The sequence below is a fragment of the Ranitomeya imitator genome, chromosome 6 (genome assembly GCF_032444005.1).
Source record: "Ranitomeya imitator isolate aRanImi1 chromosome 6, aRanImi1.pri, whole genome shotgun sequence".
NCBI classification, from domain to species: Eukaryota; Metazoa; Chordata; class Amphibia; order Anura; family Dendrobatidae; genus Ranitomeya; species Ranitomeya imitator.
In genome coordinates this window covers 240,653,171-240,797,349 of record NC_091287.1, presented here as the reverse complement: position 1 = coordinate 240,797,349, position 144,179 = coordinate 240,653,171, and the positions used below count along the sequence as shown (strand labels likewise).

The window sequence follows — 144,179 nt, the reverse complement described above, 5'->3', positions numbered from 1 at the left end:
TAAATTGCACAAGTTTTGGGGTCCAATTTCTCCTGTTACCCTTGTGAAAATAAAAACTTGGGGGCTACAATATCTTTTTTGTGGAAAAAAAATATTTTTTTATTTTCACGACTCTGCATTCTAAACTTCTGTGAAGCACTTGGGCATTCAAAGTTCTCACCACACATCTAGATAAGTTCCTTGGGGGTCTAGTTTCCAAAATGGGGTCACTTGTGGGGGGTTACTACTGTTTAGGTAGATCAGGGGCTCTGCAATCGCAACATAACGCCCACAGACCATTCTATCAAAGTCTGCATTCCAAAACAGCGCTCCTTCCCTTCTGAGCTCTGCCGTGCGCCCAAACAGTGGTTTACCCCCACATATGGCACATCAGTGTACTCGGGATAAATTGGACAACAAGGGGCACAAGGGGGCATACTTTGCGTCTGGAGGAGAGAAGGTTTTTCCACCAACATAGAAGAGGATTCTTTACTGTTAGGGCAGTGAGAATCTTGAATTGCTTGCCTGAGGAGGTGGTAATGGCGAACTCAGTCGAGGGGTTCAAGAGAGGCCTGGATGTCTTCCTGGAGCAGAACAATATTCTATCATACAATTATTAGGTTCTGTAGAAGGACGTAGATCTGGGGATTTATTATGATGGAATATAGGCTGAACTGGATGGACAAATGTCTTTTTTCGGCCTTACTAACTATGTTACTATGTTACGATGTTATTGCGGTCCAATTTCTCCTGTTACCCTTGTGAAAATAAAAATTTGGGGACTACAATATCTTTTTTTGTGGAAAAAAAAATATTTTTTATTTTCACGACTCTGCATTCTAAACTTCTGTGAAGCACTTGGGCATTCAAAGTTCTCACCACACATCTAGATAAGTTCCTTGGGGGGTCTAGTTTCCAAAATTGGGTCACTTGTGGGGGGTTACTACTGTTTAGGTACATCAGGGGCTCTGCAAAGGCAACATAACGCCCACAGACCATTCTATCAAAGTCTGCATTCCAAAACAGCGCTCCTTACCTTCCAAGCTCTGCCGTGCGCCCAAACAGTGGTTTACCCCCACATATGGCACATCAGTGTACTCAGGATAAATTGGACAAAAACTATTGTGGTCCCATTTCTCCTGTTACCCTTGTGAAAATAAAAACTTGGGGGCTACAATATATTTTTTGTGGAAAAAAAAATATTTTTTATTTTCACGACTCTGCATTCTAAACTTCTGTGAAGCACTTGGGCATTCAAAGTTCTCACCACACATCTAGATAAGTTCCTTAAGGGGTCTAGTTTCCAAAATGGGGTCACTTGTGGGGGGTTTCCACTGTTTAGGCACATCTGGGGTTCTCCAAACGCGACATGGCGTCCAATCTCAATTCCAGACAATTCTACATTGAAAAAGTAAAACGGCACTCCTTCTCTTCCAAGCTCTTCGGTGCGCCCAAACAGTGGTTTACCCCCACATATTGGGTATCGACGTACTCAGAAGAAATTGCACTACAACATTTGTGGTCTAATTTCTCCTGTTACCCTTGTGAAAATAAAAATTTGGGGGCAAAAAGATCATTTTTGTAGAAAAAATGCAATTTTTTATTTTCACGGCTCAACGTTATAAACTTCTGTGAAGCACATGGGGGTTCAAAGTGCTCACCACACATCTAGATAGGTTCCTTAAGGGGTCTAGTTTCCAAAATGGTGTCACTTGTGGGGGGTTTCCACTGTTTAGGCACATCAGGGGCTCTCCAAACTCGACATGGCGTCCAATCTCAATTCCTGCCAATTCTACATTGAAAAAGTAAAACGGCGCTCCTTCACTTCCAAGCTCTGCGGTGCGCCCAAACAGTGGTTTACCCTCACATATGAGGTATCGACGTATTCAGGAGAAATCACACAACAACTGTTGTGGTCTAATTTCTCCTGTTGCCCTTGTGAAAATAAGAATTTGTGGGTGAAAAGATCATTTTTGTGTAAACAAATGCGATTTTTTATTTTCACAGCTCTACGTTATAAACTTCTGTGAAGCTCTTGGGGGTTCAAAGTGCTCACCACACATCTAGATAAGTTCCTTAAGTGGTCTAGTTTACAAAATGGTGTCACTTGTGGGAGTTTCCACTGTTTAGGCACATCAGGGGCTCTCTAAACGTGACATGGCGTTCGATCTCAATTCCAGCCAATTCTGCATTGAAAAAGTCAAACGGCGCTCCTTCACTTCCAAGCTCTGCGGTGCGCCCAAACAGTGGTTTACCCCCACATATGGGGTATTGGCGTATTCAGGAGAAATTGCATAACAAAATTTATGGTTACGTTTCTGTTTTTACACTTGTGAAAATAAAAAAAATGGTTCTGAATTAAAATGTTTGCAAAAAAAAGTTAAATGTTCATTTTTTCCTTCCACATCGTTTCAGTTCCTGTGAAGCACGTAAAGGGTTAATAAACTTCTTGAATGTGGTTTTGAGAACCTTGAGGGGTGTAGTTTTTAGAATGGTGTCACACTTCGTTATTTTCTATCATATAGACCCCTCAAAATGACTTCAAATGTGATGTGGTCCCTAAAAAAAAAAGGTGTTGTAAAAATGATACATTTTTAACCCTTATAACTCCCTAACAAAAAAAAATTTTGTGTCCAAAATTGTGCTGATGTAAAGTAGACATGTGGGAAATGTTATTTATTAACTATTTTTTGTGACATATCTCTCTGATTTAAGAGCATAAAAATACAAAGTTTGAAAATTGCAAAATTTTAAAAATTTTCGCCATATTTCCGTTTTTTTCATAAATAATCGCAAGTAATATCGAAGAAATGTTACCACTATCATGAAGTGCAATATGTCACGAAAAAACAATCTCAGAATCCAGAGTTATAACCTCATAAAGTGACAGTGGTCAGAATTGCAAAAATTGGCTCGGTCATTAAGTACCAAATTGGCTCTGTCACTAAGGGGTTAAAAGAATCCCAAGCCCTTTTCTCAACAGCTTTCATTTTTATATTGAATACGTCGTCCTTCATGAGTTTCCAAATATCCGGACCCACAAAAATGCCTTTCTTAAGTTTTACTTTGCCCAGTCCCTGAAATTTGGGACACAGGTGCTTAAAGGGACTCTGTCACCTGAATTTAGAGGGAACAATTTTCAGCCATAGGGGGGGGGGTTTTCGGGTGTTTGATTCACTCTTTCCTTACCCGCTGGCTGCATGCTGGCTGCAATATTGGATTGAAGTTCATTCTCAGTCCTCCGTAGTACATGCCTGCACAGGTCAGGTATGATTTTCATCCTTTGAGCTTCCTTTCTTTGTCAGAGAGCAGTCCATTCTGGTTTTAGGGGGCGTGTCAAAAGTTCGTAAAAATTTTAGGCCGTCCGTGAAATTAGTCCATGTGTCCATATTTTTTTTTTTTTTTTAGTAGGTTGGCAACCCTGACCACCACACTTTTATGAATTCTGTCTAAACGAAAATCTGTCTTTGCTCCCAATGGCAACCAATCACAGTGAAACTTTCTGTTCTTTTACTGCTGAGGTAAACTAAAATATATGCTATGACTGTATGCTATGGACACCACCACACTCTTTGGAAACTGGATTAAGAAAATGTCCTCTGTCCACAGCAGCCAAGATGCACCCCAAATTTGGGGGTGGAAAATAGCAGAAAAAAAAAGATTTTTAGAAGATGAGGGTCCGTCTTATTGTTTGAATTTAAGGTATCTTACCTGAGAGCCGGTGGTACAGTGGGGTCACAGAAGGCAGGCTCCCTTCCTTAGGAAGTCGGCGGTGGCAGAAGTGGGGCAATGCTGCAGTCTCGGGGTGCGATGCTGCGCATCCAGTGTCGGCGGTGAAGCAGAGCTGTAGCAGGGTCCCATCCTCATGATGCCGGTGGTGGCAGAGGTGTGGCGATGCTGCGGCGTTGGGCAGGGAAGAGTGCACCTGAGCAGGATCCCTTCTTCAGGAAGCCGGCGGCAGAAATGTGGTGGTGCTGTTGCCCGGTGTCCACGGTGAGCAGAGTGCATCACCGATTTCCCTGCGGCCATCTTCCTGAAGCCGTGGGCTGTCAATGGCTTCAGGAAAATGACCGCCGAGGCTGCTCGTGCACAGATTGAGATCTCAGCAGCCATTTTCCTGAAGCTGAGTGCTGCCGAGATTTCAATCTGCACATGCGCAGCCTCCAGCGGCCTTTTTCCTGAAGCCTCACCGTTGCTGCAACGCCCCGGTAAGCCTGTGTTCACACTATAAGACGCACCCCCCATTTTCCTCCCAAATTTTTTTGGGGAAAAGTGCGTCTTATAGTCCGAAAAATACAGTATATTTTTTAAATTTCCTCTTCTACCCTCTGCTGGACTGAGTATGAGAACTGCCATCTTTATTGGGGAGGGGGTGCATAGGCAGAGGAGTACTGATTTACTCACTGAAGTTAAATGATAGAGGTGAAGGACTTGTAATGACATCCTGCCCATGTGACAATTGTGGGTGAAGCCATGCTACAGATTACAAATGAATTGCTTACCCAGGCAGGAAGCTGCAGAAGAGGCAATGGTGGCAGGGGCACATGGTGTCGCAGGCTGTGTGTAGGGGTACATATAAGGGTGCAAGCTATATGTGGGGATACACATAAGAGTGCAGGGTACATGTGTGGGTAAAAGCTATATGTGTGGTGTAGTGCACCGGTAGCACCGTATTACAGCGAGGAGGCAGTGACCCATCAAGTTCAAACACAGTCTCTTTAACCCCTTCACCCCGAAGCCTGTTTTCAACTTCCTGACCAGGCCATTTTTTTCAATTCTGACCACTGTCACTTTATGAGGTCATAACTCTGAAACGCTTCAACGGATCCTGGTGATTCTGAGAATGTTTTCTCGTAACATATTTTACTTTATGTTAGTGGTAAAAATTCTCCGATTTGATTTGCGTTTATTTTTGAAAAAAATGGAAATTTGGCAAAAATTTTGAAAAATTTTGCAATTTTTAAACTTTTAGTTTTTATGCCCTTAAATTAGAGGGTCATATCATACAAAATAGTTAATAGATAACATTACCCACATGTCTGCTTTACATTAGCACAATTTTGGAAACATAATTTTTTTGTTAGGAAGTTATAAGGGTTAAAAATTGACCAGCGATTTCTCATTTTTACAACAAAATTTGCAAAACCATTTTTGTTAGGGACCACCTCACACTTGAAGTGACTTTGAGGGGTCTATATGACAGAAAATGCCCAAAAGTGACACCATTCTAAAAAATGCACCCCTCAAGGTACTCAAAACCACATTCAAAAAGTTTATATACCCTTCAGGTGCTTCACAGGAATTTTTGGAATGTTTAAAAAAATTGAACATTTAACTTTTTTCACAAAATTTTAACTTCAGATCCAATTTGTTTTATTTTACCAAGGGTAACAGGAGAAATTGGACCACAAAAGTCGTTGTACAATTTGTCCTGAGTACGCCGATACCCCATATGTGGGGGTAAACCACTGTTTGGGCGCATGGCAGAGCTCGGAAGGGAAGGAGCACCATTTGACTTTTCGATGTAAAATTTGCTGGAATTGAGATCGGACACCATGTCGCGTTTGGAGAGCCTCTGATGTGTGCCTAAATAGTGGAAACCCCCCACAAGTGACACCATTTTGGAAAGTAACATAGTAACAGTTATTAAGGTTGAAGGAAAACTTTAAGTCCATCTAGTTCAACCCATAGCCTAACCTAACATGCCCTAACATGTTGATCCAGAGGAAGGCAAAAAAAAAAATGTGGCAAATAGTAAGCTCCACTTTGGGGAAAAAAAATTCCTTCCCGACTCCACATACGGCAATCAGACTAGTTCCCTGGATCAACGCCCTATCATGGAATCTAGTATATATACCCTGCAACATTATACTTTTCAAGAAAGCTATCCAATCCCCTCTTAAATTTAAGTAATGAATCACTCATTACAACATTATACGGCAGAGAGTTCCATAGTCTCACTGCTCTTACAGTAAAGAAACCGCGTCTGTTATGATGCCTAAACCCTCTTTTCTCCAGACGTAGAGGATGCCCCCTTGTCCTTGTCTCAGGTCTATGATTAAAAAGATCATCAGAAAGGTCTTTGTACTGTCCCCTCATATATTTATACATTAAAATAAGATCACCCCTTAGTCTTCGTTTTTCCAAACTAAATAGCCCCAAGTGTAATAACCTATCTTGGTATTGCAGACCCCCAGTCCTCTAATAACCTTGGTCGCGCTTCTCTGCATCCACTCTAGTTCAGCTATGTCTTTCTTATACATCGGAGACCAGAACTGTGCACAGTATTCTAAGTGTGGTCGAACTAGTGACTTGTATAGAGGTAAAATTATGTTCTCCTCATGAGCATCTATGCCTCTTTTAATGCATCCTATTATTTTATTTGCCTTTGTAGCAGCTGCCTGACACTGGCCACTGAACATGAGTTTGTCATCCATCCATATACCCAGGTCTTTTTCATTGACGGTTTTGCCCAGAGTTTTAGAATTAAGCGCATAGTTAAACATCTTATTACTTCTCCCCAAGTGCATGACCTTACATTTATCCTCATTAAAGCTCATTTGCCATTTATCAGCCCAAGCTTCTAGTTTACATAAATCATCCTGTAATATAAAATTGTCCTCCTCTGTATTGATTACCCTGCAGAGTTTAGTGTCATCTGCAGATATTGAAATTCTGCTCTTAATGCCCCCTACAAGGTCATTAATATGATAAAAAGTAGACCCCCTGAGGAACTTACCTAGATGTGTGGTGAGCACTTTGAACCTGCAAGTGCTTCACAGAAGTTTATAATGTAGAGCCGTAAAAAAAATCATATTTTTTTTCACAAAAAAAATCTCTTCGCCCCAAATTTTTTATTTTCCCAAGGGTAACAGGACAAATTGGACCCCAAAAGTTGTTGTGCAATTTGTCCTGAGTAAGCTGATACCTCGTGTGTGGGGGTAAACCAATGTTTGGGCGCATGGCAGAGCTCGGAAGGGAAGGAGCGCCATTTGACTTTTCTATGCAAAATTGGCAGGAATTGAGATCGGACACCATGTCGCGTTTGGAGAGCTCCTGATGTGCCTAAACAGTGGAAACCCCCCACAAGTGACACCATTTTGGAAAGTAGACCCCCTAGAGAACTAATCTAGATGTGTGGTGAGCACTTTTAACCCCCAATTGTTTCACTAAAGTTTAGAATGTAGAGCCGTAAAAATTAAAAAATCATTTTTTATTTCCAGAAAATGATATTTTAGCCCCAAAATTTTTATTTTTCCATGGGTAATAGGAGAAATTGGACCCCAAAAGTTGTTGTCCAATGTGTCCTGAGTACGCTGATACCCCATATGTGGGGGGGGGAACCACTGTTCGGGCACACGCAGAGCTCGGAAGGGAAGGAGTGCCTTTTTGGAATGCAGACTTAGATGGATTGGTCTGCAGGCGTCACGTTGCATTTCCAGAGCCCCTGATGTACCTAAACACTAGAAACCCCCTACAAGTGACCCCATATTGGAAACTAGTCCCCACAAGGAACTTATCTAGATGTGTTGTGAGAACTTTGAACCCCCAAGTGTTTCGCTAAAGTTTATAACACAGAGCCGTGAAAATAAAAAAAAATTTCCACAAATTATTTTTTAGCCCCCGGTTTTGTATTTTCCCAAGGGTAACAGGATAAATTGGACCCCAAAATTTGTTGTCCAATTTGTCCTGAGTACGCTGATACTCAATATGTTGGGGTAAACGCCTGTTTGGGCGCAAGGGAGAACTCGGAAAGGAAGGAGCACTGTTTTAGTTTTTCAACGCAGAATTGGCTCTAACTGAAACCCTAACCCAAACACACCCCTAACCCTAATCCCAACCATAACCCTAACCACACCCCTAACCCTAATCCAAACCGTAAATGTAATCCAAACCCTAACTTTAGCCCCAACCCTAACTTTAGCCCCAACCCTAACTTTAGCCCAAACCCTAACTTTAGCCCCAACCCTAACTTTAGCCCCAACCCTAACTTTAGCCCCAGCCCTAACTTTAGCCCCAGCCCTAACTTTAGCCCCAGCCCTAACTTTAGCCCCAGCCCTAACTTTAGCCCCAACCCTAACTTTAGCCCCAACCCTAACTTTAGCCCCAACACTAACCCTAACTTTAGCCCCAACCCTAACCCTTACTTTAGCCCCAACCCTAACTTTAACCCCAACCCTAACTTTAGCCCCAACCCTAACTTTAGCCCCAACCCTAACTTTAACCCCAACCCTAACTTCAGCCTTAACCCTAACCCTAACGGGAAAATGGAAATAAATACATTTTTTAAAATGTTATTATTTTTCCCTAACTAAGGGGGTGATGAAGGACGGTTTGATTTACTTTTATAGCATTTTTTTGGCGGATTTTTATGATTGGCAGCCGTCACACACTAAAAGACGCTTTTTATTGCAAAAAATAAGTTTTTGCATCAACACATTTTGAGAGCTATAATTTATCTATATTTTGGCCCACAGAGTGTTGTGAGGTCTTGCTTTTTGCGAGACGAGTTGACGTTTTTATTGGTACCATTTTTGGGCACATGATATTTTTGATCGCTTTTTATTCCGATTTTTGGGAGGCAGAATGAACAAAAATCAGCAATTCCTGAATTTCTTTTAGGGGGGTGTTTATACCGTTCCATGTGTGGTAAAATTGATAAAGCAGCTTTATTCTTCAGCTCAGTACAATTACAGCGATACCTCATTTACATCTTTTTTTATGTATTGGCACTTTTACACGATAAAAACTATTTTATATAAAAAATAATTGTTTTTGCATCACTTTATTCTGAGAGCTATAACTTTTTTATCTGCTGATGATGCTGTATGGTGTCCTTTTTTTTTTGCGGGACAAGATGACGTTTTCAGCGGTACCATGTTTATTTATATCAGTCTTTTTGATCGTGTGCTATTTCACTTTTTGTTCGCTGGTATGATGATAAAGCGTTTTTTGCCTCGTTTTTTATTATTTTTTTTGCGGTGTTCACTGAAGGGGTTAACTAGTGGGATAGTTTTATAGAGCGGGTCGTTACGGACGCGGCGATACCAAATATGTGTACTTTTACTGTTTAAATTAAAACAAAAACAAATAAATGGATTTATTGGGACATTTTTTTTAATTTGGGAATTTATTTATTTATTTTTTTTTACTTTCTAACATTGTCCCAGGGTGGGACATCACTATATCCAAACAATAATCAATAAGCGTATCAAACAACTGGGGTCGAGAAAACACTCGTGTCACCTCCTTACTAGTATTACCCAAATATATTGGTTTATAAGGACAACTCGAAAGGATATATAAAACAAGAGAAAGGAGTAAACAAGTCCCACAAAGCATAATAAGATAAAATGGTACTTTATTTTTACCAAAAATCATATCAACAAACACATAAATTCAGTAAACTGCTGTTATAGCAAATACAGAAGGAGATTAAGGAGGAAACATACAGGTAAACTGAGTAACCTACAGGGAAACTAATACACCCAAAGGAGATTACATGGGAATAGTAAGTAATTGTGAATGCCAATATATAGGAGTTTGACACTCCATCAGTGCTCCCAATCAAGCAGTCAAACAGTCATTCCCATGAGCTTACCTATAATGTAACCGGGTGGTTCCCCAAGGCACTCAGCAACCCCTTCATGGGACATCACTATATTAGATCAGATCGCTGATCTGACACTTTGCATAGCACTGAGCAGGTGCCGGCAAGCCACCTCACTTCAGGACCCGGAAGGAGCCCCGCGGCCATTTTGGATCCGGGGTCTCCTTCCAGAACACCGGAACAACGCGATCACATAGAGGGGCATGGCGCAGGGATGGGGGCTCCCTGCGCCATGCCCCTCTATGTCGCTGTCACTACTGACAGCGGCATCACAGGAGTTAAATGCCCACGATCGGTGCTAGCGCCGATCATGGGCATTGCTGCGGGGTGTCAGCTGTCATATACAGCTGACAGCCGCACGCGATCACCGCCATACTAGTATCGTGCCGCCGTACTAGTACTGCGGTTTGCGGGAACTCGGTTCCCGCAGAGCAGTACTAGTATGGCGCATGTCGGGAAGGGGTTAATGTTTTACTTCACGTCATTAAAGTCCAATTGACACGTGCATATCAAGTCAGTGTCTGCTTCACACAAGTGAATATAATATTAGTGTCCATTTCATAGCACTACATACTGCACAGCCTTAGATTGCAGTCCCTAAACACGCTGGACCTCCGTTTGTCCAGTTACCGTGGGTGACCACAGCGCAGTGTCAATGTCTCTACTCACAGCTTTACTCATTTTATTTGCCATCACTACACATGCCAGTGCTCCTTTGGGCACAAGACAGGCTACCTCTGGTTCACCTCCGGGAACAAGACCTGTCCACATTGGAGACCAGTTGCTGCAGTTGACCACACCGCTGTGTCTTTTTACTCACACAGCCATACACAGTCCTTGATATCCTCCGGATCACAGTCGGGAACCATATCAGCCTGTTTGCAGTCATTAAACACACCAGTCCTCCTCTGAGCAGTTACCGTGGATGACGGCACTGCTGTGTACGCTGCGGGTGCCAGGCTATTCACCTTCCCTGGCTGCTGGCTCCGCTGGCCTGTGTTGCCTCACACAGGGATAGCTCTGCAAAGCCGACTGCTCTGCACAAAAGCACACACTAGACTGACACTGGACCTGACACACCCATACCCTTACCTGGAGGGCTTTTAACAAAGGAACGTGGCCTTCAACCACATGAAAAACATGAGTTTTACTGTAAGGTTAAGATATAAATTTTATCAATTACAAAAATTTATGCTTAGTAGAGAATTAGTATGTGCACAGAAAAAGACAAACGGATAACAAATGCTGGTGGATTACATATAAACAGGTGTGAAATCATATGCCACTGGGCATAAGAGGAGTCTTCAGCAGTGGTGACATAAATAGGGAAAATAATCCAAAATACACATCATATAGTTTCACTAGCAAATTGAAGAATTACCACCCTACCCATTACTTACGTCAGCAAAGTTTGTTACCAGATGTCTAAAAAGTCAAGTTTCCTAACACTGTTTGTAAGTCAGTTTTATATTGAGAGAATTAGCATTCAATTTGCTCATAAATATATGGAGCTACTGCACTGTCCCCCCTCCGCCAAAAAATAAGCACATCGCCTATGCACCTAAGCCAGCACAGCACGTGGTCCACTGCCAGCGCCCCACCCCGTCGCCAAAGAATATAGTTTGTAGGTCGCTGATTATTAGTGGCCTTGCTTGGAACTCCTTTTCCTCTTTTTCAATTTGAAATCCATCAAGCACGATGGATATATTGTTACATACTGTGATACTTTAAGAATATTTGTAATGATTTATCATTTGTGGTGCATCCGTTATTGTATTATTCACGTTACCTGACTTGTATATTGTATTTTTGTGTCATTTTTATTTATATACTATTTATATAAATGTGCGTGCTTCTCTTGCACGTATCCCTGGGCATCTTTGTGCTGTCTTGCACATGTCCAGGAGCCTCAGCCAATTGCTATTATGGCCTGATAGCTGGGTGGTGTCTGGATGACGCTTGTTGCGCATGCACCACCCTCCTTTATCCCATTGGTGGAGGTGAATCGCGTGACCGTTACCGTGGATACATAAACGTCCTAGTAGGTACCACTGTTACCAACTTCCCTTGAGAAAGCTGATTACTTAAATAGTGAAACATGCGTTGGAAACTTTACTGACTCTGGTAACAAACTTTGCTGACTTAAGTAATGGCTAGGGTTGGTTTTGTAGATATTTTTCCCTATTTTGACTATTTTATGCCTATTTGCCTATTATTATGCCAGATTCTCTGGTTTCTTCCCAGACTCCAAAGACATATTGATAGGGAATTTAGATTGTCCGCACCATTCGGAACAGCAATTATAATGTCTGTAAAACGCAACAGGCTATGATGGTTCTATATAAGCAATCCATAATAATGTCGGGCCAGGGGCGGACACAGACTGCAGAGGGTCCCTGTGCAAGAAATCTTCTCGCCCCACCACCCCCCTCCATAGCACAACAAAGTTATGTAAACATATAGGCAGGGGTGGGATTCAATTTTTTAACAGCATGTTCTGTGTTTGTGTGTAGGAAGAAAACCACACCCATTTTTTAAGCCACACCCATTTACACACACCTTTTTCCTCAAACATATACAAGTAGGGGCGCAGTTAAACCATACCTCCCAACTTTTGAAGAGGGGAAAGGGGTACATTTTTAGCCATGCCTCTGACCACACCCATTTCACAACTAGTCACACCCATATCCACATCCCAACCACAGTGTTGTGAATTCAGCTTTTGGGCTCCCTCCGGTGGTTGTAGAGGGTAATGCAGTTGTGCCTGGACTGCAGGAGTGGACAGGTGTATCTACTAATTGCAAAACTGACTGGGGTATATAGCTTTGCAGGATCCTTTAGTCAGTGCCAGTTGTCCATTGTTTTTGAAGGATTAACTTCCCTGCTGGTCTCTCCAGTTTGCTGTGCTTTTCTACAAAGATAAGTCCTGGCTTTGTTTTTGCTGTCCACCTGCTGTGGACCTTATAGTTCTGTGCATTTTCATGTTTTTGTCTTGTCCAGCTTAGTCTGTGGAGGATTTTTTTTTGCAGCCTAGCTATTTCTCTGGAGATGCAGATATACCCCCCATGTCTTTAGTCAGATGTGGTGATTCGTATTTTCTGTGGTGGATATTTTCTAGTGTTTTTATACTGACCGCATAGTACTCTGTTCTATTCTTTCTTTTTAGCTAGTATGGCCTCCTATGCTAAAATCTGATTTCATATCTGCGTATGTTATTTCCCTCTCCTCTCACAGTCAATATTTGTGGGGGGGCTATCTATCCTTTGGGGATTTTCTCTGAGGCAAGATAGGTTTCCTGTTTCTGTCTTTAGGGGTAGTTAGATCTTAGGCTGTGCCGAGGGGTCTATGTAGTGTTAGGTACCCCCCACGGCTACTTCTAGTTGCGCTGCTAGGTTCAGGGTTTGCGGTCAGTACAGGGACCACCTTCTCCAGAGTCCTTCTCATGCTGCTCCTAAGCCACCAGATCATAACAGTACAACTGGCCAACAATGAGTTAATTGCATCTCAGAAGAAGGGAGGCAAGCTTTTGAGCCATTTTTTTTTCCTTAGCCTGTTTGGTATTTTCCTCCCTCTTTACCTCTGGGTGGCTACGGAATCTAGTATTAACATGAATGTTCAGGAGTTAGTTTCTCGGGTGGATCAGCTTGCTGCTAGGGTACAGGGTATTTCAGATTTCATTGTTCAGACTCCTGCCTTAGAACCTAAGATTCCCTCTCCTGATTTATTCTTTGGTGACAGATCCAAATTTTTGAGTTTCAAAAATAACTGTAAACTGTTTTTTTGCATTAAGACCCCGGTCTTCTGGTGATCCTATTCAGCAGGTTAAAATCATCATATCTCTGCTGCGTGGTGACCCACAGGATTGGGCATTTTCCCTGGAATCTGGCAATCCTGCTTTGCTTAATGTTGATTCGTTCTTTCAGGCATTGGGGTTGTTGTATGATGAGCCTAATTCTGTGGATCAGGCTGAGAAAATCTTGTTAGCCCTGTGTCAAGGTCAAGAAGCGGCAGAATCGTGTTGCCAGAAATTTAGAAAATGGTCTGTACTGACTAAATGGAATGAGGATGCCTTGGCGGCAATTTTCAGAAAGGGTCTTTCTGAATCCGTTAAAGATGTTGTGGGGTTCCGCACGCCTGCTGGTCTGAGTGATTCTATGTCTCTGGCCATTCAGATTGATCGGCGCTTGCGCGAGCGCAGAGTTGTGCACACTGTGGCGTTGTCCTCTGAGCGGAGCCCTGAGCCTATGCAGTGTGATAGGATTTTGTCTAGAGCTGAACGTCAAACATTCAGGCGTCAGATTAGGTTGTGTTTTTACTGCGGCGATTCTGCTCATGTTATTTCTGATTGCCCTAAGTGTACAAAGAGAATCGCTAGTTCTGTTGCCATCAGAACTATACAACCTAAATTTCTGTTATCTGTGACCTTGATCTGCTCATTATCATCATTTTCTGTCATGGCATTTGTGGATTCCGGCGCCGCTCTGAACTTAATGGACTTAGAATTTGCCAGACGTTGTGGTTTTCCCTTGCAGCCTTTGCAGAACCCTATTCCTTTGAGGGGCATTGATGCTACACCGTTGGCTAAAAATGAACCTCAGTTTTGGACACAGCTGACCATGCGCATGGCGCCAGCCCATCAGGAAGATTGTCGTTTTCTGGTGTTGCATAATTTGCATGATGATATTGTGCTGGGTTTTCCATGGTTGTTAGATTGGAAATCCATGTCTGTGACTAGTTGGGGTTGTCAGGGGGTTCATGATCAGGTTCCTTTGATGTCAATTTCCTCTTCCCCCTCTTCTGAAGTTCCTGAGTTTTTGTCTGACTTCCAGGATGTATTCGATGAGCCCAAATCCAGTTCCCTTCCACCGCATAGGGACTGTGATTGTGCTATTGACTTGATTCCAGGTTGTAAGATCTCTAAGGGCCGACTTTTCAACCTGTCTGTGCCTGAACATACCGCCATGCGGAGCTATATTAAGGAGTCTTTGGAGAAAGGGCATATTCGGCCATCTTCTTCACCGTTGGGAGCGGGGTTCTTTTTGTTGCCAAGAAGGATGGCTCCTTGAGACCCTGTATTGATTATCGCCTCTTGAATAAGATCACGGTTAAATTTCAATACCCCTTGCGTTTGCTTACTGATTTGTTTGCTAGGATTAAGGGGGCTAGCTGGTTTACTAAGATTGACCTTCGAGGGGCATATAATCTTATTCGTATCAAGCAGGGTGACGAATGGAAAACTGCATTTAATACGCCCGAAGGCCATTTTGAATACCTTGTGATGCCATTCGGACTCTCTAATGCCCCATCTGTGTTCCAATCCTTCATGCATGATATCTTTCGGAGTTATCTTGATAAATTCATGGTTGTATATTTGGATGATATTTTGATTTTTTCCAATGATTGGGAGTCTCATGTGAAACAGGTCAGGATGGTATTTCATATCCTCCGTAATAATGCTTTATTTGTGAAGGGGTCAAAGTGCCTCTTTGGAGTGCAGAAGGTTTCTTTTTTGGGTTTCATTTTTTCTCCCTCATCTATAGAAATGGATCCGGTTAAGGTTCAGGCCATTCATGATTGGATTCAGCCCACATCTGTGAAGAGCCTTCAGAAATTCTTGGGCTTTGCTAATTTTTATCGTCGTTTCATTGCCAACTTCTCCAGTGTGGTTAAACCTCTAACCGATTTGACCAAGAAAGGCGCTGATGTGACGAATTGGTCCTCTGCGGCTGTTTCTGCCTTTCAGGAGCTTAAACGCCGATTTACTTCTGCCCCTGTGTTGCGTCAGCCAGATGTTTCTCTTCCATTTCAGGTTGAGGTTGACGCGTCTGAGATTGGGGCAGGGGCCGTTTTGTCTCAGAGGAATTCTGATGGTTCCTTGATGAAACCGTGTGTCTTCTTTTCTCGGAAGTTTTCGCCTGCGGAACGCAATTATGATGTCGGCAATCGGGAGTTGTTGGCTATGAAGTGGGCATTTGAGGAGTGGCGACATTGGCTTGAGGGGGCCAAGCACCGTATTGTGGTCCTGACTGATCATAAGAATCTGATTTACCTCGAGTCTGCCAAACGGCTGAATCCTAGACAGGCTCGATGGTCCCTGTTTTTCTCCCGTTTTGATTTTGTGGTCTCGTACATTCCTGGTACTAAGAATGTTAAGGCGGATGCCCTCTCTAGGAGTTTTTTTCCTGATTCCCCTGGGGTTCTTGAGCCGGTCGGCATTTTGAAGGAAGGGGTGATTCTTTCTGCCATCTCCCCTGATTTGCGACGGGTTCTTCAGGAATTTCAGGCTGATAAGCCTGACCGCTGTCCTGTGGGGAAACTGTTTGTTCCTGATAGATGGACTACTAAAGTGATTTCTGAGGTTCATTGTTCTGTGTTGGCTGGCCATCCTGGGATTTTTGGTACCAGAGATTTGGTTAGTAGGTCCTTTTGGTGGCCTTCTTTGTCGCGGGATGTGCGTTCTTTTGTGCAGTCCTGTGGGATTTGTGCGCGGGCTAAGCCTTGCTGTTCCCGCGCTAGTGGGTTGCTTTTGCCATTACCGGTCCCCGAGAGGCCCTGGACACATATTTTTATGGATTTTATTTCCGATCTTCCTGTTTCCCAAAGAATGTCGGTTATCTGGGTTGTCTGTGACCGATTTTCTAAGATGGTTCATTTGGTGCCTTTGCCTAAATTGCCTTCTTCTTCTGATTTGGTTCCGTTGTTTTTTCAGCATGTGGTACGTTTGCATGGTATTCTGGAGAATATTGTGTCCGACAGAGGTTCTCAGTTTGTTTCTAGGTTTTTGCGGGCCTTTTGTGCCAAGCTGGGCATTGATTTGTCTTTTTCTTCTGCATTTCATCCTCAGACAAATGGCCAGACTGAGCGAACTAATCAGACCTTGGAGACCTATTTGAGATGCTTTGTGTCTGCTGATCAGGATGATTGGGTGGCTTTTTTGCCATTGGCCGAGTTTGCCCTTAATAATCGGGCTAGTTCGGCTACTTTGGTTTCGCCTTTTTTTGTAATTTTGGTTTTCATCCTCATTTTTCTTCTGGGCAGGTTGAGCCTTCTGACCTTCCTGGTGTGGATTCTGTGGTCGACAGGTTGCAGCAGATTTGGGCTTATGTGGTGGACAATTTGGTGCTGTCTCAGGAGGAGGCTCAGCGTTTTGCTAATCGTCGTCGGTGTGTTGGTTCCCGGCTTCGGGTTGGTGATCTGGTTTGGTTATCTTCCCGTCATGTTCCTATGAAGGTTTCTTCCCCTAAGTTTAACCCTCGATTTATTGGTCCTTATATGATTTCTGAGATTATTAATCCGGTGTCCTTTCGCCTGGCGCTTCCGGCCTCTTTTGCTATTCATAATGTCTTCCATAGATCTTTGTTGCGGAAATATGTGGAGCCCGTCGTTCCCTCTGTTGATCCTCCAGCCCCTTTATTGGTTGATGGGGAGTTGGAATTTGTTGTTGAGAAGATTTTGGATTCTCGTTTTTTGAGGCGGAAGCTTCAGTACCTTGTCAAGTGGAAGGGTTATGGCCAGGAGGATAATTCTTGGGTTTCTGCCTCTGATGTCCATGCCGTTGTTTTGGTTCGTGCCTTTCATCGGGCTCATCCTGATCGGCCTGGGGGCTCTGGTGAGGGTTCGGTGACCCCTCCTCAAGGGGGGTGGGGTACTGTTGTGATTTCAGCTTTTGGGCTCCCTCCGGTGGTTGTAGAGGGTACTGCAGTTGTGCCTGGACTGCAGGAGTGGACAGGTGTATCTACTAATTGCAAAACTGACTGGGGTATATAGCTTTGCAGGATCCTTTAGTCAGTGCCAGTTGTCCATTGTTTTTGAAGGATTTACTTCCCTGCTGGTCTCTGCAGTTTGCTGTGCTTTTCTACAAAGATAAGTCCTGGCTTTGTTTTTGCTGTCCACCTGCTGTGGACCTTATAGTTCTGTGCATTTTCATGTTTTTGTCTTGTCCAGCTTAGTCTGTGAAGGATTTTTTTTTGCAGCCCAGCTATTTCTCTGGAGATGCAGATATACCCCCCATGTTTTTAGTCAGATGTGGTGATTCGTATTTTCTGTGGTGGATATTTTCTAGTGTTTTTATACTGACCGCATAGTACACTGTTCTATTCTTTCTTTTTAGCTAGTATGGCCTCCTATGCTAAAATCTGATTTTATATCTGCGTATGTTATTTCCCTCTCCTCTCACAGTCAATATTTGTGGGGGGCTATCTATCCTTTGGGGATTTTCTCTGAGGCATGATAGGTTTCCTGTTTCTTTCTTTAGGGGTAGTTAGATCTTAGGCTGTGCCGAGGGGTCTATGTAGTGTTAGGTACCCCCCACGGCTACTTCTAGTTGCGCTGCTAGGTTCAGGGTTTGCGGTCAGTACAGGGACCACCTTCTCCAGAGTCCGTCTCCTGCTGCTCCTAAGCCACCAGATCATAACACACAGCCATTTAGCACTGCTGATCACACTGTTTCATAAACAATAATTATAAACAAAAAATATGGCCACACAGTGCTCCATACTGTATAATGGCCACACATGTTGCTCCATACTGTATAATGGCCACACATGATGCTCAATACTGTATAATGGCCACACACATGATGCTCCATACTGTATAATGGCCACACACATGATGCTCCATACTGTATAATAGCCACACTCACATGATGCTCCATACTGTATAATGGCCACACATGATGCTACATACTGTATAATGGCCACACAGGATGCTACATACTGTATGATGGCCCCACAGTGCTCCATATTGCATAATGGCCACACGTGATACTGTGTAATGACCACACATAGTTACTCCTACACACGCGGCTCCATTCCGTACACCTTGCATACACGGCTCCGCTCCGTACACCTCATACACACACACGGCTCTGCTCCGTACACCTCATACACACACACACGGCTCTGCTCCGTACACCTCATACACACACACGGCTCAGCTCCGTACACCTCATACACACACACACACGGCTCAGCTCTGTACACCTCATACACACACACGGCTCAGCTCCATACACCTCATACACACACGGCTCCACTCCGTACACCTCATACACACACACGGCTCAGCTCAGTACACCTCATACACACGGCTCCACTCCGTACACCTCATACACACACGGCTCCGCTCCGTACACCTCATACACACACACGGCTCCGCTTTGTACACCCGAACACACACACGGCTCTGCTACATCCACACTGTAAGCAACTCCTGACCCCACACATAAGCTTACCGTCTAGGACCATGACAGCAAAGCAGAGTCCAGCAATACATGGAGGCCGCTGATCATGTGACTCCTGACTCCTCCCCTCCTGTGACCTCATCACAGGTCCTGAGCAAGCTTGTGACTCACTGTGACTGAGAGGCCCTCCCCCTCTCTCCTCCTCTCTTCCTGGTCCAGCATCTGCTACCCATCACCTCACCGCAGACCGCAGCAGTGACAGCTGGCTGGACAGCAGCATAATATATGCTAGCAGGTGAGGAGGGGGGCCCGTTTAACTGTCATATCACATGCATGCAGCAGAGCGGGCCCCCCTGCTTCTACTGTTAGCAGTAATACTACCCCCGGCTGTCATTCACATTCATTGCTTTGTATGCCCGTTGGGGGCCCCCTCCCGCTCTGGGCACCTGTGCGGTTGCACAGGTTGAACAGGCGTTATGTCCGCCCATGGTCGGGGCTATATATGGGGATACATATGGGGATTTAGGCTGTATGTGGAGGGTACATATGGGGGTGCACAATATACTGTATGTGTGGGGGACTTGGAAGTTAAAGCTGTATGTGGGGGTGCAGGCTGTAGGTGGAGGTTATATGGGGGTACAGGCTGTACATCGGGCTAAGACCTGTATGTGATAGAACGCAACAAAGGAGGAGAAGGTAAGCACTCCTTCGTGGAGCTGAAGATACAAGAAAATTTTACTGTAGAAAGTGAGGGGGAGTGGTATTTATTGAGCCATAGTAAGGAGTAAGTACAGTATGGAGATGGGACATTGAGGGGTGTGGCATTGAAGATGGGGACAGTTTGGAGGAACAGTGTGTAGGGCGAACAGTGTGTCGGACATAGTTGTTAAAGAAGGATGGTTTGACAGTTATCGTTCATAAGGAAGGGAAGTGTGGCGATCATAGTTCATGGGGAATGGATGAATTTACATTAAAATATATAAGGGGACAGTGTGGAGGCAATTTTATAGAAGCGAAGGTCATGTATCATAAGATGGACAGTGCGGATGTCACTTTTTTGGGCAGTGCGCACAGTGAGGAGCAAATATTAATGTCTAGCTTTTGAGGATCCTTTGGTCTACTTCACTTTTCCAGTAGGTCCTATTTAAGTGATTTCTTGATTTAGAAAATGTGTTTCAGTAATTAGGCCTGTGTGTGGATAGGAATTTGAACTTGGCTTCCCAAAGCTGTCATAAGCCAGAGCTAATTTATGTTTTAAGGAGGGGGCAATCATTTTTTTCACACAGGGCCCTGGAGGTTTGGATTTCTTTTTCCCTTAATTTTAAAGACTTTCATTTAAAAACTGCATGTTGGGGTTACTTGTGTTATCTTTGTCTAACATTTAAATTTCTTTGGTGATCTGAAACATTTTAGTGTGACAAACATGCAAAAGAATAGGAAATTAGGAAGAGAGCAAACACTTTTCGCACAACTATATTTAGAGCACACAACATGGGCAGCTATTTGTATTCAGGTATCATTATAATAACTGTCAGGAAATAGGAAGAAGTTCTGATTACTTCAATTACACATACAGCGCTCTCAGCTGCTGTTTCCTCTGCCTGCCAGCACAAGGCTGGAATTCTGAGCCACTTTTCCTCCCTCCCCTTTTTTATATAGTTGTAATGTGAGAACAGCGTGCCAGCTTCACTGAGGAATTTTTATGGCTTTGTTCTGTTAAAGCCAGTTCTCTCCCTAAAGCCCTCATCCCCCCTCCCGCCTGATACCAGCATAACTGGTACAGCAAACTTCAAACCGCATGAGACTCTTTTGTCCTTGAAAAGTTATGTACAAGGGCACCGATCAGGGATAGCGATATAAAAGTTACATATTGCGGATGTCCTCCGGGAAATCTATAATTCACTGAAATCGCTAGTATCTAAGCCAACAAAATGCAAGGAATGGATTTCTCCGTAAGCGGGTCATATATCTATGTCATGTTTATACTTAAACGGAACCTGTCACCCCATTTTTTCAGTAGGAGATAAAAATACCGTTAAATAGGGCCTGAGCTGTGCTTTACAATAGGGTATTTTTTGTCCCCTGATTCCCTACCTATGCTGCCGAAATACCTTACAAAAGTGGCCTTTTTCGCCTGTCAATCAGGCTGGTCAGGTCGGATGGGCGTGGTCACAGCGCTGTTTCTCCCCCACATCTTGCTTATGTTCCCGTTGGTGGCGTAGTGCTTCTCGCATGCGCAAGTGCCGAATGCACTGCGTAGCTGTAGAAAAAGAGCGCGCTCGCCGCTATTCAGCGGTTTCTCGGTGGCCGCGGCCATCTTCCTGAGGCCGCGCGTGCGCAGATGGAGTCTCCTGCTTCCCGGGGCTTCAGGAAAATGGCCGCGGGATGCCGCGCGTGCGCAGATGGACATCGCGGCGGCCATTTTCCTGAAGCCGAGATTCGAACAAAAAATACCCTATTGTAAAGCACAGCTCAGGCCCTATTTAACGGTATTTTTATCTCCTACTGAAAAAATGGGGTGACAGGTTCCCTTTAAAATAATTCCCATGACGTGGTGAGCATCATGATCATTGTGTCGTTCATCTCCGAGGTTCATACAGCGAGTTATGTATAGAAATGACTTGTCATAACTATAAGAAAGGGGAGTATTCAGCCTCTGAGTGAGATCACCACAGGGGGAGTGCCTTGGTTTTGTGCACAGAGATAACTGAGTGAGGCATCAGTCTTCCCTAGTCTTATGTCCCGGTTCTAGCTGCGAGACAGATCTGTAATGCATCTAGATGTGTGTCCATCCCCCACAGCACATGGTCAGCCATGAGATTAAATGACATAACGAACTGTAAGTGTTTTTCAACTTTAATCCCATTTTATTTGTAATAGTACTGTACATACGATACTTGTCTACTTTCAGAATATCTTTTTATACTTCTGTAAACACTGCCTACCTTTTTGGAGTAAAATATATAAAATTACTAGTTTTGTTTCTCCTTGCTCTATAACGAACTGTCACGTCCTCTGAAGTGAATTACGCTACTAATCTGGGTTGGCTCTGGACCCGTTATTAATTAAGAAATCGGAGCTGGTGGCAGCGGATTTGTCCTGTGCGTTTTGTAGCGACGAACAGCATTGATAATTGTTGTTCCCGCCTGAGTGGGAGTAGTTATATCGCCCTCGCTGCAGTGTGCCCATTAGCCAGTACAAAGTAAGACAGCCTTTCTGGCTGTAGCCTAGAATAAGGCTATGTGCACATGTTCAGGATTTCTTGCAGAAATTTCCTGAGAAAATCCTGAGATTTTCTACAAGAAATCTGCAAGAAATCTGCATGCATTATTTGCGCGTTTTTACCGCGTTTTTGGTGTGTTTTTTTGCAGATTTTTCCATACATTTCCCAATGCATTATATAGTGGGAAATCCGCAAAAAAATCCGCAAAATGAATGAACATGCTGCGTTTTTTACTGCGATGCGTTCTTTTTTTCGCGGAAAAAAACACATCATGTGCACAAAAATTGCGGAATTCATTAAAAATGATGGGATGTATAATGTATGCTGTTTTTTTGCGGTTTTATAGCGTTTTTATCGGGAAAAAACACGAAAAATCAGCAACGTGCGCACACAGCCTTATATATATGTGGACCTCCCTCAAGTTGATAATATACTGTATGCACTCTGCACTTTAGCACCTACTTAATATATCATGCATAAACTGGGACTGATATATAGATTCGTTGCTTGTTTATTTTGTAATAACTATCTTGCTGCTATTACTATAAAATCTCCTGTCAGGCTGTGGTGCCACAATTCTTGGCTCACCATCTGTTTGTTTTGGTTCACCTTCTTTTTAATGGTTTTATGCAAAATTTTGTGGATTTGAATTAATAAAATACATTATATTTTTATAAGTTCTTGTGCGTCCTTTTTCTTATATGTTCATATTTTGCTTCTTTGGTGCTGGTGTATGTCCAAAATAGCCCTAAAATCATCCCTAATGACAAAATTTTTTTTGAAATTCTTTATCTTTTTTTGATTATGGGTATTTTATTAAGGGGTTAATTTGTGCTTTAAATCATGGAGCTTAAATGACCACTGATGGGTTTTATGAAGCCGATCCGCAGTCGTTTATTAGCCTAAAGTGATAGCGATAGATGCCACTGGCCACAAGTCTCCTGACTTGAGCATCACTTGAGTTGTGAGATTTGCGGTCAGTCCGTGTATTGCGGTCCGTGTTTGAACCGATTTGCACGGCCCTCTAATGCAGCCCTTACAGTTCCATTAAAGTGGATGGGATTTATAAAAATCTCATGCCTACTGTGCTTTTTGCACTGTGTAAATCAATCAGTGGTTTGTGTTTGCAACATGTTATTTTCTCTTGTGGGCATGTGAGAGAGGGCCAGGGCCGTAGTCATGGCCGAGGATACCGGGTCGTCTGTGCCCTGGCCTCTCATCACATGAAAATAATGTCCATTACTTTGCATACCTGTGGCTCCACTTTCTGCGCCATCAGGGTCTCCTCTACTCTGCTGTAGGCTCCCTTTAGACGGTGTCGCATCGATTGAGACACAGTCCTTTTCAGCTTTCAAATAAACAACGTTACTATTTTCTTTATGCAGTACATCCATATTCTTCACAGCATTTACAACAGGTTTCACATTGCACATTTCTTCCTCTTTCCCTGCACTTTCCTTTCTGTCACACACTGCACGGTTCCACAGCGTCCTCCCAACTCAGCTGTGCTACGGATAGACATTCCTTAGTCTGTTTTGCCCCAGGCAACAGAATATCAGCCTCCGAAGTCAGTGACCACTTGGTGAGCAAGCTGCCCATCCGTACTGTACTTTGCAGTGATTCAACGTACTCCTGGTCCAAGCTTACTGTATCTGAGAGTTCCCTCAACCGTTTCAATACGGTTCTGAGGGCATCTGCTCTCACTGTAAGCTGCCACATAATGGAGATACCGAGTTCCCATCCTGTCACTTTTTCTGTCTTTAGTCTCCTTTCTTGCTGCTGTTCTGGCCTACGGCTGAACAGGCTTGATGCTGTTGATGGCTGGGCTTCTCCCTTAGTGAACGCTGCATGACCACTGCTATAAGTCTGGGCACTTGTTCAGCATTGGTTGTTTACCCTGCATAGTAACGCCTGCTCTGGCCTTATGCTAATTGGTTAATTGCTGATTGTGGCCATTTGGTTTCTGATGCTAGCAGTCTTTTCATTTCATATATATTTAGTCTTGCTGGGATAGCACGCGCGCGGGGTCGCGTGTGCAACAGATATTAAGTGCAACAGGATCAAGTGCTTGGCAGTTAGACAATGGCATTTGGACAGGGCAGGAGACAGGTAAGGTGCTTAAGTTTCTCAAACAATCATGCTTCTTGGTCATTCATAATACATTATGCATTGATCATATCAATCTGCTTCTTATTTGTTTTTACTTCTGCTTTCTCACAACTCGCCCACCTTTTAACACATTCTGGTCACTCTCTCTATATCCACCCCTCCCTTCTCCCCTCACCCATGTATAACTCTGAGGCTCTACTGACATTTCTTACCCACTCCAAACCAGCCACTACCTCCATGCAGCACTCAAAACATTCATACAAATCATCCCACCACCTGCTCTTTCCGTTTTTTCTCCTTCTACTAGTTGAAGGAGACATCTCCCCCAACCCTGGGCCTCCCTCCACCAGCATACATTACTCTTCTCCAGCTGCATATAGAAACCCTGCTAATCTTATTAACATTCAGTGCATGCCTTCTCCTATCGCTTTCCACTGTGCTCTCTGGAATGCACGGTCTGTCTGTAACAAACTAACTTACATTCACGATCTTTTTCTCTCTAATTCCCTTAACCTTCTGGCTATTACAGAACCCTGGATCCAGCACTCAGACACCACCGCCGCTGCCGCTCTCTTGTTTGGTGGGCTGAAATTTTCACATACCACTAGACCTGAGAACAGACAGGGTGAAGGTGTTGGTTTGCTCCTTTCATCACAATGTGCTTTCCAGGTCATCCCCCGTGTTCCCTCACTTACATTTCCTTCCTTTGAAATCCACGCCATCAGACTCTTTAAGCCCTTCTCCTTGCGGGTGGCTCTTCCCGCCTGATTCTAGACCACTTTGCCACCTGGCTTACTCACTTTCTATCCTGTCACATCCCCACCCTCATCATGGGAGACTTTAACATCCTCATCAATGATCCCCTCTCCCAATCTGCCTCTGATCTTCTTTCTCTAACTTCTTCATTCAGCCTCTCACAGTTCACTAATTCTTCTACGCGTGAGGACGGGAATACTCTAGACCTGGTTTTTTCCTGTCCTGGATTGCTGCACGACTTTACTAACTCCCCTCTCCCACTCTCGGACCACAACCTTCTTTCCTTCTCTGTCAAGAATTGTCTCCTCACCCAGGACACCCACACTTATCAGAATAATAATTAATACCCAGCAGCTTATGGACAACCTCCACACATCTTTAGCCCCATCTCCTCCCTCTCCTGTCCAGACTTAGCATTGTCACACTTCCATATTACACTGAAAAATGCCCTAGATAAAGCAGCACCTTCTACACGCAGAAAGACCCGACATAGACAATGGCAGCCCTGGCACACTATGCAAACCCGCTTTCTTCAGCATTGCTCAAGGTGTGCAGAAAGGCAGTGGTGAAAATCTCTCTTAGCAGAAGACTTCATCCACTATAAGTTCATGCTCAAAACCTATAACTCTGCCCTTTCTCTGGCCAAACAATCCTACTTCACCACCCTCATCACCTCACTATCCAACAACCCAAAACGACTTTTTGAAACCTTAAACTCCCTCCTGAAACCTAAAGTACAGGCCTCCCATCACCAATCTCAGTGGTGAGGATCTGGCCAATTATTTCCTAGAAAAAATCAACCACATCCATCAGGATATCTCAGCCCAATCTCCTTAGTGCCTGGATTCCCTTCCCTGCCGCACCTCAAGCTCACTAAACATCTTTGAGCCTGTTTCAGAAGAAGTTTCCAAGCTCCTCACTTCTGCTCGGCCTACAACCTGCAACAGTGACCCCATTCCTTCACCTCTCCTGCAGTCCCTCTCACCAGTGGTCACCACTCACTTGACTAAAATATTTAACCTCTCTCTTTCTTCGGGTATCTTTCCCTCCTCATTTAAACATGCCATCATAAACCCTTTACTTAAAAAGCTATCCCTGGACCAAAACTGCACTGCTAACTACAGACCTGTCTCTAACCTTTCCTTCATCTCTAAACTCCTGGAACACTTGGTCCATTCCCGTCTAATCCGCTATTTCTCGGATAACTCTCTTCTCGACCCCTTACAATCTGGTTTCCGCTCTTTACACTCCACTGAAACTGCCCTAACTAAAGTCTCTAATGATCTAATAACAGCTAAATCCCAAGGTCATTGCTCTCTGCTGATTCTCCTGGATCTATCTGCCGCATTTGACACTGTGGATCACCAGCTCCTTCTCACTATGCTCTGCTCCATAGGCATCAAGGACACAGCCCTCTCCTGGTTCTCCTCCTACCTCTCTGACCGCTCATTCACTTTATCTTTTGCCAACTCCTATTCATCTCCTCGTCCCCTTACTATCGGGGTTCCTCAGGGCTCAGTCCTAGGCCCCCTCCTTTTCTCTCTATACACTGCCCCTATTGGACAAACAATCAGCAGATTTGGGTTCCAGTATCCTCTCTATGCTGACGACACCCAATTATACACTTCTTCCCCTGACATCACCCCTACCCTAATTCAAAAAACCAAGGATTGTCTGTCTGCTGTCTCTAACATCATGTCCTCCCTCTATCTGAAACTAAATCACTCCAAAACTGAACTACTTGTGTTTCTCCCTTCTGCTAACCTCACTCTACCCAACATCGAAATTACCCTGGAGGGTTCAACCATAACTCCCAAGCAGCATGCCCACTGTCTTGGGGTCATATTCGACACCAAACTTTCCTTTACTCCCTATATCCGATCACTCTCTCGCTCCTGTCACCTGCATCTTAAAAACATCTCCAGAATCCAACCTTTTCTCACCTTTGAAACTGCTAAGACTCTTACTGTCGCTCTTATTCATTCTCGTCTGGACTAATACAACTCTCTTCTGATCGGTCTCCCTCTTACCAAACTTTCTCCTCTCCAATCCATCTTCAAAGCGGCAGCCAGGGTCATATTTCTGTCCAGCCGCTTCACCGATGTCCCCATCTTGTGCCAGTCATTATACTGGCTACCCATTCGCTACAGGGTCCAGTATAAACTCATCTCTCTCACCCACAAAGCTCTCCACAGTACTGCACCGCCTTTTATCTCCTCTCTCATCTCTGTCTATCGCCCTACACGTTCCCACTGTTCTACAAATTACTTAAGACTAACATCCCCCGTATTCTGAACCTCGCATCTCCGTCTCCAAGACTTCTCTCGTGCTGCGCCAGCTCTCTGGAATGCACTTCCCCAGACGATCAGACTGATACCTAGCCCCGACCTATTCAAGCGCGCTTTAAAAACCCATCTCTTCAAACAAGCCTACCACATCAACTACTCGGTAAACTAACTTTGACCTGTTTTCTCCTTCCAAATATTATTCTGAATCTGCGCCCTACTATTCATCTGTCTCCACTCCCTCCATGCACATGATAACTGCACTTGATACTTGACTATTGCACTTAAACACACGGGCTGATGACCGGATCATGCAGCTTTATATGAAAATTCCTATTTGTTATAACTGCCAGACCTGAAATAACAAGCACTTTTCACCTATTGTGTCCCCCATTTCCTTGTAGATTGTAAGCTTGCGAGCAGGGACCTCACCCCTAATGTCACTGTTTAAATTGTCTTAACTTGTACTGAATTTATTGTCTGTACATGTCCCCGCTTAATTGTAAAGTGCTGCGGAATATGTTGGCGCTATATAAATAAAAAAATATTATTATTATTATTACTATATTACTTCTACTATAATGCCCTCATCTAGTGGCCAGAAACGAGTACTATGCTTTTCCTGTTAACAATTACACACTATAGCCAATATATACATTACATTATGCACATAGCAGCATTATTAAATACTAGATGGTGGCCCGATTCTAACGCATCGGGTATTCTAGAATATACATGTCCTCGTAGTATATTGCCCAGTCACAGTATATTGCCCAGCCACATACTATATTGCCCAGCCACGTACTATATTGTCCAGCCATATGCTATATTGCCCAGCCACGTAGTATATTGCCCAGCCACGTAGTATATTGCCCAGCCACACAGAATATTGCTCAGCCACGTACTATATTGCCCAGCCACGTAGAATATTGCCCAGCCACGTAGAATATTGCCCAGCCACGTAGTATATTGCCCAGCCACGTAGTATATTGCCCAGCCACGTAGTATATTGCCCAGGCACGTAGTATATTGCCCAGACACGTAGTATATTGCCCAGTCACGTAGTATATTGCAGAGCCACGTAGTATATTGCATAGCCACGTAGTATATTGCCCAGTATATTGCATATGCAGCATCAATAGTAAAAAGTTGGGGACACACAGGGTTAATAGCGGCGGTAACGGAGTGTGTTACCCGCAGCATAATGCGGTCCTTCACCGCCGGCATTAACCCTGTGTTAGCGGTGACCGGAGGGGAGTATGCGGGCGACAGGCATTGACTGCGGGGAGTAAGGAGCTGCCATTTTCTTCCGGAATGTGCCTGTCGCTGATTGGTCGCGGCAGCCATGACAGGCAGCTGCCGAGACCAATCAGCGAATGAATAATCGTGACAGACAGAAGGACAGACAGACAGACGGAAGTGACCCTTAGACAATTATATAGTAGATTCACAGTAGGGAAAAGCAGCATGCACATACTTCACCACGTTAATTACAACCGTATCAACATAAGAGAAGGGGACCCCATGTACTACACGGTCCTGGTACACCCCTTACAGGCACACTGAGTTTTATGTGTGGATTTTAGCCATAGAATTGCATTAGATGCAGTAAATACGCAGGTAAAAAACGTACATGCGTTTTTAGTGTGTTCCTGCAGCGGGAATGCACTAAAAACTAATGTAATTCACATGTAATCAGCACGAGTGTATCAAAAAAGTTTTTGTCAAAGCCAAATACCTGGAAGTATAAAAAATAAAGCAGCTTTATTTAAAACATGGCACCTCAACAAGAGACAAAACCGCGATACAAACACAATGGAAAATATATAAGTAACCTAATTTACCTATTAGGTGCAGAAATGTTGTAGAAAATGGGAACGTTGCCTTAGGGCTCATGCAGACGTTTGTGGATCTCGGTCTGATCACGGACAGCAATACATGGATTGGCCGCAGGTCTCCAGACCATAGCATGACAGCCTCATAGAAATATGTGAAGCTCCCATGCTCTGGTCGGGAGACCAATGGCCAGTTCGTACAGTGTGGTCTGTGATAGGACCAGAAACCATGGATCTCTGCATGAGCCCTTAATGTACCATCATATTAACATAGTAACATAGTAACATAGTTAGTAAGGCCGAAAAAAGACATTTGTCCATCCAGTTCAGCCTATATTCCATCATAATAAATCCCCAGATCTACGTCCTTCTACAGAACCTAATAATTGTATGATATAATATTGTTCTGCTCCAGGAAGACATCCAGGCCTCTCTTGAACCCCTCGACTGAGTTCGCCATCACCACCTCCTCAGGCAAGCAATTCCAGATTCTCACTGCCCTAACAGTAAAGAATCCTCTTCTATGTTGGTGGAAAAACCTTCTCTCCTCCAGACGCAAAGAATGCCCCCTTGTGCCCGTCACCTTCCTTGGTATAAACAGATCCTCAGCGAGATATTTGTCCCCTTATATACTTATACATGGTTATTAGATCGCCCCTCAGTCGTCTTTTTTCTAGACTAAATCCTAATTTCGCTAATCTATCTGGGTATTGTAGTTCTCCCATCCCCTTTATTAATTTTGTTGCCCTCCTTTGTACTCTCTCTAGTTCCATTATATCCTTCCTGAGCACCGGTGCCCAAAACTGGACACAGTACTCCATGTGCGGTCTAACTAGGGATTTGTACAGAGGCAGTATAATGCTCTCATCATGTGTATCCAGACCTCTTTTAATGCACCCAATGATCCTGTTTGCCTTGGCAGCTGCTGCCTGGCACTGGCTGCTCCAGGTAAGTTTATCATTAACTAGGATCCCCAAGTCCTTCTCCCTGTCAGATTTACCCAGTGGTTTCCCGTTCAGTGTGTAATGGTGATATTGATTCCTTCTTCCCATGTGTATAACCTTACATTTATCATTGTTAAACCTCATCTGCCACCTTTCAGCCCAAGTTTCCAACTTATCCAGATCCATCTGTAGCAGAATACTATCTTCTCTTGTATTAACTGCTTTACATAGTTTTGTATCATCTGCAAATATCGATATTTTACTGTGTAAACCTTCTACCAGATCATTAATGAATATGTTGAAGAGAACAGGTCCCAATACCGACCCCTGCGGTACCCCACTGGTCACAGCGACCCAGTTAGAGACTATACCATTTATAACCACCCTCTGCTTTCTATCACTAAGCCAGTTACTAACCCATTTACACACATTTTCCCCCAGACCAAGCATTCTCATTTTGTGTACCAACCTCTTGTGCGGCACGGTATCAAACGCTTTGGAAAAATCGAGATATACCACGTCCAATGACTCACCGTGGTCCAGCCTATAGCTTACCTCTTCATAAAAACTGATTAGATTGGTTTGACAGGAGCAATTTCTCATAAACCCATGCTGATATGGAGTTACACAGTTATTCTCATTGAGATAATCCAGAATAACATCCCTCAGAAACCCTTCAAATATTTTACCAACAATAGAGGTTAGACTTACTGGCCTATAATTTCCAGGTTTACTTTTAGAGCCCTTTTTGAATATTGGCACCACATTTGCTATGCGCCAGTCCTGCGGAACAGACCCCGTCGCTATAGAGTCCCTAAAAATAAGAAATAATGGTTTATCTATTACATTACTTAGTTCTCTTAAGGCCCCTTCACATTAAGCGACGCTGCAGCGATACCGACAACGATCCGGATCGCTGCAGCGTCGCTGTTTGGTCGCTGGAGAGCTGTCACACAGACCGCTCTCCAGCGACCAACGATGCCGGTAACCAGGGTAAACATCGGGTAACTAAGCGCAGGGCCGCGCTTAGTAACCCGATGTTTACCCTGGTTACCATCCTAAAAGTAAAAAAAAAAAAACGCTACATACTTACCTACAGCCGTCTGTCCTCCAGCGCTGTGCTCTGCTCTCCTCCTGCACTGACTGTGAGCACAGCGGCTGGAAAGCAGAGCGGTGACGTCACCGCTCTGCTTTCCGGCTGACCGACGCTCACAGCCAGTGCAGGAGGAGTGCAGAGCACAGCGCTGGAGGACAGACAGCGTTAGGTAAGTATGTACTGTTTGTTTTTTTTTACTTTTAGGATGGTAACCAGGGTAAACATCGGGTTACTAAACGCGGCCCTGCGCTTAGTTACCCGATGTTTACCCTGGTTACCAGTGAAGACATCGCTGGATCAATGTCACACACGCCGATCCAGCGATGTCCACGGTAGATCCAGCGACGAAATAAAGTTCTGGACTTTATTCAGCGACCAACGATGGCCCAGCAGGGGCCTGATCGTTGGTCGCTGTCACTCATAACGATTTCATTAACGATATCGTTGCTACGTCACAAAAAGCAACGATATCGTTAACAATATCGTTATGTGTGAAGGTACCTTTATTACTCCTGGGTGTATGCCATCCGGACCCGGAGATTTATCTATTTTAATCTTATTTAGCCGGTTTCGCACCTCTTCTTGGGTTAGATTGGTGAACCTTAATATAGGGTTTTCATTGTTCCATTTTCCACCGTGAATACCGTGGAGAAGAAGGTGTTTAATATGTTAGCTTTTTCCTCGTCATCTACAACCATTCTTTCCTCACTATTTTTTAAGGGGCCTACATTTTCAGTTTTTATTCTTTTACTATTGATATAGTTGAAGAACAGTTTGGGATTAGTTTTACTCTCCTTAGCAATGTGCTTCTCTGCTTCCTTTTTGGCAGCTTTAATTAGTTTTTTAGATAAAGTATTTTTCTCCCTATAGTTTTTTTAGAGCTTCAATGGTGCCATCCTGCTTTAGTAGTGCAAATGCTTTCTTTTTACTGTTAATTGCCTGTCTTACTTCTTTGTTTAGCCACATTGGGTTTTTCCTATTTCTAGTCCTTTTATTCCCACAAGGTATAAACCACTTACAGTGCCTATTTAGGATGTTCTTAAACATTTTCCATTTATTATCTGTATTCTTAATTCTGAGGATATTGTCCCAGTCTACCAGATTAAGGGCATCTCTAAGCTGGTCAAACTTTGCCTTCCTAAAGTTCAGTGTTTTTGTGACTCCCTGACAAGTCCCCCTAGTGAAAGACAGGTGAAACTCTACAATATTGTGGTCGCTATTTCCTAGATGCCCGACCACCTGCAGATTTGTTATTCTGTCAGGTCTATTAGATAGTGTTAGGTCTAAAAGTGCTGCTCCTCTGGTTGGATTCTGCACCAATTGTGAAAGATAATTTTTCTTGGTTATTAGCAGAAACCTGTTGCCTTTATGGGTTTCACAGGTTTCTGTTTCCCAGTTAATATCCGGGTAGTTAAAGTCCCCCATAACCAGGACCTCATTATGGGTTGCAGCTTCATCTATCTGCTTTAGAAGTAGCCTTTCCATGGTTTCTGTTATATTTGGGGGTTTGTAACAGACCCCAATGAGAATTTTGTTACCATTTTTCCCTCCATGAATTTCGACCCATATGGACTCGACATCCTCATTCCCTTCGCTAATATCCTTCCTTAAAGTGGACTTTAGACAAGACTTTACCTAGAGACAAACCCCTCCTCCTCTCCGATTTTTATGATCCTTTCTAAACAGACTGTAACCCTGTAAGTTAACTGCCCAGTCATAGCTTTCATCTAACCACATCTAACCATGTCTCCTATTAAGTGACGCTGCAGCGATATAGACAACGAGCCGATCGCTGCAGCGTCGCTGTTAGGTCGCTGTAGAGATGTCAAACGTGGCAACAGCAGAACGATGCAGGAGCGATCCAGTGACATACTTATTGTTCTCGCTGGTTGTTAGCTCCATGTAAAAACATTGCTGGCATCGTTGCTTTTGCTGTCAAACATGACGAATCACGCCGACCTGATGACCAAATAAAGTTCTGGACTTCTATCTCCGACCAGCGATGTCACAGCGGGATCCTGATCGCTGCTGCGTGTCAAACACAACGAGATCGGTATCAAGGACGCTGCAACGTCACGGATCGTTGTCGTTCTCCTTGTAAAGTTGCTCAGTGTGAAGGTACCTTAAGTCTGCTGCAGGAGATCGTTCTGATAAACAACATACACAGGAGACAGATACTGACTCTTCCACTGTCATCATCTGTATCCCGAATCAGGGGCAGACATACACAGGGGCCCAGGCAGTTTAGAAGTCATGGGCCCCCCAGCACCCGATGCATCACGTGACATGTCACATGATTCCCTTTAATAACTCCTCATGTGATAGGTCATGTGATTAACGCTCACGTGCTCTGGTGCACATTAATAGCTGGAAAACGACAGATAACGTGAGCCAAATAATTTTTTTTCTCCTATGCACATCTCTATACATAATAGAGCGGGGTGGGAAATTATTTTTTCCGAAGGGCCACATGAGAGACAGTGAGTGTTGTGGAGGCCAAAGCAATAGGGTGAAATAAATTATTCTCAATATTAATATATTATAATTACTATTTTATATTAGCAATTGAATTAGTTAATATTGAGGGGAAGGAAGTGTGCTGACATCCCTTTATATACTGTATTACCCCACACATAGCCTCCGACAAACAATATGAACCCTCACATATCTCCCTACATACAGTACGAGTCACATACAGACCCCTTTATACAGTATGAGTCCACACACAGCCTAATATATAGTATGTGCCCTCACATGGCCTCCTATATACAGTATGTGCCTTCACATAGCCCGCAATATACAGAATGAGCCCCCACATAGCCCCCTATAGACAGCATGAGTCATCACATAGCCCCCTATATACAGCAAGAGCCCTCACATACTCCCCTATAGATAGCAGGAGTCATTACTGTTCTGTCCTCACTAGCTGAGGCAGGCTCATACGTAGCTATACAGTCAGCTAAACCGCTATACCGGGGTCCAATAAGGAGACTGTGGTTGAGTCTGTGCTTTATTAAACGTAGTGGTATATTGATGCGGTGAAACTGTGAACAATGATATACATAGAATCAGTACATGGCATAGAACAGATACATAATACACATGATATACATTATGCATAACATTTAGAAAGCTAGTGACTAAACTGGGAGTACAACTGGTTAAACTAAGCTAATATAGAGCAGGAATATCTATATGAAGCATAAAGACATACCGGCAATGCAATCGCAAGGGGGATGAAGTGAAGCGTCTTTCCTTGAAGGCAAACTGAAGAAAGTGAAAGGAAAAATGGAGGGAAATGGAGGCTGAGCTACCATAATGCATTGCAAAGGAGGAGGAGAATCAGACATGGATAATACAAAAACAAGATTGAACTGCCAACATAACTCTGACCGCTAGAGGGAGCCAAAGCATCACAGATGAATAAAGGCATGAATATATCAATACTGTATACTGAGGAAACTGCAATTATGCAAGCAAATAATCGGAGGTAGCAAATTGGATGGCGGAGACAGAACAATTACATAGCCCCCTATATACAGTATGAGTCCCCACATAGCCTCCTTAGATACAGTATAAGGTCACACATAGTCTATATATATATTGGGTGAGCCCCACATATCTTCCTATATACAATATGAGCCCTCACATAGCCTCCCTATATACAGGATAAGCTCCCACATAGCCCTTGTATGAGCCCCTACATAGCTTCTTATATATAGTATAAGGTCTCACATAGCCTCTATATACAGTATGAGCCCCCCATCGCTCCCTGTATGCAGGATGAGCCCCACATAGCCTCTATATAAAATATGAGCCCCTACATAGCTCCCTATATACAGTATGAGGTATCACATTGCCTTTATATACAGGATGAGGTACCAGGCACCGGCGGTCCTTCATAGATGGTACCCAGTGGTCTCAGACAGATGTTGGAGGTATGGGGACGGGAAGGGGACAATGTCACGCATATGGTGGGGATGCCCTAAATACATTTTGGGCAAAGGTGGTTCCCTTGATTGAGAAAATAACTGGTCTGACCATCCCCAATACGCCAGAAGCCCTCCTCCTATCAATGTCACCAATGAGTAAATGCATGCATAAAAGGTTGTCAATAGGCTACCTAATACAGGCAGCTAAGAATGTCATTCAGCGACATTGGAAAAGCACTACTCCACCCACTGTGAAGGAATGGTTTGTGGAGATCTCTCTCCTCACATAGCCACTAAATACAGGCACATATGCCATAAATTACTTACTTTGCTCCCGTTCCCTTGGTGCCCTGCTCTGGTCTCCGCTTTACTTTTTATGCTAGCATGTACATGCTACGTACAATGACGTCATTGCGCCAGCACATCACAGGAGAGGTGCTGCCCTGCCATTCTGTATTATTGGCAGCGGAGCTCCAGGAAAGCTCCCTGCCAGAAAGCAGCGCAGACTGCCCTCATTAGAATCTACCTATGGACAGACCATTCGTTCAACCTGTGCGGCCGCCCAGTGGCCCAAGAGGTAAGGGTGCCCATTCCACCTCCAAGCGGGTAGTTAAGCATTATCATGAGTTACTGGGCTGTAAAGGACACATATTTTGCTTTTGCCCAGGGGCTCTTTTTTTGTCTGTGTCCGACAGTGACCCAAATGAATTTGTTCTGAAATCAATGCAGCTGAAGTTTACATGTCATTTTTTCTTAACAGGAATTAAGACAAATCCTTTAACAATTTGGCTGAAGGAATCCAGAACAGGGGCACTCATCATCCAAAAAAAGCTATATTACAAAACACAGTAAAAAATGCATTACTTATGGGAACAAGAGGGGAGCCAAGACGATGACTGTTTTGTACTGTATGCTGCGCCGTACTTTATAGACCCGTTGAAGGGCTAGATAAAGATGTAAGTGCAAATCGGACCACAATGTACGGTCTTACTGGGGGTCTCCAAACCTAAGGGTATGTGCACACGTAGAAAGGAGCTCTGCGGATTTTTCCACAGTGGATTTTTGAAATCCGCAAGTAAAAGGCACTGCGTTTTACCTGCAGATTTACCTTGGTTTTTATGCGGTTTTACAAATGCGGATTCCTATTATGGAGCAGGTGTAAACTGCAGCGGAATCCGCACAAGGAATTGGCATGCTGCGGAAGGTAAACCGCAGCATTTCCGCACGTTTTTTTCCGCAGCATGGGCACTGCGGATTGCGTTTTCCATAGGTTTACATGGTACTGTAAATGCATGGAAAGCTGCTGCTGCGGACCCGCAACGTGTGCACATAGCCTAAGGCCAGGATCACACACAGTGAGATTCGGCCGAGTCTCGCAGGTTAAAACCAAGCTCCGGAGCGGAGTGTGCGGCCGCATAGCAATACACGGAGCCGCACGCTCCGCTCCGGAGTGCCGGTGCCAGAGCTTGGCTTTAACCTGCGAGACTCGGCCGTATCTCGCTGTAGTGTGACTCCGGCCTGTGACAGGCCTATAGAAATAGATGTCACGCTCGGGTCCGGAGAGCCGCGGCCAGTCCGCGTAATGGGAGCCCGTGTTCGGACCAATCTGAATGAGCCCTAAGGCCATAGTCACATCCGTGAACAGTCACCCAATCCATTCCATGACGGACGGGCATCAGAGGCGAAGGTCATTGACTTGAATCGGATCCATCCCTCTTCTGTACATAGTTTTCCCAGAATTTTGACCACTTCACACTTCTGTTTGCATTCCTATACACGTTGACAATAGTGTAAAAAAAATTGCAAAAAAAAATCACAGCAGTTTAAACCCCTAAGACTTCATTACAGATTACAGCTTGGTTCTGGTCTACAAGAAATCCAGACATTTAGTAAATGAGACAAGCCCCTATTTCCAAGCACGGCCGTAAACGCGGCTCCTTCACGAGCTGCCTCTTCAGAAGTTCACGGCAGGGAAGCTAAAGTTCAGGAGAGCGGAGAAGACGGCGGGGCGGAGGCGGGGCGGGGCGGAGGCGGGGCGGGGCGGGGCGGAGGCGGGGCGGGGCGGAGGCGGGGCGAGGCGAGGCGGGAGGAGAGGTGACAGAAGGAACAGGAAGACGTGGAGGAGCGGTGCTGGCAGCACCAGGATCCCGGGCAGGACTGAGGGCGCTGCCAGGCACGGTGCCGGGAGCTGGCACCTCCGGAGGAGACATGGCTGCGGTCCTCTTCAGCTCATAGTTTGTAACTTGATGGAACTTTGGTCTGTGTGTGGAATGAATAGGGCAGTTTAGGAAAGTCTGACTTTGCCGATCCCACCCAGCTTTCTGTGAGTGGGCACTTTTTTGATTGCATGGCATTGCCAGTGGTTCTGGTCTGAGCCCTGGTCAGTATTGGGTAGTGAGATCTCCCCTTGTATTAGGGCTCATGCTGTCTCAGGAGAGGTTAGTGCTGCCACATTAATGGTGACATTGTTGGATTACTGGTTATACTGTGTATCTTCTCCCAGAATTGACCATGTGTGGTCCGTGTTGACCCATGGCAATGCGCTAAGCACTAATGTTAATGTATGAGAAAGACTTGTGGTAATTGGCACCTGCAGGTAAGACTTCCTGGAGACCTGTACCCATACCTCCTCTAGATTAGGGAGTGTGACCTCAGATCATGAAGAGGAGACGTGCACTGGCATCAGCTTGGCAACCCCTCAGGAGGAGGAAGGGCCTTTGTCTGGTGGCCTCTGTTACCTGTATTTTGTTCTTCGGATTCTTATTGTTGAGTAAAGATGCAGAAGACAGTAACACCCAGAATTCCGTGGGTGGAAAGGTTGAGGAGCATCTTAGGGAGAGAGAAGTACCTGCTGAGCATAATGACCTAGACTACGAGCAGCTGAAGAGGCCAGTGTATGAGCGGCCACCATTAGACCCAAATGCCTTGGGAGAGTTTGGTCGCCCGGTGAGACTCAATCTTCGAGGGGAAGAAAAGAAGCTGGAAGAGGAAAGCATCAACAAACATCAGATAAACATCTACCTGAGTGACAAGATCTCACTGCATCGTCGCCTAGAGGAGAGATGGAATCCAATGTAAGTCCACATTAACCTCTGAAATGTTAGTGGCCGATCTATATATCCATGACCATTTCCTTATTGGCCGTGTTGTAGACCTACATGGAATGTTTGGTCAGTTTCACTCTCGATTCCTGAATCGGCTAGAAATTCCTCAGCCTGTTGGATGGATGGATGAATGAATGAATGAATGAATGAATGAATGCTTTTGCCAACCAAAGTTGTTGAAGTTAAAGGGGTTGTCTACCACTGGACAACCACTTCCTAATAGCGCCAGTCTAAAAAATGCAAACTTTCCTTTTCGAGTGGCGGCATTTGCACGATTTCCCCATTGTGTTTCCTAGAGACTTAGATGAGTGACCTATTAGGAAGGGGCTGTGCAGTAGTGGCCAATCCCTCTAATATACTACCAAAACTCCCCAAATCTTCGTCAGCTTTAGTGGTATGTCAGGATTAAAAACTCAGGTGTGACTGGAGTTAAGTTTGATGAAGTTTGGTTTAGGATCTGTCTGTTGATGTGAAAATGAAGCCGTCATTCATAAAACTATTCTAACAAAGTTCCTTCAAAGGTGAAGCCTCTGCTGATAGGGCTCCATTCACATCTGATCTGGACAAATAGACCAGACAGAATAGTGCTGCATGCTGTGCTGTTAATCAAAGTCCTGGACCCCATGATGGAAACTAGACGGACCCCATTATAGTAAGTCCATCTGCCGCCATTGGTTTCCATCATACGTGGAGTCCCACGCTTCCGTCATTTCTGTACCTATAACAGAACACAATCTAAGGCATATGTGACACATGTCCGCAGTCTGACAGGTGCTGACTGGCCACTACTTGTCAAAACAGGAACTTCACATTGAAGCCAATGCCCAGCTAACGTCCGGCTAATATGGCAATGCGAAATAATGAAGAGTGTGGGATAAAAGGCACGTCTCTTGAAAATGCTGTAGATAAGCCCCTGATGCTGGTGGGCTTAGCTTATCTTCGATTTTGGGGGTGACCGGTTCCCTTTAATGTACCAGCTCTGCGAAATCCAGTTTTGAAGCCACATCCAAATTCCCCTGGAAGTTGACACTTGCACTTGACTCCAAGTTTATGTACAGTATTAGGATAAGTCCATTCCAGGGTCCTTACATCCGGAATATTGTGATAAAGCTTACCTCTGTTATACCTACTGCTAAAGGGACATTTGCCGAGTTCTTTGCACATACACATTTTCCATGGAATTTTTCTCTATTGCAGAGTGTTACATATCCATGGAAGATCTGCTTCAAATTCTGCAAAATGCAGATTTGCCACTATCCTTACTTTGCAAGGGATGATGATATCTGGCAAACTATTTAACCCCTTAGTGACAGAGCCAAATTTAAAAAATCTAACCAGTGTCACTTCATGTGGTAATAACTCTGGAACGGTTCAACAAATTCCAGTGATTTTGAGATTTTTTTTTTTCGTGACACATTATACTTTAGGATAATGGTAAATTTAGGTTGATATGTTTTTCGTTTATTTATATAAAAAAATCAGAAATTTGACAAATTTAAAAAAAATTAGCAAATTTCAAACTTTAAATGATTATCCCTTTAATCCATATGGTCATACCACAGAAAAATAAATAATATTTCCCTCACGTCTGCCTTACATCAGCACCATTTGTAAAATGTTATTTTATTTTGATAGCATTTTAGGAGGTTTAAAAATACCCCCAAAATACCAATAAGGCCATGTTCACACGTTCCTGATTTCCATCCTTTTTTTCCTGCACTAAAAACCGCAGCTCTTGGCAGAAAACGCAGGTCCTTTTTTTGGTGCGTTTTTTGATGCGTTTTTTAGGGCGTTTTTTTATGCAGTTTTCTATGCAGAGTCTGTGTGTTTTCTAGGGAGTTTTTTAGGGTTAAAATGGCTGAAAATAACCTAACCCTACCCCTACCCCTAACCCTATTCTAACCTTAGTGTAAAAAAAAAAAATTCTTTATTTTTTTATTGTCCCTACCTATGGGGGTGACAAAGGGGGGGGGGTCATTTACTATTTTTTTTATTTTGATCACTGAGATAGGTTATATCTCAGTGATCAAAATGCACTTTGGAACGAATCTGCCAGCCGGCAGATTCGGCGGGAGCACTGCGCATGCGCCCGCCATTTTGGAAGATGGCGGCGCCCAGGGAGAAGACGGACGGACGGACACCGGGAGGCCGGGTAAGTATAATGGGGGGAGATGAGGGCACGGGGGGGGGGGCGTCGGGGCACGGGGGGTGGCATCGGAGCATGGGGGGGTGGCATCGGAGCACGGGGGGCAGCCACACTGCAGCGGTTCTGCACCACAAACCGCAGTAAAACCCGCAGATATATTTTTCATCTGCGGGTTTTACTGCGGGTTTGACCTCACAATGGAGGTCAATGGGTGCAGAACCGCTGCAGTTTTGCAAAAAGAAGTGACATGGTCCTTCTTTTTTACCGCAGCTATTCAGCGCGGCTTTTTTTCCCGATTCCCGCATCATGTGCACAGTGGTTCCTGTTTTCCATAGGGTACAGTGTACTGTACCCTGCATGGAAAACAGCTGCGGCGGTTCCGCAGTAAAAAACGCACTGTGTGAACATGGCCTAAAACTGCAAAAACATTTACACACTGTATATAAATCATTCGTAGTTTGTACAGATTAATTTAATATTTACTGAAAACTTGACTTATATTTTCATCACGCAAACTGATTTTAGACAACTTTGGCTCTCGCCAACAGAGCGCTGTCAATCAAAACAATGGAATGGTTCTAATGGGGAAGAAGGGCGTAATGGTGCCGAAAAGGGTAAAGGCCACAGCAAGGGTGAACCAAAACACCCTAATTTTCATATTAACTGAAAGTCCATTTTTCAACAATATTACCGTAAGTTAAACTGTATATTCCTGCGATGATTTCTATAGGGGCTACATCCCATATGTTTTTTTGCAGTTTAATGGGCATTTTGGGAGTGACCGACTCTGTTTAAGTAGCTTTTTGGATCTATTCACATGTGAATATACTGCAGAATTTTCCATTCCAGAAATTCGTAGTAGTTGCAAAGTTGGTGATAAAATGTATCAAATCTCATCCAAACACTGCAGAACAAATCTGCAGCATTAATTGACCTACGGTGCGAATTTTAAATATTCAGTGTGCTGATTTATATTGGAGAACTTAATTTGGTTGCACACCCTTTGTAATAAATAACTACAAACAATCGCTTCCTATAACCATCAACAGGCTTGTTACACCTCTCAACTTGGTATTTTGGACCACTCTTCTTTTGCAAACTTCTCCAGCCTTCTCCCAACAGCAATTTTAAGATTTCTCCAGTCTCCACAGGTGTTTAATGGAATTTAGATCTGGACTCGTTTCTGCAACTTCAGAACCCTCCATCGCTTTGTTTCCATCCATTTCTGGGTGCTTCTTGAGTATGTTTGGGGTCATTGTCCTGCTGGAAGATTCATGACCAAGGATACAAGCCCAGTTTTGTGACACTGGGCACTACATTGCGACAAAAAATACTTTGGTAATTTTCAGATTTTATGATGACTTGCACAGTGCCCGAGGCAGCAAAAGAACCGTAAAACATCTTTGAACCTTCACCATATTTGATTGTAGGGTACTGTTCCTTTCTTGTACCATTTTCAGTAAACGGTACAATGATTCGCTTTAACAAAAAGCTGTATCTTGGTCTCATTTGTCCATAAAATACTTTACCAAAAGGATTTTGGCTTACTACAGTCTGGCTTTTTTATGTCTGTGTCAACAAGAAGGGTCCTCCTGGGTCTCCTACCATAGCGTTTCATTTCACTTAAATATTGATGGCTAGTTCACGCTGTTACTGATGCACCCTGGGCCTGCAGGACAGCTTGAATTTCTTTGGAACTTGATTGGGGATGCTTAGCCACCATCTGGATTATCTTGTGTTGCAACAATTCATTAAGTTTTCAACGCCATCCACATTCAGGGAAATAGGTTACAGTGCCTTGAGTTGTAAACGTCTTGATTATGTTGCGCATCGTGAGCAAAGCAACGCCAAGATCTCCGGAGATGGAATTGTAACCTTGAGATTGTTGATAATGTTCAAAAATGTTGGTTCTCAAATCCTCACAGTTGTCCTCTCCTCTTTCTGTTCTCCATGCTTAGTACGACTGATACACACACACACACACACATATATATACACACAGACACACACACTTGAGTCAACTTATCCCCTTTTTATCGGGCTTCAGGTGTGATTTACATCTTTCCAACACCTGTTACTTGTCACAGGTGAATGTGTGAGTGTGAACGAGCATCACACGCTTGAAACAAAATTGTTTGCCCACAATTTTCAAAAGGTGCCAACAATTTTGTCTGACCCATTTTTGGGGTTTTGTGCGAAATTATGTGCAATTTTCCATTTTTCCGTCTTTGTTTTGTTGTTCCAGTACACGCAAAGGAAATAAACATACGGTATGTAATTTCAATAATTTTCTGGGACAAATACTTCATTTTCTGGAACAATTTCAAGACTTTTAGCCCTAACTGTATGTAAAGGTGAAATCTGTAACAGAAAATGTGTATGTGTACACAGGATTACTGTGTATACTGCTGACAGTCAGTTTTCATTATTATGATTTTTGATGCTGTTGGGCAAGAAGCATTGTCAAGCAGCGGCAGCACTTGTGATAGCTAAAGGTTGTCAACTCCATTTACATAAATGAGGTTGATGTGCTGTATTCAATGGACAATATGATCGGTTTTTGAAGAAAGCAGGCCATTATTTCTAATATGGTCAACCCTTTTAGCTTAAAAGTAAATGTGCTAGAAATAGGAAATTACACTGAGGACAAATGAAAGATCAGACTTTCTCAAGTTTATACAACGGAAGACAGGGAGATGAATCTTTTTGTTCTGGTTGAAAAAACTTGTAGGTTTATTTTGAGAAGTAAATTGAGTCTGATACTTTTTCATTTATTTATACAGAGTTTCTTTGTGTGTTTTTATGTATTTGCTCTTGCTGCACTATCTCATAAGCTCAGCTTGGTTTCTAATCGTTTTCTGAATAATCAAAGACATGCTTAAAGTATGTTCTGTTAGGAATGAACACTGAAGTACTTACAACTACTTCTGTGACTTCGTGTAAAGTAAATATTGCCTGAGACACGTACGGTAACTTTCAGGCTGTTCTCCAGCATAGAACAGGTCGTCTAAGATCCTGCTTTAACGTTAGCAGCAGGTTTTTTTTTTTCTGTACAATAAAACGTGTGCATTTTTTTTTTAAATGATGTAACAAGTAATAAAAGTGTTATGATGAGATTTGACTATTCTAACTATAAGAAGTGAGAAAAGTTTTGAGGGTCACATGGTAAAGTTGAGACTTAAATAGTTTGTATAGTTTCACCTACAATATTGTAGTAATTATCAAGAAAAAAGCAAAGCAACGCCATGATGTAGTTTCCAATTGTCATCCAGATAAAAAGGATGTCCCAAAAATAACACGTCGCTTTTCCACAGGATGGGGCAGGTGATAAATGTAAGGGTTTACACTTGTCAAATGTGGGTGCTAAATAACTGCCAATTAGCCACATGCAAGCTAATTGGCTGTCATACAATGGCTGGTCTGTTTAGACTGGCTGGCCGAAACTCCTATTCACACAAAACTATCACTAAGATCTTTCTGTGGATATGCTTATTCTCGGCAGCACATGTCCTGTTGAAATAGGACCGTGTGCTGCTGAAAACTATTATCGTATTTTTAAGTCAGCTAAATAATAATTTTGGGCCTGGTTAAGCGACCTAATAGTCATTCTCCTAAACAGGCACCAATAAATTTCCTCAATCTTCTTTTCCTGTCTATTCTCAAACAGGACTTTGGCACTCAAGATAATACAATTTATTCAATTAGTGACCTGTATACAGACAAATTATGATTTTGTCTCACCGACCTTCATCAGATATACACATGTACATGTTTCTTCAGGCGATGAACGGCGTGTACAGTCCTTCACTGCTTTGCCTCATGTTGTTCTGTACTTCTAGATGTGTATATCTGATGAAGGTCAGTGGGACCGAAACATCATTCGTCTGTACACAGTTGACTAATTGAATAAATTGCATTATCTTGAGTGTCAAATTCTTGGTTGAGTATATTTAAAAGGATTGGGACTAGTGATGAGCGAATATTCTCGGTACTCGAGATTTCCCGAGCACGCTCGGGTGTCCTCCGAGTATTTGTAAGTACTCGGAGATTTAGTTTTCTGTGCCGCAACTGAATGATTTACATCTGTTAGCCAGCATAACTACATGTGGGGGTTGCCTGGTTGCTAGGGAATCCCCACATGTAATCAAGCTGGATAACAGAAGTAAATCATTCAGCTGCGGCAAGCGAAATCTAAATCTCTGAGTACTTACAAATACTCGGAGGACACCCGAGCGTGCTCGGGAAATCTCCAGTACCGAGTATATTCGCTCATCACTAGTTGGGTCTCTATCTGTGCACCTGAAAATTGGAGGAGTGCTTAACTTTAGTGATGAGCGAACATGGTCGGACAACGTCTTATCCAAGCATCTGGGATTGCTGGTATATTATGGTCCAGTCCCTGTGGCTGCATGATTTGCGGTTGTTAGACAGCCTCAACAGGTGGGGATTTCCTATCAGCTGCAAATAATGCCACCGTGGGGACTCGAACAATAATATATAGGCACGCCAAAGATTGTCTGATAACACCCAAGCATGCACATTCGCTAGTCACTACTGAACTTCTTTATGCTATTCTTTTCTTGTCTAGTCAGTGCTCCCAACATCACAAGTGGCAGCAACCAGGCTCTGAATTCTTCTATGAAAAAGGCGCTGGTAGGATGGGGGAAGAACAAGGAAACATTTAATCCAGGAATTTGCGATAGTCATGTTTTGGGTCAGAAATCCCCTTAAAATATTTTTCCAAGGGTCCAACTTGGCACTGGCAGCTGTTTCATAGGGGTCAAAACTGCTGACACACTCCTTTTTAATCCAAATCTGTGGGTTCTATGGTCAACTATCTAACGTCTTTCAGCTGCATAACAATTGAGAATTTGGTTATTTTAATATTAATTAGTGATGAGCGAATATAGTCGTTGCTCGGGTTTTCCCTAGCACGCTCGGGTGATCTCCGAATATTTGTAAGTGCTTGGAGATTGAGTTTTTGTTTCCTCAGCTGCATGGTTTATGGCTGCTACACAGCTTGAATACATGTGGGGATTCCCTAGCAACCATGCAACCCCCACATGTATTCAACCTGTCTAGCAGCCGTAAATCATGCAGCTGAGGCAACAAAAACAAAATCTCCGAACACTTACAAATATTCGGAGATCACCTGAGCGTGCTCTGGAAAACCCAAGCAACGAGTATGCTCGCTCATCACTATTATTAATGCATCACAATTGGAACGTATTTAAGGTGTAATTATGCAAATGTCACAGGTTGACCGCTTCTTGGCATTCATCCATTCCCTTAAAACAAATGAAGGCTATTCCCACCCATATCAACGATAACTTACACAGGTCAACTTCAGATGTTAAATGATCACTGATTAGCTACATGCAGGCTGATTTTTTGCCATATAATGAATGGCCTGTTTAGACTGGCTGACCGCACTGGTCTGATGTTGCAAGGACTCCTATCTGTAAATAATTGTTTTAATCCTTTATTCTGGATATATAGGGATGGACTGTCTGTAATCCAGTGTTGATCATATACCTTTCAAAAAGCTTAGTTTTATTACCAATTTTAAAAAATACTTGTTAGACAATAAAACTGAAGTTGACATACTGTTTGACTCTTTCTAATAGATTGGCCTTGAAAGAGAATCTGTCATTATGATCAACCCTTCTAAGCAGTCTATATGGACATGTAAGTCATAGGAACTCATTCACATGCCAGAAAAATGAGGATTTTGGATCCCAGATGCAAGATATTTTATTCCCTATGACCTACATCCCCTTGTAGACTGCTTAGCAGGGTTAATCCTACTGGCAGATTCTGTTTAACACTGTGTAAGGTGCGCAGGGTGGGTGTCATGGTCGAGGGGCTGCGTTCACACGCCCTGGCACCCCACAGATAAATCTTATCCCAATGTGATATTTTGTGTATGGTGCATTACACTCACATTAAATAATTTACTTGACAGTTGAAATACATCAAATTGTACCACTCAGTATCGGGCACGGCACCATCCATTTCTTATTTCAGTTACACATAACATTTCCCGCTTTATTTTTGCTTCTGCCTGAACTGTCTCTGCTGTAACAGTTCCTGTGAGCCCCACAGATTTCCCATCAGACCAAGCAGTATTACCGAGATCCATAACCTTTCCCTTGTCACGCACACGCCCTGACTGGTGGTCTTGAGCTCGGGGGGTTAGTGACCCCACTGTGCCACGAACCAGACTACCCTGGTAAGGGGCGTGACTGACAGCTACCTTGGTTTTCGCTGGAGCCTCTGATGGTGAGGTCAGACTTGTGCGGCAGGCAGCTGCCAGGTGCTACTCCAGGGTGGTGTCTGGCTGTGGCTGCTGATCCCACTTGGAGAACAGGAACACTAGTTTAGGTGCGGGCATCAGGCAGGACTGGCAGAAGAGCATGGCTGAAACTCAGACGAGTAGGCTGGCACTGCTGAGACACAGGGCTGGCAGGTACGGCAGAGACAGGGCTGGCAGGAAAAAAGTATGAAGGAACAAATTGGGACCTGTTCACACAGGAAGAGAACCGCAAGGCTGTGGGTAGGAGCAGTAGAGCAGCAAGAGATAGCGGAGCAACAAAAGCGAAGCAGAGTGGAACCGCAAGGAATGAGGAGAGGAGCTGCAGCAAGAGATTACTGCAGCAACAGGAGCGGAGTAGAGTAGAACGGAGCAGAACCGCAGGAGTGCGGAGCAGAGGTAAAGCTGCAAGAGAGACAAGGGTAGAACCACAAAGTGCAGAGCCAAGAGCAGAGTGAAGGCACAGAGTGCAGAGACAAGAGCAAAGCAAGGTCGCAGAGTGCGGAGCCGAGAGCAGAGCAGAGAGGCACTGCAGGGAAAGAAACCACAGACAAGGAGACAGAGGTAGGACAAAGTTCAGACAAAGTAATGGAACAAGACAAGGTATAAGAACAAAGACACGGACCAGGATATACAGCCTCCTGGAGGGCAGACAAAGAAGATACAAGGCAAAGCAAGGAGAACAGCCTTCAGAGAAGGCAAGACACAGAGCAAGGCCTGGCAGCTCAGAAGCAAAACACAAACTGAGTTAACACATTGCACAGGCCCAGTCCACAGGGTGGAGCTGTCCTAAATACTGGAGGCCTCTTGGTAATTGGTCAGGAACAGATAAGGGACAGGTGCACCTGAATCCTATAAGAACCAGAGAGTTCAGGCACCGCCCCCCTATGCACACAGCCAGGAAGCATGCAGAGAGCAGAGGCACAGAATATGGAGCTGGCAAGAAACAAACCACAACATGACCTGGAGCAGTCGGTAAGATAGTGTGAGAGATGAGAGGCCATGCCGTGATGCCAGCAGAGTTGTTACATCCCTCATGTGCTTCCACGTCCAATTTCCTCTGTACAGAAGGGGTGTTGGTACTCTCGATAACCACAGACTCAAGCCTTGAGCTCCATACATTGCAGGAATATCTACATGGTATTTGGTAAGGCCTCATACCGCCAATCACAACTTGTACTTGTTTCAGCTTGCGGCCCACTGCACCTTGAATTCCCGCCTAGCAACTGTCACCAACAAACGCTTTCACTATCTGATTAAAACCAGGAAGTGGTTGCCGTTTACTGGCCGTAACCCCTCTCACTTTTGGATGGACCAATTATTATCTGTCTCTTTTTCTCTGTCTGCCCCAGCAGTTGGTTGCTGGGGAAACTTATTATTTCATCTTTTAACTACAGTAACTATCTTCTAACAGTATCGACTAAGCATATTACACTTACAATGCCTATCACTGTCTAATTTGCTCTATGTCCTAAACTCTAAACTATATCCTATACTTTCCCTACACTTGAGCTGACTACATGTTACTCAAAATAGGCATTACCTTTTACAGTATTTACACAGCAGCATCAGTACCTTACAACATTATAGAATAGTTCCTCTTCGATAAAGCAGGTACGCGAAATGTGCGTCGGGCCATCGGGAGGGTGACAGCAGTCGTGACCTATCATGGATAAGCAGACAGGAACCCTTAAATGATTGCATTTTCTTTGATGCACACTATGCACTTTATTACTGCAGCTTTTAACTTCTGTGTCTGCGCTTGAATGTTTTTTTTTTTATCTGCCTTAGGCCGGATTCACACTAGATCGTAATATGGACGAGTTCTATGCGATAAAAAATCGCATAGCACTCGGACCAATGTTAATCTGTGGGGCAGCTCCTATCATCCGATGTTTTCTCGGCCATATTATACATGCGAGAGAAATTGCAGCATGCTTCGATTTGCACCGTATATCGATCGAGAATCGCTAATGAGTCTATGGGTGCGAGAAACTCGCACACCACACGGACCACCAGTGTGACTTGAGAGAAATACGCACCGGTGTTCTATAGAAAAGTCGGCAATTCAGTGTACAGTAAAAGCACACTGACAGGTTAGGCTTCTTTCACACTTCCGTCTTCCAAATCTGCACAGGATCCGTCAAGACGTTGAAATGACGGATCCTGTGCAGATTGTGGAAAACATGTGCACTGGGCCCATCTTTCTGACGGACCCGTCGAGGCTATATGCACCTGTTGTGTATGTGTCTTCGCAGCGGTTTTCCGCTGCGAAAACGCATACACAACACAAACCAGGTTAAAAAAAAAATAAAAAAAATCGCAGTATTCTCACCTTTTTGCGAGATTTTGCAATGTATTACTAGGAACGCTGGCAGCCGGGAGCATGGTAGGTGAGAATATTGCGATTTTTTTTTTTTTTTTTTTTTTTTTAAATTATTTTTCACATTCTATCTTATTACTATTGATGCTGCATAGGCAGCATCAATAGGAGAAAGAGAGCGAGAGAGAATTTCCCTGACTGGAAATTCTTCCACGCATGCTCAGTTTGAAAAGACGGGACCCGTCGCTGGATTCAGGGCCGGCGTCAGCACCCGGCACAGCGGGCAAATGCCGGGGCCCTGGGGAGAGGGGGGGGCCCACTCATGCTGTCATAGATACAGCTGGGAGAGCAGAGCAGGAGATAACATGCTCTCTCCCCCCACAAAGTCACACTGGATGCGTTCTCTTAACCCCTATGTGCCAGCTCTGACACAAGGATCTTCTCACTCAGTCAGTGCAGCCAGGCAGGCACACATAGGGGTTAACAGAAGGCAGCCAGTGTGACATTGTGGGCGGAGAGAGCACTTTCTCTGCTCTCCCCCCTGGGTGGCTGCAGCAGACAGTGCTGAAGTTTATCAGGCAGATTCAGAGGAGCTCAGTCCTACTAGTGCCTGAGTGAGTGCAAAGGTATCCAGCAGTGGTTGCAATTGTGGCTCAGTCTGCTGCTGTCTGTCTCCACTGCCTAAAAATGTGGGTGATGTCTGGAGGAGCAGCTGGTGGGGTGCAGCTCACCCAGAATACATGCATGCTGCACCAAACCTGCACCAGTGGGGTAGGAAGAAGCTTAACCCCTTCCCATCTGTATGAAGGTTATTGCTGAACCTTAAAGATAACAATCCGACCCGCATAAATGGGGTTAACCAGATGCCAGGAGGAAGAGGAGCTGCTGCCATGGATAAAACTGAGCTGTGGGCTGTACGTTGGGGCCCCAGGCTGGTGACTGGAGGGACTCTGCCCAGTGCTGGTATGTGGGTGACTTCTGCTCCGGAGTCTCAGCTTCTCTCCTCCAGGTCACACTGTGCAGTCACAGCAACATTGGTTGTCTCCGTCCAGGTCCCAGCAGCTGCCACTGCTTCCACCAAGGACATGGCATCACTTAACCCTTCCCCTGCAGCCACCGGCAACAAATCCACATTATTCCTTGATTAAATCAGGTTCCAACCCAATAGAGGAGCAGACATTTCCTGCTGCCATTAGGGTCCGGGAGGGGGTGACATTGGCTGCCCTGCTACTCTGTAGTGGGGGGTGACAAGTGTAACATGGGGTAACGATGACAGAGAAATGCACAGGATAATAGTGAGAGCGACAGAGGGCAGTGTATGGTATGGAGCAGTCAGGGGGTGGGCTGCAGGATCACCCCATACTGTACATGACTGCTCGGGACAGGGAGGCGTTTAATGAGCTTCTAATGGCGGGGCACTAATTGGGTCATTAGGGTTTGTGGAAAGGATTCAGCATCAGGTCCCTCATTAATGCCCGAGCCGCCTGTTACTTTGTAGCACAGATCTGTTGGGGCCGCAAAACCAAACAACGTTGTTTATGTAGAAAAGTCTTTGTTTCATAGAAAAACTCAAAACAGAAAAGCACCTCTCCTGTATATATACACTGCACAGCACCTTTCCTCCTGTATATATACACTGCACAGCACCTTTCCTCCTGTATATATACACTGCACAGCACCTCTCCTGTATATATACACTGCACAGCACCTTTCCTCCTGTATATATACACTGCACAGCACCTCTCCTGTATATATACACTGCACAGCACCTTTCCTCCTGTATATATACACTGCAGAATCTACAATAGCTGTCACTCATGTAAGAAGTGAAATCTGGCATTGTACTATACATTTCTCTGCCGTATCTGTGCATCATAAATCGGGGTATGTGTTAAAGGGGGGGGCCCACTGAGACTCTTTCGCCCGGGGCCCTCGAAAACCTGGAGCCGGCCCTGGCTGGATTCCTGCTTTTCACAGCCAGTGACGCATCCTGCGCCCATAGGCTTCCATTGTAGCCAATGACGGGCAGCCCAGGATGCGTCGCTGACCAATTTTCCGACGTGCAGAAAAAACATTCCTCTGAACGTTTTCTCTGCCCCACGGACCGTTTTTTTTACGCAGGATCCAGTGCACAACGAATGAAATAGATGGCCATCCGTCACAATCTGTCGCTAATACAAGTCTATGGGAAAATGCTAATTTTTTGCAGGATCCTGCATTCTCAAAAATCGACGGATTGTGACGGGAAGTGAAAAACGGAAGTGTGAAAGAGGCCTTAGAATAGAATAGATCAAATAAATCTCTCCAAATTATTATGCAAATGATATTTTTCTCGGACTAAATGGTCGGTGCAAATGACAGTCTAATAAAGGTCATCACCCGTTAGTATACATCGAATTTTATTGAAGAAACCTCCCAATGATAACAGTATAATCTCCAAAATGAATAAAACCTCAAAATGCACTGTTCCAAATTATTAGGCACAGTAGAATTTCTAAACATTTGATATGTTTTAAAGAATTGAAAATGCTCATTGTGGAATTTGCAGCATTAGGAGGTCACATTCACTGAACAAAAAAAGCTATTTAACTCAAAACATCCTAACAGGCCAAGTTACATGTTAACATAGGAACCCTTCTTTGATATCACCTTCACAATTATTGCATCCATTGAACTTGTGAGTTTTTATAGAGTTTCTGCTTGTATTTCTTTGCATGAAGTCAGAATAGCGTCCCAGAGCTGCTATTTTGATGTGAACAGCCTCCCACCCACATAGATCTTTTGCTTGATGATACTCCAAAGGTTCTCTATAGGGTTAAGGTCAGAGGAAGATGGTGACCACACCATGCGTTTATCTCCTTTTATGCCCATAGCAGCCAATGATTCAGAGGTATTCCTTGCAGAATGAGGTTGTGCATTGTCATGCATGAAGATGATTTTGCTCCTGAAGGCACGTTTCTGCTTCTTATACCATGGAAGAAAGTTGTCAGTCAGAAACTCTATATACTTTGCAGAGGTCATTTTCACACCTTCAGGAAACTTAAAGGGCCCTACCAGCTGTATCCCCATGGTTCCGGCCCAACACTTATCTCCTCCACCTCCTTGCTGACGTCGCCGTCTTGTTGGAACATGGTGGCCATCCACCAACCATCCACTGCTCCATCCATCTGGACCATCCAGGGTTGCTCGACACTCATCAGTAAACAAGACTGTTTGATAATTAGTCTTCATGTATGTCTGCGCCCACTGCAACCGTTTCTGCTTGTCAACACTGTTTAAGGGAGGCCGAATAGTAGTTTTATGCACCACAGCAAGTCTTTGAAGGATCCTACACCTTGAGGTTCGAGGGACTCCAGAGGCAAAAGCAGCTTCAAATATCTGTTTGCTGCTTTGTAATGGTATTTTGGCAGCTGCTCTCTTAATCCAATTAATTTTTCTCGCAGAAACCTTCCTCATTATGCCTTTATCAGCATGAACTCTGTTTGTGCTCCGTTTTTAGTCATAAATCTCTTCACAATATGATGATCACTCTTAAGTTTTCGTGAAATATCTAATGTTTACATCCCTTGACCAAGGCATTGCACTATTTAATGCTTTTCAGCAGCAGAAAGATCCTTTTTCTTTCCCATGTTACTTGAAACCTGTGGCCTGCTTAATAATGTGGAACATCATTTTTAAGTAGTTTTCCTTTAATTAGAATCACCTGGAAAACTAATTATCACGTGATTTAAGATTGACCTCAGTGATCCATTGAGCCCTGAGACACATTACCATCCATGAGTTTATTTGAAAAACAAAACAATTAAAACTTTGACACTTAAACATAATTTGGAACATGGTGTAGTACAAGTGTATGTATGTGTATGCATGTATATATGTGTGTATATATATATATATATATATATATATATATATATTTAGTACAGACCTAAAGTTTGGGCACACCTTCTCATTTAAAGATTTTTCTGTATTTTCATGACTATGAAAATTGTACATTCACACTGAAGGCATCAAAACTATGAATTAACACATGTGGAATTATATACTTAATTTCAGTTGTTTCACACTCTTTTGTTATCTCTTATATTCTAGGTTCTTCAAAGTAGCCACTTTTTTGCTTTGATGACTGCTTTGCACACTCTTGGCATTCTCTTAAGTGCTGGAATAGGCTCCGCTTACAGATGCACCTTTTCTGGGGTGGCTGGGGGCAGATGTTTTTAGCCAGGGGGGGGGGGGGCAATAACCATGGTCCTTCTCTAGGCTATTGATATCTGCCCTCAGTTACTGGCTTGCCCTCTCTGGTGGAGAAAATTGTGCGGGAGTCATTGCCAGTTTTTTCCGTGAATTAATCCTTTAACAACTACAGCTCCAAAATTTTACACACACTCACTCTCTCACTCACTCACTCTCACACTCACTCTTTCACACACTCACTCACTCACACACTCACTCACACACACTCTCACACACACTCACACACACTCTCACACACACACTCTCACACACACTCTCACACACACACTCACACACACACTCTCACACACACACTCTCACACACACTCACACACACACTCTCACACACACACTCACTCACACACTCTCTCACACACACACTCTCACACACACTCACTCACACACTCTCTCACACACACACTCTCACACACACTCTCTCACACACACTCTCACACACACACTCACACACACACTCTCACACACACACTCTCACACACACACTCTCACACACACACTCTCACACACACACACACTCACTCACACACTCTCTCACACACACACTCTCACACACACACTCTCACACACACACTCTCACACGCACACTCTCACACGCACACTCTCACACGCACACTCACTCACACACTCTCTCACACACACACTCTCTCACACACACACTCTCTCACACACACACTCTCACACACACACACTCTCACACACACTCTCACACACACCCTCACACACACACTCTCACACACACACTCTCTCACACACACACTCTCACACACACACTCTCACACACACACTCTCACACGCACACTCTCACACGCACACTCTCACACGCACACTCTCACACGCACACTCTCACACACACGCTCTCACACACACGCTCTCACACACACGCTCTCACACACACGCTCACACACACGCTCTCACACACACGCTCTCACACACACGCTCTCACACACACGCTCTCACACACACGCTCTCACACACACACTCACACACACACACACACAATTAACATTATTAGGGAGGGATATATAAAAATATCACGGATATGCAATGGTTTACTGTATGTGAACTATAAATATACACTTATAGTGTTACTGATCACGGTACATAATTGGTAATCATTAAATATCTATAGTACCGCAGATAGGACTATAACAACACCATCATCAAAATGTCAAAACCATACCCAAAAAAACGATGACATAAGGTGAGTAAACGTACAAAATACAATACTTTATTATTAAAACATTATAGACCATACATGTTAGGAAGCAATAAAAACGAACAAAACAAGCTGAGTGTCATAAAACAATGGCAAGAGGAAGGTAAGGGAAAGTTCCTAATCCCTAATCACATAATGCAGGGGATATATCCCATATAATTGTCACTACAAGCGGCGGGATGTCCACTCCTGAAAAAATCAGGAGTAAGTGGTAGGAACAATGGTTACTGAAAACAGCATTAAGCAGAGTAATCCCCACGCATAACTAGTATGTGCGGTCAGCAGCAATAGAACCAAATTGGTACTGCTGCCGCAGAGTATACTGCCGTTGGTACCACTCACATGTCAATATCAATGTGCACACATAAACATCAATCAATAGTCCTGAGGATTACCCACTGCAAGAGAGGACCCTCCGCGAACCTGCCTCCGCCACAACGCGCGTTTCGGACAAACCACCTTCGTCAGGGGGCCATGTATTTGAACTATGTCTCATATCTGGTGGTTTCGGTAATGATTTATCCAAAGCCGACAATTGAATTACCCAAAATTGAATTGGTCAAAAAAAAACTAAAAAGGACTAAAGCATCTACCAACTCCTGCACAGTCTGTGGTGCAACGTGACATTGGATTGACAATCCGTTTCAGGTCTGGGGAACGGGTGGGCCAGTCCATAGCTTCAGTGCCTTAATCTTGCAGGACCTGTTGACACACTCCAGCCACATGAGGCCTGGCATTGTCCTGCATTAGGAGGAACCCAGGGCCAACCGGACCAGCATATGGTCTCACAAAGGGTCTGAGGATCTCATCTCTCTACTTAATGGCAGTCAGACTACCTCTGGCGAGCACATGGAGGGCTGTGCGGCCTTCCAAAGAAATGCCACCCCATACCATTACTGACCCACTGCCAAACCGGTCATGCTGAAGGATGTTGCAGGCAGCAGATCGCTCTCCACAGCGTCTCCAGACTGTCATGTCTGTCACATGTGCTCAGTGTGAACCTGTTTTCATCTGGGAAGAGCACAGGGTGCCAGTGAGCATAACCCCCATCTGTGGACATCGGGCACTCAGACCATCCTTATGGAGTCAGTTTCTAACCGTTTGTGCAGACACATGCACATTTGTGACCTGCTAGAGGTCATTTTGTAAGGCTCTGGCAGAGCTCCTCCTGTTGCTCCTTGCACAAAGGCTGAGGTGGCGGTCCTGCTGTTGGGTTGTTGCCCTCCTACGGCCCCCTCCACGTCTCCTGGTGTACTGGCCTGTCTCCTGGTAGCGCCTCTGGACATTATGCTGACAGACACAGCAAACCTTCTTGCCACAGCTCGCATATACAGGTCCTTCTCAAAAAATTAGCATATAGTGTTAAATTTCATTATTTTCCATAATGTAATGATTACAATTAAACTTTCATATATTATAGATTCATTATCCACCAACTGAAATTTGTCAGGTCTTTTATTGTTTTAATACTGATGATTTTGGCATACAACTCCTGATAACCCAAAAAACCTGTCTCAATAAATTAGCATATCAAGAAAAGGTTCTCTAAACGACCTATTACCCTAATCTTCTGAATCAACTAATTAACTCTAAACACATGCAAAAGATACCTGAGGCTTTTATAAACTCCCTGCCTGGTTCATTACTCAAAACCCCCATCATGGGTAAGACTAGCGACCTGACAGATGTCAAGAAGGCCATCATTGACACCCTCAAGCAAGAGGGTAAGACCCAGAAAGAAATTTCTCAACAAATAGGCTGTTCCCAGAGTGCTGTATCAAGGCACCTCAATGGTAAGTCTGTTGGAAGGAAACAATGTGGCAGAAAACGCTGTACAACGAGAAGAGGAGACCGGACCCTGAGGAAGATTGTGGAGAAGGACCGATTCCAGACCTTGGGGAACTTGAGGAAGCAGTGGACTGAGTCTGGTGTGGAAACATCCAGAGCCACCGTGCACAGGCGTGTGCAGGAAATGGGCTACAGGTGCCGCATTCCCCAGGTAAAGCCACTTTTGAACCATAAACAGCGGCAGAGGCGCCTGACCTGGGCTACAGAGAAGCAGCACTGGACTGTTGCTAAGTGGTCCCAAGTACTTTTTTCTGATGAAAGCAAATTTTGCATGTCATTCGGAAATCAAGGTGCCAGAGTCTGGAGGAAGACTGGGGAGAAGGAAATGCCAAAATGCCTGAAGTCCAGTGTCAAGTACCCACAGTCAGTGATGGTGTGGGGTGCCATGTCAGCTGCTGGTGTTGGTCCACTGTGTTTCATCAAGGGCAGGGTCAATGCAGCTAGCTATCAGGAGATTTTGGAGCACTTCATGCTTCCATCGGCTGAAATGCTTTATGGAGATGAAGATTTCATTTTTCAGCACGACCTGGCACCTGCTCACAGTGCCAAAACCACTGGTAAATGGTTTACTGACCATGGTATTACTGTGCTCAATTGGCCTGCCAACTCTCCTGACCTGAACCCCATAGAGAATCTGTGGGATATTGTGAAGAGAAAGTTGAGAGACGCAAGACCCAACACTCTGGATGAGCTTAAGGCCGCTATTGAAGCATCCTGGGCCTCCATAACATCTCAGCAGTGTCACAGGCTGATTGCCCCCATGCCACGCCGCATTGAAGCAGTCATTTCTGCCAAAGGATTCCCGACCAAGTATTGAGTGCATAACTGAACATTATTATTTGATGTTTTTTTTGTTTGTTATTAAAAAACACTTTTATTTGATTGGATGGGTGAAATATGCTAATTTATTGAGACAGGTTTTTTTGGGTTATCAGGAGTTGTATGCCAAAATCATCAGTATTAAAACAATAAAAGACCTGACAAATTTCAGTTGGTGGATAATGAATCTATAATATATGAAAGTTTAATTGTAATCATTACAATATGGTAAATAATGAAATTTAACACTATATGCTAATTTTTTGAGAAGGACCTGTATGTGCCATACTGGATGAGCTGCACTACCTGAGCCACTTATGTGGGTTGTAGAGTCCTCATGCTACCACGAGTGTGACCAAAACATCAGCCAGAAAGCATTGGTACTGAAATGTGGTCTGTGGTCCCCACCTGTAGAATCACTCCTTTGAGTGTGTCTTGATAATTGCCAATAATTTCCATCTTGTTGTCTATTCCATTTGCGCAACAGCATGTGAAATTGATTGTCAATCAGTGTTGCTTCCTAAGTGGACAGTTTGATTTCACAGAAGTTTGATTTACTTGGAGTTATATTCTGTTGTTTAAGTGTTCCCTTTTATTTTTTGAGCAGTGTATATATAGACTGTATATATGTTTTCACAAATATTTGAGGCCATGGATCCATTATATGTCCATTTTGCAAGCAGGCGAGAAAATCTCACCATACAGATGCCATACGGATGTCACGAGATAATCGCATCCTCGCACTGCACACGGATGACATACAGATCACTGTTCAGGGAACATTTCTGCGATCCTCGTCCATGTAAAACTGACTTTTTTTTTTTTTTTTTTATACATTGTGTGTGACTCCAGAATTACTGGTCTTATGTAGACATTTACGTCTGTTTTCCCTCCTTGCCTACCTCCATGCTTCCACCACGTTTCCATTTGGATTCATGTCTTTGCTATTTTAATATGTGTCTTTTATACATCAATACAAACTTCATTTATTTTGTTTATATTTCTTTGGTGGTTTTTTTTTATACTCCATCTGTTCAGTTTGCACACTATAGATTAGTTTTAATACAGTACATTAACCGTATCACATTACTCACAAAATACAATCAAACCGCATCACAACACATACGGTATTTAAATATACTCCTTGCTGAAGTTGTCTTTAGTGGCAGAGGCATATGACGTCTACTGTCACACCCTTGCAACGGCACAGTTATAGACCAAGACTATACGTTTGATTTTATTACTGAACAATAACTTTTTTTAAATCAAATATAAATGTCTACGGAGGGTGTGGAGGCAAAATGAACTTGTACAAGTACATATATGGCCCACACAAATGTACGTTAAAAAGCTGCAGATGTAGAAATTTCTCAAGAGTTCGAACTATTTGTTGAATAGTCTACCTCAAGAGCTGGTCACAGCGGGACTATCTATCTATCTATCTATCTATCTATCTATCTATCTATCTATCTATATATCGTAGGGTTATATCCTCTGTTGAGGGGGAAATAAAAAGCAAATGTAGAGATTTTTTGTTCTAAATGTTGATACAATTCACACGGTTGATCAGGAGAGAAAATTTGATCTTTAGGGCACACTGGATCATGCATTCTGGTTGTACCTGTACCTCTTTTTACCCCTTTATTTATTTTCCATCCATCTGTTGAACTTGATGGACATGTCGGTTTTTAACCATATTAAGCTATTCTCTTAAAGTTAAAATATTTTCTTCTTGGTACAGCAGAATTAAAAATAAATATATAGAGGAGCTACAGCTCATAAAAAAACAGATTGAAACTGATTTTGATATTTGGTTTCATAGTCATTTTGATACTCATTGCACCTGTTGTGCTACGTAAGTCAAATCGCGAACACACCCTGCCCTTGTTTGTCTTATTTGACGTACATCTCTGCATGCCAATCCCTTAATTGCTCTTGAGTGGAAGGACTTTAAACAATCTTCTTTACTGCAGTAAACCTCCTTGCTCCAGGCTGTGGAACAGGATTCCTCCTTTTTAATCTGTTTGCAGGTGAATCCTGTGCAATTAGTTCCAAGGTAGTGTACGGCTAAAACACATGATGAAGATTGTGGATTAGTAGTATTTATCAAAGGTGTTATACTTCTAGGTTTTACCATATTTGAAATGTTCCACTTATAAATATTGAATGTATATCTTGCATGTATGTGCTGCTCAAAAAACCAATAAAGGACTCAATAAATGTCACATTAAATCCCCAAATCAATCACCGTATTTTTCGGACTATAAGACGCACCGGACCATAAGACGCACCCCAAATTTGGGGTGAAAATTGCAGAAAAAAAGATTTTTTTATAAGATGGGGGTCCGTCTTATTGTCCGAATGTACAGTATCTTACCTGAGGGATGGCGGTGGCAGAGCAGGGTCACAGGAGGCATGGTGTCGGCAGAGGTGGGGTGATGCGGTGTGGCGTGCACCTGAGCAGGGTCCCTTCCTGCTTAGGTGGGCGATGCCACTGCCTGGTGTCCATGGGAGGGTTGCAGCAGTGATTACCGGCAGAGGTGCTGGGCTGAGGAGGTGCTGGGCTGAGGAGGTGCTGGGCTGAGGAGGTGCTGGGCTGAGGAGGTGCTGTGAGAGGGGTCCCGGGCTGAGGAGGTGCTGGGCTGAGGAGGTGCTGTGAGAGGGGTCCCGAGCTGAGGAGGTGCTGTGAGAGGGGTTTCTTTCCCCGGTGAGGTGATGCAGCAGCCCTGTAAGCAGCAGAGCCGGGTGAATCCTGTTGTTATCGGTGGGAGTGGCCATCTTCCTGAAGCCGCGCGTGCGCAGATGAAGCGCTCTGCTTCCCGGGGCTTCAGGAAAATGGCCGCGGGAGGCCGCGCGTGCGCAGATGGAGATCGCGGCGGCCATTTTCCTGAAGCCCCGGGAAGCAGAGCGCTTCATCTGCGCACGCGCGGCTTCAGGAAGATGGCCGCCCCCACCGATAACAACAGGATTCACCCGGCTCTGCTGCTTACCGGGCTGCTGCATCACCTCACCGGAGAAAGGGACCCCGCTTACTGCGCCTCCTCATCCCCGCACCTCTGCCGCCATGGTAAGCCTGCATTGCGACTATTAGACGCACCCCCAATTTCCCCCCCCCTTTTTTTGGGGGGAAAAAGTGCGTCTTGTAGTCTGAAAAATACGGTAAACTTCAAGGATATCAATCTCTACAGTTAGGTAAAAGTGATTGATTATAAATTTCTCCTGCTATGGTGAGGATCCAAGAAGTATCATTTCTCCTTGCAGAGAGTGACATGATAAGCATGTCGAGGTGAGGAGACTTAAAGCTGCAATGCTCCTCTGGGAAATATGCAAGTTGTCTCTTAAGAGAGGAAGAGGACTAGAACTCTAGTGCCACCTATTGGAAATAGCAATCCTAACAGTCAATGTCGACCCTTTAATGAGCCTTGTCACATGACTTAGGATAATCCTTAGGATAGTCCTTCTCCTGCTATGGTGGAAATAAAAGTAACAACATGAGCACTGAAGAGGCAGCTGCAAGATGGCCCCAAAAAAGGGAACGATTTTGAAGATGGTGGCAAAGACCATTTTCTTCCTGACCAATTCTTCCATTATTTTATGGTTTGCATCTCCATTGTATCATGAAGGCAGTACCTTAGGGCCATTCAGACTGCATCGGTAGTTCATCTCCTCTAGGATGGCAAATCTGTATGTGCTGTCACAAGAAGGTTTGCTATGAAACCCAATCGCAAGGAGAAGCACTGCCAGAGACTACAAAATATCGTTGAGTGGGCTACTGGTGTTCATGTATCTGACTATACTGTTAGAAGCAGACTCTGAGGGTGAGTTGAGGTCCTCACTTTATTGGGAAGTATAGTCCCTGTCCACCATTATTTTGCATTCAGAAGAGAACTCCAGATTTGGCAGCTCTTCCATTGGCATACTGTTACACACATGCTCAAAATTGTTGATATCCCTTGTTTAATGACAGAAAAACCCACAATGGTCACAGAAAGAAAGACCTTGAATCTGACTAAAGTAATAAATTAAAAATCTATGAAAATGAACAAATGAAAGTCAGACATTGCTTTTCAACCATGCTTCCACAGAATGTAAAAAAAAATAAAACTCATGAAATAGGCCTGGACAGAAATGATGGTACCCTTAACTTAATATTTTGTTGCACAACCTTTTGAGGCAATCACTGCAATCAAACGATTCCTGTCACTGTCAATGAGACTTCTGCACCTCTCGACAGGTATTTTGGTCCACTCCTCAAGAGCAAACTGCTCCAGTTGTCTTATGTTTGAAGGTTGCCTTTTCCAGATGGCATGTTTCAGTTCTTTCCAAAGATGCTCAATAGGATTTAGGTCAGAGCTCATAGAAGGCCACTTCAGAATACTCAAATGTTTTCCTCAGCCATTCTTGGGTGTTTTTAGCTGTGTGTTTTGGGTCATTAACCTGTTGCAAGCCCCATGACCTGCGACTGAGACCAAGCTTTCTGACACTGGGCCACACATTTCCCCTTAGAATCCCTTGATAGTCTTGAGATTTTCTTGTACCCTGCCCAGATTCCAGACACCCTGTGCCAGATGCAGCAAATCAGCCCCAGAACATAACAGAGCCTCCTCCATGTTTCACAGTAGGGACAGTGTTCTTTTCTTGATATGCTTCATTTTTCAATCTGTGAACATAGAGCTGATGTGCCTTGCCAAAAAGTTCAATTTTTGTCTGTCCATAGGTCATTCTCCCAGAAGCTTTGTCGCTTGTCAACATGTAGTTTGGAAAATTCCAGTCTGGCTTTTTTATGATTTTTTTTTTTTTCCCAACAATGGTGTCCTCCTTGGTCGTCTCCCATGAAGTCCACTTTGGCTCATAAAATGACGGATGGTGCGATCTTACACTGATGTTCCTTGAGTGTGAAGTTCACCCTTAATTTGTTTAGAAGTTTTTCTGGGCTCTTTTGTTACAATTCGTATTATCCGTCTCTTTGATTTGTCAGTAATTTTCCTCCTGCAGCCACATCCAGGACGGTTGGCTACAGTCCCATAGATCTTAAATATCTGAATAATATGTGCAACTGTAGTCATAGGAACATCAAGCTGCTTGGAGATGGTCTTATAACTTTAACCTTTAACATGTTTGTCTATAATCTTCTTTCTAATCTCTTGAGACAACTCTTTCCTTTGCTTCCTCTGGTCCATGTTGAATGTGATACACACCATGTCTCCAAACAGCACAGAGAGTATCTGTAGCCCTATATACAGGCCCACTCATTGATTCCAAGATTGTAGACACCTGTGATTTAACCCCTTCATAACCCAGCCTATTTTGACCTTAAAGACCTTGCCGTTTTTTGCAATTCTGACCAGTGTCCCTTTATGAGGTAATAACTCAGGAACGCTTCAACGGATCCTAGCGGTTCTGAGATTGTTTTTTCGTGACATATTGGGCTTCATGTTAGTGGTAAATTTAGGTCAATAAATTCTGCGTTTATTTGTGATAAAAACGGAAATTTGGCGAAAATTTTGAAAATTTCGCAATTTTCACATTTTGAATTATTATTCTGTTAAACCAGAGAGTTATGTGACACAAAATAGTTAATAAATAACATTTCCCACACGTCTACTTTACATCAGCACAATTTTGGAAACAAAATTTTTTTTTGCTAGGAAGTTATAAGGGTTAAAATTTGACCAGCGATTTCTCATTTTTACAACGAAATTTACAAAACCATTTTTTTTAGGGACCACCTCACATTTGAAGTCAGTTTGAGGGGTCTATATGGCTGAAAATACCCAAAAGTGACATCATTCTAAAAAATGCACCCCTCAAGGTACTCAAAACCACATTCAAGAAGTTTATTAACCCTTCAGGTACTTCACAGCAGCAGAAGCAACATGGAAGGAAAAAATGAACATTTAACTTTTTAGTCACAAAAATTATCTTTTAGCAACAATTTTTTTATTTTCCCAATGGTAAAAAAAGAAACTGAACCACGAAAATTGTTGTCCAATTTGTCCTGAGTACGCTGATACCTCATATGTGGGGGTAAACCACTGTTTGGGCGCACGGCAGGGCTTGGAAGGGAAGGAGCGTCATTTGACTTTTTGAATGAAAAATTGGCTCCACTCTTTAGCGGACACCATGTCACGTTTGGAGAGCCCCCGTGTGCCTAAAAATTGGAGCTCCCCCACAAGTGACCCCATTTTGGAAACTAGACGCCCCAAGGAACTTATCTAGATGCATAGTGAGCACTTTGAACCCCCAGGTGCTTCACAAATTGAACCGTAAAAATGAAAAAGTACTTTTTTTTTCACAAAAAAATTCTTTTAGCCTCAATTTGTTCATTTTCACATGGACAACAGGATAAAATGGATCCTAAAATTTGTTGGGCAATTTCTCCTGAGTACACCGATACCTCACATGTGGGGGTAAACTACTGTTTGGGCACACGGTAAGGCTCGGAAGGGAAGGAGCGCCATTTGACTTTTTGAATGAAAAATTATCTCCATCGTTAGCGGACACCATGTCGCGTTTGGAGAGCCCCTGTGTGCCTAAACATTGGAGCTCTCCCACAAGTGACCCCATTTTGGAAACTAGACCCCCAAGGAACTTATCTAGATGCATATTGAGCACTTTAAACCCCCAGGTGCTTCACAGAAGTTTATAACGCAGAGCTATGAAAATAAAAAATAATTTTTCTTTCCTCAAAAATGATTTTTTAGCCTGGAATTTCCTATTTTGCCAAAGGTAATAGGAGAAATTGGACCCCAAATGTTGTTGTCCAGTTTGTCCTGAGTACGCTGATACCCAATATGTAGGGGTAAACCACTGTTTGGGCGCACGGCAGGGCTCGGAAGGGAAGGCACGCCATTTGGCTTTTTAAATGGAAAATTAGCTCCAATCATTAGCGGACTCCATGTCACGTTTGGAGAGCCCCTGTGTGCCTAAACATTGGAGATCCCCCACAAATGACCCCATTTTGGAAACTAGACCACCAAAGGAACTAATCTAGATGTGTGGTGAGGACTTTGAACCCCCTAGTGCTTCACAGAAGTTTATAACGCAGAGCTATGAAAATTAAAAGAAAAAAATATTTTCTCAAAAATGATTTTTAGCCTGCAATTTTTTATTTTCCCAAGGGTAACAGGAGAAATTTGACCCCAAAAGTTGTTGTCCAGTTTCTCCTGAGTACGCTGATACCCCATATGTGGGGGTAAACCACTGTTTGGGCACATGTCGGGGCTCGGAAGTGAAGTAGTGACGTTTTGAAATGCAGACTTTGATGGAATGCTCTGCGGGCGTCACATTGCGTTTGCAGAGCCCCTGATGTGGCTAAACAGTAGAAACCCCCCACAAGTGACCCTATTTTGGAAACTAGACCCCGAAAGGAACTTATCTAGATGTGTGGTGAGCACTTTGAACCCCCAAGTGCTTCACAGAAGTTTATAATGCAGAGCCGTATAAATAATAAATACGTTTTCTTTCCTCAAAAATAATTATTTAGCCCAGAATTTTTTATTTTCCCAAGGGTTACAGGAGAAATTGGACCCCAAAAGTTGTTGTCCAGTTTCTCCTGAGTACGCTGATACCCCATGTGTGGGGGAAACCACTGTTTGGGCACACGTCGGGGCTCAGAAGGGAAGTAGTGACTTTTGAAATGCAGACTTTGATGGAATGCTCTGCGGGCGTCACGTTTCGTTTGCAGAGCCCCTGGTGTGCCTAAACAGTACAAACCCCCCACAAGTGACCCCATTTTGGAAACTAGACCCCCCAAGGAACTTATCTAGATATGTGGTGAGCACTTTGAACCCCCAAGTGCTTCACAGACGTTTACAACGCAGAGCCGTGAAAATAAAAAATCATTTTTCTTTCCTCAAAAATGATGTTTTAGCAAGCATTTTTTTATTTTCTTAAGGGTAACAGGAGAAATTGGACCCCAGTAATTGTTGCGCAGTTTGTCCTGAGTACACTGATACCCCATATGTGGGGGTAAACCACTGTTTGGGCACACGTCGGGGCTCGGATGTGAGGGAGCACCATTTGACTTTTTGAATACAAGATTGGCTGGAATCAATGGTGGCGCCATGTTGCGTTTGGAGACCCCTGATGCGCCTAAACAGTGGAAACCCCTCAATTCTACCTCCAACACTAACCTCCCCACACCCCTAACCCTAATCCCAACTGTAGCCATAACCCTAATCACAACCCTAACCACAACCCTAATTCCAACCCTAACCCTAAGGCTATGTGCCCACGTTGCGGATTCGTGTGAGATTTTTCAGCATCATTGTTGAAAAATCCGCGGGTAAAAGGCACTGCGTTTTACCTGCGGATTTCCAGTGTTTTTTGTGCGGATTTCACCTGTGGATTCCTATTGAGGAACAGGTGTAAAACGCTGGGGAATCCGCACAAAGAATTGACATGCTGCGGAAAATACAACGCAGCGTTTCCGCGCGGTATTTTCCGCACCATGGGCACAGTGAATTTGGTTTTCCATAGGTTTACATGGTACTGTAAACCTGATGGAACACTGCTGCGAATCCGCAGCGGCCAATCCGCTGCGGATCCGCAGCCAAATCCGCACGTGTGCACATAGCCTAATTCTAAAGGTATGTGCACACGCTGCGGAAAACGCTGCGGATCCGCAGCAGTTTCCCATGAGTTTACATATCAATGTAAACCTATGGGAAAAAAAAATCGCTGTACACATGCTGCAGAAAAACTGCACGGAAACACAGCGGTTTACATTCTGCAGCATGTCACTTCTTTCTGCGGATTCCGCAGCGGTTTTACAACTGCTCCAATAGAAAATTGCAGTTGTAAAACCGCAGTGAAATGCGCAGAAAAATCGCGGTAAATCCGCCATAAATCCGCAGCGGTTTAGCACTGCGGATTTATCAAATCCGCAGCAGAAAAATCCGCAGAGGAACAGAATACGTGTGCACATACCGAAACCCTAACCCTAACCCTATTCTAACCTTAGTGGAAAAAAAAAAAATTCTTTATTTTTTTTATTGTCCCTACCTATGGGGGTGACAAAGGGGGGGGGGGTCATTTATTATTTTTTTTATTTTGATCACTGTGATAGATTATATCTCAGTGATCAAAATGCGCTTTGGAACGAATCTGCCAGCAGGCAGATTCGGCGGGCGCACTGCGCATGCGCCCACCATTTTGGAAGATGGCGGCGCCCAGGGAGAAGACGGATGGACCCCGGCAGGATCGGTAAGTATGATGGGGTGGGGGGGAGCACGGGGGGGATCGGAGCATGGGGGGTGGATCGGGGCGCGGGGGGTGGATCGGAGCACGGGGGGGTGGATCGGAGCATGGGGGGGTGGATCGGAGCACGGGGGGGTGGATCGGAGCACGGGGGTGGATCGGAGTGCAGGGGTGTTGGATCGGAACACGGGGGGGTGATTGGAGCACGGGGGGAGCAGACAAGAGCACGGGGGGAGCGGAGCACAGGATGGAGCGGTGCATAGCACTGATAGGAGGACTGGGGGGGGGGGGGGCGATCGGTGGGGTGGGGGCACATTAGTGTTTCCAGCCATGGCCGATGATATTGCAGCATCGGCCATGGCTGTATTGTAATATTTCACCAGTTTTAATAGGTGAAATATTACAAATCGCTCTGATTGGCAGTTTCACTTTCAACAGCCAATCAGAGCGATCGTAGCCACGGGGGGAAGGGGAGGGGAAGCCACCCCCCCTTGGCTAAACTACCACTCCCCATGTCCCTGCAGATCGGGTGAAATGGGAGTTAACCCTTTCACCCGATCTGCAGGGACGCGATCTTTCCATGACGCCACATAGGCGTCACAGGTCGGATTGGCACCGACTTTCATGACGCCTACGTGGCGTCAAAGGTCGGGAAGGGGTTAAGTTAGTGGACACACCTTGATTTAACATGTCCCTTTTGTCACATTATTTTCAAGGGTACCATAATTTCTGTCCAGGCCTATTTCGTGAGTTGTATTTATTTATTTTTTTTAATTTTGTGGAAGCATGTTTGAAAAGCAATGTCTGACTTTCATTTGTTCATTTTCATAAATCTTTTATTTCTTATTACTTTTGTCAGATTAAAGTTATTTCTGTGACCATTGTGGGTTTTTCTGTAACTAAACTCATATAGTATATAGAGTAATTACAAACAGAGTGATCTATTTCAAATGTTTATTTCTGTTAATGTTGAGATTATGGCTTACAGCCAATGAAAACATACGGTAAATGTCATTATCTCATTAAATTAGAATAATTAACAAAAATCACCTGCTAAGGCGTCCTAAGCATTTCAAAAAGGTCCCTTAGTCTGTTTCAGTAGGCTCCACAATCATGTGGAAGACTGCTGACTTGACAGATGTCCAGAAGGCAGTCATTGACACACTCCACAAGGAGGGTAAACCACAAAAGGTCATTGTTCACAATAAGGTATAAAAATATAATTTTATTACAAAAAATAATAACAAACAAAAAAAAAACAGTACAAAAAAGGAAACAACCAACAATAGTACAACAATAGTACAGCATATAAAGGATATACCGAATGAGGAGACCAAATCCATATAATAAAAAATATATACTAGAAAAATAATATATAGCCCTCCAAGGTGCAGAAGATGGATGAAAAAAGAAATGGACAATCCATCTTAATAAAGTGCATATGCTTTCATAATAAATAGTCTAATCAAGACAAAAAAAAGTGCATAAAACCTCTGGAGCAATACTAGTACCAGTGTGAAGATGATCTGTGACCCTCAAGGACTCCGACTCCAACGTACGTTTCGCCTAAGTGGCTTTTTCAAGGAGTCTCCTGGCCAAGGAGAAAAAGAACTGGACTGTTGCTCAGTGGTCCAAGGTGGTATTTTCAGATGAAATAAAATTTTGCATTTCATTTGGAAATCAAGGTCCCAGAGTCTGGAGGAAGAGTGGAGAGGCCACAATCCAAGCTGCTGGAGGTCTAGTGTGAAGTTTCCACAATCAGTGATGGTTTGGGGGCCATGTCATCTGCTGGTGTAGGTCCACTATGTTTTATCAAGACCAAAGTCAGTGCAGCCGTCTACCAGGAAATTTTAGAGCACTCCATACTTCCCTCTGCCGACAAGCTTTTTGCCGATTTAAATTTAATTCTCCAGCAGGACTTGGCACCTGTCCACAGTGTCAAAAATACCAATACCTGGTTTAAAACAGCGGTATCACTGTGCTTGATTGGTCAGCAAACTAGCCTTACCTTAACCCCATGAGAATCTATGGAATATTGTCCTGAGGAAAATGAGACACCAGACTCAACAATGTAGACGAGTTGAAGGCTGCTCTCAAAGCATCCTGGGCTTCCATAACGCCTCAGCAGTGCCACAGGCTGATCGCCTCCATGCCACGCTGCATTCATGTAGTAATTGATGCAAAAGGAGCCCTGACCAACTATTGAGTGCATTTACTGAATATACATTTCAGTAGACCAACATTTTTTATTTTAAAATCATTTTTCAAGTTGGTGGTAGAAAGTATTCTAATTTACTGAGATAATGTCTTTTGGGTTTTCATTGGCTGTAACTTAAGCCATAATCTACAATAACAGAAATAAACACTTGAAATCGATCACTCTGTAATGAGCTATATAACGAGTTTCATTTTTTGTTTTGAACTGAAAGTAACTTTTTGATATTTTAATTTTGTGAGAAGCCCCTGTGTTTGGCAAGGTGAATAAGGGATGCAATCTCGTTGGCCTACTCGTCTAGAGGGAATGCAATCCGGGAGGGATTGAGAGCTCATACTACAAAATCGTTGGCAACTTTGTGGGCGGAGAAGTCAGAGGTTTCTATAGAAGAGAACTGTGAGGGTATGTGCACATGTTGCGGATTCTCTGCGGTTCCGCAGCGTTTTTTGAGGTGCAGAAACGCTGCAGATCCGCAATTGATTTACAGTACAATGTAAATCAATGAGAAAAAATAAATGCTGTGCACACTTTGTGGAAAATCCGCTGCGGAAACGCTGCGGTTTAACAGAAGTAGCATGTCACTACATTTTTGTGAATCTGCAGCGTTTTTGTACCCATTCCATTATAGAAACCGCAGGGGTAAAAAACGCAGCAAATCCGCAAGAAAACCGCAGCAAAAACGCACAAAAAATGCTGCGGAACCGCACAAAGTGCGACAAATCCGCAGGTGCGTTTTCTGCCAGGAGAGGCAGAATCCGCACCAGAAATTCCTAAACCTAATCCGCAACGTGTGCACATAGCCTAAGGCTGCCACATGGTCATTTCCGTCTACCTTTTACAAGCACTACCGGCTGTACCAATCCTCTTCCTTTGATCTCACCTTTGGGAGAAGGATTCTACAGGCTGTGGCCCTCCCTAAAATACAATTCTCTGCAATTCACTCTGTGGTGCTGTCATGGGGGAATTAGAAAGATGTAGTTACTTATTGGTAACGGGATTTCTCAGAGCCCATGACATCACACTTATATTCCCTCCTGTGACGTAGGTGAGCACCCTCTTTTTTTTTTTGTGTGTTGTTGTGTATGATTTATGTATAGGTCACAGGGTGTTTTCCTTAGAAGTATTATAGTTAAAATGTCTATTATTGTAATAACTTGAACGTCCCCTCGTGCTCTGTAAACCTACTGATGCAAGGGAGAGGTACCGCCCTTTTTATCTGTAGGCTTCCTGTTCTTGAACGGCAGATCCCCTCTCTCTCCATAGTGCTGTCATGGGCTCTGAGAAATCCCATTACTCGTAAGTAACTGTCTTTTTCCCTGCTCAGTATATTTTACAGTTGACCTCTCCTTCCTTTTCCAGCAACTCACAGGGTCCCTGCCACTTGACAAGGAAAAGGAACTTGCTCTGCACTGTGAACATTAACACAAGCACTATATTGTCTAACTCGAGCCAACCTATTATAACCTCTGGATTGTACCTTAAGGATTGCTTTTTTTTTTAATAATCTGGCCAGATCTCGGCGGCCATTTTCCTGAAGCCGAGTGCCACCGAGATTTCAATGTGCGCACGCGTGGCCTCCAGCAGCCATTTTCCTGAAGCCTCCGGCGGCCCACGATTTCAGAAAGATGGCTTCAGGAAGATGGCCGCAGGGAAACTGGTGATGCACTCGGCTCTGCTCACTGCGTGGACACCGAGCCGCTACGTCGCCATATTTTTGCCACCGGCATCGCCATATTTCTGCCACCGGCATCATGAAGAAGGGACCCTGCTCAGGTACACTCTGTACCGCCCACCGCCGCAGCATCGCCACACCTCTGCCGCAACCCCCCGGTAAGCCTGTGTTCGTACTATAAGACGCACCCCCCATTATCCTCCCAAATGTTTTTGGGAAAAAGTGCGTCTTATAGTCCAAAAAACATGGTAATCAACTCACCCTTAATGTGTTGGCTGGAACTGCTCCTCTTTTGGTGTGACGTATTGTTAGGTGGTGATGATGTTACTACTCGCAACTGCTTTTCAAGGTTTGGATCAGTTTTGAGCGCAGTCGAATCTTTGCAATGAATGTTGAAAAGGACTCGCAGCAGTAAGTTCTGAACCTAGATTTAAATTACACAGGTTTTCTCACAGTAGGATATTCATCACTGCTCACGTTACATGTACAGAACTCAAGCAATGGGAGGTCTGCAATATCACACAGCAGATACTTGGACTGGAGCCTATATATTATACACGAGATGCTGGGACTAAAGAATCACAGGATATGCTGGGGCACATGTATCGCAGGAGGGGCTAGGGCTGCCACGCTGTTGACCCTGAAGGAACTGGAGCCTAGAGCTCCATAATCCCTCATTGCACATGTCGCAGAATTCACTAGTTCATTGGCTTGCAGTTTCAGGAGCAATTTAAAGGGCCGGCGTTTTGCTGGTTCCCAGCTTGAGCTCTACAATCACCAGCCCGAGAACTGCTGTCCCTGGGAATCTGCCCATGGACCGGAGAAAAGGACATTGCCAGCCATAAACGGCTTTCAGGCCAAAAGTTACCCACCCCTGCATTAAGTTCTTGTGAATTTTTACTTTTTGGACACAGAACTACAGTCTGAGCGTATTTCATGGGATAGTTCTTGGCATCTCCATGAATACATCTCACCCCTACTTTCTTCCTTGGGGTGATCACATATGGATGTGTGGCAGTTAATAGGGTAACCAAACTCCCTGAGTTGAGACGGTCACACGGTTCTGAGTCGCCTGGCACAGCTGAGGTCCCTCACCAGGGTGAAGTAGGGCGCTGGACACAGAATGTGCAAAAATGAGAAACCTCAGCCTAAGGAGCAGTCCTTCGGCTCTGATGCTGTAGGACAATGGGCCTCTATGTGACCCAGGGCATTACACCGCCATCAAACATGGGTACGAGATGAACAGGTTGAAACCTGTCTAAACCTCTCCTGGGTCTTTGGGCTTACCTCAGATGTTGACTTGAGCTCCCTCTTTTGGGCATTCCAGAAAGGGGACTTCAAGATATGTTAAATGCTCAGGGATTTCAGCCACGTATGTTTCTAGGAGACTCATGAGGTCATCTGCATTCTGGGGACCTCCATCAGTAACTTAGCATTGCAAGAGCTTAGGTAGTTATTGGATATATCTGTCCATCACCACTTTTTTAACCATCTGAACAGGCCTCAGGTTGCTGCCACTATTGTACCAGGTCGAACATCTGGGACCTGAGAGGCTTGTCCCTGTAGTAGCGCCAGAGGTGCACCCATTTCGTTCTGACTGCCAGTGTTCCACCCAAGCGTACCATGACTTCAGCCTTTCAGCTTGCATACTCCTTGGCATTCTGCAGCGCAAAGTCATAGTATGCTTTCTGTTTTTCCCTAATAAGGTACAGAGCTCCAATCTCTGCCTATTGCACTGGTCAGGTGGTGGATACCATGTCTGAGGAGAGACCTCCCTATACATGACACTCAGATTAACTGCAACACTTTATCAACGGTGAACACCTGATCTACTACTTCTATCCCCTTTTCTCTCTTCGGGCAGTTCTGTTTGATAGGACTCTATGAACACTTTGCATAGACTACTCCTGATTGCAGTCGGTACACTAATGAAAGTCGTTATATGACCGAAACGTCTGCATTGTTTGTACTAATTTTGAACTGCATTAAAATGACTTCCTATTTCATCCGTTGAGTCACAATCCAGAAACGTCAGTGGCTGAATGAAAGATGCAAGAGTGTGTCTGAATCCTAGAAACTCGCTCATCTTTAAGCACACACTGATTACAAGCAAACAGGTCACGGGTGAGGATGTTACCTTTAGTAGCCATACAAACCAATTTGTGTCAACATCTGTGCATGTTATCAGGACAAAATCAACAGGGTATGTGAACTTTTGAGCAGGGTCATTTAGATGTTTTGGGTTGTCTTTTTATGATTTAAAAAGAGAAAGAGAAAGCACAGTAGTTTGACAAATGGCTTCACCCAACCACTCGGCATGAGTGGAAAAAAAGTTTTGTCGTTATCATTCATATTCTCTAAAAAAAAAAAAGGCCAAGAAAGCAAAAATTTTGCCAGGGTTTGTATACTTTTGCGCACAACTGTACATTTACCCGTGACATTCAGTCTTTAAACTGTAATCACCTGTGCTCTTTATGACTGTGCCCACATTGTCCACCAAAGGTAGGGTAGGGTTTTCAGCTGTCTGTTAGCCTCTTGGATAAGCACAGAGTTTTTCCATCAAAAGGGAATAAAATTTAGTATCCTCCAAAACTTTACGGCTCCAAAATGTAAGTCTTTCCTCGGCACAAGTGAATAACAAAATAGTCCTCACTCTGGGTTTGGCAAAGTAAATTAAACGGTCTCACCAACTTGGTATTACAGTAACCTTTCAGGCTGCTTTACAGCCTATCCAACAACTCTTATCTTTCTCCAGCTTCTGCACACTACTACTACTACTTGAGCTTGACCAGCTTCGTTTGATTAGGTCAGTAAGACCCAGACTGGAGTATGGCAGTGACCTTTCCCACCAAGGCTCTTTTGGTCGTGCGTAATACCAACTGCTAAAAATCAACCGTGAGTCATGAGGTGGCCACAAGATCAAATTATTTATCCCCCCATGCTACATGTCCCAGTGTGCTTTTAGCACCAGGCAGTGTCCCACCCGAATGTGGAAAAAAAGAGATGAAACAGTAAAACTATATTAGGAATGAAGGGAAAGAGGAGACACAGTCCGAGTGACTTGCAAATGTTGAAATATGCTGAATCTTGAGATCTAGGAAGCAGTTTTAAGGGGGTCTGAGAAGCGTTGATAGTGGAGGTAAGAGTCAGGAGAACGTGCAGAAAAGTGAAAATCTGTGCTCCGTTATAATTTAGAGAACTTACAATTGCACGTTAGTCTGTTTTTCTGTAAATTGCGCAATTTTGTGTCCTGAAAAACTCATGGTAGTTTTTTTTTATTTTAAAGCACATTTGATAATTCTAATGTGTGCAGTCCACAATTTAATTACACTTAAGTTTTAATTCTGAATTAATAAAATGTAAATGTTGCTTCAATATTTGAAATTTTATAATCCACGAAAATGGCTAAAATATACAGAAAATAGAACAATAGATACTTGTTTTGGGAAAAATAGAAAACCTTCTTGCTTTAGAACAGATAATACTTGTGGCTTTAGGGATATTTTTCTGATAGTTGAGGAAAAATTTAAAAAACACTGTCTACAGGTCTGGCAAAAATTTGAGACCACTGCAAAATGTTCAGTTTGTCCGATTTTTTTTTTTTTTCTCTTTGTAGGTATATTTTTGAGTAAAATGTAAATCGTTCTTTTAGCCTACAAACTTCTGACAACATGTCTCCGAATTTCCAAGCGATTATTTTTTTTCTCTGAAAAGGAGAAATGTTCAAAATAAAAATAAAAAAACAACCAAGTGCTTTTAGACCTGAAATAATGCAAAGAAAACAAGTTCATAATCATTTAGAAACAACAATACTAATGTTTTAACCCAGGAAGAGTTCAGCAATCAATATTTTGTGGAATAACCATGATGTTTAATCACAGCTTTCATGCATCTTGGCATGCTTTCCACCAGTCTTCCACACTGCTCCTGGTGCAAAAATGTAAGCTTGTGACTATCCATCATCCTCTTGATTACATTCCAGAGGTTTTCAATGGGTTTTAGGTCTGGAGAATGGGCTGCCCATGACAGGGTTTTGATGTGGTGGTCTCTTAATTTTTGCCAGAGCTGTATGTGTTACCATTTAGCATTAGTGATTTAAAAAGCACACCATTGTAACACCAAATTGCTTTCCAAAAAATGTGATGATTTTTTATAATGTTCCATACTACCGGTTACCTCTCCACTCCCTCCTAGATCGTTCACAGTTCGGCTTCCGCCCCCTACATTTGACAGAAACTGCACTCATCAAAGTGACCAATGACCTTCTGAGAGCAAAACGTAACAGTAACCACTCTCTGCTTATTCTTCTTGACCTCTCTGCAACTTTCAACACTGTTGACCACCATCTCCTACTTTCTATGCTCCAGTCCATAGGCATAAAGGACACTGCCCTCTCCTGGTTCTCTTCATATCTTTCAGACTGCTCCTTCAGTGTATCCTCCTCCCTCATTTTTGTTTATTGGCCTACCTACTCGTTACGCTCTGCGAGCGACTTTCGACTAACCTCTGCACTAATCCCGGCTCCAAGACTTCTCCCACATTGCAACAATCCTCTGGAATGCTCTCCCCCAATAAGTTAGGACTATCTGCAACTTACATAGTTTTAGGCACTCCCTCAAAACAAATCTGTTCAGAGCGGCCTACCACGTTCAATCACTTTCTGAGATTAACCCTCCATCAACCTCCACCACACCCCACAGCACCACAAATACTGGCTGCTGGCAACCTCATGCAGCCTTTATCTATCCCCCACTCCCTCAAGATGGCTGGACCTTCATTGTAAATAAGCCCCTGGGCTTTGTGTTTTCCCCACCACATTGTAGATTGTAAGCTCTCACGAGCAGGGTCGTCTTATTTTAATTATTGTATTATTTTGAACGTTGTTTCTTATGACTTGTGTATGAACTGTTAAAGTGTAAAACACTGTGGAATACTGTATGTTGGCGCTATATAAATAAAGATTATTATTATTATTAGTTATTATTATTATTATTATTAATAATATAATACTAAATGGGCCCTTATAGGCATACTGCACATTACCTGAAAACATGTCTGGTCTGTATAATTCTTTTTTTTTTTTTTTTTATGAAACTTTCAGCTTTAGGCTACTTTCACACTTGCGTCTGAATCTCCCCATCGCAATGCGTCGGGCAGAGATTCCGACGCTAGCGTTTGGCTCACTGCACAACGGGTGCAGCGGATGCATTTCTCCGGCGCATCCGCTGCCCCATTGTGAGGTGTGGGAAGGTGGGGGCGGAGTTCCGGCCGCACATGCGCGGTCGGAAAAAGCGGTCTGTCAGGAGCAAAAAACGTTATATTTAACGTTTTTTGCTCCCGGCGGTCCGCCACAACACGGCGCAACTGTCGCACGACAGTTGCGACGTGTGGCAAAGCGTCGCAATGCGTCGCTAATGTTAATCTATGGGGCAAAAACGCATCCTGCAAACAACAAACGTCTGGCAAAAAACGCCAGTGTGAAAGTAGCCTTAAGCATATTTGTGGCATGCATAAAATAATTAGTGTAAATGTGTCTGTAATTGAGGAATAACACTATTATGGCTATTATATGACTTATCTGGTCCTGCATTTGTACCTTCTGCATGCTCAAGTCAGTAGAAGCCTCAGCAGTTTCTTTGTCTGCTTTGCTGATTTCTATTACAAGCTTCTCTCCCCCTCTCCACAGACCTCTATAGTGAATAGATGTAAACTGATCCCTCACTAAACACAGATCTGTAGACAGATTTGGGGCATGTGCACATGATGTCTTTATCAGAAAACACTCAAAAGAATGAACATGGGCATATCTATGTAAAATGCCTTGCTGTTTATACAGTGGGGCAAAAAAGTATTTAGTCAGTCAGCAATAGTGCAAGTTCCACCACTTAAAAAGATGAGAGGCGTCTGTAATTTACATCATAGGTAGACCTCAACTATGGGAGACAAACTGAGAAAAAAAAATCCAGAAAATCACATTGTCTGTTTTTTTAACATTTTATTTGCATATTATGGTGGAAAATAAGTATTTGGTCAGAAACAAAATTTCATTTCAATACTTTGTAATATATCCTTTGTTGGCAATGACAGAGGTCAAACGTTTTCTGTAAGTCTTCACAAGGTTGCCACACACTGTTGTTGGTATGTTGGCCCATTCCTCCATGCAGATCTCCTCTAGAGCAGTGATGTTTTTGGCTTTTCGCTTGGCAACACGGACTTTCAACTCCCTCCAAAGGTTTTCTATAGGGTTGAGATCTGGAGACTGGCTAGGCCACTCCAGGACCTTGAAATGCTTCTTACGAAGCCACTCCTTCGTTGCCCTGGCGGTGTGCTTTGGATCATTGTCATGTTGAAAGACCCAGCCACGTTTCATCTTCAATGCCCTTGCTGATGGAAGGAGGTTTGCACTCAAAATCTCACGATACATGGCCCCATTCATTCTTTCATGTACCCGGATCAGTCGTCCTGGCCCCTTTGCAGAGAAACAGCCCCAAAGCATGATGTTTCCACCACCATGCTTTACAGTAGGTATGGTGTTTGATGGATGCAACTCAGTATTCTTTTTCCTCCAAACACGACAAGTTGTGTTTCTGCCAAACAGTTCCAGTTTGGTTTCATCAGACCATAGGACATTCTCCCAAAACTCCTCTGGATCATCCAAATGCTCTCTAGCAAACTTCAGACGGGCCCGGACATGTACTGGCTTAAGCAGTGGGACACGTCTGGCACTGCAGGATCTGAGTCCATGGTGGCGTAGTGTGTTACTTATGGTAGGCCTTGTTACATTGGTCCCAGCTCTCTGCAGTTCATTCACTAGGTCCCCCCGCGTGGTTCTGGGATTTTTGCTCACCGTTCTTGTGATCATTCTGACCCCACGGGGTGGGATTTTGCGTGGAGCCCCAGATCGAGGGAGATTATCAGTGGTCTTGTATGTCTTCCATTTTCTAATTATTGCTCCCACTGTTGATTTCATCACTCAAAGCTGGTTGGCTATTGCAGATTCAGTCTTCCCAGCCTGGTGCAGGGCTATAATTTTGTTTCTGGTGTCCTTTGACAGCTCTTTGGTCTTCACCATAGTGGAGTTTGGAGTCAGACTGTTTGAGGGTGTGCACAGGTGTCTTTTTATACTGATAACAAGTTTAAACAGGTGCCATTACTACAGGTAATGAGTGGAGGAAAGAGGAGACTCTTAAAGAAGAAGTTACAGGTCTGTGAGAGCCAGAAATCTTGATTGTTTGTTTCTGACTAAATACTTATTTTCCACCATAATATGCAAATAAAATGTTAAAAAAACAGACAATGTGATTTTCTGGATTTTTTTTTCTCAGTTTGTCTCCCATAGTTGAGGTCTACCTATGATGTAAATTACAGACGCCTCTCATCTTTTTAAGTGGTGGAACTTGCACTATTGCTGACTGACTAAATACTTTTTTGCCCCACTGTATGTTCTTTAAATAATAAAAAAAAACAACCTAAGCAATTAAAAGGAGTGACATGTCCATTTTTCTGGCATTTATTGATTGGAAGATGAACTATACTTTACAATACAGGTGGGAAATCTCAAAAGATGCCCGGAATCTGCCTGGCTGTCTTTTTTGAGCGTTTTTCCGTAGTTTTTGCTTAACCCCTTTCTGACATTAGATGTACTATCCCGTCGAGGTGGGGTGAGCCCGTATGACCACCGACTAGATAGTATGTCAAGCGATCGGCCACGCTCACGGGGGGGGGAGCACGGCCGATCATGACCGGGTGTCAGCTATGTGCCAGGAGTGGTCACGGACCGCTCCTGGCACATTAACCCCCAGAACACTGCGATCAAACATGATCGCAGCATTTCGGTGGCACAAGGAAGCATCACGCAGGGAGCGGGCTCCCTGCGTGCTTCCCTGAGACCCTCGGAGCAATGCGATGTGATCGCGTTGCTCCGAGGGTCTCCTACCTCCTCCCTGCAGGCCTCAGATCCAAAATGGCCACAGGGCTGCTTCCGGGTCCTGCGGGGAGGTGGCTTACAAACGCCTGCTCAGAGCAGGCATCGGCAAGCCTGGAGCACTGCCTGTCAGATCGCTGATCTGACACAGTGCTGTGCAAAGTGTCAGATCAGCGATCTGACACTGTAACATGATGTTTCCCCCTGGGGCAATGTAAAAAAAAAAATATTTACATGTGTAAAAAAGATAAAATAAAAAAATCCTAAATAAAGAAAAAAAATATTGTTCCAATAAATAAATTTCTTTATGTAAATAAAAAAAACAATAAAAGTACACATATTTAGTATCGCCGCGTCCGTAACGACCCGACCTATAAAACTGTCCCACTAGTTAACCCCTTCAGTGAACACCGTCACAAAAAAAACGAGGCAAAAAACAACGCTTTATTATCATACCGCTGAACAAAAAGTGGAATAACACGCGACCAAAAAGACGGATATAAATAACCATGGTACTGCTGAAAACGTCATCTTCTACCTCAAAAAAACAAGCTGCCATACAGCATCATCAGCAAAAAAATAAAAAAGTTATAGTCCTCAGAATAAAGTGATGCAAAAATAATTATTTTTTATATAAAATAGTTTTTATTGTATAAAAACGCCAAAACATAAAATAAATTATATAAATGAGGTATCGCTGTAATCGTACTGACCCAAAGAATAAAACTGCATTATCAATTTTACCGAACGCGGAACGGTATAAACGCCCCCCCCCCCCCCCCCAAAAAAAAAAAGAAATTCATGAATAGCTGGTTTTTGGTCATTATGCCTCACAAAAATCAGAATAAATAGCGATCAAAAAATGTCATGTGCCCGAAAATGGCTCCAATAAAAACATCAACTCGTCCCGCAAAAAACAAGACCTCACATGACTCTGTGGACGAAAATATGGAAAAATTATAGCTCTCAAAATGTGGAGACGCAAAACTATTTTTTGCATTAAAAAGCGTCTTTCAGTGTGTGACAGCTGCCAATCATAAAAATCCGCTAAAAAACCCGCTATAAAGTAAATCGACCCCCCCCCCTTCATCACTCCCTTAGTTAGGGAAAAATTGTAAAATTTAAAAAATGTATTTATTTCGATTTTACCATTAGGGCTAGGGTTAGGGTTGGGGTTGGGGCTAGGGTTGGGGTTAGGGCTACAGTTAGGGTTGGGGCTAAAGTTAGGGTTAGGGTTTTGATTACATTTACCGTTGCGATTAGGGTTAGGGGTGTGGTTAGGGTTACCATTGGGATTAGGGTTAGGGGTGTGTTTGGATTAGGGTTTGTTAGAATTGGGGGGTTTACACTGTTTAGGCACATCAGGGGCTCTCCAAACGCGACATGGCATCCAATCTCAATTCCAGCCAATTCTGCATTGAAAAAGTAAAACAGTGCTCCTTCCCTTCCGAGCTCTCCTGTGCGCCCAAACAGGGGTTTACCCCAACATATGGGGTATCAGCGTACTCAGGACACATTGGACAACAACTTTTGGGGTCCAATTTCTCCTGTTTGCCTTGGGAAAATGTAAAACTGGGGGCTAAAATATAATTTTTGTGTAAAAAAAAATTTTTTATATATTTTTACGGCTCTGCGTTATTAACTGTAGTGAAACATTTTGGGGTTCAAAGTTCTCACAACACATCTAGTTAAGTTCCTTGGGGGGTCTAGTTTCAAATATGGGGTCACTTATGGGCGGTTTGGTTACATCAGGGGCTCTGCAAATGCAGCGTGACACCTGCAGACCAATCCATCTAAGTCTGCATTCCAAACGGCGCTCCTTCCCTTCCGAGCTCTGCCATGCGCCCAATCGGTTCCCCCCCACATATGGGGTATCAGCGTACTCTGGACAAATTGGACAACAACTTTTGCAGTCCAGTTTCTCCTGTTACCCTTGGGAAAATACAAAACTGGGGGCTAAAAAACAATTTTTGTGAAATACGATTTTTATTTTTTACGGCTCTGCATTATAAACTTCTGTGAAGCACTTGGTTGGTCAAAGTGCTCACCACACATCTAGATAAGGTACTTAGGGGGTCTACTTTCCAAAATGGTGTCACTTGTGGGGGGTTTCACTGTTTAGGCACATCAAGGGCTCTCCAAACGCTACATGGCGTCCTCTCTCAATTCCAGACAATTTAGCATTGAAAAGTCAAATGGCCCTCCTTCCCTTCCGAGCTCTGCCATGTGCCCAGACATTGGTTTACCCCCACATATTGGGTATCAGCGTACTCAGGACAAATTGCACAACAACTTTTGGGGTCCAATTTCTCTGTTACTCTTGGTAAAATAAAACAAATTGGAGCTGAAGTAAATTTTTTGTGAAAAAAAAATAAAAATTAAATGTTCATTTTTTAAAAAAAAAACATTCCAAAAATTCCTGTGAAACACCTGAAGGGGTAATAATCTTATTGAATGTGGTTTTGAGCATCTTGAGGGGTGCAGTTGAGGGGTGTCGCACTTGGGTATTTTCTATTATATAGACCCCTCAAAGTGACATCAAATGTGATGTAGTCCCTAAAAAAAATGGTGTTGTAAATATGAGAAATTGCTGGTCAACGTTTAACCCTTATAACTCCATAACAAATAAAATTTTGGTTCCAAATGTTACTTAAGTATTTTGTGTGACATATCTTTGTGATTTAAGGGCATAAAAATTCAAAGTTGTAAAATTGCGAAATTTTCAAAATTTTTGCCAAATTTCTGTTTTTTTTTTTCACAAATAAGCACAGGTGATATCAAAGAAATTTTAACACTATCATGAAGTACAATATGTCACGAGAAAACAGTGTCAGAATCATCAGGAATCCGTTGAAGCATTCCAGAGTTATAACCTCATAAAGGGACTGTGGTCAGAATTGTAAAAATTGACCCGGTCATTAACATGGAAACTACCTTTGGGGGTAAAGGGGTTAAACAACCACTAATGGTTTCTTCAATATTCAGTAGAGTGAAAAAAAAGAGGACTGGAAAACGGCAGTTAAAATTGCCTCACAAAACAATGAGAAAACCCCCAAAATACCGCTGATGGCCAAAACCATGGGAGAAACACAAAGGAAATAAGTCCAATATTATTTTTTTTTACAAAAGATGCTTCAAGAAAAAACTCCACAGCCTTTCCTAACACATTTTTGCTTAAAAAACTCAGTGGATTCGCTCTTTAAAAAATGATGTTTGCACGTAGCCTTAAAAAGGTTTTTGAGACTGAAAGATCAACTGATAAGTGGGCAATCGTGCAATTTCCTATATGAGAGTATTCTACAGTGTTTCTCAATTTATTTTTTTATAAAATCGAAAGTATAAGTATATCAAAATAAAAAATTACTTTGTAGTCACTCTTTTAAAGGCACTCTTTTAAAGGTGATTGGTCGCCCCAAAAATCGTATATGAGATAAGGCCACCGGCATCAGGGGCTTATCTACAGCATTCTTTAATGCTGTAGATAAGCCCCCGATGTAACCTGAAAGGTTATATTATACTCACCTTAGGGCAGCCTTGGTGCGGTCCGGTCCGATGGGTGTCGCGATCTGGTCCAGCGCCTCCCATCTTCATATGATGACGTCCTCTTCTTGTCTTCACGCTGCGGCTCCGGCGCAGGCGTACTTTCCCTGTTGAGGGCAGAGCAAAGTACTGCAGTGGGCAGGCGCCAAGAAAGGTCAGAGGGGCCCAGCGCCTGCGCACTGCAGTACTTTGCTCTGCCCTCAACAGGGCAGACAAAGTACGCCAGAGCCACGGCAGGAAGAAAAGAAGAGGACGTCATCGTATGAAGATGGGAGGCCCCGGACCGGACCGCGACACCCATTGCATCGGGACCGCCCCTGGGTGAGTATAATCTAACCTGTTTTTCTTACCTTTCAGGTTCCAGAATGCTGTAGATAAGCCCCTGATGCCAGTGGCCTTATCTCGTATACGATTTTTGGGGTGACAGATTGCCTGTAAGCGCTTATCCAAAGAAATAGGAATACACTATTTTCCAAGGTGTAGTTGAATGACTGTAATAATATGCAAGCTGCTTAGGCCAGGAGAGTAATGTATAGTATGACGCAGGTGGGATTGGGTTTCCTGCTCATTGTGGTAAATAGTGCCAAGGTTCAGTAAAAAGCATCCTTGTTATTTGAGATACAAAGATGTCCTATATTACAGTTCTAGCACATAGACTCGGTGTTTGGATGCATCTGTTTCAGTTTTTTCTCTATTTTACTTATCTTAAAGGAATCTCTTAGCAGGATTTCATTTCCCAAACTATTTAGATGCACATGTAGCTCTTTCAAAGACAAGTTGAGCAATACCTTTTATATGGCCAGTCCATTCCTATCTTACTAGGCATTCGTAATTTGAATATATATCAATGAGGCTGTAGAGCTGAAGTTTCTGTCACTCCAGCTCTATTCACCGCCCAGGGCCACTGCCTCCTGCTTAGCAGATGACTCCTTTGCATGACGTTACACAGTATATAGGCCATCAGTCATGTAGGAAGAGATCAATTTAGACAACAAAATATTAGGCTGCGCTACTGTAATGAAGAATCCTAATATCGTTTTATCGTCAAAATTAGTCAGCTATCCTGGAGGAGAACATCCCCCAGCCACAAGGCAGCTGATGGTATTTTCAGATGTTCATAGGAGTTGTGCCTGCATACAACCTGCTCACCTTCCTTTTACCTTCATTTGCACCCAAAAAGGGTATCACCAGACGGTCTTGTTACCCTACAGTTTTTCAACAAGTACAAGGAGACTGAACCGAGCAGAAATAGAGCTGGAGTGACAGAGGCTTCAGATCTCCAGTAGCTCTTCAGCCTCATATGCATATCAATTAAAACTCTGATTTATCTGAGGAGTGGATCAGCCATAAAAAGGTGTTGCTGGACTTGTCTTTAAAAGAGCTACATGCTCATATACCGTAAGTATTTTGTGGATGACATCCTGCTGACCGATTCCATGTAATGCAGCCCTCAAGTCCAAGAGAAAAATCTGACCATAACAAACAAGTGGATGGTACAGATACCTGGTGCTTTCCTTTTTCCTGCGGCTTCCAACGTTCCTTTCTTCTGGAGTCCCATTTGCCTGTACACTAAATTGCCGTGATGTTCTCAGACTAACTTATGTTCCACATGTTTGATAATTATAATTTGTGACAAGAAACACTTATTGTCAGTATGCCTGATTATGTGTTCCAACATGCGATAAGGTACCATAAGCGATGCCTGGCAGAAACTTATTGAGCCTATTGAAAACTTGCATGCCGATCACTGATAATATGGGGGGATTAGGTGGGGTATCAGGAGAAATGGGTGGACAACAATTTTTAAGGTATGTGCCACCTTTACTCCTATTTAAATGTTTGTTTTATTTTGTGTCTGATTTGCAGGTGTTTAGTACATTTAGCAGAGATCTTATTTTATATTTTGCAAATGCAATAAAAAGAGCTTATCACATCTAGTCAACAGTTGGCACTCCCACCGATCTCGATATTGATGACTTAGCTTGTGGAAAAATTAACAATATCATTAGACCAAACCACTTTATTATATTTAAAAAAAACAACACAATTTGAGCTTGGATTAAGGTGGTATACATGCAGCACATAAAGGCATGTTCACATTGGCCATAGAACATATAATACCTGCAAGAAACAAAATAAACAAAAAACCCTGCTGAAACTAAGTAAAAAACAAAAGTGCATCCAAATAACTCAGGGTCCTTAGTAATACTGTTTTTGATCAAAAATAGCATAAAAGCCATCCCACCATCGTCAAGGTGCCCTGATCGGGGGACGGTCCTACGCTGTCTAATATTAAAAACCTTACCATATGTCCGAATTGACCTCAGTGTGTGAATAAGGGCAGACAAAAGGACCAGGTCCCAATCTATGGATACCAGTCTGGGGAAGCCTTTAAGTATAATTTCCAGCTCAGGAGAGGAAGGCCACACCCCGGCTTGCACAGAATGCAAAAATACAAAGAAAAAAATACAAAAATTGGAGCTTGGATTAAGTTGGTATACATGTAGCACATAAATGCATGTTCACATTGGCCATAAAGCATATAAAACCTACAAAAAAAAACAAACAAAAAACCATGCTGTAGCTAATTAATTATTATGTACCTCTCGTAACTACTTTATCAAATCAGCAAAATGCACATGTAAACTTGTCCATTTCCCCCCCCCCCCCCCCCACAGTGTATTCTGATGTTACATTTTCTGCTTACAGGTGTGGAACTGTGAAATATGACTACTATAGGTTACCCAGGACATCTGTTGTCATTGCTTTTTACAATGAGGCTTGGTCAACACTTCTACGGACAGTGCACAGTGTCCTGGAAACTACTCCAGACATCCTCCTTGAGGAAATTATTCTTGTTGATGATTACAGTGACAAAGGTAAGTAAAAAGTATTACATGTTCAATACATTTCTTTAAGCTCAAAAAGAAATATACCCAGGGCTGCCACTAGGAATTTCGGGGCCCCATACTGGCAAAATTTTCAGAGCCCCCTTTAAACTCTGTCCAAGCTCCACCTTAGCCCTGCCTCGAAACTTCCACAGTCCCACCACTCTCTCTTGGTAAAACTCCACTTCTGCACCATGTCCTCCCCTTCACACATTAACAGTTCCCATTAAAATATCACAAACATAGCCAGCAGCTTTTGTTTTGGCCAAAAGATTTCTTAATCTGCCACAACGACAAGGTAGACTCTTCTGACCGGGCTCTACTCTACTGTAACTTATTAAACATTTGTTAAAATAACCAATACAATTTTAAGTATATTTTTCTTTATTTTTCAATTTTAAAATGACCAATAATATCACACACAGGAGACAAATACCACCACACCATGACTGGACCACATTTTACCACCACATAGCGACCGAGTAATACCACATACAGGGGACAAATACCGCCACACCATGACCTGACCACATATTACCACTACATAACAACCGATTAATAGCACATACAAGGAACAAATACTGCCACACCATGACCGGACCACATATTACCACCACAAAGCGACTGAATAATACCATATAAAGGGGACATATACCACCACACCATGACCAGATCACATATTACCACCACATAGTGACCAAATACTACAAAACTGATCATTAATAAAAAAAACCACAATACTAATGCCATTATACACAGGAGATATGTACTTAGTATACAGTGTCCATGTATAGGTAATACAGTGTACAGGTAATACAGGGATCCCCAGTGACATTATACACATGATATCTGTATATAGTGTCAGTGTACAGGTAATATCGTGATCACTAGTCTAGTGACATTATACAGGAGCTCTGTGTATAGTATACAGTATGGAGTGTAAGTGTACAGGTAACACACTTACTCACCAGTGACATCACTAGTTGAAGTTCTTCATATTTGCTTTTCTTCTTCATCCAGTTCAGATCGCCATCACTTCTTCTAGCCAGGACGCGTCTCTGCAAAAAATTGCACTGTTATCTAGAGCACATTCCCCAACCTCTATACTACTCCAGATGGGAAAAAAAGCAACCGTGTAGCCCTGCACAGTAACAGGACCTCTCCTCCCCCACATTGAATTGTAACTGCCCGTGCATCAGACGACGCTCTGGCAGTTACTGAGCCAGCAGAGTCCTGCCGCTGGGGCCTGGTGAGCAGAAGAGGGGGCCTGCTGCAGGCCCCTTCTGCTCATTGGTTCCCATATGCCAGCAAGGGCAGTAATGCCCTGATGGCGGCCCTGAATATACCGGTAATATAAGAGTAAGGGTACCGTCACACTATACCATTTCGATCGCTACGACGGTACGATTCGTGACGTTCCAGCGATATCGTTACGATATCGCTGTGTCTGACACGCAGCAGCGATCAGGGATCCTGCTGAGAATCGTACGTCGTAGCAGATCGTTTAGAACTTTCTTTCATCGCTGGATCTCCCGCTGTCATCGCTAGATCGGTGTGTGTGACACCGATCTAGCGATCTAGCGATGCGATCCAGCGATGCGTTCGCTTGTAACCAGGGTAAACATCGGGTAACTAAGCGCAGGACCGCGCTTAGTTACCCGATGTTTACCCTGGTTACAAGCGTTAAACTAAAAAAAAACAAACAGCACATACTTACATTCTGGTGTCCGTCAGGTCCCTTGCTGTCTGCTTCCAGCACTGTGACTGCCGGCCGTAAAGTGAAAGCAGAGCACAGCGGCTGTGCTTTCACTTTCACTTTACGGCCGGCAGTCACTGAGTGCGAGAAGCAGACTGCAAGGGACCTGACGGACACCAGAATGTAAGTATGTGCTGTTTGTTTTTTTTTAGTTTAACGCTTGTAACCAGGGTAAACATCGGGTAACTAAGCGCGGTTCTGCGCTTAGTTACCCGATGTTTACCCTGGTTACCCAGGGACCTCGGCATCGTTGGTCGCTGGAGAGCTGTCTGTGTGACAGCTCCCCAGCGACCACACTACGATTTGCCTACGATCACGGCCAGGTCATATCGCTGGTCGTGATCGTAGGTAAATCGTATAGTGTGACGGTACCCTAAGACATGCAAGCAATTTGTAACCAGAGACTGTATGTATGGATGTCATGTATGAATCACCACAAAAAATGCCCACTGCCGTTTTACACTGTTGCAGAAGATTGCATTAGCAAGAAAAAAAACTTTCTGAACATCAGATAGTATAGCACAGCTAATCAGGAGGGACTATTATAGCTCCTCTTGCTGCATTTAAATTACACACTTTTTTTCATGCAGCAGCAAGCCAACACAATATTTCTTAAAGAAGAAAAAAAATCTGAACTCTTTGTCTATCAGATAAAATGTGTTTGTCACAAGCGACTGTACTCAATGTTTGCATTTCTTCAGTGCTTTTTTTTGTAAGGCAGGGAATGATGGAGTTAAAAAAATATTTAAATAAAAATTCAACAAAAATCCATACATTTAATTGTGACTAATGGATGCAAGATTTTCACTTTTTTTTTACAAATCTAAAAATGTAAAAAGTATTTAATTAGCATAATTATTTTATAAATGTATAAGCCATCTAACCATAAAAAGGTGACCTCATGGATGGACTCTAGCCCTCCTGGAACAACTCTGTGCCAAAGGCCTCATATGTATTAGTGCTGGCCTTGCCCATATATTTTGTTCTATTTTGCATTGTGGTATATGGACCCCTCTGTGCCATGCACCCTTGTTCACCCAGGTTTCCCAGAAAGGATTTTATCAGAGCTAAGCCTGATCCTAGCTTTTCCTCAATACACATAGGTCTTTGGGCACAAAGAAGGTGGGTCAGGAGGGCAAGGTGCCATCCTAACTAGGAACATCTTGTCTTTTCATAGTAGGATTACTTTTACGTTTTTGATCAAAAACTGTTAACTAAGTACTTCACATTTTTATGGGTGTAGCAGTATTGGAATTTAGGTATTAATCGCAGTGTGTAGTATTTTGTTAGTATGTATATTGGAAATGAAATATATGCACTTGTCCATTAATTTAGGATTAGACTGCTGGCCTTGACCGTATAATGTGTGAGTGCCACAAACTATTTATTTTTGCACATCTGTTTTACTAGTACACTAATACTACTGCATGTTGTTTCATTTGACTTTCAGACGTATACATAGCATTTCTTGCTAAAAGACCAAAGTTAATTCTAGTGCATAAAATGTTTGCAAAATAATAAATGGAAATTGGTGGAGTAATATAAAAGAATAAAAAAACCTTTCACATGAAAAGCAGATAAATACGGCACTCACCATAAACTTTTTTTTAAGCAACAAAAGATACTTTATTCCATGTACGTAAGTGCAGGGACATGTGGGAGGAAAGCAGATAGTTTGGAGGACATACAAAGGAGATCTCGTATCTGTCTGTGCACACACTTTATTCCATGTAATCTTTTGTTGTTTCACAGATCTAGCTAGTGCGTGCCATATTAGTACACTTTATTTGTGAAAGATTCTGTTTATTGTGCTGTAATGCTGAGCCCCACTAGCCGAATGTTACCAGCCTGCTGCTGGGACTGCCCGTGTTCTGGCTAATATGTACATTAATCTCATTCGTTATATGAAATGTAAAAAGAACCATGACATCTTTCAATAAAAATGTGGAAGCTGCAACTTACACCACTGGAACCAGTCATCTCGACAGCAGTACTACCAAACTCCTCTTTTGCATCCAGCAAACATATTAGTAAGGACATAATTTTTGAATATATGGCACATCGCTTGTCTTGGTCACAGCACGGTAATGTTACCCCCGACAGTGACATCTTCAGTTTAAGTCCGAGTTCTGCACAGTCCTGGTCCTCCACCGCTGTAACAGTTACATAGGTTGAAAAAAGCTTAGATCCATCAAGTGCAGCCTTTCTCCACTCCAAATGTATATATAACCCACAATGTTATGTGTATAGAGGTAATCATCCAGCCCTTTTTTAAAAGCTGTTATAGTGTCTGCCATCACTACCTCTTGTGGTCGGCATTCCACAGTCTCACTGCTCTAACTGTAAAGAACACTTTTTCCTTTTTAGCTTCAGGAATCGCCTTTCCTCCACCGGTAATGAATGCCCTCTGGTCCTCAATATGGTCTTTGGATGGAATAAGTCATGTGCCAGTTCCTTGTATTGACCACATATATAATTTTAGTCATGTAAATGAGATCTCCCCTGAGAATTTTCTTTACATTGCAGACTTTCCGTTCAGGGAGGGGGGCGAAGCTTCTGAGTGGGCCCCTAACCAGGTAGCCTTGATTACAACTCGGTGACGCGCCCTAATAGTGGAGGAGAACCTCAGCAGATGACCGCGCTGTTGCTGAAGATAATCTCTATATAAAGACCAATATGGATATTACCGCCATATGGTCAGTGGTAGATACCAGTCCTACAGAACATATAAGAGATCACTGCACAGTTACAGATAATGACTTACCGCTGACGTCCTTTTTGATGGAATAGTTACTTTCCCGTCTTTTCCATCTGGCCCAGACCGACATGACAACTTCTTCCAGCTACAACTCATCTGCAGAGAATACAACAAAGACACATTTAACTTCTCATTCCAGCCCCATCACCATCTATTTCCAACCTGCACCATCTCCTCATCCTGCTGATACCCCAATACTGAGCCGCTACTGCCCTATGTGTCCCTATTACTGCCCCCGATACCCTAATACTGAGCCGCTGCTGCCCTATGTGTCCCTATTACTGCACTTGATATCCCAATACTGAGCCGCTGCTGCCGTATGCGTCCCTATTACTGCTACTGATACCCCAATACTGAGCCACTGCTGCCGTATGTGTCCCTATTACTGCCCCTGATACCCCAATACTGAGCCGCTGCTGCCGTATGTGTCCCTATTACTGCTCCTGATACCCCAATACTGAGCCACTGCTGCAGTATGTGTCCCTATTACTGCACCTGATATCCCAATACTGAGCCACTGCTGCCGTATGTGTCCCTATTACTGCCCCTGATACCCCAATACTGAGCCGCTGCTGCCGTATGTGTCCCTATTACTGCACCTGATACCTCAATACTGAGCCGCTGCTGCCGTATGTGTACCTATTACTGCACCTGATACCCCAATACTGAGCCACTGCTGCCGTATGTGTCCCTATTACTGCCCCTGATACCCCAATACTGAGCCGCTGCTGCCGTATGTGTCCCTATTACTGCACCTGATACCTCAATACTGAGCCGCTGCTGCCGTATGTGTCCCTATTACTGCACCTGATACCCCAATACTGAGTCACTGCTGCCGTATGTGTCTCTATTACTGCCCCTGATACCCCAATACTGAGCCGCTGCTGCCGTATGTGTCTCTATTACTGCCCCTGATACCCCAATACTGAGCCGCTGCTGCCGTATGTGTCCATATTACTGCCCCTGATACCCCAATACTGAGCCGCTGCTGCCGTATGTTTCCCTATTACTGCCCTTGATACACCAATACTGAGCCGCTGCTGCCGTATGTGTCCCTATTACTGCACCTGATACCTCAATACTGAGCCACTGCTGCAGTATGTGTCCCTATTACTGCACCTGATACCCCAATACTGAGCCACTGCTGCAGTATGTGTCCCTATTACTGCACCTGATATCCCAATACTGAGCCACTGCTGCAGTATGTGTCCCTATTACTGCACCTGATACCCCAATACTGAGCCACTGCTGCCGTATGTGTCCCTATTTCTGCCCCTGATACCCCAATACTGAGCCGCTGCTGCCGTATGTGTCCTACAGCACCTGATACCCCAATACTGAGCAGCTGCTGCCTTATGTGTCCCTATTACTGCTCCTGATACCCCAATACTGAGCCGCTGCTGCCGTATGTGTCCCTGTTACTGCCCCTGATACCCCAAAACTGAGCCGCTGCTGCCGTATGTGTCCCTATTACTGCTCCTGCTGTGTGGTTCTCTGTGCCCTCTAAATTCTAAAGCAACTCTCTACAATATAGTAATGCCAGGTGCAAGTGCCCTAGAAAACAGTGCCCATATTTTGCCCCTAGAAAGTAATAATGCCCTGTGTGCCCCTTTGATAGCCACAGTAACCTGAGTTCACGTATAACAATAAGTGCCCACTTTACATTTAATAAAGTCCCGAGTCTCCCCACGTACAGCTCCCCTATACACAGCATGATGCTCTCTTATACACAGTATAATGCACCCACACAGTATACTGGCCCCTTAGTAGCCCCCAAACTGTTTGATGGCTACAACAATGTATAATGACCCCCACACAGTAATCTCCATACTCTATGATGGCCTCCTAGATAGCCTCCATATACGGTAGCATAATGCACCAAATAGTCCGCAATATAGTATAATGCACTCCCCATAGGCAGACTCTATAGCATAAGGCAGCCCCAAAGGCAGACACTGTAATAAGGCAGCACCCCCATATAGGCAGACCCTGTAATAAGTCAGTGCCCCCATAGGCAGACTCTGTAATAAGGCAGCACCCCCATAGTCAGACCTTATAATAAGGCAGCACCCCTATAGTCAGACCCAGTAATGAGACAGCACCCCCATAGTCAGACCCTGTAATAAAGCAGCACCCATAGTCAGACCCTGTAATGAGGCAGCACCCCTATAGTCAGACCCTGTAATGAGGCAGCACCCCTATAGTCAGACCCTGTAATAAGGCAGCCCCCATAGTCAGACCCTGTAATAAGGCAGCACCCTTATAGGCAGACCCTGTAATAAGGCAGCACCCCTATAGTCAGACCCTGTAATAAAGCGGCCCCCATAGGCAGACCCTGTAATAAGGCAGCACCCTGTTATGACCTGGTGGTTAGGAGCACCCGGAATGACCTGATAGTTAAACCTCATACAGGACAAGCTCTGGGATGTGGGAGCTCTGCTGACCGCAAGCCCTAATCCTATCACACACACTAGAAATAGCCGTGGAGCGCTCCTGACCAGACCTAAGCGCCTCGTCACAGCCTAAGAACTATCTAGCCCTAGAGATAGAAAATAAAGCCTACCTTGCCTCAGAGAAATTCCCCAAAGGTAAAGGAAGCCCCCCACATATATTGACTGTGAGTAAAGATGAAAGTCACAAACGCAGAAATGAAACAGGTTTCAGCAAAGGGAGGCCAGACTTACTAAATAGACAGAGGATAGGAAAGGTAACTTTGCGATCAGCACAAAAACCTACAAAAGACCACACAGAGTGTGCAAAAAAGACCTCCGCACCGACTCACGGTGCGGAGGGGCCACTCTGCATCCCAGAGCTTCCAGCTAGCAAGACAAAATCATGAAAACCAGCTGGACAAGAAAACAATGAACAAATAATGACTATCAGGAACTTAGCTTCTGCAGGAGAAGGCAGGTCACCAGAGAGATCCAGGAGCGAACTGAACCAATGCAAAAACATTGACAGCTGGCATGGAGTAACGATCTGAGAGGAGTTAAATAGAGCAGCCAACCAAAGGATACACCACGTCACCTGTGTAAGGAACCTCAGAAGCAGCAGCTCCACTCACAGCCACCAGAGGGAGCCCATAGACAGAACTCGCCGAAGTACCATTCACGACCACAGGAGGGAGCTCGACAACAGAATTCACAACAGTACCCCCCCCCTTGAGGAGGGGTCACCGAACCCTCACCAGAGCCCCCAGGCCGATCAGGATGAGCCAAATGAAAGGCACGAACAAGATCGGCAGCATGAACATCAGAGGCAAAAACCCAGGAATTATCTTCCTGACCATAACCCTTCCACTTGACCAGGTACTGGAGTTTCCGTCTCGAAACACGAGAATCCAAAATCTTCTCCACCACATACTCCAACTCCCCCTCGACCAACACCGGGGCAGGAGGATCAACGGAGGGAACCATAGGCGCCACTTATCTCCGCAACAACGACCTATGGAACACATTATGGATGGCAAAAGAAGCTGGAAGATCCAAACGAAATGACACAGGATTAAGAACTTCAGAAATCTTATATGGTCCAATGAAACGAGGCTTAAACTTAGGAGAGGAAACCTTCATAGGAATGTGACGAGATGACAACCAAACCAAATCCCCAACACGAAGTCGGGGACCAACACAACGCCGGCGGTTAGCGAAACGTTGAGCCTTCTCCTGGGACAATGTCAAATTGTCCACCACATGAGTCCAAATCTGCTGCAACCTGTCCACCACCGCACCCACACCAGGACAGTCCGAAGGCTCAACCTGCCCTGAAGAGAAACGAGGATGGAAACCAGAATTACAGAAAAAAGGAGAAACTAAAGTAGCCGAGCTGGCCCGATTATTAAGGGCGAACTCAGCCAAAGGCAAGAAAGACACCCAATCATCCTGATCAGCAGAAACAAAGCATCTCAGATATGTCTCCAAAGTCTGATTAGTTCGTTCGGTTTGGCCATTAGTCTGAGGATGGAAAGCCGAAGAAAAAGACAAATCAATGCCCATCTTAGCGCAAAAGGACCGCCAAAACCTCGAAACAAACTGGGAACCTCTGTCCGAGACGATGTTCTCTGGAATGCCATGCAAACGAACCACATGCTGGAAAAACAATGGCACCAAATCAGAGGAGGAAGGCAGTTTAGATAAGGGTACCAAATGGACCATCTTAGAGAAACGATCACAAACCACCGAAATGACCGACATCTTTTGAGAAACCGGGAGATCAGAAATAAAATCCATGGAAATATGCGTCCAGGGCCTCTTCGGGATCGGCAAGGGCAAAAGCAACCCACTGGCACGAGAACAGCAGGGCTTAGCCCGAGCACAAATCCCACAGGACTGCACAAAAGAACGCACATCCCGTGACAAAGAAGGCCACCAAAAGGATCTAGCCACCAAATCTCTGGTACCAAAGATTCCAGGATGACCAGCCAATACTGAACAATGAATCTCCGAGATAACTCTACTAGTCCATCTATCAGGGACAAACCGTTTCTCCGTAGAACAACGGTCAGGTCTATCAGCCTGAAATTTTTGCAGCACACGCCGCAAATCAGGGGAAATGGCAGACAAAATTACCCCTTCTTTAAGAATACCCGCCGGCTCCGGAACACCCGGAGAGTCAGGCACAAAACTCCTTGACAGGGCGTCAGCCTTCACATTCTTAGATCCCGGAAGGTATGAAACCACAAAATCAAAACGGGAGAAAAAGAGCGACCATCGAGCCTGTCTAGGATTCAACCGTTTGGCAGACTCGAGATAAGTTAAATTCTTGTGATCCGTCAAGACCACCACGCGATGTTTAGCTCCTTCAAGCCAATGTCGCCACTCCTCAAATGCCCACTTCATGGCCAACAATTCCCGATTGCCCACATCATAATTGCGCTCAGCAGGCGAGAATTTTCTAGAAAAGAAGGCACAGGGTTTCATCACCGAGCCATCAGAACTTCTTTGCGACAAAACAGCCCCTGCTCCAATTTCAGAAGCATCAACCTCCACCTGAAAAGGGAGCGAAACATCTGTCTGGCACAACCCAGGGGCAGAAGCAAAACGACGCTTCAACTCCTGAATAGCCTCTACAGCCGCAGAGGACCAATTGACCACATCAGCACCTTTCTTGGTCAAATCAGTCAACGGCTTAGCAACACTGGAAAAGTTAGCGATGAAGCGACGATAAAAATTAGCAAAGCCCAGGAACTTCTGCAAGCTCTTCACAGATATCGGCTGAGTCCAATCGTAAATGGCCTGAACTTTAACAGGGTCCATCTCGATAGTAGAAGGGGAAAAAATGAAACCCAAAAATGAAACCTTCTGAACTCCAAAGAGACACTTTGACCCCTTCACAAACAAGGAATTCGCACGAAGGACCTGGAACACCATTCTGACCTGCTTCACATGAGATTCCCAATCATCCGAAAAGACCAAAATGTCATCCAAATATACAATCAGGAATCTATCCAGGTACTCTCGGAAGATGTCATGCATAAAGGACTGAAACACAGATGGAGCATTAGAAAGCCCGAATGGCATAACCAGGTACTCAAAATGGCCCTCGGGCGTATTAAATGCCGTCTTCCATTCATCACCCTGTTTAATTCGCACAAGATTATACGCACCACGAAGATCTATCTTGGTGAACCAACTAGCCCCCTTAATCCGAGCAAACAAATCAGACAGCAGCGGCAAAGGATACTGAAATTTGACTGTGATCTTATTAAGGAGGCGGTAGTCAATACAAGGTCTCAAAGAACCATCCTTCTTGGCTACAAAAAAGAACCCTGCTCCCAATGGTGACGACGATGGACGAATATGACCCTTCTCCAAGGATTCCTTTATATAACTCCGCATAGCGGCGTGCTCTGGCACAGATAAGTTAAACAGACGGCCCTTAGGAAACTTACTACTAGGAATCAAATCAATAGCACAGTCGCAATCCCTATGAGGAGGTAGGGCACCAGATTTAGGCTCTTCAAATACATACCGGTAATCTGATAAAAACTCAGGGACTTCAGAAGGAGTGGATGGCGAAATTGACAGCAATGGAACATCACCATGTACCCCCTGACAACCCCAGCTGGACACAGACATAGATTTCCAATCCAACACTGGATTATGGACCTGTAGCCATGGCAACCCCAAAACGACCACATCATGCAGATTATGCAACACCAAAAAGCGAATATCTTCCTGATGTGCAGGAGCCATGCACATGGTCAATTGAGTCCAGTACTGAGGCTTATTCTTGGCCAAAGGCGTAGCATCAATTCCTCTCAATGGAATAGGATACTGCAAGGGCTCCAAGAATAAACCACAGCGCCTGGCAAACTCCAAGTCCATCAAATTCAGGGCAGCGCCTGAATCCACAAATGCCATTACAGAATAGGATGACAGAGAGCAAATCAAAGTAACGGACAAAAGAAATTTAGACTGTACCGTACCAATAATGGCAGACCTAGTGAACCGCTTAGTGCGCTTAGGACAATCGGAGATAGCATGAGTGGATTCACCACAGTAAAAACACAGCCCATTCCGACGTCTGTGTTCTTGCCGTTCAGCTCTGGTCAAAGTCCTATCACACTGCATAGGCTCAGGCCTATGCTCAGAGAATACCGCCAGATGGTGCACAGCTTTGCGCTCACGCATGCGCCGATCGATCTGAATGGCCAAAGACATAGACTCCTTCAAACCAGCAGGCGTGGGAAATCCCACCATGGCATCCTTAAGGGCTTCAGAAATACCCTTTCTGAAAATTGCCGCCAGGGCACATTCATTCCACTGAGTAAGCACAGACCACTTTCTAAACTTCTGACAGTACACCTCCGCTTCATCCTGACCCTGACACAAAGCCTCTGCCTGATCCACTGAATTTGGTTCATCATAAAGCAATCCAAGCGCCAGAAAAAACGCATCAACATCACGCAATGCAGGATCTCCTGGCGCAAGGGAAAATGCCCAGTCTTGAGGGTCACCACGCAACAAAGAAATAACGATTTTTACCTGTTGAACGGGGTCACCAGAGGAGCGGGGTTTCAAAGCTAGAAACAGTTTACAATTATTTTTGAAATTCAAGAACCTAGATCTATCCCCAGAAAATAAGTCAGGAATAGGAATTTTAGGCTCTAACATAGGATTCTGAACCACAAAATCTTGAATGTTTTGTACCCTTGCAGAGAGATGATCCGTACAAGAGGACAGACCTTGAATGTCCATATCTACACCTGTGTCCTGAACCACCCAAAGGTCTAGGGGAAAGGAAAGACAAAACACAGTGCAAAGAAAAAAAAATGGTCTCAGAAGTTCTCTTATCCCTCTATTGAGATGCATTAATACTTTGGGCCAGCTGTACTGTTATGACCTGGTGGTTAGGAGCACCCGGAATGACCTGATAGTTAAACCTCATACAGGACGAGCTCTGGGAAGTGGGAGCTCTGCTGACCGCAAGCCCTAATCCTATCACACACACTAGAAATAGCCGTGGAGCGCTCCTGACCAGACCTAAGCGCCTCGTCACAGCCTAAGAACTATCTAGCCCTAGAGATAGAAAATAAAGCCTACCTTGCCTCAGAGAAATTCCCCAAAGGTAAAGGAAGCCCCCACATATATTGACTGACTGTGAGTAAAGATGAAAGTCACAAACGCAGAAATGAAACAGGTTTCAGCAAAGGGAGGCCAGACTTACTAAATAGACAGAGGATAGGAAAGGTAACTTTGCGATCAGCACAAAAACCTACAAAAGACCACACAGAGTGTGCAAAAAAGACCTCCGCACCGACTCACGGTGCGGAGGGGCCACTCTGCATCCCAGAGCTTCCAGCTAGCAAGACAAAATCATGAAAACCAGCTGGACAAGAAAACAATGAACAAATAATGACTATCAGGAACTTAGCTTCTGCAGGAGAAGGCAGGTCACCAGAGAGATCCAGGAGCGAACTGAACCAATGCAAAAACATTGACAGCTGGCATGGAGTAACGATCTGAGAGGAGTTAAATAGAGCAGCCAACCAAAGGATACACCACGTCACCTGTGTAAGGAACCTCAGAAGCAGCAGCTCCACTCACAGCCACCAGAGGGAGCCCATAGACAGAACTCGCCGAAGTACCATTCACGACCACAGGAGGGAGCTCGACAACAGAATTCACAACAGCACCCCCTATAGTCAGACCCTGTAATAAGGCAGCACCCCCATAGACCCTGTAAAAAGGCAGTCCCCATAGGCAGACCCTGTAATAATGCAGCACCCCTATAGGCAGATCCTGTAATAAGGCAGCACCCCTATAGGCAGACCCTGTAATAAGGCAGCCCCCTTAGTCGGACCCTGTAATAAGGCTGCCCCCCCGTAGTCAGACCCTGTAAAAAGGCAGCCCCCATAGGCAGACCCTGTTATAAGGCAGCACCCCTATAGGCAGACCCTGTAATAAGGCAGCAACCCTATAGGCAGACCCTGTAATCAGGCAGCACTCCCATAGTCAGACCCTGTCAAAAGGCAGCCCCCATAGGCAGACCCTGTCAAAAGGCAGCCCCCATAGGCAGACCCTGTAATAAGGCAGCACCCCTATAGGAAGACCCTGTAATAAGGCAGCACTCCCATAGTCAGACCCTGTCAAAAGGCAGCCCCCATAGGCAGACCCTGTAATAAGGCAGCACCCCTATAGTCAGACCCTGTAAAAAGGCAGCCCCCTTAGGCAGACCCCTGTAATAAGGCAGCACCCCTATAGGCAGACCCTGTAATAAGGCAGCACCCCTATAGGCAGACCCTGTAATAAGGCAGCACCCCTATAGGCAGACCCTGTAATAAGGCAGCACCCCTATAGGTAGACCCTGTAATTAGGCAGCACCCCTATAGGCAAACCCTGTAATAAGGCAGCACCCCTATAGGTAGACCCTGTAATAAGGCAGCCCCCACAGTCAGACCCTGTAGTATTAGGCAGCACCCATTAAAAAAAAAAAAATACATTCTCACCTCTCTTCTTCCTGGTTCCTGCGCTGCTCCCGCTGATCTCCTGACAGCTGGCGCCGGGCAGTGCCGTCATCGCGCCCGCTGTCAGTGTCGGCGACGTCAGACCCCCTCCCCCACACCACAGCTTTCTGTGTACACTGTATAGTAACAAAAATCTGTTAATCAGTGCTGGGAGTGGTGTGGATGGACTAGTAGGCAGGAGGCCAATTGTCCTTTATTGATGATAATCTGCTTATAAAACACTGATTGTATTGAAACAGGAAAACACAGCCCAGTTAGTGACACATCACAGTAATTAGGGTCTCTGTCTCTACATTATGGTGTTCTCAGATTACATAACCAAAACCTCCTGGCTGATTCCCTTTAAAACTGTCTTCATGTACTGGGAAAAACCTGCACAAAAATGAGAAAACTGTGGATATTTAAACCTGCAGAATGGTTGTGTGCAAATTTTAAAACATATTTCATTCCATTTAAAATGTTTTGTAATGCAGTAAAGTGAAATTCATGGCACAATCGGCATGTAACACAGAGCATTTGTCGTGGTTTAATTGATGTTGGCCACAAACCTGCACCCACCTTTGACGGAACAAGGCCCAACTCCCTAAACTTCTCTGTGCAGACCTAGAGGGAACATTGCTCCATGGTCCAGTTATGTTACTTGGGCCTGTGAGCATCAGAACTGAACCACGAGGCAGTGGGAGAATTAGGCGAAGTCTAATTAATCCCAGCATGAAAAGCAGCAAGCTGAGGTGCACTGTGTGTTCTGGCACCTTTCTCTTGTCATAGACATAATTTAGTTTTTGTTGTTGCATTTCTTGTACTAAAGTACCTCTTTAATAAGATAAGCTTCACTCCAGACATGTGTCTGTGAACCTTGGGCATCTTCAATCTTTACCCTATTTTTTTTTAACCATTTTTTTAGCTGCTGTTTTACATGCTGCCAAATTGTCACTAGGTTTATGCTGCTTCATCTGGGAGAAGTGTTTATATGCTGCAGCTCTTCTAGTCTTTTCAGTAACGTGCTCCTCAATATTCTTGAGCTCTGGCTCTCCCCTCTTCACCACCATTGATTGGCAGCTTTCTGCCTGTGCTCATATAGTGTAGGCAACTCAGTGGTGATGTTGCGGTTAGACAGACCTCATCGTTGAGAAAACTAGAAGAGCTGCAGCAGATAAAATAATGATTTTTTTAAAAGTATAGCAAGAAACCCTCCGACACAGCTCTAGAATCGGGGTCTCTGTATGTTGTTCTCAGATTGACTGGCATAAACTTGGTGACAGATTCCCTTTTAATCTATCATGATAAATTTCTCCATTTTCTCAGCCTAAATGAGAATTTCCTATTATCAGTTTTCCTCTTATATTCTTCAGAAAATGAATCCATAGTACGTTATAATAAGTAACCAAGGTGTAAGCATGGCAGTTACCCTCTCTGGTACTGACTCAGACTGACACCGTTGAGATCATTAGTTGCAACTTGACTAGCATTGTACTTCTTTCTAATATTCAGTGACACAGTAAAAATGTGTCTGTGGATACAAATATCATGAAACACTGGACAAAAGTGACATTTATTTTTCATTATCAAAAATAATAATACATTGAACATGCTTCTAGATCATCTTAAGGAGCAGTTAGAAAGGCATATCTCAGGGTTGAAGAAGGTGCGACTAATCCGTGCCAACAAGAGGGAAGGACTGGTACGGGCACGACTCCTTGGAGCTACCAAAGCAACAGGAGAAGTTCTGACCTTTCTTGATTGCCATTGTGAGTGCCATGAAGGCTGGTTGGAACCATTAATGGAGAGGTAAGTTCACATATGGAATGTCCTAAAACATGCAAATGTTACTTCCTCGATTAGTATTTCTGATGACCTAGAGGTCAAAGAGAAGTCGCATTATTTAGGGTATAGATATGAGTAAGAGAATGGTTTACAAGAATTCTGTAACTTCATATAAAAGGGCTTTCTGCAGTGCACCGATCCCCAGGCTCCCGGGAGTCATGAGCTACTGATTTACAGTTTGGCCTAACTTCAATGTCCCCAAACTGTAAATAAGAAAATTAAAAAATCCTGCTGTTCTTGATAACAAAGAGAGTTTGTAATAAATTATAAAGTTCCTTTGATTTGTTTTTTAACTAGCACTTTGCAATTTTAACCATTGAAGATGATTAAATCAAACTTGCATTAGTATCCAAAGCTTTCAAGGGAAGCTTCCCACAGCTTTTTCCCATATACAGTAAGACCAGCACATGTACACCCTTATATACCGCATTCTAGAATGCTCTATATATAAATCCCCAGAGCGCTATGCATTACACAAAAAATAGCTTTTATTAATATTATTATACTTGCTTATGGCACAATTTGGTCCAATGGGCATTGCTGGTCTTGATCCGGGGCCTTTCTCTTCTTGTGATCTCCATCCCTCTTTGTGTGGATGACGCGTCCTAAGCCATCCACACACTGCCCTCCATCGCTCTCCTGCTCAGGGGCACATCTCTGTAATGCGCATGCGCTGTGAAAGGGCAAAGATCGCCAGTGCATGCGCACTAAATATGGTGCAGAGCAGGTATACCACCTTTAAGTGTAAATTTAAATAAGCCCTCCTCTTCATGGGTGGGCTTCTGTAAGGGGTTGTCAGGCAGCGCTCAGGCGGTGGCAGAGTAGTGTACAGCACAGCGCCATTTAATGTGTAGTGGCGGCTCTGATGTACTGCAAATCAGAACCTATTCAAATGAATACCCAGTCATCAATAGTTTATGCTTATGAATACTTCAGCGTTTAGCTTTGTAAATCTGCCCAATGAATTCTGGTTGTGACTCTGTATCTTACCTGCATCCCAGGATCAGGGAAAAGGAAACTGCGGTTGTTTGTCCTGTAATTGATGTGATTGACTGGAATACCTTCCAGTATCTGGGCAATTCTGGAGAGCCTCAGATTGGAGGACTTGATTGGAGACTTGTCTTTACTTGGCATGTAGTCCCAGAGCGAGAGCAAAAGCGCAGACGGTCTGCCATTGACGTCATTAGGTGGGTACACTAGAGCTATCCTGTAATGTAGATGCTTAAACGTGTTGCTCCATCTATCCATTGTCATTGCTTTGTTATAGTAAAAATGGATCAAGTTGCAGCATTTTGCTAATGTTTTCTAGTTTGCCTATATTGTTGTGTGTATAATAAATGTGTGTGTGTGTATATAATATATGTGCGTGTGTATATAGTGTGTGTATGTATATAATGTGTGTGTGCATATAGTGTGTGTGTGTGTGTGTGTGTATAATATGCGTGTGTGCATATAATGTGTGTGTGTGTATATATATATATATATATATATATATATATATATATATATATATATATATATCACAAATCAGCACTCCCAATGTGAACACGTGCAAGCTGCAAACTGCAACACACAGATAAAAAAGACCACAGCAGCACATGTACATGAATCGGCCATGTGAAAACACAGACAAATATGCATTTCACAAAATATTTTATCATAAAAATTTTTTCACAAATTTTTTTCCCATAAAACTTACAGTTAAAATGGAGATTCTTAGCGCATAAATTGGCCAATTCATGTGTGCCCATCAACCACGGCAAGGTGATCTTCCCCTGATGGGTCCTACTCTACTGTACATGCCACTCTTGGGCCACCAGCCTACAACTTCGGACAAACATGTCACTCTGGGCTAAACCTACAATTTATGGGCAGGTAGAGTTGATTACCGCCAAGAGTGCAAGATAAGTCTGGATGTTGCCACATCCATACAAATAGAGGAAAAAACAAATCAGCACTCCCAATGTGAACACGTGCAAGCTGCAAACGGCAACACACAGATAAAAAAAGACCACAGCAGCACATGTACATGAATCGGCCATGTGAAAACACAGACAAATATACATTGACCTTGCAGGTGGCGGTAATCAACTCTACCTGCCCATAAATTGTAGGTTTAGCCCAGAGTGACATGTTTGTCCGAAGTTGTAGGCTGGTGGCCCAAGAGTGGCATGTACAGTAGAGTAGGACCCATCAGGGGGAGATCACCTTGCCGTGGTTGATGGGCACACATGAATTGGCCAATTTATGCGCTAAGAATCTCCATTTTAACTGTAAATTTTATGAAAAAATATTTTTGTGAAATGTATATTTGTCTGTGTTTTCACATGGCCGATTCATGTACATGTGCTGCTGTGGTCATATATATATATATATATATATATATATATATATATATATATATATATATATATATATATATATATATATATATATATATATGTGTGTATAATGTCTGTGTGTGTATGTATATAATGTGCACAGTATATACACCTTGTGCTGTATTACACTGTAACATTGAATATTGATCCGTGCATTCGGTCTCTGTACAGTTAGATTTCATTTATAAAGCAAGTCATTGTCTTTTTGCATAATATGTTGCTATAATGTCTGTGATATTTCTTTTTTTTAGTTCCCCAACTATGGCTGGTGGGTTGTTCTCTGTGAGTAAGAAGTATTTTGAATATCTAGGATCTTATGATACCGGAATGGAAGTCTGGGGAGGAGAAAATCTTGAATTTTCATTCAGAGTAAGGAATACAAATTTTGCCTTAATTTCAGACCCTGTCATAAAATTTGATTTAAAAAAATAATTTTTTCTTTTACCGTCTTTTTTGTTTTTTGTAGATCTGGCAGTGTGGTGGGACACTTGAAGTTCACCCATGTTCCCACGTGGGGCATGTCTTTCCTAAACAAGCACCATACTCTCGTAGTAAAGCTTTGGCCAACAGTGTGCGAGCTGCTGAAGTTTGGATGGATGAATATAAAGAACTCTATTACCACCGAAATCCACATGCTCGCCTGGTAAGATGCCTGACATATAGGTCATGGTAAACGATTGGAGAACGTACTAATATGGACCTTGATTACATTATATTATATCTTGTTTAAAGGAAATCTGTCACCTAGTATGTTTTGCAGCATAATGCAGTGACAGAGACCCTGATTGCTGTGGGGTCACTTATTGGGTTGCTTGCTGTAGTTTTGATAACATCACTGTTATCACTAGAGGACTGGTAAACCTGCTGCAATGTAGTCCTCCAAAGTCATCAGTTCTGTATAACTGTGCCCACACCACTGAATGGCAGCTTTCTGCCTATGCATAGTGTATACAGAAATCTGGCAATCAGTGGTGTGGGCGAGGTTATAAAAAGCTCAGCATTCAGAGAACAACTGGTAGATCTGCAGCAGAAAAACCTGATTTTTATCAAAACAGCACCAAGCAGTCCAGTGAGCGAAACATCCCGAAATCAGGATCTTCGTCTCTACATCATGCTGATATCAGATGGGTTGGAAAATACTTGGTGATGGATTCCCTTTAAGCCATAAGACCATCTTCAAAGATTCTCACTCCATTAGATTTGTAATAGCTGAAACCACTGACAACCTATACCAAACGACTGAGACCATGGCATTTTGTTTTCAGATGCCGAAAAAAAAAGAAATCGACCCACTTTTCAAATAAAGAAATAAAGGTGTCTCTCTCTCTCTCTCTCTCTCTCTCTCTCTCCCCCATTTAGTAAAGAACTGTAAAGCAAAAAAAAAGCAGGACCTCACACCGACTGCAAAATTATTATTATTATTTATTATTATTATAGCGCCATTTACTCCATGGCGCTTTACATGTGAGGAGGGGTATACATAATAAAAACAAGTACAATAATCTTGAACAATACAAGTCACAACTGGTACAGGAGGAGTGAGGACCCTGCCCCCGCGAGGGCTCACAATCTACAAGGGATGGGTGAGGATACATTAGGTGAGGATAGAGCTGGTCGTGCAGTGGTTTGGTGGATCGGTGGTTACTGCAGGTTGTAGGTTTGCCGGAAGAGTTAGGTCTTCAGGTTCTTTTTGAAGGTTTCGATGGTAGGTGAGAGTCTGATATGTTGTGGTAGAGAGTTCCAGAGTAGGGGTGATGCGCGAGAGAAATCTTGTATGCGATTGTTGGAAGAGGAGATAAGAGGGGAGTAGAGAAGGAGATCTTGTGAGAATCGGAGGTTGCGTGCAGGAAAGTATCGGGAGACGAGGTCACAGATGTATGGAGGAGACAGGTTGTGGATGGCTTTGTATGCCATGGTTAGGGTTTTGTAGTGGAGTCTCTGGGCAATGGGGAGCCATTGAAGGGATTGACAGAAGGGAGAGACTGGGAAATAGCGGAGGGACAGGTGGATTAGTTAGGCAGCTGAGTTTAGAATAGATTGGAGGGGTGCGAGAGTGTTCGAGGCGAGGCCACAGAGCAGGAGGTTACAGTAGTCGAGGCGGGAGATGATGAGGGCATGGACTAGGGTTTTTGCAGATTCTTGGTTTAGGAATGTACGGATCCGTGAAATATTTTTGAGTTGAAGTCGGCAGGAAGTGGAAAGGGCTTGGATATGCGGTTTGAAGGATCAGTGTCATGGATTACCCCGAGACAGCGAGCTTGTGGGACTGGGCAGAGTGGGCAGCCATTTACTGTAATGGATAGGTTCGTTGGGAGGGTCGCGTGAGATGGGGGAAAGACAATGAATTCTGTTTTGTCCATGTTAAGTTTTAGAAATATAGCGGAGAAGAAGGATGAAATAGCGGATAGACATTGAGGGATTCTGGTTAGTAGGGTGGTGATTTCTGGTCCAGAGATGTAGATCTGTGTGTCATCAGCATAGAGATGATACTGAAAACCGTGAGATTATGAGCTGTCCCAGGCCAAAAGTGTAAATGGAGAAGAGCAGGGGCCCTAGAACTGAACCTTGCGAGACTCTGACAGATAGGGGGCGAGGTGAGGAGGTGGTTTGTGAATGGGAGACACTGAATGTCCGGGCAGTTAGGTATGACGAGATCCAGGATAGCGCCATGTCTGTGATGCCAAGGAATGAGAGGGCCTGTAGTAATAGGGAATGGTCCACTGTGTCAAAGGCAGAGGACAGGTCCAGGAAGAGGAGGATAGAGTAGTGTCGCTTGCTCTTGGCAGTTAATAGGTCATTGGTGATCTTAGTTAGGGCAGTTTCAGTGGAGTAGTGTGACCGGAAGCCTGATTGTAAGCAGTCGAAAAGGGAGCAGGAAGATAGATGGGAGGACAGTCCAAAATGGACGTGTTGTTCCAGTAGTTTTGAGGCATAGGGGAGAAGTGATATAGGGCGATAGCTAGATACAGAGGATTGGTCAAGAGAAGGCTTTTTGAGGATAGGTGTGATTGAGGCATGTTTAAAGCTTGAGGGGAAAACACCAGTTGATAGGTTGAAGAGATGGGTTAGAGTTGGGATGAAGACTGTGGCGAAGTTTGGGATGAAGTGGGAAGGGATCGGGTCAAGTGCACAGGTGGTGAGATGCGATCTTGAGAGTAAAGTGGAGAATCGATCTTCTGTAATAGTGGAGAAGTGGGTTTTGGAGGTGGAGGGCTGGGTAGTTAGGAGGAAGGGCTCTGGGGGTTGTCGACTAAAACAGTCTCTGATGTTCTCAATCTTCTGCTTGAAAAATGAGGCAAAGTCTTCAGCTGAGATGAGTGGGGAGGGAGGAGGTGCTGGGGGACGGAGGAGAGAGTTGAAGGTGTTGAATAACTGTTTAGGATTGTGAGACAATCTTTTGTATTTACGAATTAAAAAAAAAAAAACAACTCTGCATGTTTAGTATTGCTGGAAATATGCTGACCTAGACTATCCTAATTTCCTGGTCATTTTACTGCACAATGAATGCCATAAAAGCGAAACCCCAAAAACTTATTCAGAATTGCAGTTTTTTTGCAATTTCACCTCTTTGATTTTTTTTACCTGTTTTCCATGGTAAAATGAATGTTATCATTCAAAAGTACAACGTATCCTGCAAAAAACAAGTCGTCATGTGGCTATGTGGGTAGAAATTTTTTTTTTTATGACTCTTGGAAGAAGGGAAGGAAATGATGAAAGTGCAAAAATAAAAAATTGTCCACCCTTTAGTATTTAAAGGCATTGGCCACTTGTCTGACAACCCCTTTTGAATCCCTATATTTTCCCCCAGTAAAATAACAACACGTATACTTACCTTCCGGTGCCGTTCCAGCATTGTCAGCGCTTGCTCTCCCAGGGCTCTTTTGACATTGTCACGCTATCCCTGCAGCTGATCAGTGTCTGTTTCACTTTAATCTCCTACGGATGTGATTGATATCTGGTGGAAGTGAGAGGACAGCCACTGCTTTCACTTCCTCCGGATGTTTTGAATTGTCCGAAGTAGGGGAGAGTTAAGCCAGCTCTGAGTGGCCACAGGGATTACATGACATAACTAAGTCAACTAGAACAAGTGCCGACCTTCTGGAATGGTGCTGGAGATGAGGATGAGTGTTAGCGTTATTACTAGGGGTAAACATAGGCATATGCAGAAGGGGCTGTGAGAGTAGTGGACAACCCCTTTAAATACTGAGTCCGATAGACCAATGTAATAGAAAGTCTGAAGTTCAGCATCCATTATCTGAACAATCTGCTTTAAGTGCTTTTTATTCATTTTTATTATGTCCTCCTTTATTTTCCCAGGAGCCTTATGGAGATGTGACAGAGAGAATAGAGCTGAGGAACAAACTGCAGTGTAAACCTTTCAAGTGGTTTTTGGAAAATGTTTACCCCGAGCTCCATGTTCCTGAGGACACTCCAGGCTATTTTGGGATGGTAGGATTATAATCCTAATGACATTGTAGAATGGCTTCACGGCATGATGGCCATTGGTGCATAGTGTCACGATATTGTATGAAATATCATATAAGTTTAATTTCTCTTGTTAGCCCAGGCTGTGGGCTAAAACCCCTCTTCCCTTTCACTCAGGCAAGAGCTTGCCTTGTCAATGTATGTGGGGGAGTTTTATTGAAGAAAGGTATTTACGACTGGCATAGATGCAGTGGAAAGTTGTGCTAGCTAAAACCGGTCTGATTCCCTTCTGTAAATGCAAGAAGTCCTTTGTTCCATTATTGTAAGATATTGGGCCAACGATTTAGGCTAGAAAAAGGAAAGGTACATATTGTTAACATTAGTCGGCGGGTCTGTCAGCCACTCTAAACATGAGCTTCTAACTCCATCAGGTAAAAAGTATGGATTTCTCTGTAATTATGCATCACAAGTAGGACATATTTGATCTCATTAGAATGCCAATGTTAATACGAGATGAATGCTGGGTTTGTTATGACTATAACATGTTCTGTAGCGGAGTTACAGGCATTAGACAAATTTAGGTTAAATTTAGTTAAACTGAAGAGAGCGGAGGGTCTGGGTAAGCCAGCCCTGTTGGTGATGTCACAGGCTGCGGTATATAAGTTTTTGCCAGACCCCAGCAGTTAGTCTGTCTGCTGGAGCCTATGTCAGCCTGACTTGAAGAGCTGTTCCTCACCAGAGTCCTAATGCACTGGGACAGATGGAAACTCCACCAAATAGCCTGGTTGCCTGCAATTCTCTGAACACATGTAAGTGTTGATTCCTCATTTAACCCCTGTTATTTTTATAATTACCTTGTACATATTTTCAATTGTCTCATATTGTAACATCTTTATATGACTTTTTATAAACACTGCCTTAAACCTTTGACAGAGTATAATTTAATACTAGAGTCGTTCTTCCTGCTCTAAAACGTACCCTAAGTCTTCTGAAGGGAATTACCCTACTGTTTTGGGTTCGCTTCGGACCCGTTTAATCGAAGCTGGTGGCAGCATACTGTGTGCGGGCCTTTGGGTGACGTTGTAGCGACTGCGGCGTTGATAATTATTGTTCCTGCCTGAGTGGGAGTAATTTATGGCATCACTGAAGCGTGCCCAGTAGCCAGTGCATAGCAGGCAGCGTTTCTGGCGACTAATTATCCTAGGTGCAGTACCTAATCTGACCTGAGAGTAAGGGGGCGCCAGAGAGCTGCAAGTTTCAAGTGGAACTGTAAGTGGGAGATACATAAATTCCTGCAGTTCGTGGTATATTGAAGAGCAGTGGGATACCTAAAATAAGCCCCTGCTGTAAACTAAGAGGTCAATAGCCTTGTGTGTGTTTTTCATCACATTGTGGAGTGGAGGGATAACTAGGATAAGCCCCCCTGCACGTGATAGCCGTCTATTGGCCTAAAGTCACCCCGATCCGTGACGTGGGGGTGACAGTCACGGTGTGAATCGTGACACATAGTAATAAGGTTATCGCTAAGCTTGAGAAGTAACCGAGTAATGGTGAAGAATAATGGAGTAGTAGATGTAGGACAGCTTCTTCTCTTCTGATTTGTGATTATTAGACCGTGTATGGGTTGGACTTGACACTTCAGGAATTTCCTTTGATATCAGTACTTTAGTATGGAAGTTCCCAAATACTTTATCGGAGTAAAAACTGCAATTCTAGACATATTATGTACCCCCTTAAAGCCTACACTAGAAGTGTGCCTTTAATAGCTGAATTGATAGGTCAATGGTTATGATCAAGTCTTGTTCATGATCAAAGGAGATGACAAGCCAAGCGTGCACGGCTTCTATCGGATAAAGTTGTTCTCTGACTTCATGATCCTTTCATGTACGTTCATATGCCGAGTATGCCACTACTGTGAAAGTAGTTGTAACCCGGCCTACATTACAGATTAACACTTTATGTGCCAACACTTTAACATCTATTTACATTACATCAGAACACCGTTCACTTCTTACTAAATGTGATAAACCATTTGTCGATAATATGGGCTCTTTAAGGTTTAGTAAAGCTACAGAGGTTTAAATCTTGGCTATAAGACCGAGAGGGTTACATTAGAGGAAGAAAATGCACATTTTACACTACAAAACGATTTGATTTTTACATATTCAGAGGGTTTAAAAAAATGGGAAAAATAAGGACAAAAATTCTTTTTTTTAAAAAATTTTTAAGTTGTATGTAAAGCATTGAACGCTCATATATTTTCTAATTTATGATCTACAGCTTAGAAATAAGGGAATGGCCAACTTCTGCTTTGATTATAATCCTCCAAATGAGAATGATGTCACCGGACAAAAGATTATTCTGTACCCCTGCCACGGAATGGGGCAGAATCAGGTACGAGAAAAAATGCAAGAGTTGTAGATTCATGGCGACACATTCTGATTACTTTGTAAATACTTATTTATAATACGTTTATATGCTAGCAGAGTAAGGGTACCGTCACACACTGATGTCCGTCAGGTCCCTTGCCGACTGCTGGCCGTAAAGTGAAAGCAGAGCACAGCGGCTGTGCTTTCACTTTCACTTTACGGCCGGCAGTCAGTGAGTGCGGGAAGCAGACGGCAAGGGACCTGACGGACACCAGAATGTAAGTATGTGCTGTTTGTTTTTTTTTTAGTTTTACGCTTGTAACCAGGGTAAACATCGAGTTACCAAGCGCTGTCCTGCGCTTAGTAACCCGATGTTTACCCTGGTTACCCGGGGACCTCGGCATCGTTGGTCGCTGGAGAGCTGTCTGTGTGACAGCTCCCCAGCGACCACACTACGATTTACCTACGATCACGGCCAGGTCGTATCGCTGGTCGTGATCGTAGGTAAATCGTATAGCGTGACAGTACCCTTACTCGGCTTCACATGGGGCTATTTTGTGTAACTGATTGCAAAAGAAATTGCTTTCTGCTCTAATGAAGCAAAGTTGTTACCCACATAAATTTTACATCTTGCTAGTAGTGTCCAAATGAGATGTCAATTAATATTTGCGTTCATAATGTATCTATTTGTGAATATGTAGTGAACGTAAGGTCCCAGACCCTGTCTAAAACCTTCTGAAGTGTCTGATTTACCTATGTACCAAATTTGGGGAAGATTGTTCAGGAAATTTGGCCGTAAAATTAATACCTGTATTTTCCCGACTAGAAGATGTACTTTTTCCCCCCCAAAAAAGGGTGGAAAATAAGGGGTGTGTATTATAGTTGGAATACAGGCTTACCGGCAGTGGTGTGACGGCGGTAGAGGTGCGGCGGCGGCAGAGGTGCGGGGATGAGGAGGCGGTATGGCGTGAGCGGGGTCCTTTCCACAGGTGAGGTGATGCAGCAGCCCGGTAAGCAGCAGAGCCGGGTGAATCATGGCATTATCGGTCGTGGCGGCCATCTTCCTGAGGCCATGTGTGCGCAGATGGAGTGCTCTGCTTCCCTGGGCTTCAGAAAATGGCCACGGGAGGCTGCGCGTGCACAGATGGAGATTGCGGCGGCCATTTTCCTGAAGCCGAGTTCGCAGATTTAGATCTCGGCTTCAGGAAAATGGCCACCGTGATCTCCATCTGCGCACGCGCGGCCTCCCGCGGCTTTTTTCCTGAAGCCCCGGGAAGCAGAGCACTCCATCTGCGCACGCACGGCCTCAGGAAGATGGCTGCTGCCACCGATAAACGGGTAATTTGCTCTGCTGCTCACATTGGAATGGATCCCGGGCCACTGCATCACCTCACCTGTGGAAGGGACCCTGCTTACGCCATACCGCTCATTATCCCCGCACCTCTGCCGTCGCCACACCACTGCTCACTGCTGCAATCTCCCCATGGACACCTGGCCGTGGCGTCGCCCACCTAAGCAGGAAGGGACCCTGCTCAGGTGCACGCCGTACCGCATCACCCCACCTCTGCCGACACCATGCCTCCTGTGACCCTGCTCTGCCACCGCCAGCCCTCAGGTAAGATACTGTAAATTCGGACAATAAGACGGACCCCCATCTTATAAAAAATCTTTTTTCTGCAATTTTCACCCCAAATTTGAGGTGCGTCTTATGGTCCGGTGCGTCTTATAGTCCGAAAAATACGGTATTTGCTTTTGAATTTACAATTTTTTGTTGTGAATGTCGAGAATTGGGTCTTGGAGAGTCCAAAACCTTCTGTTACACCTGATAAATCTAAATATTAAACTTAGACAACATAAATTCAACTTGTATTTATGTGTGTAATTTACACAGGTAATATTTATCTGTGTAATACTGATCTAGTATTGATACATAATTTGGTATCTTGACCTGGAAATTATACATTAACGTTCCCTTTGTGTTTTTCAGTTCTTTGAATATTCGTCCTTTAATGAGATCAGGTACAACACACGACAGCCCGAGGGTTGTATAGCTATAGACCAAGGTTCTGACCAGTTGACAATGTTCTTGTGCCGGGAAAATGGGCAAAATGTGCCTGAAAATCAGAAGTTTATTTTCCGAGAGGTATGACTAAACATGTTAAATTTTCCATTCTGAGTTGATAAAGATGTACAATAACAAATTATATTGTGGTACTGTGTTAGCCAGAAAAATCGATGTGAATACTTTTCTGCTCAATGATGACAAAAGTATTCTGGGAGTGAGGCTGTGTGCACACGTTGCGTTTTTTTCGCGTTTTTTCCCGATAAAAACGCTATAAAACCGCAAAAAAAACACATACAATAAGCATCCCATCATTTAGAATGAATTCTGCATGTTTTGTGCACATGATGCGTTTTTTTCCGCAAAAAAAATGCATCGCGGTAAAAACCGCAGCATGTTCATTAATTTTCCGGTTTTTTTGCGGATTTCCCACTCCAAAATGCATTGGGAAGTGTCCGGAAAAAAACGCGTCAAAACCGCTGCAAAAACGCATGCGGTTTTCTTGGGGATTTCTTGCAGAAAATGTCCAGATTTCTCAGGAATTTTCTGCGAGAAATCCTGAACGTGTGCACATAGCCTAATACCTTTATTGGCTAACCAGAAAATAATATATGTTTGCAAGCTTTCAGAGCACAATGACTCCTTCTTCAGGCAAGATTACAAATAGATTAGTTAAGGTACCGTCACACTAGACGATATCGCTAGCGATCCGTGACGTTGCAGCGTCCTCGCTAGCGATATCGTCCAGTGTGACAGGCAGCAGCGATCAGGCCCCTGCTGTGCTGTCGCTGGTCGGGGAAGAAAGTCCAGAACTTTATTTCGTTGCTGGACTCCCCGCAGACATCGCTGAATCGGTGTGTGTGACACCGATTCAGCGATGTCTTCGCTGGTAACCAGGGTAAACATCGGGTAACTAAGCGCAGGGCCGCGCTTAGTAACCCGATGTTTACCCTGGTTACCATCGTTAAAGTAAAAAAACAAACACTACATACTTACCTACCGCTGTCTGTCCTCGGCGCTCTGCTTCTCTGGTCTGGCTGTGAGCGTCGGGCAGCCGGAAAGCAGAGCGGTGACATCACCGCTCTGCTTTCCGGCCGCTGTGCTCACAGCCAGACCAGAGAAGCAGAGCGCCGAGGACAGACAGCGGAAGGTAAGTATGTAGTGGGTTTTTTTTTTTTAACTTTTACGCTGGTAACCAGGGTAAACATCGGGTTACTAAGCGCGGCCCTGCGCTTAGTAACCCGATGTTTACCCTGGTTACCGGCATCGTTGGTCGCTGGAGAGCTGTCTGTGTGACGGCTCTCCAGCGACCAAACAGCAACGCTGCAACGATCGACATCGTTGTCGGTATCGCTGCAGCGTCGCTCAGTGTGAAGGTACCTTAAGGGGTACTTCCGTCCGTCTGTCTGTCTGTCACGGATATTCATTGGTTGCGGCCCCTGTCTGTCATGGAATCCAAGTCGCTGATTGGTCTCGCCAGCTGCCTGTCATGGCTGCCGCAACCAATCAGCGACGAGCACAGTCCAATTAGTCCTCCCTTACTCCCCTGCAGTCACAGTGCCCGCCGCCCGCTCCATACTCCCCGCAGTCAGTGTGCCCGCCGCCCGCTCCATACTCCCCGCAGTCAGTGTCGGCGCCCGCTCCGTACTCCCCGCATTCAGTGTCCCCAGCGCCCGCTCCATACTCCCCGCAGTCATTGTCCCCGGCGCCCGCACCATACTCCCCGCAGTCAGTGTCCCCGGCGCCCGCTCTATACTCCCCGCTCCATACTCCCCGCAGTCAGCGCCCGCTCCATACTCTTCTCCGGTCACCGCTCACACAGGGTTAATGCCAGTGGTAACGGACCGCGTTATGCCGCGGGTAACGCACTCCGTAACCACTGCTATTAACCCTGTGTGACCAAGTTTTTACTATTGATGCTGCCTATGCAGTATCAATAGTAAAAAGATGTAATGTTAAAAATAATAAAAAAACAAAAAACCTGCTATTCTCACCTTCTGTCGTCGGACGATGCGCTCGCACCGGCCACCATCTTCCGTTCCCAGAGATGCATTGCGAACTTACCCAGAAGACTTAGCGGTCTCATCTGGGTAATATCGCAATGCATCCTGGGAACGGAAGATGGCAGCCGCATCAGACAGCTTTGCTGGATCCCAGGGGTGAGTATATAACTATTTTTTATTTTAATTATTTTTTTTTAACAGGGATATGGTGCACACACTGCTAAATACTGCGTGAGCAGTGTTATATACCTACGTGTCTGGGCAATATGCTACGTGACTGGGCAATATACTACGTGGCTGGGCAATATACTACGTGGCTGGGCAATATACTACGTGGCTGGGCAATATACTACGTGGCTGGGCAATATACTACGTGGCTGGGCAATATACTACGTGGCTGGGCAATATACTACGTGACTGGGCAATATACTACGTGACTGGGCAATATACTACGCGACTGGGCAATATACTACGCGACTGGGCAATATACTACGCGACTGGGCAATATACTACGTGACTGGGCAATATAATACGTGACTGGGCAATATACTACGTGACTGGGCAATATACTACGTGACTGGGCAATATACTACGTGACTGGGCAATATACTACGTGGCTCTGTGCTGAATACTACGTCGCTGGGCAATATACTACGTCGCTGGGCAATATACTACGTGACTGGGCAATATACTACGTGACTGGGCAATATACTGCGTGGCTCTGTGCTGTATACTACGTGGCTGGGCAATATACTACGTGGCTGGGCAATATACTACGTGGCTGGGCAATATACTACGTGGCTGGGCAATATACTACGTGGCTGGGCAATATACTACGTGGCTGGGCAATAAACTACGTGGCTGGGCAATACACTACGTGGCTGGGCAATACACTACGTGGCTGGGCAATACACTACGTGGCTGGGCAATATACTACGTGGCTGGGCAATATACTACGTGGCTGGGCAATATACTACGTGGCTGGGCAATATACTACGCGGCTGGGCAATATACTACGCGGTTGGGCAATATACTACATGGGCTGGGCAATATACTACGTGGACATGCATATTCTAGAATACCCGATGCGTTAGAATCGGGCCACCATCTAGTAGGAGATAAGTGGTAGTTCTGGGAATATGTCTTTCACATACAACCCCCACATGAGCATCATAAGGAATATTTGTGCTGATCTCCAACCCATAACAAAGGGTTTAATTCACAGGAGGATACTTAAATGAGGGGAGAGTACTTCCCTAATACAAAGAACACATCTAGGGGGTTTTAACTAATAGGGGAAGAAAATGTAAACTATGCATTTATCACTTTGCACTCCAGTCACCGATGTGCCCCTTACTTTGACTTGGGCCACTTGGAATGAGCCACAATGGGGATCTGTTAGGCTATGTGCACATGTTGCGGATTGGGGTGCAGAATTTTCCGCACAAAATCCCCATCTCCTGGCAGAAAACGCAGGTGCGGATTTGCAGCGAATTTTGTGCTTTTTTGTTGCGGAATTGATGCAGGTTTTGTGCATATTTTCTGCAGTTTTTACCCCTGCGGATTTCTATAATGGAAGGGGTCAGAAACGCTGCAGTTCCGCACAGAAGAAGTAGCATGCTGCTACTTTTGATCCGCAGCGGTTTTCATGTGGATTTTTCTGCACCATTAGCACACCTTTTTTTTTCCAATTAATTTACATTGTACTGTAAATCACTGTGGGGAACTGCAGCGTTTCTGCGTGGAAAAATCCGCTGCGGATCCGCAGTAATTCCACATTGTGTGCACATAGCCTTACAGTTTTGTTGAAAATGGGGGAAGCTTTTCTGGCGTTGAGAATGTATTCTTGTGGTCCTGATGGTGTCTTCTTTTCAATCCTGTCACTGGTGATGATTGCCCGGGGTTGTAGCATGGGCACTGGTCCCAACAGATGCAGGGCAGAAGGAGGGGCAGATTCTTCCCTCAGCGGTGAGAATTCTTGTACTATCGGGGCCTGGGAGACGGTTCCAAAACAGTTCACGGTGGTCTGTTTGGTCTGCTGAGTTGCACCGGTATCCCTCACACACACCTTGCCTTCCCCAGGCAGCACCGTCGGCCAGGGCAGTTGTGTCAGCGTCGTCGGCCGAGTTCACAGTCTTGTCAAGGACCTTGATGTAGGCGGGGACAGCACTACATGCGGCCTGTCAGCAGGACCCCATCGGTCAGCTCCTGTCAGCTCGCCCTCTCGTTTCCAGCTCCCCTTAGCTCTGCCCCCTCGCCTCACAGCAGAAATTACCTCACACCACTCACCGCACTCGGCATTCCCGCCTCGACAGTTTGAATTTCTGCGCATGCATTTTCTGCCTGCTTAGCCATGCCCCCCTGAGCACAGGGAACATCCTGTTACTCTAAGCGCTCCCCACTGTAACTGAGGTGACAGACCCGACAGTTCAGAGCCCGTTATGGATGAGACAAGCCTGGCTTGCTGCTTCTCCTTACAACTACATAACTGGACGGACGGATGGATGACAAAATTATATTACTATGTAATTCATTTGTACCTAGAAAAAAACGCACTCCATAAGAAATCTATGTGAACAAGAAATCTGTACTCGCACATATATCCAGAATAACTTTTTTAGATGAAAATGTCGTCTGCTTATCTCAACTAATGTCTCTTGTCATTTACAGGATGGCACGTTGCTGCACCAGCAAACACAAAAGTGTGTTCAAGCTGAGAAAAACCCCAACATGGGGAACGCTGCACCTGTGTTGAGACCATGTTCTAACTCCGACCTTCAGAAATGGTTTTTCCAGGAAAGAAACTGATCTAATCCATTGTAGACTGGTGCTTGTCCCCTCCAGGGGGGAGGATCATCGTTTTCCCGCCTTCAGTCAGCAACTGATGTCTTTAACAAATACTTGTCACAAATCTCCAGAATAGGAACTCTGCCGGGATCTTTGCGACTGTTCCTGTTCTTCTATATTGACGTGCCTTATAGGATTATGGGTGGTGAAATGGTAATCTCTATAAGAATGAAATGCAGATTTCAGACTCTGGTGTAGGAGGAAGAAGGTGAAATTTTGGGTGTAAACAATGGGAAATCAAACTGGATTATTTATGTGATTCTTTGTTTTAAATGACTTTTAAATTGTTTTCAAACATTTATTTCCTTGGTTGCTGGTCTAACCACTTTTTATTTCTTGCTGTCCTTGCGTGTTTCTTATTTGGCTGACTGCTCAGGGTTGAGTAATGTGGCATGTTTTATATGGCACAGGACGGACTGAGTGGTGTTTACTTAAATAGGTCCAGGTAGACCGATTTATTTGCTGTAATTTTAAATTCTTGTATAACTTAATCTTAATTTTGCTGCAAAAAGCTTATTAATGTATTGTGAAGAACAACATACATGCGATTTGTTAGTGCGTATTCTTTATAAGACAGCTAGTGCTTTTTGCACACGGTAATAGATGAAAACTCTGCAAAAACATACTCATTGAAGATTGTACTTAAAATGAAATTGTTGTTTTTAAAGAGTTCTTTTTTTATTTTATTTTTTCCTTTTTTTTTAAATTCAGTTTTAGATTATTTTAATGTATCTACACATCGACATTTATTTACATTAGTTTCTAAAAATTATCACTTAAAGTGTGACTGTCATTATAAAGTGCAATTGTTGGCCGTATAGTGGGAGTCCAGGTCCTTAGACCCCAACTAAATGCATTAAACACCGCTCTAATATGCATAGCTCTTACAGTTGTGCTCAAAAGTTTACATACCCCTGCAGAATTTTTGCTTTCTTGGCCTATTTTCAGAGAATTTGAATGATAACACCAACATTTTGTTCCACTCATGGTTAGTGGTTGGGTGAAGCCATTTATTGTGAAACTACTGTGTTTTTCTTTTTAAACCATAATGACAATCTAAAACATCCAAATGACCCCAATCAAAAGTTTACATACCCTGGTGATTTTGGCCTGATAACATGCACAAAAGTTGACACAAATGGGTTTGAACGGCTACTAAAGGTAACATCCTCGCCTGTGACCTGTTTGTGCTTGTAATCAGTGTGTGTGCATAAAAGCTGAGTGAGTTTTTGGGATCCAGACAGACTCTTGCATCTTTTATCCAGCCACTAACGTTTCTGGATTGTGAGTCATGGAGAAAGGAAAAGAATTGTGGGTCTATGGGTAAAGGTAGTTGAACTATATAAAACAGGAAAGGGATACAAAAAGATATCCAAGGAATTGATAATGCCAGCCAGCAGCATTCAAACTGTGATTAACAATTGGAAAATCAGGGGCTCTGTGAAACAAAATCACAGTCAGGTAGACCAACAAAAATGTTGTCTACAACTGCCAGGAAAATTGTTTGGGATGCAAAAAACCCCCCACAAATAACATCAGCTGAAATACAGGACTTTCTGAAAACTAGCGATGCACAATAAGGAGGCACCTGAAGAAAAATGGGCTGCATAGACGAGTCGCCAGAAGAAAGCCATTACTGCGCAAATGCTACAAAGTATCTTGTCTACAACACGCAAAACAGTACAGAGACAAGCCTCAACACTTCTGGAACAAGGTAATTTGGAGTGATGAGACCAAAATTGAACTTTTTGGCCACAACCATACGTTACATTTGGAGAGAGGTCAACAAGGCCTATGATGAAAGAACACCATTCCTACTGTAAAGCTTTGAGGTGGATCACTGATGTTTTGGAGATGTGTGAGCTTCAAAGGCACAGGAAACTTGGTCAGTTGAAGGAAATATGAATGCAGCACATTATCAGCAAATTCTGGAGGCAAATTTGCACCCATCAGCCCCGAAGCTGCGCATGGGAAGTACTTGGACGTTCCAACATGACAACAATCCAAAACACAAGGCCAAGTTGACCTGCCATTGGCTACAGCAGAACAAAGTGAAGGTTCTGGAGTGACCATCTCAGTCTGCTGACCTCAATATCATTGAGCCACTCTGGGGAGATCTCAACCGCACAGTAAGAGCCCAGGAATTTACAGAAACTGGAGGCTTTTTGCCAAGAAGAGGGGGCAGCTTTACCTTCTGAGTAAATAAAGAACCTCATTCACAACTACCACAAAAGACTTCAAGCTGTCATTAATGTTAGAGGGGGCAACACACGGTATTAAGAAATGGGGTATATGAACTTTTGATCAGGGTCATTTGGATGTTTTGGGTTGTCATTATGGTTTAAAAAGTGAAAACGCAGTAGTTTGACAATAAATAGCTTCATCTAACCACTAACCAGAAGTGTCTAAAAAGTTTTGGTGTTATCATTCATATTCTCTGAAAAAAGGCCAAGAGAGCAAAAATTCTGCCGGGGTATGTAAACTTTTGGGTACAACTGTATATGCAGACCGCAAACAAAGTGATGTACTGGCTCAATAATATTTCAATAGTTCTGTATACCAAGCTGTGAGATGGAGTGTAGAGTGGACCACCCCTGAACTTACTATTGAGCCCAATCACCTCTGTATGCATGGTGCACTTAAGAGCTGTATTTTAGGGGGGTCTCAAGATATGGACACCCACAGATTGGCAGCTATTTGTGTTATCAATTATATATGTAAAATTTGTATACTTACCGTAGTTACTTTAAGTAAAATAATATAACACAAAGAAAAGCAATGGAATAGTGAAATTGTCAGGTATCTTTATATATCTCATTTGATTAAAAAAGCAGCACTCCAACATTTTTATTTATGTTTTCATCTTGACTGGTGTTCCCTGCACCTAGTAATATACCTTCTGTGAACGGCGCCACTCCAGTCATCTTCTGCAGGTTGTAAGCTCCAGTGTTTGCTGGGTGAGCTGGAAGTCACTGCTCAATGTAAGTCTATGAGAGCCAGAACGAGGTTCTCATTGACTTATATTGAAAGCTTATGACTTCCAGTCAGTCAGAAGTTGCGGTCACAAAATGGCAGTTCAGAACCAGAGTGGTGCTGGGAACAGCCTAAGATGGCTACTAGTAAGTATTTTACAAGGGTTAGGGAACTTGGATTACTGACATCACTTCAGTACTAAAATAACAAAAAAAAACCTCTGGACTTGCACTTTAAAATAAAATATCAAAATGGGATGCGAGTAGACATTGACTTCTTCCAAACTAATGAATGTAGTCTCTAAACTAAAATTTGCACCCTGCTCATCAGTCATAAATTCAGTGTGAGATGAACAACGCTGTATATACTCTGATAACAATTATAAGGCCACGTTCACACGTTCAGTATGTGGTCAGTATTTTACATCAGTATTTGTAAGCCAGGAGTTGGTGAAAAGTGCAGAAGTGGTGACGTGTTCCTATTATACTTTTCCTCTGACTGTTCCACTCCTGGTTTTGGCTTACAAATACTGATGTAAAATTCTGACCAAATACTGCTAGTGTGAATATGGCCTAAAACAGGCACTACATAAAGGTTTGTGCACCTTCCACGGAGTTCAATAGTAGCAAGTTGCTGAACAAAACACGAGCTTAAAGATACATTTCTGGCCACGTATATCTGTATTATTGCACGCATAGGGCATCAGTGAGGGGAGAGTGCGGCAGAATACAGTGACCTCTGGGGCTGTACAGATGTCATTGTATTGCGTAGCACTAGGAAAGGGTTTACCGCTGAGGGTCCGAGCACTTGCTGGATTGAGACCACCATGACTCTCGAGACCTAATTTGTATTTGTAACAAAGTTCATTCATGAAAAGTATATAGTGAACAAGTGAGGACTAGAGCTTTACTACCTTACTCAGCTCTGCAATTACGGTCCAAATCTACTTTGCAATTACTTTTGTAAACATACGGTTGATATAGATCGTTTTACAGTTATTAATTTAAGTTTTTTTGTTTACCTTTTAATTCACAAGTGTACACTGTGCTCATTCTAATCCTTACTTCTGGTGTTCAACTTGATTATTGGACTAAAATCATAGAGACTTGGGGAGCTTAAATGCCAGTATGTTGTTCTGGTTCTTTCATTTATTTTTTGTTATGTTCCGCTCTTGCTGGAAAGAGTGGAGACTATATTCCGTATCTACAGCTCAGGGCTGTGCCTATAGGCATTCATCACTTTGTATGCGGGGATCAAAAGTGTTTGTTACAGCTTGATGAAATTTTGACTAATATGGAAACCATCAAAGTACTGTAGCAATAGTTTTTATAAAAATATATTTTTCATGTAATTGTAGGACATTATCGATGTTTTGAATCACAATGCATGTACATTTTGGAGTTTAGTATTCTTCTTTATGTATAATGCTTAACTAATCATTTTCTTCTCCCTTTTTTATGATTAAGACAGGGAAGTTCAACTATTTTGTAATGAAAAAATAAAGATTCTTGATTTGTTTATTATTTATATGTTGGGAAAAATCTGTATTTCTAGTGAAAAGAATAGAAAATATTTTTTATATCCACACAGAATTTTTATGATTATTTTGTCTGAAAGCACAATTACAATAAAGCCTGAGTTGAATAAAGTTCTGTTTGGAAATTAAATCTTTGTATCATATTGTGACCAAACTACGATAGATGCGTAACCGTACAGTTTTTATATCTTCAGGTGAGGAAGAAATAACTTGTCAAGTTTACAAATTAAGGCGGTGAAACCGCATTATAGAGAATGTAAAAGAGTATAACACTGAGTATTTGAGGTTAGTCCATAGTTCATATAAGAGCATTACAAGATTTTTACTCAGCAACCTAAAAAGGTTTACAGCCCAAGGTGAAGAAGCTGAGATGTTTTATATATATATATCTAAAAAAAATAGGGGGAACACTAAAATCCCACATCCTACACCATGTTCCAAATTATTATGCAAACTACCTTTTTCTCGGATATTTCTAAATGGTCGGTGTAAATGACAGTCAGTCTAATAAAAGTCATCACGCGTTAGACTATACATCAAATTTTATTGAAGAAACCTCCCAATGATAACAGTATAATCTCCAAACTTAATAAAAACTCAAAATGCACTGTTCCAAATTATTAGGCACAATAGAATTTCTAAACATTTGATATGTTTTAAAGAACTGAAAATGCTCATTTGTGAAATTTGCAGCATTAGGAGGTCACATTCACTGAACAAAACAGCTATTTAACTTCAAAACATCCTAACAGGCCAAGTTACATGTTAACATAGGAACCTTCACAATTCTTGCATCCATTGAACTTGTGAGTTTTTGGAGAGCTTCTGCTTGTATTTCTTTGCATGAAGTCAGAATAGCCTCCAAGAGCTGCTGTTTTGATGTGAACTGCCACCCACCCTCATAGATCTTTTGCTTGATGATACTCCAAAGGTTCTCTATAGGGTTGAGGTCAGGGGAAGATGGTGGCCACACCATGCGTTTATCTCCTTTTATGCCCATAGCAGCCAATGACTCCACTATTCTTTGCAGCATGAGATGGTGCATTGTCATGCATGAAGATGATTTTGCTCCTGAAGTCACGTTTCTGCTTTTTATACCATGGAAAAAAGTTGTCAGTCAGAAACTCTAAATACTTTGCAGAGGTCATTTTCACACCTTCAGGAACCTTAACCCCTTTATCCCATATGACGTACTGTTCTGTCGAGGTGACCTGGGACTTAATTACCAGTGACGTGATAGTACGTCATAGGCGATCGGCCGTGCTCACGGAGAGAGTGCGGCCAATCGCCGCCTGGTGTCAGCTGACCGCTCCCGGCACATTAACCCCTGGAACACTGCGAACAAACATGATCGCAGTGTTCCGGCGGCATAGGGAAGCATCGTGCAGGGAGGGGGCTCTCTGCGTGCCTCCCTGAGACCCTCGGAGCAACGCGATGTGATCGCGTTGCTACGAGGGTCTCCTACCTCTCCCTCCCTGCAGGCCCCGGATCCAAAATGGCCTCGGGGCTCCTTTCGGGTCCTGAAGGAGGTGGCCTTCAAGCGCCTGCTCAGACCAGGTGGCGGGAGGCCTCCCTGCAAAACCTGTCAGCAATTTTACACTATAGTATGATGTCCGCCCGGGACAAAGTAAAAAATAAATAAATTGCATGTGTAAAAAAAAAAAAAAACTGAATAAAGGAAAAAAAAAATGACCCAAAGAATAAAACTGCTTTATCAATTTTACCAAAAGTGGAACGGTATAAACACCCCTCCCCCCCAAATAAATTCATGAATAGCTGTTTTTTGGTCATTCTGCCTCACAAAAATCGGAATAAAAAGCGATCAAAAAATGTCACCTCCGCGAAAATGGTACCAATAAAAGCGTCAACTTGTCCCGCAAAAAACAAGACCTCACATGACTCTGTGATCAAAATATGGAAAAAATTATAGCTCTCAAAATGTGGAGACGCAAAAACTATTTTTTGCAATAATAGGCGTCTTTTAGTGTGTGACAGCTGCCAATCCTAAAAATCAGCTAAAAAAACACTATGAAAGCAAATAAAATCCCCCTTCATCACCCCTTTAGTTAGGGAAAAATAATAAAATGTAAAAAAATGTATTTATTTCCATTTTCCCGTTAGGGTTAGGGCTAAGGTTAGGGTTGGGGCTAAAGTTAGGGTTTAGATTACATTTACAGTTGGAATTAGGGTTAGGATTAGAGGTGGGGTTAGGGTTGGGATTAGGGTTAGGGGTGTGGTTGGGATTAGGGCTAGGGGCATGTTCGGGTTAGGGGTGTGGTTAGGGTTATGGTTAGGGTTGGGATTAGGGGTGTGTTTGGGTTAGGTTTTCAGTTAGAATTGAGGGGTTTCCACTGTTTAGGCACATCAGCGGTTCGCCAAACGCGACATGGTGTCCGATCTCAATTCCAGCCAATTCTGCGTTGAAAAAGTAAAACGTTTGAGCTCTGCCATGCGCCCAAACGGTAGTTACCCCCCACATATGGGGTATCAGTGTACTCAGAACAAATTGGACAACAACTTTTGAGGTCCAATATCTCCTGTTACCCTTGGGAAAATACAAAACTGGGGGCTAAAAAATAATTTTTGTGGAAAAAAAAAAAGATTTTTTATTTTCACGGCTCTGCGTTATAAACTGTAGTGAAACACTTGGGGGTTCACAGTTCTCACAACACATCTAGATAAGTTCCTTAGGGGGTCTACTTTCCAAAATGGTGTCACTTGTGGGGGATTTCAGTGTTTAGGCACATCAGGGGCTCTCCAAACGCGACATGGCGTCCCATCTCTATTCCAGTCAATTTTGCATTGAAAAGTCAAATGGCGCTCCTTCCCTTCTGAGCTCTGCCATGCGTCCAAACAGTGGTTTACCCCCACATATGGGGTATCGGCGTACTCAGGAAAAATTGTACAACAAGTTTTGGGTCTAATTTCTCCTGTTACCCTTGGTAAAATAAAACAAATTGAAGCTGAAGTAAATTTTTTGTGAAAAAAGTTAAATGTTCATTTTTTTTAAAACATTCCAAAAATTCCTGTGCTGGTCAACTTTTAACCCTTATAAATGCCTAACAAAAAATGCTGATGTAAAGTAGACATGTGGGAAATGTTACTTATTAAGTATTTTGTGTGACATATCTCTGTGATTTAAGGGCATAAAAATTCAAAGTTGGAAAATTGTGAAAGTTTCAAAATTTTTGCCAAATTTCAGTTTTTTTCACAAATAAACACAGGTTATATCAAAGAAATGTTACCACTATCATGAAGTACAGTATGTCACGAGAAAACAGTGTCAGAATCATCAGGATCATCTGGACCATCCAGGATTGCTCGACACTCATCAGTAAACAAGACTGCTTGAAAATTAGTCTTCATGTATGTCTGGGCCCACTGCCACCATTTCTGCTTGTGAACACTGTTTAGGGTGGCCGAATAGTAGGTTTATGAACCAAAGCAAGCCTTTGAAGGATCCTACACCTTGTGGTTCGAGGGACTCCAGAGGCACCAGCAGCTTCAAATACAGTATCTATTTGCTGGTTGATGTACAATAACAAATTGTATTGTGGTACTGTGTTAGCCAGAAAAATCAATGTGAATACTTTTCTGCCCAATGATGACAGAAGTATTCTAGGAGTGATACCTTTATTGGCTAACCAGAAAATAATGTTTGCAAGCTTTCAGAGCACAGTGGCTCCTTCTTCAGGCAGGATTACAAATAGATTAATAAGAAACAAGCACAACATTTAAAGAATACTACAGTAGGACATTTGTTAGGGGGTGGGAAGTGTGATGACTCCATAGATAAGCGAAGATAATCAAATTAGGCATTTTCTTACAAATGGAGAGGCAGTGGGAATAATGTTCTTAGTTATCTGGAGTCTGTCTAGTGGAGGTGTGAATTGTATCTATAGGTACAGTCACACTCAGCGACGCTGCAGCGATATAAACAACGAGCCGATCGCTGCAGCGTCGCTGTTTAGGTCGCTGTAGAGACGTCAAACACAGCAGCTCCAGAACGATGCAGGAGTGATCCTGTGACGTAACGGCGACTCACTTATCGTTCTCGCTGGTTGTTAGCTCCATGTAAAACATTGCTGGCATCGTTGCTTTTGCTGTCAAACACGACGATACACGCCGACCTGATGACCAAATAAAGTTCTGGACTTCTAGCTCCGACCAGCGATATCACAGCGGGATCCAGATCGCTGCTGCGTGTCAAACACAACGAGATCGCTATCCAGGACGCTGCAACGTCACAGATCGTTGTCGTTCTCGTTGTAAAGTTGCTGAGTGTGAAGGTACCTTAAGTAGTGACTCATAAATCCAGGTATTAAATTGAGTCCTAGTGTCAACGAATTAAACATATTCATTAGTTTGTATTCCCAATTTTTTCTTTCCCTGTGGTCCTTAAAATTACCTTTTAGTATTAAGACTTTTTAAATCTGTCATACTGTGTCCAGGTCCAGAGAAATGTTTTCCCACAGGCGTGTCCATTTCATTCCTGATTGTGTGTCTGTGAAGATTCATCCTATTTTGCAGTCTTTGCATAGTTTCCCCAATATAAATACTTCCAGGGCACCTTGTACATTGTATCATGTACACCACGTTGGAGGATGTACAAGAAAAGGAACCCATGACCTTATAGTCTTGATTTGTGTTTGGTACACGGACTATATTTGTTGGTGATATGTGGGTAGACGTTTTGCATTTTTATTGTTACAGGGGAATGTGCCAGTCACTGATGGTGATGAGAGGACACTTCTGACAAGGAGATTCTTTAAATTAGGGGGCTGTTTGTAATGAGAGAAGTGGTAGTTCTGGGAATATGTCTTTCAATTTGTGATCTCTATGGAATATGGGTTGGAGATCAGCACCAATTTTCCTTAGGATGCTCATGTGGGGGTTGTATGTGACCACAAGAGGTACTGTGACGCCCAAGAGACCGGGATACCCAGCACCGGACCAATGGGGTCTGTCTCTTGAGGGGGATGTCACGGGTGGCTTGACCCGGTGCTGTGGCCTCAGGCAATGCACAGTGTAAGGGGTATCGTGAGGGGACAGGCACTTACTTGATCAGCAGCAGGTTCTCCCAGCGGCGATGATCCCGATCCTGGATAGATGGCTATTGTCCAAATGAAAGACTGAGGCACTGAAACGTTTAACCAGTTTACTTTAACATAAAAGGATTTACAACCAGTCCTGTCACCGGAGTCTGTATGGGAACTCTGAGTTACTTTGACCCTGCCAGGGTCTTCGCCTCTTATTGTGCGCAATTTCTGTGTGGCCCTGCTGCTGTATGTGAACTGGCTGCCGGCCCAATCTGTCCCCTCCGGGTCCTGGTTCGACGGGCAACCCGAGTCCTTTTATCGGCTTACCCCCTCCGGGAGTACCGCTGAACTCTGTGTCTGTTGCTGCGTCCGGCCCTAGTGAAGCTGATATCACCTCACGTTTTTCCGGTTGCTGTATTATATATAATGAATACAGCCACGGATCCGGTATCCCTCTTTGCGCCTGTTCTGGGTAGTGATTAATGCTACCCGGTTCTCACAATGTCCCTTTTCTCTGTCCCTCTTCTCCTCAGGCCGGTGATTTGGGCCTGGAAACCGTCATAGGGCTGTTAGAAATTCAGCTGTATGACCTCTCACTATCAGCTCCTTAGCCCAACTGCCATTTCTTCTCTCAGACCAGAATGGATCAAGGGGAGTCTCTGGAGCTCCCCCTTCTGGCCGGAGGTGGTAGTGCAGTTTTGCTATTTTAGTATTTGTGTCTAGTGTCAGTAACTATTTTTGTGGCAAATACCCCTAGGGGTGCCACATTCCCCCTTAGTTAAGAACAGTACTCCGGGACTGTGGGACGATAACATTTTGAAATAACAATTAATATGTACAAAGTCTTAAAAATGAAAAGTTACAAAAACCACTCAAGGAAGCAAAAATAGAGTTCTGTAAAAAGTCACTTCAAATAGCGTCCATTAATACAGTTCTACCCTTGAAGGTACTCAATATAAAGTCTAAAGAAAGTTCAAAAAGAGCAAAAAGCAAAGTTCAAAAAGCAGTCTTTCCGGAGCTTTGATTTAGTGCCTCCGGGCTGATAACAAGTTCAAAAATATGCAAGAAGTTCATACAGACAAGTCTCTGTAGGTACTGGGCTTAAACGTTGCAGACTGATAACAATGACTATACTACATTTTCTGTTTAGCTATATACGGCATAACATATATACAATTCACATTATGAGCTTTATAGTTGGTAATCTGCATACCTGGCCGGTAATTGACCCTGGGTACTACGCTGTGATCTACGTAATAGCGGTATCTCTTCATGTGGAGTACTACTGTCTACTGCGGATGTAGTATCTGCCCGCTCTGCTAAAGATAATTCCATAACTATGGAGTTGGCAAGTCCACCGTGAATGGGATTACTCTTTTCAGGAATCTGTTCTTCCTGGCCTGGAACCTCCTGTAGTACGGGGTCAGCCTCTTCCTGTCTTGGGACTTCTGGTATTGGGCTCGGTGTTGGATAAAAGGCCACCATGGGAACCACTACTGCACCATGGTATGTTAGTAGGGTTTTGGGAAAGTCTCCTATACAGGTGTGATACACTTCCTCTTCTTTTTCCTTTACTGGTTGAACCTGTATGGGTTGAATAACTTCTGGTTCTGGCTGGACAACGTCTGGCTCTTTCAATGCTTCCGGACATAATTTAAGATTGTCTCTTGACACTAGTACAGATGTTAAGCCTCCGTTTTTGCTAATGAGACACATTTTAGGATTATCCACTCTTGTTGGTAAAACTGTGTAGGGTACGGCTTCCCACCGATTGTCCAGTTTATTGGTTCGACGATTTCTCTTGAGCACTTGGTCACCCGGTCTTAATGGGGTCGCTAGAGCATTCTGGTTGAAAGTTCGCTCTTGTCTTTCTCTAGTTTGCTGAAGGCTTCTTTCCACACTCTCTTGCACTTGGCGATACTGCTTTTGCCGTATGATATCCCAATTGGAGTCTTGAACTTCTGCGTCTGGTTTCAGAATTCCCATTTCTAGATCGATTGGTAATTGGCCGGGTCTTGCACGCATAAGATAAGTTGGGGTGCAGTTGGTGGAGCTCACCGGGACATGATTATACAGATCCACCAAGTCAGGCAATTTCTCTGGCCATTGATTCCTTTCTGTCTCAGGTAAAGTCTTTAGTAGGTCTATTACAATATGGTTCATCTTCTCGCATAAGCCGTTTGTTTGTGGATGATAGGCCGTCGTCCTGATCTTTTTGCAACCATACATATTACAGAATTCTCTGAAGATCTCTGATTCAAAGGCTGTACCTTGGTCGGTGAGAACCTGTTCCGGATATCCATGGGGTCTACAAAAGTATGTTTGGAACGCTTTGGCTGCTGTTTTTGCTGTCAGATCTTTTACGGGTACTACTACCAAGAAGCGTGAATAATGGTCCACGATGGTCAAGGCATAGACATAGCCGGACCGGCTTGGTATTAACTTCACGTGGTCTATGGCTACAAGTTCAACTGGTTGTTTGGTGATTATGGGCTGCAGTGGTGTTCTTTTGATCGTTTCTTCTGAGGTTGCACGGGCCACAATTTCTGCACCACTGTTCGATTGATTTTCTCATCCCGACCCAATAAAATCTTTCTCTTAGAAGTACTTCTAACTTTTTCCAACCAAAGTGACCAGCACCATTATGGTAAGCTTCGAGGACCATCTTGACATCTTGTTTAGGCACGATAATCTGCCAAACCAATTCATGTGTTTTCGGATTGGTGTACCTTCTACAGAGCTTCCCTTGATACAGGAACATTTTGCCTCTCTCTTTCCAGAGTTGATGCGTCTCTTCTGGGGCATCCTCATCGGGATATGCACTTTGCTCAGTTAACAGTTCCTTCACCAACTTCACAGCCGGATTGCTGTCTTGGGTGTCAGCCCATCTATGGTGTGCTAACGGATTAAAATTCACCTCTTGTTGTTTCTGATAGGTACTTGACTGATGATGTTTTGCCTTGGGATGATGGAAGGCTGGTAGTTCAATTTCTTCAAGCTCCCCCGTTTCTTCTTCTACATCTCTCAAGTGTGGCATCCGGGATAGGGCATCGGCATTTCCATTCTTGCGACCTGCTCGATACTTGATCTTGAAGTTGTAATTAGATAACCGGGCTATCCATCGCTGTTCTAACGCACCTAATTTGGCTGTGTCCAGGTGGGTCAACGGATTGTTGTCAGTATAGACAATAAATTCTGCAGCGGCCAGATAGTGTTTGAAACGTTCCGTCACAGCCCAAACTACTGCCAGTAGTTCCAATTTGAAGGAGCTATAATTTTCTGGATTTCTTTCAGTAGGCCGGAGCTTTCTACTTGCAAAGGCGATGACTTTCTCCCGACCTTCTTGCTTTTGTGACAGCACCGCTCCTAGTCCCACATTACTGGCATCGGTGTAGAGGATGAAAGGTTGATGGTAATCTGGGTATGCCAGAACCTCTTCTCCGGTTAGTGCCTTCTTTAGTTGTTCAAAGGAGTCTTCCCTTTCGTCGTTCCACTGGAAAGGAGGGTTTCGGTTTGAAGGTTTCTTCGTCTGCCCTACCAAGTCATCTTGCAAGGGTGCTGCCAACTTGGTAAATCCTTTTATAAATCTGCGATAGTAACCCACCAATCCCAGGAATTGCCTCACTTCTTTTGCGCTGGTAGGTCTCGGCCAATCCCTTATGGCGGTTATTTTCTCGGGATCCGGTGCTACTCCCTCCGAACTCACGATGTGTCCCAGGTACTGTACCTTTGGCTTGAGAAGGTGACATTTGGATGGCTTGATTTTCATGCCATACCTGGATAAGGCTTCGAACACTTCTGCCAAGTCTTTTAAGTGTTGTTCGTAAGTCTTTGAGTAGACGATCACATCATCTAGGTACAGGAGGACGGTCTCGAAGTTCTTGTGTCCGAGGCAGCATTCCATCAGCCGCTGGAAGGTACCGGATGCATTGCAGAGTCCGAACGGCATGCGATTAAATTCACTTAGACCCATTGGTGTGGTGAATGCCATCTTTTCCTTATCTCTCTCAGCCACAGGGACTTGCCAATACCCGCTTGTTAAGTCTAAGGTGGAAAAATAATTAGCAGATTTCAAAGCAGTCAAGGACTCTTCTATCCTAGGCAAAGGGTAGGCATCTTTATGGGTGATGTTATTAATCTGCCGGTAGTCTACGCACATTCTCATAGTTCCATCTTTTTTTTTGACAATCACTAGAGGGGCTGCCCAGGGGCTACAGCTGTCTCTTATTACCCCGGCCTGTTTCATTTCCCTCAGCATATCTTTTGCACATTGATAGTGAGCGGGCGGTATGGGTCTATATCTTTCTTTTATTGGGGGATGGTCACCTGTGGGGATTGTGTGTTCTACCCCTTCTATCCGTCCGAAGTCCAATGGGTGTTTACTGAAGACTTGTTCATATTCCGTCACTAGCCTATACACCCCTTGTTTTTGATGGGTAGGTGTTGAATTTATGCCCACGTGTAGCTGTTGGCACCAATCCTCCATTTCTCCATCTGAACCATTGCCTTCCACCTGACAGGTTGGTTCTAAGGGCTCAATGGTTGTGATGGCATTGTTGTCAACAGTATATAGCTTTGCCATTGTAGCATACCTTGGCAAAGTGACCTCTTCCTCTCCACAGTTCAAAAGTCGTACCGGCACTCGTCCCCGGTGTACCTCGACTATCCCTCGTGCTGTGAGTATAGTGGGCCTGCTGTCGGTGTACACTGGTTCTATTAAGGCTTGATAATCTCGTCCCTTAGTACCAATGGCTGCTCTACACCATACCAGCATTTCTGTTTTTGGTGGGATTACAATAGACGTTGAATCACTTACCCTCACACTGCCGATTTCTCCACCTGCAACTTCTACCTGTTGCCTTAACATCAATACTTTTATTTCCCTCCAGAGAACTCTCTGCTGGCAGGATTGGGCAGTTTCAGCAATTTGCTGTAAGACAGAAATGACTTCAGAAAAGCAGTTCTCTAACACATTCATTCCTATCAATACAGTTGGTTCACAGTTCCGCCGGTCAACATCAACAACAATTATACCCTGTTTCTTCAATTCTACTTTACCAATCTTTATGGTCATCTCCCTGAATCCTAGTTTCGGTACCAACTTACCATTACTGGCCCATATATCTAGTTCAACATCAGAGGGCCCTTTATCAATATCTGCATCAGCCCAGTACCTCTTATAAAGGATATACGGTATAGATGAAATCTGGGAACCTGTGTCCAGCAAAGCGTTGAGGGGCATTCCGTCCAGCACGATAGGGATAATGGGTCGTCCTCCGATGTACCTGTCGTGCCAGGGTGTTGGGCCTTGAAAGTTCATTCCTGCGAAGCGGCCCGCATTCCCAGGGGATTCCCGTTTAAATCACAATCTCGTGCAAAGTGGCCTGGCTGCTGGCAACGGCGGCAAATGGGCTGTCCATCCGGTTGGTAGCGGTCGCGGGGTCGTCCTCTCCATGTCGGGTATCTCCGAGGTCTCATCCATGGAACACCTTCTCTACGGTTTGACAACTCCATCTTGGGTCCTCTCATCTCCTGCATGGTTTTAGCCATTGAAGCAACAACATCAGTTAAAGAGTCAAGCTTTTGTTGAAGAGCCTCATTAGTACTGGGCCCCAGGGGCTTAGCAATGGCCACGGACATAGCTGATGTCACTGGTACTCCATGTTGTTGAGGAGCCTCTGCCATGAGTTGCGCAGGCTCCTGATCCCAAGGTGCCTCTGCCAGCTGGAGACGTATAACGCTCTCCTTTAATTGGGCAAATGTCAATTCAGGGTTCTTAAAAACAAGCATGCTCACATGCCCCCGGTGAGAAGGGGTGTAGAGTCCCTCAATAAATTGATCTCTTAGCAGTTTATCCGCTCCGGTGTTAAAAATGGGTTCAGCCAGTGTAAGTGATTTAAGGGCTTCCTGCAGGTTTAAGGCAAAGTCTCTCACGCCCTCATTAACTTTTTGTTTGCAATTAAAGAATCGTACTTTAGCTTTGCTGCTGGCAGTGGTTTCAAATGTAGCTTTTAATCCAGCAAATATGCGTTCAACAGTGCCTTTTAGATCAGCTGCCCATGCTGTGACTTCTCGCTTAGCATGGCCACTTAACTGCATCATCAGGAGACTAACACGCTGAACTTCACCCACAGGGAACATGTCAAAATGGGCCAGCATCTTTTCTCTGAAATCGTCAAGGGTATTAGGCTCACCTTCATACATTGGAAGCCATGGGCCACCCGGGGTATATGGCATCAGCACCGGCATGATGGGCGCCACTCCTTGCACCGCTGCACTACCGGACTCTCTATCGACACTCTATCTTTCAGCTGCATTAGCCTCGCCGGGTGCTGCGGCGTCTCCGTGCTGCGACATACTGTGCCCCCTTAGTTAATCCGGACCCTTCCGGTCCTCCGCTTCCGTCGAGATAGTGTAGATTCATTCCGCTGTGCAGCAGGATCGATTTTCCCCTTGCTCTGATGTCAGAGCGCTCAGCTTGGTGCCGCCCACAATGACACGCCCCCTGCTGCTCCCACCCACCGCGCTCTGTAATGGCGGATTCTGAAGTTTTTCAGTTAGACTGGGGCTCAGGTGATGGTGATGGCGTAGCTCAATTAACAGTCTCGTGCCTAACGGTTATGAAGTGATTACCTCAGGGGATGGCGGCCATCTTTACTCCATTATAACCAATGGGGAAAAGTCACTTTCAATAGTTTTCAATGGGGAATGGATTTTTCTTTAATAAAGTCAATTTTCAAGATTTTTCATCCAAGTTTTCACAGTTTTGGGCTCCAATCATGGCACACAATACCCGGTATACGGGCTGGCTAGATCCTATTCGTGACGCCAATTGTGACGCCCAAGAGACCGGGATACCCAGCACCGGACCAATGGGGTCTGTCTCTTGAGGGGGATGTCACGGGTGGCTTGACCCGGTGCTGTGGCCTCAGGCAATGCACAGTGTAAGGGGTATCGTGAGGGGACAGGCACTTACTTGATCAGCAGCAGGTTCTCCCAGCGGCGATGATCCCGATCCTGGATAGATGGCTATTGTCCAAATGAAAGACTGAGGCACTGAAACGTTTAACCAGTTTACTTTAACATAAAAGGATTTACAACCAGTCCTGTCACCGGAGTCTGTATGGGAACTCTGAGTTACTTTGACCCTGCCAGGGTCTTCGCCTCTTATTGTGCGCAATTTCTGTGTGGCCCTGCTGCTGTATGTGAACTGGCTGCCGGCCCAATCTGTCCCCTCCGGGTCCTGGTTCGACGGGCAACCCGAGTCCTTTTATCGGCTTACCCCCTCCGGGAGTACCGCTGAACTCTGTGTCTGTTGCTGCGTCCGGCCCTAGTGAAGCTGATATCACCTCACGTTTTTCCGGTTGCTGTATTATATATAATGAATACAGCCACGGATCCGGTATCCCTCTTTGCGCCTGTTCTGGGTAGTGATTAATGCTCACAATGTCCCTTTTCTCTGTCCCTCTTCTCCTCAGGCCGGTGATTTGGGCCTGGAAACCGTCATAGGGCTGTTAGAAATTCAGCTGTATGACCTCTCACTATCAGCTCCTTAGCCCAACTGCCATTTCTTCTCTCAGACCAGAATGGATCAAGGGGAGTCTCTGGAGCTCCCCCTTCTGGCCGGAGGTGGTAGTGCAGTTTTGCTATTTTAGTATTTGTGTCTAGTGTCAGTAACTATTTTTGTGGCAAATACCCCTAGGGGTGCCACATTACCCTGTTGTTATCCTCTCTCAGTTTGCAATCCAGGAGACTGTTTCTTGGAATCCTTGTAGCTCTGTGGATCTGCTCATCTATTACCAGTGGATGGTATCCTTGTAGGAATGTATTCCTCAGTGATCGCAGCTGTAGTTCCCTGTCTTTGCTGTCTGAACAGATACCTCAGAGCTTGACTGTAGATGGATTTTTTTGTGTCTTGGATGAAAGTTCTTCCATCTAAGCCGGACGTTCGGTAGGCTTGTGGTAAATGGATGTCTGTATGGCATTGTCCTTGATGTATATGGTCATGTCCAGAAAATGTATTTGGGTCTTTGAAACGTTGATGGAGAGCTTGATGGTTGGGTGGTATGAATATGTTTAATTCGTTGACACTAGGACTCAATTTAACACCTGGATTTATGAGTCACTACATGGATACAATTCACACCTCCACCTGACAGACTCCAGATAACTTAGAACATTATTCCCACTGCCTCTCCATTTGTAAGAAAATGCCTAATTTTATTATCTTGGCTTATCTATGGAGTCATCACACTTACCACCCCCTAACAAATGTCCTACTGTAGTATTCTTTAAATGTTGTGCTTGTTTACTATTAATCTATTTGTAATCCTGCCTGAAGAAGGAGCCACTGTGCTCTGAAAGCTTGCAAACATGTTATTTTCTGGTTAGCCAATAAAGGTATCACTCCTAAAATACTTCTGTCATCATTGGGCAGAAAAGTATTCACATCGTATTTGCTGGTTTGTAATGGCGTTTTAGCAGCTGCTCTCTTAATCCGATGAACTTGCCTGGCAGAAACTTTTGTCAGCTCGAAGACATCTGTGCTCAGATTCAGCCACAAATCTCTTAACAGTACGATGATCACTCTTAAGTTTTTGGGAAATATCTAATGTTTTCATCCCTTGACCAAGGTATTGCACTATTTGATGCTTTTCGGCAGCTGAGAGATTCTTTTTCTTTTTCATGTTACTTGAAAACTGTGGCCTGCTATTAATGTGGAACATCATTTTTAAGTAGCTTTCCTTTAATTAGAATCACCTGGAAAACTAATTATCACATGTGTTTAAGATTGATTTCAGTGATCCATTGAGTCCTGAGACTCAATAACATCCATGAGTTTATTTGAAAAACAAAACAATTAAATCTTTGACATTTAAATCCAATGTGCATAATAATTTGGAACACGGTGTAGATACCACTGAATGAAATATTCCAGTTTTAAAACTTTATTCATTACATAGTCGAATGTGTTGAGAATAAAACCTAAAAATAATCAACGTAAATCACAACTAATATCCCACGGAGGTCTGGAATTAGAATGATGCTCAAAATCAAAGTGGAAAATGAAGTTACAGGCTGATCCAACTTCAGTGGAAAAGCCTCAAGACTAGGAAAGCATGCTCAGTAGTGTGTGTGGCCTCCACGTGCCTGTATGCAGGGCCATATTTAGAGTTTATGCTGCCCTAGGCATTTTTAGTGCTGCCTCCCCCATTGGTGAGTATGACTAATGCAGACACTGTTGGCAGTGACTTGGGCTACTTCTACATCAGCGATTGAAATCTCACTTAAGCAGCCTCCCATCTCTTCACCTCAGCAGCCTCCCCTCCTCACTTAAGCAGCCTCCCATCTCCTCACCTCAGCAGCCTCCCCTCTCCTCGCTTCAGCAGCTCCCATCTCCTCACCTTAGCAGCCTCCCATCTCCTCACTTCAGCAGACTCCCATCTCCTCACCTCAGCAGCCTCCCTTCTCACTTCAGCAGCCTCCCATCTCACTTCAGCAGCTTCCCATCTCCTCACTTCAGCAGCGTCTCATCTCCTTCCATCAGCAGCCTGCCATCTCACTTCAGCAGCTTCCCATCTCCACCTGAGCAGCCTCTCATCTCCTCACTTCAGCAGCGTCTCATCTCCTTCCGTCAGCAGCCTCCCAACTCACTTCAGCAGCTTCCCTTCTGCTCATCTCAGCAGCCTCTCATCTTCCGTCAGCAGCCTCCCATCTCACTTCAGCAGCTTCCCATCTCCTCACCTCAGCAGCATCCCATCTCCTCACCTCACCAGCCTCCCATCTCCTCACCTCAGCAGCCTCCCCTCTCCTCACTTCAGGAGCTCCCATCTCTTCATCTCAGCAACCTCCCATCTCCTCACCTCAGCAGCCTTCTATCTCACTTCAGCAGCCTTCCATCTCCTCACAGCAGCTTCCCATCTCACCTCAACAGCCTCCCATCTCCTCACCTCAGCATCCTCTCATGTCACTTGAGCAGCCTCACATCTCCTCCTTTCAGCAGCTTCCCATCTCCTCACTTTAGCAGCCTCCCATCTCCTTCCGTCAGCAGCCTCCCATCTCCTCACCTCAACAGCCTCCCATCTCACTTCAGGAGCTCCCATCTCTTCATCTCAGCAGCCTCCCATCTCACCTCAGCAGCCTCCCATCTCACTTCAGTAGCCTCACATCAGCAGATTCCCATCTCCTCAGCAGCCTCCCAACTCCTCACTTCAGTAGCCTCCCATCTCCTCACATCAACAGATTCTCATCTCCTCACCTCAGCAGCCTCCCATCTCCTCACTTCAGCAGCTTCCCATCTCCTCACCTCAGCAGCCTCCCATTTTCTCACTTTAGCAGCTTCCCATCTCCTCACCTCAGCAGCCTCCCATCTCCTCACTTCAGGAGCTCCCATCTCTTCACCTCAGCGACCTCCCATCTCCTCACTTCAGGAGCTCCCATCTCTTCACCTCAGCAGCCTCCCATCTCCTCACTTTAGCAGCCTCACATCTCTCCTCAGCAGTAAACCTATAAGGAGGGCAAACGAAATCAATACTCCGCCATAATATATATATAAGAAAACCAATAAAAGATGGACACCCGAGGTAAAACCATCTTTTATTGGTTTCCCTCTCCTCTGCAGCCTCCCATCTCCTCACCTCAGCAGCCTCCCATCTCCCCACTTCAGCACCTTCCCATTTCCTCACTTCAGCAGTCTCCCATTTCCTCACCTCAGCAGCCTCCCATCTCCTCACTTCAGCAGCCTTAAATAACACCTCAGCAGCCTCCCCTCTCCTCACCTCTGCAGCCTCCCATCTCATCAATTCAGCAGCCTCCCATCTCACTTCAGCAGCTTCCCATCTCCTCACTTCAGCAGTCTCCCATCTCCTCACCTCAGCAGCCTCCTATCTCCTCACTTCAGCAGCCTCTCATCTCCTTCCGTCAGCAGCCTCCCATCTCACTTCAGCAGCTTTCCATCTCCTCACCTCAGCAGCCTCCCATCTCCTCACCTCAGCAGCCTCCCTTCTCCTCACTTAAGCAGCCTCCCATCTCCTCACTTAAGCAGCCTCTCATCTCCTCACCTCAGCAGCCTCCCATCTCCTCACCTCAGCAGCCTCCCATCTCCTCACTTAAGCAGCCTCTCATCTCCTTCCGTCAGAAGCCTCCTATCTCACTTCAGGAGCTCCCATCTCTTCACCTCATCAGCCTCCCATCTCCTCATCTCAGCAGCCTCCCATCTCCTCACTTAAGCAGCCTCCCATCTCCTCACATCAGCAGCTTCCCATCTCCTCACCTCAGCAGCTTCCCCTCTCCTCATTTCAGCAGCTCCCATCTCACCTCAGCAGCCTCCCATCTCCTCACTTTAGCAGCTTTCCATCTCACATCAGCAGCTTCCCATCTCCTCACCTCAGCAGCTTCCCATCTCATTTCAGCAGCTTCCCATCTCCTCACTTCAGCAGCTTCCCATCTCCTCACTTTAGCAGCCTCCCATCTCCTTCCGTCAGCAGCCTCCAATCTCCTCACCTCAGCAGCCTCCCATCTCCTCACTTCAACAGCCTCTCATCTCCTTCCATCAGCATCCTCCCATCTCACTTCAGCAGCTTCCTATCTCTTCACTTCAGCAGCCTCCCATCTCACCTCAGCAGCCTCCCATGTCACTTCAGTAGCCTCCCATCTCACATCAGCAGATTCCCATCTCCTCACCTCAGCAGCCTCCCATCTCCTCACTTCAGGAGCTCCCATCTTTTCACCTCAGCAGCCTCCCATCTCCTCACTTCAGTAGCCTCCCATCTCCTCACATCAGTAGATTCCAATCTCAACTCAGCAGCCTCCCATCTCCTCTCCTCAGCAGCCTCCAATCTCCTCACCTCAGCAGCCTCCCATCTCCTCACTTCAGCAGCTTCCCATCTCCTCACATCAGCAGCCTCCCATCTCCTCACCTCAGCAGCCTCCAATCTCCTAACTTCAGGAGCTCCCATCTCTTCACCTCAGCAGCCTCTCATCTCCTCACCTCAGCAGCCTCCCATCTCCTCACTTTAGCAGCCTCTCATCTCTCCTCAGCAGCCTCCCATCTCCTCACTTCAGCAGCCTCCCATCTCCTCACTTCAGCAGCTTCCCATCTCCTCACTTCAGCAGTCTCCCCTATCCTCACCTCAGCAGCCTCACACCTCCTCACCTCAGCAGCCTCCCATCTCCTCACCTCAGCAGCCTCCTATCTCACTTCAGGAGCTCCCATCTCCTCACCTCATCAGCTTCCCATCTCCTCATCTCAGCAGCCTCCCATCTCCTCACTTAAGCAGCCTCCCATCTCCTCACAACAGCAGCTTCCCATCTTGTCACCTCAGCAGTCTCCCCTCTCCTCATTTCAGCAGCTCCCATCTCACCTCAGCAGCCTCCCATCTCCTCACTTCAGCAGCTTTCCATCTCACATCAGCAGCTTACCATCTCACCTCAACAGCCTCCCATCTACTCACCTCAGCAGCCTCCCATCTCCTCATTTCATCAGCCTCCCATCTCCATCCGTCAGCAGCCTCCAATCTCCTCACCTCAGCAGCCTCCCATCTCACTTCAGGAGCTCCCATCTCTTCACCTCAGCAGCCTCCCATCTCACCTCAGCAGCCTCCCATCTCACTTCAGTAGCCTCCCATCTCACATCAGCAGATTCCCATCTCCTCACCTCAGCAGCCTCCCATCTCCTCACTTCAGGAGCTCCCATCTTTTCACCTCAGCAGCCTCCCATCTCACCTCAGCAGCCTCCCATCTCCTCACTTCAGTAGCCTCCCATCTCCTCACATCAGTAGATTCCCATCTCAACTCAGCAGCCTCCCATCTCCTCTCCTCAGCAGCCTCCAATCTCCTCACCTCAGCAGCCTCCCATCTCCTCACTTCAGCAGCTTCCCATCTCCTCACATCAGCAGCCTCCCATCTCCTCACCTCAGCAGCCTCCAATCTCCTCACTTCAGGAGCTCCCATCTCTTCACCTCAGCAGCCTCTCATCTCCTCACCTCAGCAGCCTCCTATATCCACACTTCAGTAGCCTCCCATCTCCTCACATCAGTAGATTCCCATCTCACATCAGCAGCCTCCCATCTCCTCACTTCAACAGCCTCCCATCTCCTCTCCTCAGCAGCCTTCCATCTCCTCACCTCAGCAGCCTCCCATTTCCTCACTTCAGCAGCTTCCCATCTCCTCACCTCAGCAGCCTCCCATCTCCTCACCTCAGCAGCCTCCCATATCCTCACTTCAGGAGCTCCCATATCTTCACCTCAGCAGCCTCTCATCTCACCTCAGCAGCCTCCCAACTCCTCACTTTAGCAGCCTCTCATCTCTCCTCAGCAGCCTCCCATCTCCTCACCTCAGCAGCCTCCCATCTTCTTCCGTTAGCAGCCTCCCATCTCACTTCAGCAGCTTCCCATCTCCTCACTTCAGCAGCTTCCCATCTCCTCACTTCAGCAGCCTCCCATCTCCTCACTTCAGCAGCTTCCCATCTCCTCACTTCAGCAGTCTCCCATATCCTCACCTCAGCAGCCTCACACCTCCTCACCTCAGCAGCCTCCCATCTCCTCACCTCAGCAGCCTCCTATCTCACTTCAGGAGCTCCCATCTCTTCACCTCATCAGCCTCCCATCTCCTCATCTCAGCAGCCTCCCATCTCCTCACTTAAGCAGCCTCCCATCTCCTCACATCAGCAGCTTCCCATCTTGTCACCTCAGCAGCCTCATATCTCCTCACCTCAGCAGCCTCAAATCTCACCTCAGCAGCCTCCCCTCTCCTCACTTCAGGAGCTCCCATCTCTTTACCTCATCAGCCTCACATCTCCTCACCTCAGCAGCCTCCCATCTCCTCACCTCAGCAGCCTCACCTCTCCTCACTTCAGCAGCTCCCATCTCCTCACGTCAGCAGCCCCCCATCTCACTTCAGCAGCTTCCCATCTCCTCACTTCAGCAGTCTCCCATCTCCTCACCTCAGCAGTCTCCCATCTCCTCACCTCAGCAGCCTCCCATCTCCTCACGTCAGCAGCCTCCCATCTCACTTCAGCCGCTTCCCATCTCCTCACTTAAGCAGCTTCCCATCTCCGCACGTCAGCAGTCTCCCATCTCACTTCAGCAGCCTCCCCTCTCCTCACTTCAGCAGCTTCCCATCTCCTCACCTCAGCAGCCTCCCATCTCCTCACTTCAGCAGCCTCCCATCTCCTCTCCTCAGCAGCCTCCCATCGCCTCTCCTCAGCAGCCTCCCATCTCCTCACTTCAGCAGCCTCCCATCTCCTAACTTCAGCAGCTTCCCATCTCCTCACTTCAGCAGTCTCCCATCTCCTCACCTCAGCAGCTTCCCATCTCCTCACCTCAGCAGCTTCCCCTCAACTCACTTCAGCAGCTCCCATCTCCTCACCTCAGCAGCCTCCCATCTCCTCACTTCAGCAGCCTCCCATCTCCTCACTTCAGCAGCCTCCCATCTCCTCACTTCAGCAGTCTCCCATCTTCTCACTTAAGCAGCCTCCCATCTCCTCACTTCAGCAACCTCCCATCCCCTCACTTCAGGAGCTCCCATCTTTTCACCTCAGCGGCCTCCCATCTCACCTCAGCAGCCTCCCATCTCCTCACTTCAGTAGCCTCCCATCTCCTCACATCAGTAGATTCCCATCTCACCTCAGCAGCCTCCCATCTCCTCACTTCAGAAGCCTCCCATCTCCTCACTTCAGCAGCCTCCCATCTCCTCACTTCAGCAGCCTCCCATCTCCTCACTTCAGCAGTCTCCCATCTCCTCACTTAAGCAGCCTCCCATCTCCTCACTTCAGCAACCTCCCATCCCCTCACTTCAGGAGCTCCCATCTTTTCACCTCAGCGGCCTCCCATCTCACCTCAGCAGCCTCCCATCTCCTCACTTCAGTAGCCTCCCATCTCCTCACATCAGTAGATTCCCATCTCACCTCAGCAGCCTCCCATCTCCTCACTTTAGCAGCCTCCCATCTTCTCACCTCTGCAGCCTCCCATCTACTCACTTCAGCAGCCTCCCATATCCTTCCATCAGCAGCTTCCCATCTCCTCACTTCAGGAGCTCCCATCTCTTCACCTCAGCAGCCTCCCATCTCCTCACTTCAGCAGCTTCTCCTCTCCTTACTTACGCAGCTCCCATCTCCTCTCTTCAGCAGCCTCCCTTCTCACTTCAGCAGCTTCCCATCTCCTCACTTCAGCAGCCTCCCATCTCCTCACTTCAGCAGCCTCCCATCTCCTCACTTCAGCAACTTCCCATCTCCTCACCTCAGCAGCCTCCCCTCTCCTCACTTCAGCAGCTCCCATCTCCTCACCTCAGCAGCCTCCCATCTCCTCACTTTAGCAACCTCCTATCTCCTCACTTCAGCAGCTTCCCATCTCCTCACTTCAGCAGTCTCCCATCTCCTCACCTCAGCAGTCTCCCATCTCCTCACCTCAGCAGCCTCCCATCTCCTCACTTCCGCAACTCCCATATCCTCACCTCAGCAGCCTCCCATCTCCTCACTTCAGCAGCTTCCCATCTCCTCACCTCAGTAGCCTCCCCTCTCCTCACTTCTGCAACTCCCCTCTCCTCACTTCCGCAACTCCCATCTCCTCACCTCATCAGCCTCCCATCTCCTCACCTCAGCAGCCTCCCATCTCCTCACCTCAGCAGCCTCCCATCTCACATCAGCAGCTTCCCATCTCCTCACCTCAGCAGCCTCCCATCTCACATCAGCAGCCTCCCATCTCCTCACTTCCGCAACTCCCATATCCTCACCTCAGCAGCCTCCCATCTCCTCACTTCAGCAGCTTCCCATCTCCTCACCTCAGTAGCCTCCCCTCTCCTCACTTCTGCAACTCCCCTCTCCTCACTTCCGCAACTCCCATCTCCTCACCTCAGCAGCCTCCCATCTCCTCACCTCAGCAGCCTCCCATCTCCTCACCTCAGCAGCCTCCCATCTCACATCAGCAGCTTCCCATCTCCTCACCTCAGCAGCCTCCCATCTCACATCAGCAGCCTCCCATCTCCTCACCTCAGCAGCCTCCCACCTGCTCAGTTTAGCAGCCTCCCATCTCCTCACATCAGCAGCTTCCCATCTCCTTACTTCAGCAGCCTCCCATCTCCTCACCTCAGCAGGCTCCCATCTCCTCACTTCAGCAGTCTTCCATCTCCTCACTTCAGCAGACTCCCATCTCCTCACTTCAGCAGCCTTTCATATCCTTCTGTCAGCAGCCTCCCATCTCACTTCAGCAGCTCCCCATCTCCTCACTTCCCCAACTCCCATATCCTCACCTCAGCAGCCTCCTATCTCCTCACTTCAGCAGCTTCCCATCTCCTCACTTCAGCAGTCTCCCATCTCCTCACCTCAGCAGTCTCCCATCTCCTCACCTCAGCAGCCTCCCATCTCCTCACTTCCGCAACGCCCATATCCTCACCTCAGCAGCCTCCTATCTCCTCACTTCAGCAGCTTCCCATCTCCTCACCTCAGTAGCCTCCCCTCTCTTCACTTCTGCAACTCCCCTCTCCTCACTTCCGCAACTCCCATCTCCTCACCTCAGCAGCCTCCCATCTCCTCACCTCAGCAGCCTCCCATTTCCTCACCTCAGCAGCCTCCCATCTCACATCAGCAGCTTCCCATCTCCTCACCTCAGCAGCCTCCCATCTCACATCAGCAGCCTCCCATCTCCTCACCTCAGCAGCCTCCCACCTGCTCAGTTTAGCAGCCTCTCATCTCCTCACATCAGCAGCTTCCCATCTCCTCACTTCAGCAGCCTCCCATCTCCTCACCTCAGCAGGCTCCCATCTCCTCACTTCAGCAGTCTTCCATCTCCTCACTTCAGCAGACTCCCATTTCCTCACTTCAGCAGCCTTTCATATCCTTCCGTCAGCAGCCTCCCATCTCACTTCAGCAGCTCCCCATCTCCTCACCTCAACAGCCTTCCATCTCCTCACCTCAGCAGCCTCAAATCTCACCTTAGTATACTCCTTTCTCCTCACTTCAGGAGCTCCCATCTCTTTACCTCATCAGCCTCACATCTCCTCACCTCAGCAGCCTCCCATCTCCTCACTTCAGCAGCCTCCCATCTCCTCACATCAGCAGCTTCCCATCTCCTCACCTCAGCAGCCTCCCCACTCCTCTCTTCAGCAGCTCCCATCTCCTCACCTCAGCAGCCTCCCATCTCCTCACTTCAGCAGCCTCTCATCTCCTTCCATCAGCAGCCTCCCATCTCCTCACCTCAGCAGCCTCCCATCTCCTCACTTCAGCAGCATCCCATCTCCTCTCCTCAGCAGCCTCCCATCTCCTCATCTCAGCAGCCTCCCATCTCCTCACCTCACCAGCCTCCCATCTCCTCACTTCAGGAGCTCCCATCTCTTCACCTCATCAGCCTCCCATCTCCTCACCTCAGCAGCCTCCCACCTCCTCACATCAGCAGCTTCCCATCTCCTCACCTCAGCAGCATCCCCTCTCCTCACTTCAGCAGCTCCTATCTCCTCACCCCAGCAGCCTCCCATGTCCTCACTTTAGCAGCCTCCCATCTTCTCACCTCTGCAGTCTCCCTTCTCCTCACTTCAGCAGCCTCCCATATCCTTCCATCAGCAGCTTCCCATCTCCTCACTTCAGGAGTTCCCATCTCTTCACCTCAGCAGCCTCCCCTCTCCTCACCTCAGCAGCCTCCCATCTCCTCACTTCAGCAGCCTCCCATCTCCTCTCCTCAGCAGCCTCCCATCTCCTCACTTCAGCAGCCTCCCATCTCCTCATGTCAGCAGCTTCCCATCTCCTCACTTCAGCAGTCTCCCATTTCCTCACCTCAGCAGCTTCCCATCTCCTCACCTCAGCAGCCTCCCCTCTCCTCACCTCAGCAGCCTCCCATCTCCTCACTTCAGCAGCCTCCCATCTCCTCTCCTCAGCAGCCTCCCATCTCCTCACTTCAGCAGCCTCCCATCTCCTCATGTCAGCAGCTTCCCATCTCCTCACTTCAGCAGTCTCCCATTTCCTCACCTCAGCAGCTTCCCATGTCTTCACCTCAGCAGCCTCCCCTCTCCTCACTTCAACAGCTTTCATCTCCTCACCTCAGCAGCCTCCCATCTCCTCACTTCAACAGCTTCCCATCTCCTCACTTCAGCAGTCTCCCAACTCCTCACCTCAGCAGGCTCCCATCTCCTCACTTCAGCAGCTTTCATCTCCTCACTTCAGCAGCCTCCCATCTCCTCACTTCAACAGCTTCCCATCTCCTCACTTCAGCAGTCTCCCATCTCCTCACCTCAGCAGGCTCCCATCTCCTCACTTCAGCAGCCTCCCATCTCCCCATCTCAGCAGCCTCCCATCTCCTCACTTCAGCAGCCTCCCATCTCCTCACTTTAGCAGCCTCCCATCTCCTCACCTCAGCAGCCTCCCATCTCCTCACTTCAGCAGCCTCCCATCTCTTCACTTCAGGAGCTCCCATCTCCTCACCTCAGCAGCCTCCCATCTCCTCACTTCAGCAGCCTCCCATCTCCTCACTTCAGGAGCTCCCATCTTTTCACCTCAGCAGCCTCCCATCTCACCTCAGAAGCCTCCCATCTCCTCACTTCAGTAGCCTCCCATTTCCTCACATCAGTAGATTCCCATCTCACCTCAGCAGCCTCCCATCTCCTCACTTCAGCAGCTTCCCATCTCCTCACCTCAGCAGCCTCCCATCTCCTCACCTCAGCAGCCTCCCCTCTCCTCACTTCAGCAGCTCCCATCTCCTCACCTCAGCAGCCTCCCATCTCCTCACTTTAGCAGCCTCCCATCTTCTCACCTCTGCAGCCTCCCATCTCCTCACTTCAGCAGCCTCCCATAACCTACCATCAGCAGCTTCCCATCTCCTCACTTCAGGAGCTCCCATCTCTTC

At 44.6% G+C, this 144,179-nt stretch overlaps 1 protein-coding gene across 1 annotated transcript; it reads left to right on the top strand.

Annotated features, from left to right (window-relative positions):
* The first annotated feature begins 37,034 nt into the window (after window positions 1-37,034).
* Window positions 37,035-120,443, top strand: GALNT12 (polypeptide N-acetylgalactosaminyltransferase 12). The gene is made up of 10 exons (XM_069730517.1): window positions 37,035-38,024; window positions 84,232-84,401; window positions 99,491-99,680; window positions 100,718-100,903; window positions 102,349-102,466; window positions 102,564-102,740; window positions 106,415-106,546; window positions 108,803-108,916; window positions 110,879-111,034; window positions 115,627-120,443. The coding sequence occupies exons 1-10, from the start codon at window positions 37,609-37,611 to the stop codon at window positions 115,762-115,764; spliced, it is 1,797 nt and encodes a 598-aa protein (XP_069586618.1). The 5' UTR covers window positions 37,035-37,608; the 3' UTR covers window positions 115,765-120,443.
* The last annotated feature ends 23,736 nt before the right edge of the window (window positions 120,444-144,179 follow it).

Bases quoted from the DNA above. Each gene is read 5' to 3' on its own strand.
- GALNT12 (XM_069730517.1), top strand. From the start codon at position 37,609: ATGAAGAGGAGACGTGCACTGGCATCAGCTTGGCAACCCCTCAGGAGG. The intron at 102,741-106,414 runs GTAAGATGCCTG...TTATTTTCCCAG, and splicing joins GAAATCCACATGCTCGCCTG to GAGCCTTATGGAGATGTGAC. The intron at 106,547-108,802 runs GTAGGATTATAA...TATGATCTACAG, and splicing joins CTCCAGGCTATTTTGGGATG to CTTAGAAATAAGGGAATGGC.